This window comes from Pholcus phalangioides, unplaced genomic scaffold, assembly GCF_987345545.1.
Source record: "Pholcus phalangioides strain wild (caught in Gottingen) unplaced genomic scaffold, Ppha-v1.0 ptg000010l_1, whole genome shotgun sequence".
In the NCBI taxonomy this organism is placed as follows: domain Eukaryota; kingdom Metazoa; phylum Arthropoda; class Arachnida; order Araneae; family Pholcidae; genus Pholcus; species Pholcus phalangioides.
In genome coordinates, this window is record NW_028301603.1 from 42,027,206 (window position 1) to 42,164,900 (window position 137,695).

Consider the following 137,695-nt stretch of genomic DNA (forward strand, 5'->3'; position numbering starts at 1 on the left):
TGGTATGAAAGGATGGACTTTGAAATTATGTATTTCAAAGCCATACCAGCCAGGTGTTATCCAGGTGTTAGGAGTTAGAGTCCCAAAGAATATGGATCATGAAAGAAACCTATAAATTTGGCGCGTAGCACGTAAGGAATACAGAATCGAAGAAGTAGTATAAAAAGTAGCGATAAACAGATCTATAAATATGGGGACTGAAATGAATCGTATAAAGGGTGCAGGACATTATGAAAGAAATCGGTATAAGTTGTATAAGAAGAATATGGTAATAAAATTCAGCGGCCGCGCTCATATTTCAATGATATTTGCAGCTGGTCAGAATTTTGTATACAGGTAAAAGCGTGAGAAAGTCCAGGGTTAGAGCAGATGGTTTTAGGTGAAAGGAGTTTTGCGGATTCCGGGAATAGTTCCCACAGGAACGTCAACCGAACCAAAGGGATAGCAGTAGCCAATGAAACGCATGTCCATAGGAAAATGTTATCCAATAATGTAAAGTGAAGAGAAGTTCGGTAAAGAAAATTTAGGAAAGAAAATCGGAATTAGCGAATGAGATGAAGTTTATGGAATATAGGTAGGAGTAGGCGGATAGCCAAAGAAAAATATATATATGAAGTTTGAGGGACACAGGGAGAGACTCAAGGAGAGATAGACAGAGACTGAGTGAGTGAGATAGAGAGAGGTTGTGGAAGTCCACAAGATAAGCGTGAAATGGGCACCATTGAAAGAGTGAAGTTGATCTTCACCGGATTTGGGGTAAGTCACACTTCCGACTTTACGAACCATTTATCACTCTCCATGTAAATTGAAATTATGTAATGCACTATTCTAGCTTCTATTTGTAAATCGTATATTTAATGCCCTTATTTATAGTAGCCTAATAATTAAAGATTAATTAACTGTTTTATCTTTGTTTCCTTGGACTTGTCATTTACACGGGCCTGTGGTTATTGACTTAGAATCACAGCGCAATGAATATCTATGGAGCACAAAAATTCGTAAGATTATGAATAAAATTCGATCACGGCATTTTGGGTTGTTTACATTAGTGGGATGATTAGAATCAATGTTGCAGTAGGGTCACACTCGATATACAATAAAAACATGAGCTCGCTAACAATGGTGCCTCAGACCAGTACCGTGTCAATGTGAGTCCAAGGTTGCATTAATATATTACGTAATTTCATATTAATATTCAATAACTTTTCGTAAGCGGTATATTACAATGCCTAATCACGGTGGTAGTAGTGTGGTGCATTCATCGGGTGAAGCACCCCAAGTAAAGGTTAACACAATCACTGGCTATTTAGGGCTAATCGCAAATTTTTCCGGTTCAGAACCGTCGTTTTCGGCCGAATATTTCATTGAATCCCTAGAGGATACCGCAAAATTAGCAGACTGGCAGGATAATGAAAAATTAATTGTCCTGAAATCAAAATTGAAAGGACGCGCTGCCGAATTTGTTGCCACCAGTCCGGAACTGAGATCGGAAACAAATTATGAACGTTTCAAAACTGAATTTTTGAAGTTTTTCCACAACGAATTTCCCTTAACATATCATTTGCAAAATTTCACGGGTTGTAAACAGAAGGCAAATGAGAACGTCAAAGAATTCGCTTCACGAATCAAGAATGCGGCTTTCGGTTTCCTTGAAGGGGCAAATTTTTCTAGCCCGGAAGTGGAGCGTCTCGCCGACCGCACAAAATTATCCCAATTTCTAGCGGGACTTAATCCCCGAATTCAAAAATGTGTGTTAAACCAGGATCCCCAAGATCTAGCAACGGCGATTAAAATCGCCACGTTAATAGAAAATAATGAAGGTCTTTGCCGTTCATTCGGGACCGTTAATGTAGCCTCGAGTCAACAGCCGCAGTCAAATTTCGATTTCGCATCTTTGCAATCAATGATGGCCGAAATTATGAATGAGTCGGTACAACAGCGTACTAAACTTGAGGAACTCTCCAAGGAGATGAGAGAGGTAAAAGGGTCTCACAATAGGAGCAGTTTCGCTCCCATTCATAATCAACAATCCCACACTCGTAACTTTCCCCAACGATACAATAACCCACCACGGCTTTTAGCTAGAGCGCCCCAACAAGGCAACCGCGCCTGTTTTCAATGTGGATCAAGCGCACACTTCATTCGACATTGTCCGAATGTCAGCGTTTTTCCGAGGAGGTCGACTCCAATGAATAGAGCAAACTTTTCCTCCCGAAGAGGGAATTATAGAAGTCAGAGCAGGAACGGTCAGCAAACGGAGAGGCAGTGACAATTTTTGGGTAGGGGAGGCCAACTACACAAAAACTGCGTATCCTTCCTTAACCAACCGGGAATTTTAGGCCATAACCTACCTATTATAATAGTACGAGTGGGTTCACTCGAATTCCCCGCTCTCGTGGATTCCGGGGCTTGTATAAGTGTCATTGACCCCATTCTCATGCAAAGAATTGTAAATAATGCGCAATGTCAAGAGATACTAAATGATAAGATTGAAATTCGTGGTGTCACGGGACAAACACTGCCCCATAATTCATGTTTTAGTGTACCTATAGAAGTTGGATCTTTTACAATTAATCAGAAAGTATATGTTTCCGACTATGAGCTCAGTAAAGAGTATAAGGTCATTTTAGGTCTTGACTTTATAAAATCGGGAAAGTTTATTTTGGATGTAGGAAGTGGATGTTTGCGTAATCAGTCTACGAATATCCCCTTATTAGTAGGTACACCAGGTGCGACTCCTAATGGCAGTAGTAGTGTAAATATCACATTGAGCGAAAAACTGTGGTTACCGGCGCGATCGTCTAAAATTATATCAGTGAAGGTTCCACAACTTCAATGTGGAAATGAGGTAGAAGTTTCACCAAGAAATAGGAATATGACAAATTCAGTATGGGTGGCCCATTCAGTGGGAAAGGTCGATGAGCATGGGAAAATTAATGTGTTAATTGCCAATGTATCACAACATCATAAACATGTAAGTAAAGGTACGAAGCTGGGAAGAGTTTCAGTAATCGATTGTGACGAAATAGGTGAACCTCCAATACCATTGGAGAATAAGAAATTAAATAAATTATCAGAACAGGACTTTGACTTAGGTGACTTGCCACCAGGGATCAAAAGGAAACTAACCCCTTTGCTTTTGAGTTATGCCCATGTTTTCGCCCGCGATATCAGTGAAATTGGGCGCACGTCTCTTGGAAAATATAAAATCTCGTGGTCGGATCAGGAAATAAAAAAGTCGCCGATATATCGGACACCTTATCACTTACGAGGAGAGATGAGGAAACAAATTAACGACATGTTGCAGAGTAAAATAATTGAGCCTTGTGTCAGTTCTCACCCCGCACCGACAATCATGGTGAGAAAACGAGAACAAAATACGTATCGCATGGTTGTCGATCTTAGACGGACAAATGAGGCAATCAAATCGGATGAGTATGCATTACCTTTAATCCAGGACATTTTGGCACAATTAAAGGGAGCCAAATATTTTAGCAGCCTGGATCTTTGTAGTGCATATTATCAGCTTGAACTCGCCGAAGAGGATAGACCCCTAGTTTCCTTCCGTAATGAGGAGGGTTGTTTCCAATTCAATTGTTTACCCATGGGGATGAAGAATAGTGCTGTGGCTTTCCAAAAATTGGCTAATAGTCTTCTATCAGAATTAAATGATGATTATATACATTGTTTCATTGACGATATATTAATTGCTAGTCCGGATCTTGAGTCACATTTACAGAAATTGGTCAGAGTATTTAAATTACTCGAGAAGTACAATTTAAAGCTTGCACCGAAGAAATGTAAATTCTTTCAAACCGAGATTAAATATTTAGGTCATATAATTTCGCAAAATGGAATTCGTCCCCACACGGATAATGTTAAAGCTATCGACGAATTTCCGCAACCACGGACGGTAAAGGAAGTTCGACGTTTCCTGGGCATGTGTAATTTTTTTAAGAAGTTCATACCATTTTACTCTGACATTGCCAAACCCCTTACTGAATTAACTAAGAAAAATGTAAATTTTATATGGGGCCAAAGGCAGCAAGAAGCTTTTAAATATCTTCAGCAAGCGCTACGAAACCCACCTGTACTGGCATTTCCCGACTTTACCAAGGAATTTATTATGTCCGCGGATGCCAGCAAAATAGGAATTGGGTGTTGTTTGTATCAAGAGTATGATGGAGGTAATCACCCCATAGCGTACATGTCCCGTAAATTTAAACCTGCGGAACAAAATTATCCAGCAGTGGAGCAAGAATTACTTGCTATCATGGAGGGGATAAACTATTTTAGGCCCTATTTAATTGGGAGACGATTTCGGGTGAAGAGCGATCATCGACCACTCCAATACCTAATTTCGCTTAAGACAAAAAACCCTCGTTTAACCAGGTGGTGTTTGAATTTAGCCGAATATGATTTTCAAGTCGAGCACGTTGCTGGACAGTCGAATCAAGCACCAGATTGTTTGAGCCGTGCTATAAATACTGTAACGACCGGCCACTCATCATTAGAACAACGAATCCGTGAACAGCAAAGACGCGATGCTCAATTAAAACCTATTATTGACATGTTAACTGGGCAAAACGCGGAACCAGTTAAAAAGATGGGTGACGCTTATTTCATGAAAAATGGTCTTTTATGTCATTATGCATCTAAAGATATTCGTCCCATCAGGGATGATTATATCGAACAGGTTGTAATACCCCTAGTTTTGCGTAATGAAATATTAACCGAAATACACGACAATTTAAGCAGTCACATGGGATTTGACAAAACTTTTCAGCGCCTGAGGAGTCAGTATTTTTGGCCCGGCTATTACAGAGACTGTCAAATTCATGTCAATACTTGTCGTATTTGTTTAGAAAGGCGTAGTCATGATCCACGTAAAAAGGCTTCATTACAACGTAATTTTATCCCTACGGAGCCATTTCAATTAGTGTCGGTTGATATAATGGGTCCTTTTCACATAACTTCGCATGGTAATAGATACATATTGGTGATGATGGATAATTTTAGTAAATTTATTGAAGCAGTAGCGTTACCTGACACCAAGTCAGAGACTTTAGCACGGACATTTTATTCGGAAATAATTGCGCGTTATGGCCGACCGCAATTTTGTCTCACTGATAGGGGATCCAACTTACATAAGTCAGTTTTCCGAGCAATGCTGGAAAAGCTTAAAATAAAACCACTTTCAACATCCGCGTTACATCCGCAAACAAATAGTTCTAATGAGAGGTGTCACGCTACCTTAACGCATACCTTATCATGCCTTTTAGACGAATCAAATGAATGGGATGATCTTTTACCCCATGTTCTCATGTCCTACCGGAGCGCTGTACATGCGGTACTGAAAGAAAGTCCATATTTTGTCCTTTTTGGGAAAGACATGAATACAGCGGAGGAGTTATTGAAAGAACCCCAAACGTTTAATTACTATACGCATGAAGATTATGTTCTTCAATTGCTACCGAAGTTGCAAAAAGCGCACGAATTTGTGCGGACAAGTATGCTTGCAGCGGCTGAGCAGCAAGAGCAATATCGGGAGAAAACCGCATTCGATAAAAAGTTGAAATTAGGTGATATGGTTTATTTATATAATCCGGGTTTACTTAAGAAAGGAGTTAATCGTAAATTATGCAGATTATCTTCAGGTCCTTACCGTATTGTTGAACAAAAATCACCAGTACTATTTTGTATAAAACATATTTATAAACCAGAGAAACCTAGTCAATGCGTACATAGCGACAGATTAACGAAAATTCAATTAGAAAGACCCTATGAACCTTACCCGGAAATAATAGATGATGAGAATTCCGCAGACGAAGGACAAGAAACGACTGAGGACGACAATACGGAAATACCGCAAGCTACAGAAAGCAACAATGACGACAATGCCTTTTTGGATCTCCCCGAGTTTCTCTATTCATACCAATACCCAAAAAATAACACAATACCAGTTACAGATGACCAGGGGGACAACACAGGCGCCGAACCGAATGTCTCCCCACAGAATTTTTCTATTGCTTGGGATGACCTTCCTTTTATAGACGAAAATGAAATGGGGGGTGAGCAAGAATCCATTGAAAGGGAAAGTTCCGGAACTATAAGAGAAGAGTCCCATTATAATCTTCGACCGCGGGATGAATATGGTCGAGTACAGAAGTTAAATATTATTGATCAAAAGACGGACAGTAATTCCGTAGAAAATTCTAATGCGTCCAATAGCGGTAACAGTCATGTAGAAAATGATACAACCATGGCTGAAAAATTCATGTCTTGGATATCACAACCAAGTGATTACCAAGAATCCGAAAAGACTGTTCTGGACCGAATCGCAGATTCGCTAGCTCAGAAACTATTGAATGTCATTACTATTAATTAATAAGAAAATAGTAAATGGTAACATTTTGCTGCCATTTTAACTTTAATATATTCATGGAGAGAGATATCTAATATAATCTGGTTTGTATACAGGAAGGTGACTTTCCTTAATCACTAAGAATCAGTACAAAAAAAAAAAAAAACACCGCAACTTTTCTCTTTCTAGATTATATTCCTAGTTTTCACCAGCAGCAGAGCAATGGCGAGACACAATGTTGAGATATGCGAAATGAAGGATGCCATCCAAAGATGCTCACACGTGTTATCCAAGGCACAGCATGCGCACTTGCCCGCGACTAGTTGTGCAGTGACCAAACGATGTCAAAATTGTGTACGTGTGTGGAAAAGCTATATATGGTCTCCGCGCACAGCACAAAAACTAATACAACCCCGTCAATTCGTAATGAAGCAGAATCTTACGGTTCCGGGAACTACTAAAATTTTCGAGTGTACAAGAGACATGCGGATGCTCCACTAGCACACCATGCAATGGGGCGGCCGAATATTGCCAAGAAATGACGTGTAAAAGCCCAGCGACGTGTTTTTGTAAAATCAAACACGGCAAATCCACTATTTTTCACATAGATGGATTCAATGTTATTGAAGATCCGCGTATAATTTCCTTAACCTTTTGTGATCAACGTGTAGATCATGATAGTGTGCACAAGCGCCATCGCCGCGCTTTGTTAGATCAAGAAGAAGCCATTTTTAATCATAACGGACAATTTATCGAATTTCATGACCCTGTAGTTAGAGTTTCTACATCGGGTGTTTTAATAGTAAGGAAAGAAGGACTAGAAGAAATTGTTCATTTCAATAATTCCGTTAAGCAAGCAGTGGTGCCCGAGAATTTCCTCAGATTTCCGGGACTCCTTCAATTTATATTCGTGGCTGAACAGGGCGGATTAACGATGAGAGAAGAATTACGTATCAATGGTAGAACCATTTGCCGGAAATTGCCATGTCTTTTCTGTGTAGCGGCCTTTGAACATTTACGATGTTTGCCACCGACCATACAATATACTGTGTATGCATTGTGTATACTAATGACTTCTATTATGGTCATATATCTCAAAACAGCTTTGACGACTGTTCTCACAATTATCAAATCCGTTTTCAGCGTGGTGTACCACACCTATCGCATAATTAGAGGTACAGCGAGATTAACAATGATTGGATGGGTCCATGTCGGTCGCCGGTTACGTCACTCCGTTGATCAAACGCAACAATTTTTAAACGGGATTGGAATGCCTAACCAAACCGTGACCCTGTTGGTGCTGTTTGCTTTATTATCGGTAGTATGCTCGCTAGACACCACATGCAATAACCATTTAATAGTGACTTCAACGATTATCGAATGTGAAAATGTGCATGACAAAGACACTTGTAAACTTACCACACACGCCACGATTACCCTCGAGAATTTGAAATTCACTCAGTGTTTGTGGTTCCAAGATGAAAACAAAAATAATATATTTTCTCTAAGTATAAAATTGAACAAGGTCAAGTGTAATTGGAATACCCAGAGACAATACTTCACGTTTCCTACCGAACTGAAAACCGTCGCCCAAGTAGCGTGTCCTCAAAACACTATGTGTGGATGGGGCGAGCATTGTGTTCCAGCTAAAAGTTTTGTTGCGGAAACGACTGAGTCTAAACAATACCCAGGAATAAATAGATGTATAGCGATGGACTCGGGTTCCTCGACATGCACAATCATTGACTCCCAAGGTTGTTTGTTTTATAGAGCCTTCCTAGTCCCTGATCATTTAAGGACTTATGAAGTACGGGCCGTCACGGGATACTCGTGTTTTTATGATTTGGAAATTACAGAGAGCATGAACGCGTCATCTCAAGCGACGGTCACAAATCATGTCATGTCCACGACAAAAGGTGTTAAAATTCATATTCTTGGCGCGTACGACCAACCAACCCAGTTAATGCAACATTCACTCATAATGCGAGTAGGAAAACAAAGGGAGGCGTATATCGAACATGCAGCTCCAGCAGGAGTACCTCAAGGCAACGCTATTGGACAAATCCAAGCTAACAGTTCGCTAACGAACTCTTTCATCTTCGATGAGAACAGTATACAGTGTAGCGCTTATGAAGAAGTGCTACATTGTCACATGGTGACGTCGGCTCTCCACAGAATGATCGAGAATAAAGTCTCAGCATTACCACGCACTATCGGTTACCACTATTTTTATATTGACGAAAATGAACAGCTAATGTCTGAATTGTTGTTCAGCAAACCTGTCAATGTGCATCTGTCATTCGAAGATTACCACATCGTGATGGAACGGCGTACAGTGTGCCCGAAATTCCATACGGAAGAAATTACAGCAGAAGGTTGTTACTCGTGCAACCCTTTAGCACGATTGACCTTTGTCGCCTATAGTTCGTGTGCCGAAGGGACAGTGTCAGTGAGTTTTCAACGCATCGCGGTGGCGACAAGTACTCTACATTTGGGAACTACGCCAGAAAAACAAGTGGTGCAGTTCAAAGCAGAAACCAGGTGCATATCGGATAAACTGTGTTTATATGGAAGGACAATTCATACATGTCAACCCCTAACTTTCTGTTTGGAAAATCCCAACCTCGAAATTCTCCACCCGAACTTATCAACTTTGGCCTTTTATGCGAACCATGTATCGCCGAGTCATTGGTTTGCACCATGGACAAATATTACTGCATCTTTTATATCGCAAGGGATGCGATTCCTATTACTCATTATGTTAACTATCTTCCTATTTGTATTCACTTGTTCCACTATGTTATCATTTTGTAAACGATGATATGGTTATACTCATGGAAACAAACACGTGCTATATTTTATATTTATATATTTCAGGAGAATGCAGATATGTTCACCAAATGACTTTCAGAGGATGAAAAAAAAAAAAAATGTCAATATGTCCCTATAATCCTATTTTATGCAGGTGATGGAGAAATATTTTTGATAATTTTATTTATGTGAGATTGTCTATTTTCTACAAAGTCCAAAAGTTCTCTTTGCAGCTGAATAAGTATAGTGTTTGCGGTTGGACTGTCATAGAGTGGCTCTAATGCATAGGAGATTTTATGCCATGTACCATACCTCATCTTTTATTAAGTTGATGGTGAAATTGATATCATTGCTTGAGTTCATGTTTATTATATATAGGAAATTTTATACAATGTTTATGTTCAATAACTATTCATATTTTTTTTCGTGTTTCAATATATTGTAAAAGAAGTGGTGACTTACCCCAACAGTTTTTGGCAGAGCCCAAGTAATAGGGTAGTACAGTCAGTAACTATAGTCCTCTTTACAACCCCATATACTCATAAGTTGATTGAAGCTTTAAAATTTGCTGTAAGCAAATTTTAGCGTCAGGGGGAGGAATGTTATACTGTAAAGAAATTAGCAAAGTTAAATAATCGTATCGTTCGAGGAATAATGGTATGAAAGGATGGACTTTGAAATTATGTATTTCAAAGCCATACCAGCCAGGTGTTATCCAGGTGTTAGGAGTTAGAGTCCCAAAGAATATGGATCATGAAAGAAACCTATAAATTTGGCGCGTAGCACGTAAGGAATACAGAATCGAAGAAGTAGTATAAAAAGTAGCGATAAACAGATCTATAAATATGGGGACTGAAATGAATCGTATAAAGGGTGCAGGACATTATGAAAGAAATCGGTATAAGTTGTATAAGAAGAATATGGTAATAAAATTCAGCGGCCGCGCTCATATTTCAATGATATTTGCAGCTGGTCAGAATTTTGTATACAGGTAAAAGCGTGAGAAAGTCCAGGGTTAGAGCAGATGGTTTTAGGTGAAAGGAGTTTTGCGGATTCCGGGAATAGTTCCCACAGGAACGTCAACCGAACCAAAGGGATAGCAGTAGCCAATGAAACGCATGTCCATAGGAAAATGTTATCCAATAATGTAAAGTGAAGAGAAGTTCGGTAAAGAAAATTTAGGAAAGAAAATCGGAATTAGCGAATGAGATGAAGTTTATGGAATATAGGTAGGAGTAGGCGGATAGCCAAAGAAAAATATATATATGAAGTTTGAGGGACACAGGGAGAGACTCAAGGAGAGATAGACAGAGACTGAGTGAGTGAGATAGAGAGAGGTTGTGGAAGTCCACAAGATAAGCGTGAAATGGGCACCATTGAAAGAGTGAAGTTGATCTTCACCGGATTTGGGGTAAGTCACACTTCCGACTTTACGAACCATTTATCACTCTCCATGTAAATTGAAATTATGTAATGCACTATTCTAGCTTCTATTTGTAAATCGTATATTTAATGCCCTTATTTATAGTAGCCTAATAATTAAAGATTAATTAACTGTTTTATCTTTGTTTCCTTGGACTTGTCATTTACACGGGCCTGTGGTTATTGACTTAGAATCACAGCGCAATGAATATCTATGGAGCACAAAAATTCGTAAGATTATGAATAAAATTCGATCACGGCATTTTGGGTTGTTTACATTAGTGGGATGATTAGAATCAATGTTGCAGTAGGGTCACACTCGATATACAATAAAAACATGAGCTCGCTAACACGTGTATGCAAATTTTTTCCCCAAACTTCGTTATAAGCAGGTCCGACCATATATATTGTTCAAGGTTCATCCTCTTTTCTCATCGCCAATGTGGTAGAGATCCAAACGCATGAATACATTATAAAGTACACTCTATAATTATAAATTATTGATTAAATAAATATTAATCTTCTTAAAATTATAAAAACAGTTACACTACATATTACTCACCATCAATACATAAAGGCTAATAGTATTTAGTAAGTTTTTTACAATTTCTACCATGGTATTTACCAGCAAATATTTTTTTACCATGTCCTGGATAAAAATTTCCATGACCCACTTGAGTTCCAAAAATAAAGTATCATTATATTCACGTTATAATGCTATTTCAAATGTTACACTAAGGAAGACGACGATGTTTGAATAGCCAACACCATCTGTAATGGATGATTCTAAAAGCAATTTGATGATTCGATTTACAACTCTGCCGCAACTGGGGGGGGGGGGGGGAACAGGCGGGTCTCATGCCCCAGGTGCTGGACCCAAGGGCACTTTCATTCTGAAACCGTTTTTTCAACATTACAAGAGGGCGTCAAACAAAATGTGCGCTTGTCCCAGGTGATCAAGTTGCGGCCCTGCCTATCAGCAGTACAAATTTTCCCACCATCTATTCATTCTAGTCCCGTTTTCTTGACCATTGATTAATCCCCTATCCCGTGACTTTTTTTCGGCGCCAAACACATCAGACAGCCCGGACGAAAGTAGCCAAACTTGACAGACACTAGTCGCTAAACAAAAAATATCACCGCATAGAAAACATAACAAAAGCGGAAAAAGAAACAATAGTAATATAAATACACCTGGTAAAAAATATTATCCCAGACTATTTGAAATATGAAACCGACCAGGGCATAAGTCTCCCTGTGTATCGGAACAGGGTGTTGGAGATTTTTTTTTTCAGCGACGGTATTGTCCACTAGGTCTTGGTGACTTTCGTCCGGGCCGTCTGATGTGTTTGGCACCGAAAAAAATTCACCAAATATCTGGACTCTGCAGCATCTGTTCCAGAGCTGCGAAACCATAAATTCAACCATGGTTATATAACACTGTCACGGCTCAGTAAGAACACACAAACCCAAATTGACTGTGACATGCTCCGATATACATCTACTTCGACATTTTATTGCCTCCGCATAACATATCGAAGAGGCAGAAACACACATAATTAAGCACGGACAATAAATTACACTGTCCAAGAACGAACGAACAAATTACCAAGGGGGCAATAACACACCGCGATCACGGATATCATAAGTTAGTTCAGCAGTCCAGGAAATTGGCAGCCATGAGGAGCTCGAGGGCGATCTCGGCGTCGATGGGGAACTCCGGTATCTCGGTGGAGCTGTTGGTGTAGCGCACCTTGTAGGTGAAGTACTGGCAGACCTTCTGGAGGACGTGCGACGGGATCTCCCTGAAGTTGACCTCGTTGGTCTCGTTCTCGGAGAACTGTCCCGGACCGCTGAGCATGGCCTTGATGGTGCCGGAGGTGAGAGCGTGCTCGCGCTTTATTATGAACTCGTGCCCGTCCGACGAGATCAGCTTGACGTACATGGCGTCGGGGCCCTCGCACCCGCCGTACACCTTGTCATCACTGGCAGCCGAGATCTTGTCTTCACCGTTGGTCATTTCGCTGGAATTTTTCTCTTCCACTCTCGTTCAGACGACGAATTAATTTACAACACGGACACGAAACCGCACGTCTCGTCAGGAACACAAGAGTGAGAATGGGAAAGGGGAAAGTGTTGCCGACGGGAATCTAATAAATAAGAACTCATCTGGTCTACTGCATGGTGAATCGTTAAGCTATTGACCATATGTCCGGAATATTTATCTTATTTTCTTATGATTATAGACCTGACCATATTTTTCGTTACAAAATTCCTGTCAGCATTGTTTTTGAGATTGTGACCATACATCTCGCATTTTCAGTACATTTATTGCAACGATTTCCGTTTTTCCACGTATTTTCAATGAAGCTCCAATTTGAATTTTTATTTATTGAAATCAAGAATTGAAATTATTTTTCCAACTTATAAAATAATTGTGACTAGGGTGACCATACGTCCCGTATTTCCCGGGACAGTCCCGGTATTTTCTGTATTTTTGGTCGTCCCGACTTTTTCGCGAAAGTGTCCCGGTTTTTCCCGTATTTTACACGACGCTTACTTGAATTTTTATTCTTTATTGAAGTCAAAGATTGAAATTATTTTTCAACTAATAAACTATATTATGATAATTACAACTATAAATGAGAATATTTATCTCCCACATTTGTCTTGGTGAACGTTTTTTTCGTGAAATTCATTTTAATCCACTGCAATTTGCAGTAACGTTTCATTTCCCGCCATTGTGATTTTACCGTAATTTTAACAATATTTGGCAACTTTGCTCGGTTTTGGCGTCATTTTTGGCGATAATTGGCGATGTCCCGTATTTTCCCGTATTTAGAATCTCAATGTCCTGTATTTCTCTCGATGAAATATGGTTAGCCTAATTGTGACTATAAATACGATTATTCATCTCACAAATTTGTTGTGATCAATGATTATAATGAAATTCATTCTTCCTCTGATGGTTGAAATGAATTAATTCTATCTTTTGATGATTGTAATGAGAATTCATTCTTTCTCTGATTATAATGAATTCAATCTCTCTTCGATGATTCTCAGTATGAGGAAAGCGTTGGGAACGAGCGAGGTGGGCTATCAAGGGTAAAGTTTCGTTTCTTGTTTTCATTTGCAGTAAAAAACGAAACTCCCCATTCCTGGAGGAAATACTGTGTACTTTTATGTATGAGAGCGACCAAACTAGGGACCTAGTGGCATGGCCCCACATTAAGAAGCAGGGCCCCAGACTCAGATCATTGGTGGAACCCAGCCTAGATTTTTCATGGGCCCCTGGATAATGAATTTACAAGATGAAAAAACAAAAGAATTTTCCTAGCCCCCGGCTAAAGCCCTGTTAGCCCCACCCTAAGGGAGGGGTCCATAGGCGGAGATAGATGAAGCAGTCTGGGGAGCACGGTCATTATTGCTGGGGGCATGATGATGATGTCAATTCATGTATATACATTAGGTCAGTCGACTCCACCCTTGACGCTAGGGAGGGGAGCAATGCCTCCCCCCCGTACTCCGCCCATGAAGGGGTCATGTACAGACAGCAAAGGAACGAGTCAGTGAGAGATTAAAAGAGCGACCAAAAGAGAAAGAGACCAGATCGGTAAGTAATCAAAAGTGTGACAGCGTGTGAAAGCATATGAATGACCAAAAGATTGACGTAGAGAGCGTGTAAGCATGGATTATCATTGAGAGCACTTGGGAGTTATCAAGGATGGAGATTTTACCGCTTTCTTGCAGTAGGAAAGAACCTCCTTCGCTTGAGAAAATGTTTCGTACGCCTATGCACGAGAATGAGTGAAAGGGTGACTTAGAGAGCGATGGATGAGGTCAGTGACAAACGAAAAGAGTGACCAAGAAATTGTGGAGGCATGCGAGTGATCTATAATTTTTAGTGCTATAGGTATGGCAGTAGCTTATTTCAAAAGGAAAAAGTGTGCAGGTGGTCGCAATCTTTACACCTGAAAAAAAAGTCTGGCCTTTCTTTCTGCCATTAAAGAGTAACAGGACTATATCAAAAAAAAACATACTTGGGGCATCAAACGGAAAGGGGAACACAAAATAAATCTAGTAAATTTTTTCCATATGAAAACCTCTCCTCTCGTTGGAGTTACTATCTGGTCTGTAGCATGGACATCTCTAGATGATGATTGCCCCGGAGCAAGGCCTTTGACTGTCCTCCTGAGTGTTAATTACATGTCTTCCAGGGAACCTCTGAACTGTTGTGTTTCCCTAGAGAGGCTTGTGTACTTTTCATTCAAAAATACCACCATCTGATACTTTCTTTCATCTATTCCGGAAGACAGATATACAATGTGTAAATTCTAAATTTTGAAAATTTTTACTACTGAACTCCCGAAAAAAAGGTAAGATGTTTATTCTCTGATTTTTTTTCCTCAATCTAATTATTACCATAAGTACCAGCATAAAAGATATCGTGTTTCATGAATAGACAGTTCATGCATAGAAACGTTTAAGAGCACAAAGATCCGAAAATTTAGGATGTAGGCTACGTTGCTTGTAGCGCCGATTGTTTATTTTCTGATACGACAATGTGTGTGTTTGCCTACTGTTAAATAAAATATATCTGAGGTTTACGCATAGGCGGCGACAGACATGAACGGCTGGGGAGGGGGGAGTGATGATGCCAATTCATATAAATATATGTATATACGTTAGATCAGTCGGCTCCATCATTGGCACCGGGGAGGAGCGTTACCCTACCATGCTTTCCCCCCCCCCATCTCCACTCATGAGTTTTAGGCTGATTGCAACTAGTGTTGTAAATATTCGACAACCTATAGCAGGGCGTCTTTTTGAATTTCGAATTTGAGTATTCAAATATTGTGATTGCAATCGTGGATTTCATTTGTGGAAAGAAACTCTTGGTTTTAAACAAGTAAAATAACATTGAAGAACCCGTGTACAGTGAATCCCACTTATAGGGTTTTCCAGGCAGGCCCGTCATTCAAGGGGGGGGGGGGGGGCTTTTGAAAATACACTACAAATGGTATATATATATATATATATATATGCGTACCTTTAGTACATGCTCTTTGCCCCCCCCCCCCCGGCAAAAGTTTGCCCCCTGGAAAAAGTTAAAATGACTGCCCTATTTCCAGGCCTTTTTTTAACATGTTAACTGGGGGGGGGGGGTTTACCCTATTAGCCTTTCTATTTGCCCCACCAGTGAAGATAAAAAATGACCACTGGTGGGGCAAAGCCCTTTCCTTGTTCTTGAAATAGGTCTTTTGCTCTCATAAAAATACAAAGAACAGATGGGTGATGGCGGAGGTCAAGGATATGACCATTTATTGATTTTTTTTATGCTCATTAAAGTGAAAATATTTAGTTATATAACCCTGGGAGTAGAAAGGATCTAAATTACTGGGTTGTCAGCAGATGCCGGGGTTAAAACATTCTATTTTAGAGCAATATAGATAAGCATCAGTGTAGTAGCACAAGACCATTCAAATATTGTGTTCGGATACCATTCGGATATTGTGTGGTCTTCAGTTTTTATTGTGGTCTTTATTTTTATTTAACTTTCAGATTATACTTAAAAGTAATCTGAATATGAAGAAAACAAAGAAAGGTCATGAGATTGCGATTTTTTGATAAATTTAATCCAATGATGATTTGCCTGTTTCATCTTTCTTTCTCTCTCTCTCTTCAGGATTCTTACGATTATTTTACAAATGACAAAAAAAGAAGCAAATTAAAAACAAATTTGTAAGATTATCTGCGAACAATACTGTTTATATTTACAGATTTATTTTTATTATATATTTTTTTGCAACCGTCTCTAAAAGTAATTCGGTATATTTTATTTCTTCACAAGTTTCATTCTTTTGCTGCTTACAAAAAACATTGAAATCCTATCGACAGCACAGAAATGAAGTTTTTATGGAGTTTCGGGGTTCAAGGCGAAATGAAAACGCCGTGTAATCGATGTTGTTCGCGCAATCAAAATTAAGTATTTTAGCATTAAAATGTATAGGAATGAACTGCGACCAAAGCTAAACATGTATAATGAATGAGTAAAAGTCGAATGTATACTCTGAAGTATACATTCTTTCATTCATACTATAAAGTATGAACGAGAGTCGTTTAAACGAGTGTTCCACTTTACTGTTGTTTTATGAGTGTTTCTGTGTATACCGAACCCCACTATGTGAGTATACAATAATACAATACTTGAAGAGTGATTCCGTCACTATTGAATCTCAAATGTTTGTAAAAATTAGAGAGGTGGGAAAGGGGAGAATGGCATGGGTCTGTCTTTGGAGGATGTGTTGGTGACATTATCTCAAAGTGATGAAGCTAGCCAATGGCCACTCTCACGCGGGCCACACAGTAATAACAAACCATGGAAAAAATACCAATCAAGACCTGGGGTATCATATGCCAACGCCTTTTTAGGAGGACCTGTGTTACGTAAGATGAAATTTGTGAAATGATTATAACCGGGAATTTCGTGTTGAGAATTTATTATTCGCAAATGCGCGGACTCGTGAAAAAATTACTTTTTGTTCAGATGTTTTTTTTAAACTGAGTATTTGTTTTATATCTCTTGTTGTGTTATTTTTTGATTGTTTTCTTGTTATTGAAAAAGGGTAGAAATCAACATCTACATTTTAACATCGGAAAAAAGGTAAGAGACGTATGCAGAGGCGGATTTAACGGCGGACGCACCGAGCGCGCACCCGGGGCCCCGACTTCTAAAGTACCTCGAAAAACCCAAACTTCACACTTTTTTCTAATTTCAGGGGGGGACCCAATATTTTATTTTGCACCTGGAGCCTCAGCCGACCTTAATTCGTCACTGGACGTATGGTCATCCAAATAATGATTAAAATTAACTCTGGTTGCTTAAGTCCGGTTTCTAGCTGTTTTCGATGAAGATCATTTGATTATCATTTAATAATTTGCACTATTTCAGCAGCAACCCAGTGATTATTCTTGAATTTCAGAAATGAACATTTTTTACTGAAAATCGCATAACTCCGAAACTGTGCAACTAGTGGTAGTGTAAGTCTGTGTATTACTGTACGGTAAAACCTCATTGTAACGATGCCCGATATAACAATAAATCCCTCTACAACAATATTTTTTTCTTGATCCACAGAACACCATGGAACAGAGAGCATCATGGATTTATAGAGCGTCCACAAATTATAACAAAATTTCACTGTATCAGGGTTGGCAAGTTTTTGCCATAGATGGAAAAAACATCGGTAAAAACTGTCAGGAAAAATAGATTCCAAGCATCCAAGGCATTAGAGAGATAAAGATGGCTTTTTTCTCAGCCAGAGATATCAAGGAAACAGTTATTTTCCGGACATTACGCTGAGGCGAGCTCGGAAAGAAAAGTCATCACGTCTCCGTCGGGACTCGAACCCAGGCCCTCTTGCATACCGGGCAAGCATGCTTGCATACCTTGCTTTTCTTTCTCACAAAAATGAGAACCGGTTCAAATTTTCGAGATTTCGCCAGGTAGGGCCACAGAAAAATCACTTGGCTTGGGGCCTCATGATGCCCTTAAGACGGCCCTGCTCACTAGGTATTAAATTTCCCATGCATGACGATAGACCTGAGCTGAGCCAACACCATCTATTTCAGAAAGCCTCCGTGCGTAGCTCGTGACGTCACTGAAGAAGGTCATCTCACCTAGAACTCCTTAATACGTATATGAAGTCGTCTTAATCTCACCTATAGAGGCATTGAATATATATCAAGCCGACGCACGCGCCATCTTTACAATTTTTTGTAGTATAGGTGAGATGACCTTTTGTAGTCGGGGGTCACGGGCTTCTGCTATAGATGATGTTCGTTGTGCTAGGCCGACGCCCCTGTGTATATTGGTAATATTTGTCATCCATATTTATATGGGAATCTTTTGTTCAGCCGCCTCGTTTTTCCCGAAGCTGAATAAAGATCTTGAACCGCTTTGGTTTTGCCTGTTGTGGTTGGTCTTTGTGTTTGTATTTGAAATTTTCAAACGCAGCTATTAATTTAAATTAAAAACCTTCCATAATTGAAAAACAGGTATAATTATACTTGAAAAAAAAAATTGTGTCGTTTTTAGAGAACAAATGCAAAAATGTTTGATTTGAAGTTTTTTGGGTTTTTTTTGCGAAATTATGAATATTAAAAAAAAGCCAACTCGAATTTTTATTCTTCATTGAAAGGAACAATTAAAATGATCTTCCCCATTTGTAAATTATATTGTGATAATTACGGCTACGAATATTTATTGCACATTATTTGTCATGTTAAAACGTTTCATTAAAATTCATTTTAATCCTCTTTGTGCATTTCCCGCCATTGGCTATTTTACAGTGGTTTTAGCAATAGTTCGCAACTTTGCTTACTTTTGGTAATTATTAGCACAATGTCTCTCGTACTTTCCCGTATTTCGGAATCCTTGTATACTGTGTTTTTTTAGAAGAAATATTCTATTCTATTAATTACGCAATTTTTGTGAAATGTGTCAGTAGCGTTCGTTGAAATTGAATTAATTTTTATCGCCATCTATTTGTGAATATTAGAATTATCACTACGAATGATAAAAAAAGTAGTTAATTCTATTCTTACGTACACAGCCTATTTTTCCCTCAAACAATTTTTGATATTGTTGAAATATTTTAATATAAAGAAGAAATTTATGTTTTTTTAGAGCTATTTTTTTTTTTGTTTGTTTGTCATATTTTCAAACAGGGAAAAATGTTCAAATTTTCAGTGTTCATATTTTTCTTTGTCCTTTTCCCTTTTGATTAGATTTGTTCGTGACAGTGGTGTAGCTATATGCTTTGCCTGATCACTATTAGGGGGGTCATCGTTGGGGTGTGAGGTTCGACTGATGCTTACGTCATCAACCACCCTTTGTAAAAATATGAAATATTCTTAATGGCATCTCTACTAATAGGAATACAAAAGCGAGAAAGACCTTCCTTAATTTGTGGACACCTGAACTGACATGTTCCTTATAAGTTCTCAAAAGACCTCTTTTTCTAGTAGACACCAACAAAGGTCCCCCCCGCCCCTGACCTGTCTTACATAAGGGGGGGGGGGGATTGGCTAAACGGTTTTATGCCCACTCAGTGTGTCACGTGTTATCCTTGGGTGATATGTTGGAGTCCCGTACACATAACCAGATAGGATACATGCTTTTCAAACGGGGGGGGGGGGGCAACTGTCTGCTTTCCTATGTATATGCTCGAAGGGCAATCAGAGGAGAACGCAGGATCGAGGATGGCTCAAAAAGCATGTGAGCGCAAAGAATTTCTTAGAAAGACATTTTGAGTTCTTAGCCTTCAAATGGCATTGAAATTGTCAAAAACTGGTCACAATAACATATAAAGCCATTTTCTTCCAAAATGTTTTTATAAATATTTTTTTTTTTGCTTCAAACATACATTTTTGATCGTCGGACGAGCGAGGGGGGCGTGATCCCTATGCCTCACCCCCTCCCCTCGTGCGTGCGTGTCCGATCCCAATATGCATTAAGAGAGGGGCAAAGCTGCGAAATTTTGCTGCCGAGAGAGAGGTTGAAAAAAAGTTAAAAATCTGCTGAAATACTTGAATGGCCCTCTTAAGCCGGGATTTCCTAGGAGCAGGCTTTCTGCTGCGCGTCCAGTGTGAAAACTGTGATTGGTCAAAAAACCTGAACTTCAGGTTTTTAACCAATCAGCGTTTTCACGCTGCACACGACGCAGAAATTCTACTCCTAGGAAAACCCAGCTTTACTTCTTTTCAAACACCTTCTATAGCAGAAAGTCTCCGCATGAAGCTTTGGCGTCACTTCCATTTCACTTATAACCATTAGATAAAGCAGGCCCACGTATGCGAAATCTTTACCCGCTTTTTTTGCAGTATATTAAATGACTATAGGTGAAATGGGCGACTTCACTGACGTCACGATCTTCGAGCGAAGACTTTCTGCTGTAGAAAATGTTGGCTGTACCGATACGCGGCCGAATGCGTAATGTGGAAAGTCTTTCAATGCATGAATGAGTATAATATGGCCCCGAGGCATGCACAAGGGACCCATGCTCCTCTTAAGCTGACTAGAAAGAAGAAAATGTTTGTGGCCCCTACGAAGGTTGATCCTACGTCACCCCTGATGCGGTCATCATATTTTTCAGCAGAAAATCATTTAGTTTAAAAAAAAGAAGCTAGAAGATAACATGAAACATCCGACCAAAAAGAAAAGGCAAAATGCATGGAATATTTTTTGCTTTCTCGTTTTTATGGGCGTATTCCAAGACAGTAGACAGGACAATCATACTGGGCCCTATTTCCCAGAACGTTTGGTGTCAATAGGCGATTTCCCCCTCTATTTCGCAATACTTAGGACCCAATTTACCGTATTTTTCTCGAAGAATCATGACCAGAGTAGCCTAAATTACGGAATGTCTCATAAAACAGGGGTCATATCGTCCTTCCGTGAAATGAATTTTGGAGATGGAATTCATTAATAGGCTGACCATGTTTCCTCGAGAAAAATATGGGAAATTCCCAAATGCGGGAAATCGTTAGTAGTCGTTAAAAATTATGATAAAAGTGAACAAAGTTGCCAATTGTTGCTGAAATGACCGAAAAATTGTCAATTGTGGGAAATGAAGCACTATTGCATTTTCAAACTGCAGTGAATTAACCCCCCTTCGCGTACAAGCCGTTGGCAATAAATTTGAATGATATTATTATTGACGTACAGGCGATAAATCTAGGGTGTTTCGTCAGAACATGATAACTCCAAAATCACATTTTTGGGTTATGGGTTATATATGGGTCATGTAATTACCTCTCCATCTCTGTTCATGAGTGAAACTTACCGGTTACCACCATTTTCTGTTCCGTTAAGCTTATTTGAAAATCAGGAAAAAAAAAGGTACAGTAAAATGGTGGAACATTTTTTCGGGTTATATATAAGTAGGTTGATCATACTTCCAAGAGAAAAACACGGGAAATCGAGAAGGGAAACACATGAAATAGCCAATTATTGCCAAAAATTATGCCAATGGTCAGCATAGTTGCTAATTATTGCTAAATTCAACGAAAAATCGCCAATAGCGGCAAATGAAGCAGTTCTGCCAATTAAAGTAAAATCAATTAAAATAGATTCCACTGGGAAAAAAAACAACGTTCACACAAACAGGGAAAATATTCTAAGATAAATATTGATATTAATATTTATAATTAGGGTGGACATATGACTCGTATTTGCCGGGACACTTCCGTACTTTCCCGTAATTTTGGTCATCCTGATTGATTTGGATGATTTTGTGAAAACGTCCCGTTTTTTTCCTGTACTTTGAACGAACCAACGTAAATTTTGATGCTTTACCAAAATCAAGGATAGGAAATTACTTTCCCAACACGGTAATATCATTTTACTGTGATCAAAAATATAAATGTTCATTTTACGTATTTTGTCATGTTGAATTTTTTCATTATTTATATTTCAGCAGCTCTCTGGAATTATCAGTAGCATTTAATTCCTGCCATTTCACAATTAAGAATAACAAAGGATGTATTCTTTCCTCCATGCCCTTTGCCTGTAAAGACAACCTCGTGGGGGCAGGGCCGTCTTAAGAGCATCATGGGCTCCCGGGCCAAGTAGTTTTTCTGAGGCCCTACCAGGTGAATTCTAGAAAATTTCAACCGAATCTCATTTTTGTGAGGCCCTGCCTCTCTTGAGGCTCCCCCGGGCCGTACCCGGGTGGGTCCATGCGTTAAGACAGCACTGCGGGGTAGGGAGGCAAACGAGGAGCAAAATACGGTTACTTTCTATGTAGAGAAATATTTGGACACAGTTATCAGGAAATACTTTCATATGGTCAGGGAAATGAAAACTCGAGTTCGGTGAATCTAGGGTGACCATACGTCCCGTATTTCCCGGGACAGTCCCGGTATTTTCTGTTTTTTTGGTCGTCCCGACTTTTTGGCAAAAGTGTCCCGGTTTTTCCCGTATTTTACACGAAGCCTACTTACAAAATTTACTCTTTATTGAAGTCAAAGATTGACATTATTTTTCAACTCATAAATTATTTTATGATAATTACAACTATAAAAGAGAATATTAATCTCCCATATTCATCTTGGTGAACGTTTTTCTTCGTGGAATTCATTTTAATCCACTTCAATTTGCAGTAATGGTTCATTTCCCGCCATTTTGATTTTTCCGTAGTTTCAACAATATCTGGCAACTTTGTTTGGTTTTGGCGTCATTTTTGGCGATAATTGGCAATGTCCCGTATTTTCCCGTACTTGGGATCTTAATGTCCCGTATTTCTCTCGAGAGAATATGGTCAGCCTAGGTGAATCCAGCTATAGATGTCGGTAGCTCATTCCGCAAAAACATACGTCATATGGTCACAGTATACTTGACACTCTGAAAACTCATCCCCACAGCATCCGTCTCCACCGAAATAAATATAATTTTGCAGTGCGTTTCCCAACACTGTATATTACTTAAATATCATCTCTAAAATTAAACTCCATAATAAGCTTTTTTTTTGAGAAATTGTACGGTTAAAAAAAAAAATAGGCCACGGGCTTTCTTTGTGGGCGCTTTTTCTTTGTTCTTGTTGGCGTGGGTAATTCGGGAACCGCAACCGCGTGCGTTTGGTGATGAGTTAAAAGTCGCGTCAAAATAAAAGAAAAAACAACAATAAAAAAGAGAAGAAAAAGTTGATGTTGTTAATAATCAATGTGGATTGTTTCAGTTGACGCGTTGATGGTCACGCAGCGGGTAACGTGTCCGGGTCGCTCCTGAGACGGGATTCGGACCAAGACTCGATCCAATTCGATTCCGATGTCTTACAAAATATGGGGTAACCCTTACCATCTGCAGCAAGGACTGTGGAGGAGGACCAACAACTACAGCGTTTGATGGAGTTTTGACATTACATTTCATTCTGAAGCCGCTCCTTTTTCTTTTCTTTTTAGTTCATTTTGTTTTTACGATTGTTTTAACTGTAGAAGAAAAAAAACAACAACATTGTTTTAAAAGAGAATATAGGTTTCCCCGTTGAACGAGATATTTGTAAACATGGCCAACAGTGACGAGCATCTGCACTTGTACGAGGTGTTTCAGAACTGTTTCAATAAGATCGCATACCGACGCGGTGAGTATTTGTTCCGGTTATCCGAGTTTCAAAAGTGACCATTGTTGCAAACGATTCCTGTGATCATTGTTATTGAATAACCTATCGAAATGTCTCCTAGAATTATCCCCAACAGCATGGTGATGGGTCTAACAATGGACCGGTCAATAATGTGTTTTCCCGCCACTGTTGGTGGCTATTATACCTATTATAAGCATGAGTATATTTCCAACTTTTCCTGACAACAATGTGATGGTCCAACAATGAACTGGTGAAGAATGTGTTTTCACACCTTAGTATCATAAGAATGGGCCTGAAACCTTGTTAGCAACAGATTGGTTATGAACGCTTTCACACACACCATTATTAGTGGTTATTATAGGCCTAGCTATCGTAAGAACGGGGCATGGAAAATATTCTTAGAGCTAAGAATTCAGAACCAATCTCTAGCTCTACAGATTAGTTGTGAATGTATCAGTTTATATTATTAGAAATAAGGAGTGACAAACCATTGGGAAGGGATTAATATGTCAAAGTGTCGTAGTGTAGCCCTAGTAAACATACCAAAAGCGATTGTTAAACAATTATTTTCCATTTCATGATTGTTGAAAACTACTCCTGCGATCATTGTTAATAACCTATCCAATGTCTGGTAGAACTATATACAGTCGAATCCCATTATAACGAACTCCAAGAGACCGGAGAAATCATTTCGTTATAAAGGAATTCTAGTTTTTTTAATTGTTCCAATGTAAACTTATCTGGGGGAACGTGTTCGTTAAAACAAGATTTTCGCTATATCCGTATTTGTTAAAATGGGGTTCGACTGTATTCTAAAAACAATGTGATGATCCAACAATAGACCACTCAAGGTTTTGTCACACACACCATTGTTAGTTAGTTGTTATTTATTGCCATATTATTCATAAGAATGGGGAATAAGTAGTGAATAGGGAAATACAAATGAATAAGTATTGTTAGCAACAGATTGGTTGTAAATGCACGATATGATAACAATGGGATGACCTAACAATAGACAGAGTGGTTATTATAGCTATATCAGAGGAATTGTGCATGAGAACTATTGTTTATAAGTTTCCACAAATTGGTCATGAATGCATGCACTTATATTATTACTAGAAATAATACCTGTTGCAGTAGCACGAAGCATGCATATCTCAGTTAGGCCTAGGGTTGAAAACGTCTGATGGAAAGGCATTAATTGGGAAGTAGGATAATCCATTTTAAACTTATTGTAAAGACAAATGAACCACCATTGTCCATTACAAGACCATTGTTGCAATTCCTGTGATTATTGTTATGGAATCACCATTCTAATTTCTTCTACTTGTATCATGCACAAAACCTATTCCTAACAACAATGTACTGATCCAACAATAGACTACTCAAGAATGCATGAAAAAATACATTGTTGCGAATGATTATTGTTATAGCTGTGAAGAATGGATTTTTGTCTTGTGCATGAAGACCGTTGGGCCAACAGATTGATCAATAATGCATAAGCGTATACTATTATGAGTGATTGTCTGTCATCAAAAATTGGTTGTCATCTTCCTTTTTGATCACGGAGACTGTTAATAAGTGTAGTAAAAATGTCAGGTGCCAAGCGGAGTTGTCCAGAGATCGGTGGTAGGCCCTATCTTATTTACTTTATACACTTGCGATATTACTCAGGCTGTGTCCCATCTCTCTATTGCAATTTGCTATTGACGTGAATTTATTCTCTCTAGTGGAAAACACTAGGGGCCTAAGAATTGCATGCCAACAACTTTTCCAGTGGAGTTTTCAGTATAACCTACCTATTTCATCATCAAAAAGTGGATCAATGCATTGAGGTAGACGCACTGATCCTGAATATTATCAACTAGGTAATGAAACGTTACAGCAATTGGATACATGCGTGGATTTAGTTATTGCAATGAACCGCATTCTAGATTTCACTGATCATTATCATGGCATAGTCTGCAAAGCTGATAGAATTTCATATATGTTATGTACGGCATACCGTAAGTTTGATGCACATACATTGTCATATGCTTTCTGTGTGCACGTTCGCCCAACTCTGGAGTTCTGTTTGCAAGTATGGAGCCCTTACAAAATCAAGGACATAAAGCTCCTCGAAAAGCCACAGAGGTCATTTACTAAACGAATACCTGGAATGAGCTGTCTATCTCATTGCCAGACACTTCAATTTCTGGGTTTACGCTCCCTGGAATGGTGTAGAATCGCTGCAGATCTGAAGATGTGCTACAAACTAATCCACCAAATTGTTTATCTTCCATTGAGAGAACCTTTCTTCGAGATCATAGACAGGCGAGTTAACCTACGTAGGCATCGCTTCCAAATAAGAATACCAACGGCCAGAAGAGATTGCTTTTTCCACGGTTATAGATGTCGTGTGGTGAGAATATGAACAGCCTTCCATCAGAACTTGTATGTGCCTCCTATGTAAGATTTGCTTCCGCTATTGAGAATTTCGACCTGACTCTGTATGCGAAGTGCTTCCCATTCTGGCTATTATTTTTATTTTTATATTTTTTTAATTATTATTTTTTCTTCCAGTATAAGTGCATTTCATGCTTTCTGGGGTTATTGTAAATAAATAAAAGAAGTAATAGAGTCAATAACAGGCCAGTCAAGAATGTGTGAGAATGCATTATTAGGAGTGATCATATTATGGCTATCAAGAATGGAGTGTTATCTTGTCTCCTAAACAAAAACTGTTGTTAGTAATAGTCAACAGTAGATTGGATAAGAATTCATGAAAATATATTGCTAGGGCTGATTGCTGGGTATCAAGAATAGATTGTCATCTTCCCTCTCATAGGCAAAAACCTATTTTTAACAACAGTGCAATGCTCAACAATATTTGAATTGTTAAGTATTGTTGAATGCAGATTGTTATTAGTGGTTGCTGTGGTGTTTAGAACTAAAACCAAGTCTTTAGCCTATATTACGTAATTGCAACATAATTAGTTTCTCCACAGCAATAATCACTGTCAACTCATCCAAATGATCAATTCTGCCTTAATTACTATTATGAATAAATTTATAACGCCTAACAGATTAGCAGTGTCACTCACACCATCAACAACCATGTACCGAAATGTATGTTTGCAATGTTAGTGAGCACTGCAATGTTTTATGGCACTGGCCAAATTGCAGCTTGTGACGAGAATGGTGCTGTTGTTCTGCTAAGAGTTGCAAAAATGTTTTTATGTATTTTTGGAGGGTTGTAATTGTTGCCTAAAGATGATTTAAGGATTATTTCTAATGCGTGGTTTGTGTGAAAATATATTGAAATAATTTCATTTGCATAATCATCTTTACATTTACAGATAGTCGAACTGATGTCCCATACGATGTATTATACGAAAATGAATGTGATAAATCTTTGGCGCAAGTAAGTTTTTCCTTCTCTTTTAAATATTTTTTTTTGTCAGGGTTGCCATCCCCAAAGCAGAATGTGTCAAAATCAGTGTCGTACGTTGCAGAACAGTTACTGCTACTGCAGAACAATTTGGAAGAATTTTGAGAAAAAGCACAAAAAACACTATTACATGAATGGGGATTTTTACTGCAGAACATTTCCAGTTAGCTGAGGGCTCGTTGCAGAACAGTGCTAAATATTCTGCTTTGGGGATTGCCATGTGGGTAAAAAATTGGTGTTAATGACTGAAATTGTCCATTTGTGTTTACTAAATTAGAGTTTAAGGGCAGTGTGAAAATTTCCTGTCATTATGGTAAGAAGTTTTAGTTGCTGGATTGCTAAAAGATAACTTATTTTGGACTGTTTGGCTTCCAAGAATGATGGAGATAAATGCCATCCATAATAGATAAATCATACAAAAATATACTTGGAAATAATTCTGATAATTTGATCATATGATAAAATTGGAATTATTGAAGACACCTGATAACAGGTGTCATAAAAAAAAAAAAAAACAACTTGACTTCACTCGAAGTCAAGTTTAATTTTCACAGTCAATCATAATTGGATAAATTTCTCGTTATTTGCACATTTCCATCATGCAACGCTACCATCTAGTCTGATGCTGAAGGAGCGCCAGATCCACCTGGCTTCTTTTTTTCCTTAAAGATCGTTTTTCATTCTTTTACTACTAATAATACTGTAATCTTGGATCGAGGAGTGTATCCCGAGGAGTGGGGGGGGGGGGGACATTTCGATGCATTTCTCCTTTCAATGTTTGACAAATATTTAGATGATTCATTCGTTTATCCCCTCATTTTTTCAAAATCAATTTCTCTGAAACAGGAAAATAATGTTGTTGGACTGAGGGGTCTCGATGATCAAGCCGGTACAGCAGTCAACATCCATCCAGCTGTCGAAAATTCTGATCCTTGGCCTATCGGATGCAATCCCTATGAAGGTAATAATCTGATATTTGATTTACTTTTGGTTACAATTGTTTTTAATCGTATTTAATTCAAGATAATGCATTCTTAATGTTAGTTTTATCTATTTTACATATTTTTTTCTCCGGCTGTCCCTCATTTAGTTATGAACGTAATAAGAAGCATAAGATAGCATAACTATGTGAAGTCTTTATTAGTGCTTCGTATGTCTGGAAATAATTTTTACAAAGAGGTTTATTAGAAAATATCTTTTTTTGTACATTTCAAAGATACAGGTAGGCATGTGCTTAAAATGCCATCTTCACTGGTGTTTATTTTTATGCAAATCACCAGCTTAAACCACTATTTTGGCAGAATGGCTAACAGGGTACCAATGCTTCCAATTTACCCAACAGTTGTCAGATTTTTTAGCTTTATTAAAACCTTTTGGTAAGAAACCAGAGTCTTCCAATTTTTCATCTCTTCATAGAGAAATCGTCAAACATAGTTTTCGCTTGAATGAAAAATCCCTAAAGAAATACTTTTCCAGTCTTTGTAATGCCAGGCTGACCATGTTTTCTCAGGAAATTAAGATTTCAAGCATGGCTGTAACATTCTTTCCCGTGGCCGCAGGAAAGACTTTTTCTTGGGACCCCCCTGGAAGGGTTATTATTATGCAAAATTGGTGTACATTTTTTGGCTCCAAGCCCAGTGACAGTGCCCCAGTTGTCTCTGCCTAGTTAGGGACCTCATTTCAAGCACAGGAAATTGGCAATTGTTGCCAAATATGATGCCAAAAGTAAGCAAAGTTGCTAATTACTGCTAAAATTACAGAAGAATTCTAAAAAGGAGGTGTTACCTCAAATCACAGTGAATTATTGAAAGAAATTCTGTGAAAAAACCTTTTAATATCATAAATATCTGTATTTATAGTCACTGTCATGTAGTCACAAATCTATATTTGGCATTTTGCCTGAATTTGTATAAATTTATTTTATAAGTTGATAAAATAATTTTTTAATCCTTGATTTTGGTGAAGGACAAAAATTTCAAGTTATCTTCATTGAAAATACAGAGACGTACGGGACATTTATAAAATAAATTGGGATCGCAAGAAATATGGCAGCGTCTCTTGAAAACGAGTAATATGACCACCTCTATGCAGTCCCTAAAAATTCTCAGTTTTTTCCTTTTTATGTGTAGATTTCCCTCGGTGAAAAATATTTCATCATTTCATAGACTAATAATTTTTCAAGTCTGGGGAATTGGCACCTATATGTGAAATAATCAAGTGTCCTTTTCAGACAGTTTTAGACTTTTTGACACTCATTTTTCTTATAATGTGAAATGGTCTGAAAACTTGAAGCTTTGAGTTGAAGTGTTTTATGACAGCAGCCTGAAGTGTTGTATGGCAAACTGGTGCCAGTGGTCCGTCCAGCAAAAATTTGGGTCTGTTTTCCAGACACTTCGCAAAGTTCTGGATCTGAAAAACAAAAACCCTTCACAACATACAAAGTAATGAAATCATAAATTTGGCATTTCATTTCATTTGTGATAAATTTATAGATTAATTTTTGCCGCCTGGCAGTCGAGTGGTTAGGGAACTAGCTTCTCACTGTGCAGGTCTGGGTTCGAATCCCGGTTCGGGCATGGATGTTTACTAACACTAACAAATTCCCTGGACGGATCATGCTGATCCCTTGGGAATACGTGGGGATCACGTTATATTTATATATTATTCCCACTTCTCTCGAAATTATTCTTTCATGAAACTGATCACGCTTTTCACAAAAATAGGACCTATAAAAACATTTTGGACAGACACACTTGAGTAGGGGGAAGCTGGGTGCAGGGCCATCTTAAGAGCATCATGGGCCCCCAGGCCGAGTGATTTTTCTGAGGCCCTATCGGACAAATTCTCGAAAGTTTCAACCATATCTCATTTTTGTGAGGCCCCTTTCCTCTTGAGGCCGCCCGGGTTGTGCCCGGGTGGGCCCATGCCTTAAGACGGCACTGGCTGGGGGCATAGTGGATCACCCCTTAAAAATTTATTTTCTTTGCTTTTTCTTCAGAAATTTTTATTTCTGTTAGGCAATTAAGTAATGAAGGTTTACAACCAAAAAAAGTATGTGGTCAAAACATCTTAGCCATTTTGCAGAAGTTTGGTGTTTTTAGCTGCATAAAGTAAAACATTGCTCCATTGATATTTGAGATTTCTTGACAACACAAAGACAGGAAAAATGCAAGAAAAAATACTTAATGCTGAAGCGTGATAATACTCATTTACTGTAAACCTATATATCAAATACATCTAATAATAGTGAATAAAAAATCTTAAAAAATTTTTCTTACTGATAGTCTACATGGGGTACAGTGGACTGTATGTAATGCTACTGCCCTTAAGCAGTATATCAATTTATTTGTAAAAATTCTTCATGATTTGAATTATTAAAACCTGTCAAACAGATACAAAATGCAAATTGTTAAAAAGATTGTTGTGAAATGACTGCTATTTCAAGAATAGGTTCACGATACAGTAATAAAATTTAAAATTTTGAAATACTTTGTTAGTTTGAAATTTTGAAACCACTCTTAAACCTTGAACTAGTACTTGATAGAATATAGGTTGATTGTCAAATGAGACTACTAAATTACTAGTTTAAACATTATCTCTCAATTTGCTAATTTAAAATAAAGACCCATAAAATATGTTTTTTCCCCGTCTTTAAAAAATAGTTCAATCCTAGTGTTTTCATGTGATGGGTTGAAAATAAGTATGGGTCCACTGTGCAGGGCACCGTGTGGCACATTTTTTTGGTTTACAAAATATTTTTTCATACAAATACTCTTGAGTTGATGCTTTGAGAAAGTTCATAGGTAAATATAAGTAATAGAGCGATATTCATGATTTTTTTTTCAGATAGTTTGGTGCATAAATTTCAGAGGGAAAAAAAATTAAAACTTCAAAAGCGGTCCACTGTGCCCCACCTTCCTCTACTGAAGAGACATTGTGCCAAAATTAAAACACACTCATTTCCATTTGTTTTGAATGATTGTTTTAGGTTTTTATTTGAAAAATCAAACTGCATCAAAAGTGTTAACCCCGAAAGCAGAATATGCTGAAATTTGCGACATACATCGCAGAACAGTCAGTGCTATACTGCAGAACAATCTGGAAGAAAAGTATAGAAAGCATGATTGTGGAGATTTTTATTGCAGAAACATTTTCACTCAACCGAGGGCTCGTTGCAGAATGATGCAAAGCATTCTGAGATTTGAAGGTGTTATCTTGGATTAAAAATTTGTCAATTTATAGCAGAAATTAAACCACCCTGTACTAGATTTTAGAGATGGGACGAATATTCGGCTGTTATTCTGTATTCTGCCCTTTTGCTGAATATTCGATTTGACAGATAATACTTAGGTATTCAGCCAAATATCTGTGCAAATCCAAGTACATCAAACTAATTTTTTTAAAAATGACATTAATTAGAATTTTCCCCACAAATTAAGAAATTACTGATTATGTTTCACTGTGTGGGGCCATCTCTACAGCCCTTTGTGTGAAAGAGGTTATGTCAGGGTGAATTTCTAAGGAAAAGATGAAACTGAAAATAGAATCCTACTGCAATAAGGTAGAAGTGTGTGAACATGATCATTGATCATTTTTTTCGCACCACTGCCATTTTCTGCACACAGGGGCTAATTAGACTGGGGCCTACAATTTATTGCCGATTCCGAACGGCGGGCTTTTTTTTTATACTCGTCGAGAGGTTGGTGCGCTAACCCCTCGATGAGGGACTCTCTTCGGTAGAAATTTTCTCTGCGGTCATGTCGCTTTTTCTGTTGTACCCCTGTGTCAGGAAAGTTTTCTGATGAGGACGAACTGGGTATCGAACTTGCGACACCTCTAAACATCCTTTGGTACTTTAGGCGAGTATCTTATCAACCAGGGCTACCACGCCCTGTGTGAGCATGTTCACTAACTGAAGGATGTCCCCAGACAAGACGCAACAAGCTACTGAAAGAGGAAAAATAAAAAATAATAAGTCTGTGTGTAAATTTCATGATTCATCACTAGTTGAGAGTAAATAATGATTGACACTTTGTTAATTAGATGCAAAATTGTAACAAGTGTTGAATAAAAAATTTCTTCTCGAAGCAATATTAAAATATAATACTGTATCGTCTTAAAAATTTGATTGTCAGTGTCATGGCAATAATAATAATCTTTCAATTGCTGGTTTTTTATATTTGTTTAATTAATAAATTGCATAATTAAAGTTAGCTATCAATCATTTCAAATTACCAATAATTTAATTTCCAATTAAAAACACCAATTTTACTTAAAATTATGATGAATTTTAAGAAAATTGATATTCTGCCGCTGAATATTTGGTATTTGGCCTAAACATTAGCCAAATATTTGGTATTTGGCTATTTGGCACAATCTATTCATCCCATCCCTACTAGATTTCCTCTGAGTAAACAGTATGCCTCCCCCTCCCCCACACTAATGGTGGGTCTTGTGTAAGCCCATGCTGTTCATATTGGTGACTTTTATATTCATTCACTCCCCATGGTTGTTAATATAAAGATATAGTTTTTATAATATTTGTTCCTGTTGTTTATTTTTTTTCTTTTCACTTTTCTAATAATATAGGAAGTGTAACCAAGCTACAAAATGTAAGTGATTTATTTTCTTTTTTGTATTCATTTGTGTTGTATTTTAGTTTTTTTCCTGTTATTTTATAATTTTCTTACAGGGGTTTGTAGCTGTACTAATCTGAAATATTTTCCTCTGAACTCGTACAAAAAAAAATCAATTTTTTACCTGAGAAGCGTTTTGAATTTTAGAATTGGTGTGTATATATACACATACATAGCTGCCAAGTCTCCCGAATTTTTCGGGAATCTCCCGAATTTTACCTTCATCGCTCGACATCCCGAAAAGTTCTTAAATCTCCCGAATTTTTACAAAAATCAAAAAAATCCCTAATTGTCCCTTAAAATTCCCTACTTCATTAAAAAAAATCCCCGCTTATGAAAACAATCCCTAAGGAATTTCTTGTGGGGCATCTTTTTTTCCTTTTCGAAATGACGTCACACGTCGTAAATGGGGAAATTCCCTTTTTAAGGAAGTTTTACAAACCCTCTGATGGTAACAAGAAAGTTGTTTGTCTTATCGTGCAGGGAAATGACTTAGCAGCCAATAGTCCTGGATAATAATTGAAGATTATAGTCACGCGCATGTGGTCAAAATTTCTTTTGTTATAACGTGCGATATAACAAAACACGAATACTGATAAGCAAAAACATATTTAATCAATTTTAAAGATACTTATTCCGATGAATTTCCTTTCATCAAACGTTCCAGAAGAGGGCCGACTTTTCCTTTTTGTACAAGTTGTGTTACGGACATAAACATCGGTCATGGAAAGACTGCCATCATCACTCGTGAAATTAAAAAAAAAACATCAAGCAAGTGTCACAAAAAGTCAGTGTTCTTCAAAAATTGACGGTGTTTTCCTTCATCTTCCAATGATTTTGGGGTCATTCGCTCAGAATGTTTGTTCACAGCGTTTCTGATTGAACAGAATATTTATTTTTACATCATTGAAGTTTTGGCCTCCAATTTCACTTGTTTTTTGCGTAGGAATTTTATTCCCAAGGGTTTAACTTTTATGTGTGTAAAATCCCTATTTTAATTTGACTTCAGTTTTTGAGTAGGGATTTTATTCCCTACGCTCTAACTTTTATATTTGGAAAATCCCTATTTTATTTGGAAAAATCCCTATTGTATTTATTAGGGAGTGGTTTTAGCATAAAATACGGGTGTGCGCGAAAATCTCCCGAATTTTCATTTTCAAAAGTTGGCAGCTATGCACATATATAAGCTTTGATTATTTTTTTGTAAATCATTTTTGTTGTACCACCGCCATTTTCTGCACACGAGGGCTAATTAGACAGGGACCTACAATTTATTGCAGATTCCGAATGGTGGCATTCAAAATTTTGCTATTTTTTTATTCTCGCAGAGAGGTTGGTGCTTGATGTGGGACTCCCTGCTGTGTCCTTAAATGTACAGAGTAGTTATAAATAAACTGCCGCTACTTAGACGTAGGTAGCTCTCATTTCGATGAAACTTATATAGGATATATGAACCATAAAGAAAATGAAGATTAAATAAAAAAATAGTTCAGTTTTCAACCACCTTGTGAAAAAGTGGTGTTTTTTATCACAGTTATCTCCCCCCAGTCCAAATAACGTATATACCAAGTTTCAATGAACTACACCTACCACAACAGGCACTACACAGGGAAAAACGATATAACTGTGATAAAAAAACACCACTTTTTCATCTAGTGATCAAAAATTGAACTGCTTTTTATATTGAATATTTATTTCCCCCCCCCCCCCCCCCATGGTCCATATATCCTATATACCAAGGTTCATCAAAGTACCTCCATCAGAATGGGAGCTTCCAATGGTATATTATGCCCTGTATATTATGTATATAAGCTTATTGACTCAAAAAACAAAAAATTATTCGCCATTAATATTTTCTATAAAGTAGACTCTCATTAATCCAGCACATATATCAGACCTAGATTACCAAAATCACCAGATTACGGGGAGTCAATTGAAAAGCCTATTGAAATAATATAAGCTTCTGCATAAAGACATGCAGTGAGATCTTTTCTTCTTCTATGCTCAAAGAAAATCCTTCCTGTGAAACACTGAATTACTGGAGGGCCGGATTATTAAGAGAGTATATTTCTACACTCTTTTGCAAAAAAAAAAAAAAAAAAAAAAAAAAAAAATGAAGCACCATGAAGAAAGGGACTTTTTTTCAATAAAAACAGTCCCTTTGTATTAATATACATATTTACCATACACAGATAAAAAAATTCAAAGCCATAGGGCCCATCAAGATCAATAGCTAGCAATTGCACATTGAATGTTCAAATTAGTAATTGGTGAAACGTCCCCTGGCAGCGACACATTCTTATATACATCGAGTGATAAAGTTTCCTAATCTCATCTTGCGATACATTCTGCCAGGCGTTCATCAGTTGTTGCTCCAGATTTGCACATTTTGAGATGCCTGAATCTGGTGGCCTACTATGTCCCATACATGTTTGATTGGCGAAAGATCCGGTGACCTTGCTTGCTAGGCAAAGGAAGAGTATCAACAGCACTGAGACACTCCAGAGATATGTGAGCCATATGGAGCCTGGAATTATTTTGTTTGAAAATGGCCACAGGATGTCATCAGCATATTGTTGAGCTGTTAAATTTATACACAGGACGACTAGAGGCGACTTGCTGTAGTAAGAGATATCACCCCGCACCATCATACCAGGAGTAATGGCTGTATGCCTCTCTAAAACAAAGGCTGATTGGGACTGCTGGCCCCAGCCTCTCCATGCATGAGTCTGATGGTCATCTGCTCCAAGGCTGAAGCAGGATTCATCGCTGAACACTATGTGATGCCAGTCTACTGGCAGCCATGATGATTGGCTGCAACATCACTCTAGATGACTCTGCTGATGTTTTGGGCGGACGTCTTAAAGGCAGCTATGAGCATAACCCTGCCTTAGCCAAGCTCCGTGAGATGGTGAAATGTACCTCAGGTGGTATATCGAAGAGTCTGTAGCACGTTGGGGCAGTTCGGACATGTCGCACAATCATATGGTCTTGCCTCGCATTTGTGCACCTTGGTCTTCCAGAGCCTTCATTATGCTGATGAGTTCTTTGCAGCAACAATTGCTGCCAGCACCTTTGCTCAGCCATGTCTGTATGGTGCAGGTGGCGGTCTATTGCTCAGTATGACGTCAGCTTCACCCATACCGACTATGTGACCATGTTCGAAGTCATCCAATTTGCTATAAGGTCTTCGACAGCATCGTAGCAACATTATTGGTTGTGTCTCCAGGGAACTGCAATGCCAAAAAACGAGAAAAGATAAACTGTCTGCGATTGTTCCCTGTTTTATACGACACTACTATGACCGAACATGCACTATGACCGAAGTTAACATTCATTGGCCTTGAAAATTTAATCATTTGCATATGTGACATAAAGAAATTTGCATGCAAAATTTCAAAGATGATCAGATTATTTTTTAGAGGTGCTTTGTCTTTTTGCAAGAGTGTATTTTGAACCACTTCTATTTGCCTCCAAAGAAATCCGACTTTCACCTAATTTTTTTCAACTTTTCTTTGGACTTCCACCAATCTCTTTCCACATTTGTAGACACTGGTATTAATTCTGAAAATTATTTTGCTATTTTTTGGACTTCAGTTTTAAAGTAATTACTCTTAACCCCCTAGGCCGCGAGAATGACCAGAAGAAGCTACTCTCAGTGCGGCCGAATAATAATTAATTCCTTTTTTTAGTTGACTTTTGTGAAAGATAGATGGACTCAGACTTACAAATGTAATATAATCGAAAAAAAAATGTGTAGTTCAGAGAATCTGGATTCAAACCCACGATCGTGACAAAACAGCGATTGGGTAGGCAAGGACCACTGCTCAACAACATATGCTCAATACACTACAAACAAACTTGAGAATATAGAAATAATATGATGAACTATAATATATACTGTATAGATGTGCTTGTACCATCTATATGTCATTTAAAGAATTTCATCTTAAAAGGAAAAAAAACTTCGTAATCACATCCCTAGATGATTGATCATGCTACTATGCTGATCATCCCTGGTAGCATGTCTAGGTTAATAGAACATTTTAGGTGCCAATACTGACTACTTTAGTCGCTAATGGGGAGGGGGTGTGTAAAACCGAGGTGTTTCTGTTACTAATTCTGTCATGTGTCCTATGTAATGACTATGAACCACATTGAAAGTTTTTTAGGTAGTGCATCAAATGTAGCCGGCCTTCTCTAGTAAAAAAAAATCCTTTCGGATGGTTTTGTCCAAACTTTTCGAATTTTTTAAAATTAAAATTTTATCATCCCCCTTATTTTTCAACAATAATTTTTAGTAATTCCCTTCCTCCCCTTCAACAAGAATTTTCTCGATGACTCAGGGCTGTCTAAACAGCATCATAGACCCCTCCAGAGCAAAGTAATTTTTCTGGAGTGGAGTGCTCTACCTGTCTAGAGGTGTACCTACTTACCAAGTACTTATTGTCGAAAATTGTAACTAGGCATCATTACCATGAAGCCCAAGCATACCCATTTATTAAGATATGTATTCATTTAGATGTAAAATACAGTTTCATATCTCTGTAAGGAATAAATAAGGGGGGCGCGGTAGCCTGGTCGATAAGATGCTCCCCTAAAGTACCAGAGGATGTTTAGAGGTGTCGCAAGTTCGATACCCAGTTCGTCCTTGTCAGAAAACTTTCCAGACACAGGAGTACAACAAAAAACAGCGACTTGACCGCAGCAAAAAATTGCTACCGCAGGGAGTCCCCCATCGAGGGGTTAGCGCACCAACCTCTCGAAGAGTATAAAAAACAAGCCTGCCGATCGGAATCGCAATAAATTGTAGGTCCTGGTCTAATTAGCACCTCGTGTGCAGAAAATTACAGTGGTGCGACAAGAATGATCAAATCAACAAATAAATAAGGATTAAAGAGCACCATATAACAAATGAGAAATTTTACAGGAGAGCTGTTTAAAGATAATTTTTAGTATGTCCTTGTGTTGAGCTCACTTGTTTTATAAAGCGAATATCACTATTTATTGAAATTGGACTCTTGTCCTCTATCTCTGTGTAGTACAGGGCTGGACAAATTCCAGGTACCAGGTTGCCATGATGACTAAAAAAAATTGGTATTAGCACCTAAACTTTACTTCTTGTAATATTAAACTGTAGGCTGAGACTGGTACAGTTTTTTGAATGCATGATAGCATATTTAGCCAACATGAAAGAGGGTCACAGAAATTCCACTTCTCAATGTGGCTTATTAATATAGGAAGGTGGTCACCAATTGCAAGAAAAGTCTAATTAAAATACATAAGGGGGGGGGGGCTATCTAAGTATTACATAAACACCTACAGAGGGATACTGGGGGGGAGGAGGTTTCACATTTGCTAACTGATGACAAGGCAGGGGAATTCAAACGATCATTATGTGAGCAATAGAGTATGAAAATATGAAGTTGGGAAACGATCTATAATAATTTCCGAAAGTATGCATGCAAATAGGAAGGCCTTATCCTTCTAGTACGTGCAATCGGATAGAGGGGTTGCCGCAGAACATCACTTGGCCTGGAGGTCCCATGTGATGATTCTAAGTTTTGCAGACATTGGTAAGAATGGAGGCAATAAAGGTTACATGTCATGGGGATTGTGCAAGGTAAATCTTCCAGACAAGTTTGAAGGCTTTAAAAAAGCATTGTAAATTAACAAATTGATTAAAACAAAAATAAAGGTATTTTTTCTTCGATACATATTTATTTTTTTACAAAAGCATTTTTATGTCTGATGTTAAGAGAGTGGGAGGACAAGGGGAATTATGCTCCTGCTTACTCCTCTGGGAGGGGGGGGGGGTGCCAGCGAAGTCTCCTTGATAAAAGAACTTATATGTTGTACCAGTCTTTGGCCCTGCTTACTTAATTTTGCTGATGTGGGGGAAGGGAGTCAGAAATGGCCAAAATTCTGCTTGCGTAATACTTGTATGGCGTACTTGAAAAGCCAATAATTTTTCCTAAGCAATCCTCAGAAATTTTGCCGGTATTAATTTTCCCCCACGATTTTTGAAGCCTTTTTTTTTTCTTTTTACAAGTAGGGATGAGTGTGTGCGCACACACGCACGCACACACTCACGCCAAGTTCTTCGTTTATTTAGTGACTAAATCATAAGATTTTTCCTCTTATCTGAGCCGAGAAATGAAAAGTAAATAAACAAAGTACCGATGGATCATTTTCAGTGTATGAGGCAATCGAGAACTTACTATCGTAAGCGTGTGTGTTTGATCCGAGATTTCTCTAATCCGATTGGAATCTGGCCCTTCAGTCATCGAAGCTCTCATCAAATGGAAAGTTTCCATCATCGGCATTTGGATAACATTTCATCAATAGATTTGGTGCGCTTTTTTTTGCTGCTTTTACAGTGAAATGTATCTTCCATCTGTGGGAAAAGAAGGTGAATATCAAGTGCCCGTTAACGTTTATTCATTCGGGGGCGTTAATTACTGCCTATAAGTTTTTGATGCCCGCTCGATTGTGCAACACTAGGATACGATTCCGTTGATTCGTGTGGATGACGTAGAGGAAAAATGATTCTTGATATTTATGGGATTTTGACCTGCCGGACCGCACTTGCAGGGTTTCAAAATGTTAGGTCTTTCGTGAAACGGGAGGAAAATACTTCGACTAAGGTGATTTTCCTTAGTAATAAAACTCTTCCAAATGTTTACCTTGTATAGTTACACTCAGGGGCGTAGCCAGAAATTTCGTTTGGGGGGGGGGGGCAAAGTAACAGAACAATGGATTTGGCCATCTTTTTCCATTTTTTCGGTCATTTTCTCACATTTCGGGGGGGGGGGGGGGGACCAGACCCCCAAGTCCCCCCCCCCCCCGCTACGCCCCTTCATTCTGATTATTTGAAATATAGATGGCAGGACTGAAAAATTAGATAGCAGGACTGAAAAATTAGATAGGCAACGCGGGCGCGGTAGCCCAGGTCGATAAGATACTCTCCTAAAGTACCAAAGAATGTTTGGAGGTGTCGCGAGTAGGATACCCAGCTCGTCCTTGTCAGGAAACTTTCCTGACGCAGGGGTACAACAAAAACGGCGACGTGATCGCAGAAAATATTGCTACCGCTCGTCTCCATCGAGGGGTTGGTGCGCTAACCCCTCGATGAGTATAAAAAACAACCCTGCCTTTCGAAATCGGCAATAAATTGTAGGTCCCGGTCTAATTAGCCCTCGTGTGCAGAAAATGACCGTGGTGGGACAAAAAAATGATCACATGAGATACGCAACGCATTCATACTGTTAGGCGCACACACATTCACATTTCCGCCAAAAATCACTCGGTAACAAAGACGGATTAAAATCGGTCGAGGAAGAAGAAAATATTGGGCCTCTCAAATTAGAAGAAAAAAAAAATTAAAGTTGGGTTTTTTTTTTTTTTGTGGGGCCCTTCAGAAGTCGAGGGTCCGGTGCGCCCGTCGTTATATTCCTTTCTGCGCTGTAGTAAATCACTCATGGCGATAGGCCGGAGTTGTGTAGAGTTAGAAAAAAAACCCCCATGTAAACAGATGTACAAAACTGATGAAAGAAATAATTTCAGAACTTTTGAAAATCCTAAATTAGTGAAAGATTTAATCTGGGAAATATTGGAAATTTCTAATCAGTGAAGAAAATAATTAAATAATTTCACATTTATGTTGAAAGTTCCAAATCTATGAAGCAATTTCAGAGTTTAGTTGAAAATTCTAATTAATGAATGAAATAATTTCACAATTGCATGTTTTAGAAGCAGTGAAAACTCAGAAAAAAATTGAATTTCAGAAGCGGAGAATAATATTTCCATAATAACTGAATGTCCCAAATTAATGAAAGACATTAATTTCAAACTGATGATATATTAATGAAATTTTCATTAATGGGAAATAATGACTTCAAACTCCATGGCAATCCAAAATTACGGAAAAATCTTAATTAACGACAGCCATCAATCAGTGGAGACTTCTTTTTTTTTTCTACCTGTTAAGACGCCACTGCTTCTGTTTTCATGACCCAAAGAAATGAATAAATAAATTGTTTAAGGAAGGCATCGGCATAAACAATTTCAAATCGGTTGATTTGTTATAAAATCTGAATATATATATATATATTTCAAATACTGATATCAACACAGTATTCTTGATTGGACGTATTTCAGTTTGTCGCCACGCTTTGGCGATGAATGTATTCAAGTAAAGTAACCCGGATCGGAGGACAGTTACGTGGAGGGGAAAAAAAAAACAACTACTCCTGGGTAGTTATTGGCCACTTTTTGATCGCGAGGAGCTAAGTTTGGATTTGATTTTTTTTCCCCCCGTGATAAACGAAATTTTCTCTATTATTATTTGAATTTTTCGCGAATCGATAATTTGAATGTTTCCTGGCCTTTCCGATGAATTGTGCGACGACGTCATGTTCTCGACTTTGGGCGGCCTTTTCAATCTGTCCCGCGCTGGTCCGGCCGACGCCGGTGTTGGTGGTGGTGCCGTCGACGGCAGCGGCCGGAATACCGTCGTAACTAACGGTGTCGGTGGTAGTGTCGTCGGTCGTAACAGTGGTGTCGGTGGTTCTGCTATCAGTACGGTGATGGTTCCGAGCAATGGTGCTGCCTGCGGAAATAATGGCAGAGGGGTTCTTTGCAACATCCCTACGGCGCTTCGGCAGGTGAGAAATTTGACAGTTCTCTCGATTGTTTATTTACACTCGGCTTGTTGTCATGTGTATGCCGCGCACTAATCCCATTATACAGTGGGTCCCGCTTACTACGCTCCCACTTAGAACGCTTGCGGACTTGATATGACTTATTTTCGTCGTCCCAGTTTTACCAATAATCATTGAAATTTCCCGTTTTTAAAACGTTTTCTCGCTTGCAATTTTTTTTTTCTTTTGAAAAATGTTAAAAGTAGGATCGGTTGTAAATATTATTCCACATAAAAATGTGTATTTTTACGAAATAACCGAAGTTTTAGAAATAATTTCGTGGTAAAATGTTATGCGTTGAATTGGGGTTTAAGTATTATGCCATTGCCTAAAATTGCCTAAAATGCCTTTTTTGAAATTTTCGTGCTATAAGTTGTGCGTCTGTGTGTGTGCATGCGCCTTATTTTGACATACTTTTAATTTTATTAGTGAATTTCACAGACGCCATAATCTGCAAAACTTTGGGTATTTTGGGCATTGGAAACTTCAAAAGAATTGCTCTTTTTGAAATTTTCCCTCACTCAGTATTAATTATCTTCAGAAAGTCCGACCCCCCCCCCCCCCTCCTTCCAGCCCAATTTAGACGCAACCAAGAGATCTGAGAGATTGGTGTTGACATGCATTAACTTTGCTTTTACCGGATGGTGTTGGACGTGAATGATTTTGTTTCAGAGAAACGCAGCCCGTGTTACAAAAGCTGTGGAAAATAAGAAATTTTTGGTTTCTCCACAGGCTTCACATAATGTGTCTCGGGCAGGCATTAGACTGCGTTGTACGTGGAAAGAAGACCGATGATTATTGTCCCAAGAGGTCATCAGTTGATGTTATGGCTCACACAAGGCGGGGTAGAAGTAGACAGGGCTCTGGGGGCCCATATCGTTTTTATTTTTTTTTTGCACCATAAGTGCACTGCAAACAATAATGGCTATTTATTAGCACACATATTTAGTGTTCAATTAAATTGACAAGAGTCGCCCTCGGGGGTGTGTGATAGGTGCGGCCACACAGGGCCCCGCGATGGAAGGAATATTTTTTCTTTTTGTAAAAAAAGAACAAAATAGTCATGTTTCAACTACAGAAATGATAATGATTATTCCAAATAATATAATAAATAAACGAGAATTAGTCGCAACTCGAGGGAGCCCCGCAGATAATTTTCTCTACCGACTCCGCGCCTGGTAATGGTGTCCCTGGAATTGGCCTAATCCTGGGGAGTCTAGTAACATTTTATTACCAACTATAATTAAAACAATAGATGGATTAAGTGCAACCGATTTTTCAGCTAGTTTTTGGGGACCCCTCTTAATACCTTTGTTTTTAATTATTTTTTCTTCCTTTCAAAGATTATGAATGCCTTTTTTTTTAGTGCCTATTGTAGGCGTTTTAAGTACCTTTTTGCCTGCCTATTTCGACCATTTTAGTGCCTAAACTTCCGGGCTCTAATTATTACTTTTTAAATGATAAGAAGATAATGTTTTTGAGCATTGCATTATCATACTGTATATTGTTTATCAACGTGTCTAGTGTTTGCACAACATGTGAGGATCTACTTGTGAGAAAAAAAAAAATTAGGCGCCAGCCAAATTTCTAAGTAGCCAAGAATGATTTTAATCGCCAGTAAAACGGTCTTAATGTTTTTTTTAGATTTTTCCGGGACTTAATATCATTTTCCTATGACAAATACTGTCATGAAATCAAAAAATTTTCTTTTATTCATAGACTTCAATTTACCAATCACATACAGAAAACTTTAGGCACCAGTACCGATTTTTTGGTCGCCGTGGTGACCTGGCGCTTCAAGCCCTGCTTCAGACTTCTGACTAGAATCTGTCTTTTGCTTGAACCATAAGCGTGGAGCTATTAGAAATATTGGAAGGGTTCAAACCCAATACAGTAAAACCTGTCTAAGTCGGACACATATGGTTCCATTAAAATTTGTCCATTTTAAGAGAAGTGCCCAAAATATGGTGGTATGGTATTGTGAACATTCTGTGTTATAGGATTATGGTTAAATCCATCGCAAATCGTCCAATGTAGGGGAGGTGTCAAAAAATAATATTTTATTGTATATCTGTAGGTATTATGGAGAGAGTGGGAAGTGTTTACGTTGGAGATCTTGAACTCTCGGGGTTCCCAACGACTTGGCAAAAAAAAATCAGTGAAAAATGGTCGGGAAAAATATCAAATATGCTATAAAAGTAAGGGGGAAAATTCTGTGAATTGGAAAAAACCGTGACTCGTAAAACATTTGGAAGGTTTTTAAAATCATGAGTTGTATTTATTTTTACTGGATTTTCTCCGACTTTTTAACCACGACTGTACATTCATTACATATTTAGCAGGGCTTGAGAAATCGGGAAAATGTTTAAGCTCCAACAAAATTTCATAGGTGCCAAGCACCCCCCAGACAAAATTGATCCAGAATTGTGTATTCTTTTGCTTCTGTGGGGCTTCAAAGTCGCTTGTAAGTTTCTCTTAATGCAGCTTTGGTGGGGCTTAGGGACCCCAATAAGACTTTGTTTTTCGAAATCTGTGTGTGAAACTAGTGACGCAATAAGTGCATTTATAAAACGTCTGTAAGTGAATTTGTACGACTCGTCGAGGAAGTCTATGCAAACCAAGTTTGGTCGTGACCATGGCCCCCACATCCTAGAGCAGGGCCCCTAGGCTGGAATCTTTTGCGGGCCCCCCCTCCGACCACATTTTTACGGGCCCCTTTATGATGAATTTATATCGTGAAAAAGCAAAAAAAATGGTGAAAATCGTCCCGGACCCCAGGGCTGGAGCCTTGTCAGCCCACCCTTTGTGGGGGGCCATGGTCGTGACCCACAGCTCCTCCCTCACTGTAAATAGATTTTTCTGACCCATCTCCGAAGCCCCCCGCGAATGTTTAGGTCATGACCGATATCTTAAGAATCCCCAGCTATAAGTGGATCTGAACGACCCATTTCGGAAGCCTCTGCGACACAAGTTTGGGTCGCAACCCATAGGTTAGGCAGGGCCGGAACTACAGGGAGCGGTGGGGACAACTGCCCCTGACGGCAAAATTTAGAGGGTGGCAATTTTAGGTGAACACAAAGAACACCGTTCTAAAATTATCGAATTTTAAAGTTGTGGGGCAGCGAAAGTCCTAGTTACGGCTCTTGGTTAAGAACCCTTGGCCTATGGTATTCCTGCTTCCTGGCATTCTCGTTGGCGGACTCATGATCTCGTCACTTGGGAACAGTCCAAATAAAAAAAAAAGTAGAATGTCGGGTTGGGGGGGGGGGTTGCAGGATGACAGGCAATGCCAGAAAGGAATTGCCGGTATTCACTTGTCCTTACGCCCTCGCAAATACGTTAACCTATTTGAACTTTTCTATATGCGAGATCCTTTTTTCCATCTCTGTCATCCCCCACCACCTCTTCTGCAGGGGGCCCCCTCTCGTTTCCCCTCCCCACCGTCACTTGGAGAAATAAAATAAAAAAACGTTGGAGGGGGACATTTTTCGGTACAATATGAGTAAAAAAAGGGAGTGGGAGGTCCGTCCAACACCTAGAAGCTCAGGTCCTTTTCTCCCCCTTGAAGGGCCACCTGATAGGTGTCTGTCAGCACAAAACTTTGCAGGTGCCATTGTATTGTATTCGAAGAATAGGTTTTTACACCGTATTCCCGTTCACCTTGATCCATTAGTGAAAGGTCCCGTTTTTATTACGGCCAAATAATTTTTTTCCCCCTACGATTTCTCTCTCTCTCTCAACGTAAATTCCCTCAATTATCAAGTCCCTAGTTTGGTAAATACAGTAAAACTCTAGGAACACCTTCTCGAAATCCCCTGCGACCTAAACCGGAACCCAACCTCTATGGGAATCAGTCGGGACCGCCAATTATTGAATTTATACCAGGGTGTTATTATAACCGAGTTTGACCGTAGTCGCTCATAAAACACTTCAACCAAATTCTCAATAATTACGTTTCTAGTTTTTGCAACTAGTAAAAAGACTCTATCGAAGCGTATGTCTTTAAAGGGTTTGCGGACAAACGTCGTATTTCTAGACTCCTTTTTTGTTACTATTATTTGCCAAAAAAAGAAAAAAAAAGGACATATAATACTGGCTTGGGGACGTCATTGATAGCGAAGAAGACATTTGTGTTTTTAGTATTACTTTTTAGAAACTGCTATGGAAAAAAGATGGCTGTTTGCACAGCGGGTTCGCTCTGAGATACGATGTGATGAAGAAGAAAAGAGCACCTCTCAAACTTGTGCTTTTTTTTTATTGGTTTGTCATTTTCATTCCCTTATAAAAGTCATCTTTTATGTCTTATTGGAAGATCGTGAAGACATTTAAATGCTATCTTTTCGTGTTTTTTCTGCCTAATGAGGAGATGGTTTTGTGGGTCAGAGCTCTCTGTTGTTTTTTGGAAGGTGTTCGCAATATGGTCGCCCCCAAAGAGTTCTAATTGGTCTTTCCTTGTTGGAGCATCGTTTTGCTATGAAAAGAACTGCACAATTTTGTTTCGAACGATTTTTCTAGTGCCATGATGTATGGGCTGGTGTGTCTGCAAAGGACAGTTCTTAGGATGTGCATTTATGGTTTTGCCGCCTGGGGGTTACACGAATTTTGCTGCCCTTCTCCCATTCTATCCAGTTTTCTTGACTACTCTTTCCTTGAATTCGCCACCCTGTATTTTACCCCGCTTGGCTTCAGCCCCCCCCCCCACCCTCACTCCTGCAAGTACATTTGTGTTTTCGAGTCGCCCTTTCGTTCACTCACATGCTTGCACGCACTCTAGGTTAATCTTTTGGTCATTCACATTCTTGTCACTCACTCACTGACCTGGTCCCTCGCTCTATAGGACATTCTTTTCGGTCATTCACATGCTTGCTCACGTTCTAAGTCACGTGTTTTTTTTTTTTTTTTTGTTCACTCGCGTGCTTGCAAACGCTCTTGGTCACTTTCTTAGTCACTCACTGACCTAGCCCCTAGCAGTTTGGGCAGAGGTGAATTTATTGTGTTATACAAAATTTTGAAGCCCTTCTCCCGTTCTACTAATTTTCTTGGCCAATCATTCTACAAATTTGCTGCCCCCCTCTTAACTTGCCGTCCTAGGCTATAGCTTGCTAAGGACCCCCCCCCCCCGTGAATACGTCACTAGGTGCTTTTCAACGTATTTTTTGATAAAAAGCCGTGAAATTACTCCTAATTTATATCCATTTAGGTAAGAGAACCTTTTCTAGCAGCGACCCAAAATCAACAACACGATCAACTTTGCGACCCACCGTGTCTATTTCGACTTGAAAATTCATTAAATATTCCTGAAACCAGTCAGAGCGGGTGGGCCAAGGACGCCTGAGCCCCCGAATCCCATCAGGGTCTCAAAATCACCGAAACCTTGTTTTTTAATCCTGAAATTCTATTTCTATCATAATTTCTAAATATTTTTCAATTCTGCAATTATTTCTTTCGTAGTTTCTGAATTTTTATTAATCTTGGAATTATTATTATTATTTTTCATTTATCTCATATACATCTGGGAATTTTTTCATTAATTCCAGGATTTTTTTTCATTTCTTATGGAAGTATGTGTATCTTTCATTAATTTCAAAGTTTCGTTAATCATGAACCTTGAATAATTTTTGTTCAGGGGTGACTCGAGAAAAAAATCCCAACCCTTGCGGAACCTACTTTTGGTGCCTCCTACCACGTTCTCTTTTCTTTTTTGGTCGACAAAGCTTCTTTTGCCCTTCCAACTTGGATTTGGTACCTTTCCTAGAGCGGTTATACATATGTCGTTCCCTAGCGGCCACATGTCGCACAGCCCAAGAGCCACCCTGCTGCTCTTTACATTTTATTTTCAACGTCTCTGTGCATTCTGGAATAATGGTATGATTTTATGAATGCCAACAGAAAATGCATAAAATCTGATAGTCTCCCCCGCCCTCTTAAAATATGTGGGTCGCTGCTCAGGCTGCCGAAATCGCTTAGACGCCACTGAAACTGTGACACAACAAATGAGGATTGTACTGTATATATTTGTACGACCCATCTCAGACACCTCTGCGACCTCTACTTTGGGTCGCTATCTATAGGTTAAGAACCGCTGATTTCGATGACTGTTTTACAACGTTGGCGATATCACACTCTTGGAGGTTCTCAAATGTACAAAGCCTTACACTTCGTGGGAATTCCCAAACGTTTTTTGCATTCTCAACGCTCTAGGAACTGCTGTGGTCAGTGACAGGCTCACATCGTGAAGACTTGCATTCGAGCCCCACCGGCGACTCAGTGATGGTCGTTTAAGTTGGATTTTCTGCGGTTCCTAACTTCAAGGTGTGATTGCAAGCCGATCTCCCCATTAAAATTCCTCGCCACAGACAGCAATAGACCTAAAAACGGTACAAATACTCGATCGTCGTTACATTTCACTCATAATTTGAAAAATAGATGGCAGCAATAAGAATTCGCGCATTAGGGTGTGGACATATTGCGTCCGTATTTCAGGTTCTGGAAACCCGCGGCGTCTCAGATTGATTAAAAATCTCAATTTCAAGTTATATAAAGAAAAAGTTTAAATTCAGGATTTTAACCAATCGGAGACGACACGGGTTTCCAGAATCTGATAGAGCGGAGGCCATGGTTAGTCTGAAGGTTTCCAGAATCTGATAGAGCGGAGGCCGTGGTTAGTCTGAAGGTTTCCAGAATCTGAAATACGGACGCTCTATGTTCACACCCTAACACTAGATACGTGCTCGAGCCTGTAAGGTACACGTGCACATTCCGGGCGCAATTCATTACTGTGGCCTTTTTATGGCACTCTTTCATGATGGCCAAATAACAATCGATTTTTGCACTCAAATATAAGAACCCCTCTTTTTTTTCTACAGTCACTTAAAACCTTATACAAGAATGACGTCACTCTCCGCTACCATACGAAGGTTTTAACAACTGGCTGTTGCGAAGATATATTTCGGAAAGAGAGAAAATTCAACTGCCTCTGCGGGGAATCGAAATTCGTATGGTAGCGGACAGTGACGTCATCCTTGTATAAGTCGCCATCTGGTGGCAGCGTCAGCAGTTGTGAGCTTGGCCTGAGTCTGGTCCGGCCGTCCATGTACGGTCCCTTTCAGTGTACACGAGCTCCAAGGAAAGATTGAGAGATTCTGTGCCTCTGTAGTCTAGTGGTCTAGGGCGTTCACCCGGAAAGTGAAAGGACGTGGGTTCGATTCCCCACAGAGGCAGTTGAATTTTCTCTCTTTCCGAAATATATCTTCGCAACAGCCAGTTGTTAAAACCTTCGTACGATATCCGTCATGGCCCTCACAACCTGGAGCAGGGCCCTAGGATGGGACCTTTGGCAGGCCCCCCCAGACCAGACTTGTCACGGGCCCCTTTATAGTGAATTTATGGCTTGAAAAAACAAAAAATGATGAGAATCGTCCCGAGCCCTGTCAGCCCCCCCCCCTCTTGTGTGGGGGGGGGGGGGCATGATATCCGCATAACCCTTTAGGAGCGGGAAATTTCTGAAAACATGAATGTTAAGTGTTTCACCTGCGCTACATTCCAGCTCAGGCTTAAAGGCATAAGGGGGGTTTTACTGTATCTCCTGACAGCTCTGCCCTATCTCCAGGCTTTTCAGCGGCACCTTTAGATACATTAGCACTGATCGGAAATCACATTCTTATTTGCTACTTTCTGTATATAGTGGATCCCGCTGAAAACGTTTATAAACAAAAAAAGAAAAACACCTTGGGGGGAAAAAAAAATCAAGCGGGAAAACGCTTAAAAAACGGGAAATCTGTTTGAACATTATTAAAAGGTAGGATCACTAAAATAAGTCGTACTAAGCGGGAAAAACGTTATGAACGGGAATATACTGTAATTTTATCTTCCTATAAATGATAATAAGAATAACTTCTTTGTATTGCGTATTTTGAATATTTTTCAGTGTGTGTCGTCATCTGTTGTTCGGATTTCGCAACAAAAAGTCTATGTAGTTTTTTTTTTTTTGCACTTGTTTAATTTTTTCCACTGAAGTTCATTGTTTCTGTTATAAAATCTTAAATTTAGAAAATTCAATTCTAGACTTTAATTATTGAAATTATCAAACGGAAATTTTTTTTATAGTTCATAAAACCACTTGGAAGGAATTCATGTGGGTCAGGGGCGTAACCAGAAATTTCGTTCGGGGGGGGGGGACGACGACGAAAGTGATAGAACAATAGATTCAGCCATCTTTTTCCCTTTTTCTGCCATTTTCCCACATTTTGAAGGGGGACCAGACCCCCAAGTCCCCCCCCCCCTCGCTACGCCCTTGATGTGGGTAATTATGGACGATCACACACGAACAGTGATTTTTATCCGTCCTGTTGGCAGTTTTCCCCTGCATGCATAAATTTAGTTACCTTCATTTGTGTAGAAGAGTGGCGAAAATTATTTCTGCAACAAGGGCAGCATTTCTTTGGGTCTTGCCCTAGGTTAATTCCAGCACTGCCCATGTCTTCTTTGACCACCTGCTTATACCTATTTTTTGAGACACAGCGGCGGGCCGTGAGATCTTGTTAGGAAGATCAGGCTCCTCCTACGTTAAGGATGTAGAAAAGTTTCTATCCTTGTTGTATAGTGAAAGGACAATTTTCCAAGCTTCTCTAAAAGAAAAAATAATGAAATAAGGTTAATATTTTCATTAATGTTGTTGATGATGCTTTTTCTCTCGTTATCGTGAGAAAACTTGAATTGGTCATTGCCCTCGTGGAAGACGATTTGATCGCTTTCTGCTGCGATATCCGCCGCCGAAACCGATGTTGTATAAGTGATACTTGATGCGACGTTATGCGTGTTGTTACATGCGAGTAAAAGAAAAGACATTCATAATTCTATTTTTAGTAATCTTTTCCCTTTAATTTTAAAGACTTTTTATTTCAGTATCATGAAGGCAGGGGATCGTTTCCATGATTCGACATGTTTGTCATAACGAAGAGGGAGAAAGAAAACATCTAGTAGTTGTGGTCAGGACCGTCTGGTTCTCAAAGTTAGCGTCGCGGCGTGCTGGTGATACTGACGTGTTCCTGTTCGCGGTGCTTTGAAGTGGTTTTATTTTATAGATGCAGACTATCAACTGACTATTCTGGGAAGCCGCTTAAGAACTATGACCAGGGCAAGGGAGCCGTTGGTCACAAAAGTTGGAGAAACACATCCCTAGAGTAAGATTAACTGTGATATGTCAGGGAGGTCATCTCAATCTTGATTTCCCCCCACTTCGATACCTCTAAATTTTCTGCCATGTTGATTTTCTCCCCGTTTATTCCCCATCTGATTCCGGCTGCCCCCAGAGTCCCGATGTCGTATTTAGGAAGGTAGTCGGCATTTACAAATTCATACATACACCGGGAACGATGAAAAATACCTACATGATAGACAGCCCACTATGACATAACATTGATGAAAACACTATATGGGCAGGGCTGTCTTCAGAGCATCGTGGGCCAAGTCATTTTTCTGAGGCCTTACCTAGGAAATCGAGAAATTCAACTACTTCTCATTTTACTGAGACTCCCGGGGCCACGCCCTAGTGGAGCCCATGCGTTAAGACGGCGCTGTATATAGGGCTCTACAATTTTAATGTAATTTTTGTGGGTGGGAGTGGTTTGTTGTGAGATGCAACAAACTGGGGAGCCTGGGGTATGGAATACCCCACATGCCCCTCCATCGCCCTTTGATCTGCCAGTGGGCCCTCTTGTTTCACCAAGGACCCCCCACCCCCGAAGACAGGACACCAGGCCAGAATTTTTACGGGCACCTCCACGCGAAATTAGTTGTGTAGAAAAAGAAGGGATTCATTCTGGAGACTCCCGGAATAAATCTCAGAGCACTGTCAGCCAACTGTCGGGATTTTGACCCGAACCGGGGATCCACGATTGTCCTTCATGACAATCCAATGGTCTGCTGTGCACCGTACGTCGCCAAATGCGCAGGATAAATGATCACCTTTTTTTTCACGATGAGCTAAAAATGGTAAATTTTCTTGATTTGTGACAAATTCTAGTCATGAAATTTTTCTCATAAATCTACGCATTTAGCTTATTATGGCCAGGAATCCTTTGCGAAATCACGCAGTCCACGCTATGGTTCCGAGAAAAACCCCTTCCCCATGTTGGTTTGTGCAAGGTTGGGTGTGTGTGTATATGGGTTAAGAAAGTGGGGGGAGGGGGGGGGTTCGTCGATGTACACAAAGCCACCCTTGTTGTGATGCATCAGTGGGAGGAGCCGAGCCCTACAATTCTTTTTCCCTTCTCTGTGGAAGTGCCCGTTTTTTTTCCAAAGTCCACGTGAACCCATTAGTTCTCTTTTCCTAACTCGAATCTGATTGAACTAGACTGCTTGACGCCAGTGTTGAGGAATTCCACAGTCTGTGAGCCGGGCTCTTTTTTTGTTGGCCGTTTATCTATGCTTGGCGGGAATTTACAACAAGAAGTCTCTTTCCAAATTCCAGATCATTATATTTCGGTGTGATTGCGCTGCAGTTTCAGATCGTTTGCAAGAATATTCTGCCTCTGTTGTTTCGATTGTTGTTGTAGCTTGTTTAAGAAAAAATGTATGGATCCATTCTGTGCATCTTCAATCTGATTCTCGAGATGTGGGCCCCACAAGGAATACTCCTGCTGCAGGGCCGCAACTAGATATTTTGTGACTAGGACAAGTCGGCATCCCTTGTAATGTAGAAGAAGCAGTTGTAGGGGGAATTCGGCTCCCCCCTTCTGGTTTAGCGCCCGGGGCACCAGACCCGCCTGCTCCCCCCTAGTTCCGGCAGGGCCCTGGAGACAGCTGTCTTAACGCATGGGCCTACATGGGCACAGCCAGGGAACATATAGAATTCTAGATCGGGGAAGGGGAATGCGATCACCGAGGATATGTGTAGTGAAATGAGAGGGTGATGCCTACCTCCACCCTCCCGCCTATGGTAATAACACATTTTTTTTTTTAAGAACGGGGTTGTCGCCCACTTACCCCCTGCTCCCTTTCTTAATATAATTATCGTGTCTGTAATTCTATCTTTTGTTCAACATTTTGTTTTAGAGCGACACGCGGTGGCAGAATGATGAAGCAACATTTTGCGATGTGCTGAATGATTCGCCGTTTTATGCGAATCCTTTCAAAACTGATGATTTCGTCATCCTTGTCCTGACTGCCATGCCTTACGTCGAAGACGATTCGCGTCATGAAAAGTTCCAATTTAAATGCTTTATACAGAGCGTTCTGTTAACGGACCGACAGACTCAGAGGGTTGTTAGTAGACATCAAGAGGAACAAAAATTGCAATGGGGCATGGCGTCGCAAACGAAGTTGAGACGGTGAAAATAGCGAAAAACGCATGCAGGTTTTGACGTCACGCTGGAACACAAAAAATGCGATAATAACTACAATTTGATTAGTTATTACAAGAGTTGTTGGATGTGGCGGCCGCTGACGTCATTGCGCAGTCTACAACGACGTAAAAACGATTCCCGGATGCGCTCGAAGATACCAGGTATGCTTTTGATGTCTGTCGCAGCGACGACAATCCGCGCTATGAGATCCTCCGGTGTGTCCACAACAAGGGCGTAGCGAGGCGGGGAGACTTGTTGGGGGTCTGGTCCCCCCGCCCCCCCCGAAATGTGAGAAAGTGACCGAAAAAGGGAAAAAGATGGCCAAATCCATTGTTCTGTCACTTTGGTCCCCCCCCCCCCCGAACGAAATTTCTGGCTACGCCCCTGGTCCACAAGCGTCGCATTAAATGGTGGTAACGTCAGATATGGTTAGCGAACCCACGAATGCATTCAGCGATCAACTGACATCCACCTTTCTTCTCCTATTTACTCAGTGTCTGCATGCGTTTTCCGCGATTTTCACCCTCTCCGCGTGGTTTGCGACACCATTTTCCATTGCCATTTTTGTTCCTCTTGATGCTTACTAACAACCCTCTCTGAGTTTGCCGGTCCCTGTATACATGACTCTAATTACCTTGGCCAGAAATTGCTGGCAAACCGTTGATCATAGATGCATACTTCCAATTAAGAAAAAGTATCCAAATAACGTGTGGACCTCGAATATGCTATTCATGTTGCAAAGCTTTGTATAGTTGACGGGTTTCTAACTGGTGTTCCGTGACAGCTTTTTTTGGGTTCCGCATGATGAGTTTTTTGAGTTCCGTCACGGAACTCTTAAAAATAACGGATTCTGGAGAGAGCTTGCGAAGAAGGAAACTTTCTTGTTACTGATATTCACAGAGCTGTTCTTTGTTATGAATATTAACGAGGTCATTGGCGTACACAAAGGGGTGGCGGGCTTTGGGGTTTAACCCCCCCCCCCCCTCGAGCCAAGTGCATAGTGTTTATTTTGCAGGAAAAAAAAGTAAACCCCCCCCCCCCCCCCAGAAGAAAAAGGAAAACTTCAACCCCCCTCGAGAAAATTCTGCGTATGCCTATAAACGAGGTAGTGCCGTTTGATATAAAATCTCAGACTACTTAGAAGACTAAGCTAGAGAGTGTGTGTGCAAGCATCTTAGTGACCAGCCGCAAAGCAGAATGTGCGAAAATCTGCGACGTACGTCGCAGAACAATTACCGGTACTGCAGAACAGTTTGGTCGAATTTTAAGAAAAAGTGCAAAAAAACACAGTTACATGTATGGGGATTTTTACCGCACAACATTTTCAGTCAGCCGAGGACTCATCGCAGAACAGTGCTAAACATTCTGCTTTGGGGGTGACCAGAACAGCGTGCAAGTACTTGAGTGACGAAAACCGTGACCTATAGGGTGTGAAAGCATGTGAACGACCACAAAAGAGTGACTTAGACGGGGGCATATTTAGGCCCTTGGTTCTTTTCTTCATATTCTCCGATTTTCGAATTCAATATCTCGGTGAATGTTGCACTTGGGAGATGTGCAATTTTCTTTGGCCTCAACTTTTCAATTGGGTTTTTTTAGGGCAGTGTGTCCGTATTAAAATTTAATTTTTTTTTATTGCAATGACTATATGCAACCCCTTGCAATATGAATTAAATGTATGATGTGCACACGTTATTTGGATACCTTTTTCTAATTGGAAGTATGCCTCTAAGGCCGGGATTACACTATAAAAGTTTGATAAAAGTCCTTTTATAAAACGTGAAAAATGCTAACAACAAGATCAGTGGTTGCATTTTCTAGAGTGTAACCAATAATCTTATTGGTGGCATTTTTCAAATTTTATAAAAGTACTGTTATCAAACTTTCGTAGTGTGATCCCGGGCTTAGATCAGCGGTTCGTCAGTAATTTGCGGCGAGAGGACCTAGCTATGCTGCATTATATTTGCATGTATATTTATATTTTGCAAGAACTCAAAAGAATTATCGATATTTTTTTTTTCCGCGTTCCCGCAATTTCAGAATTTTTTCCCCCCATGTTGGTTGTTCTTTCTTTCCGAGAATTTTTAATTTTTTTTTTTTTTTCACTTCCGTAGCTGCCGCCATTGCGTCAAAGATGACGTACATGGTGCTGTATGAAATTGTTATTATTATTATCATCATCTTTTTTTTTTAAGTCTTCGTGTCAACATTCTTTGATTATAAACGTGAATAAATTGCTTTTTTTCCCCCCTTCGAGATAAATTCAGCGTGACATGATTTTTGGATAATGAATTATGCGTTGTTATACATGTGTTTGGTAGGGGAAAAAAATTTTCCCCTTCCCCCATGATTTATGGCTTGAACGTGAGGTATCTAGATGAGAGAAAAAATATTAAATTAATCAAGATTTTTTTTTTACTGAATATTTTGCACACCGTGTAGGGGAAAAAATTTTTGTCTTGCCGTTAATATTGGATGACTGATGGAACCTAGATCTTTACTACGGGAGACTACGTGATAACACGTATTAAAATTCATTATTCACTGTAAAAAAATTGTTTTTCATGTGCGGGATGCAAATTTCATTCACCAATAATGGAATCTTGAGAAATCAAAGAGGTTTTTGGAAAAATATGTATATATTTTTTTTTACCCGAATCTATTGTATATGCCATATTATTCCGTAAATTATACGCAAGAAAATAAGGTAGTTGATCCTGTCAATAGAACTTCGCTGATCCGTACCCTGTTCAACCGAACACCCACTATATACGAGCAGCTCAAAACAGGAAATCTGGAGGAAAACACTCTCACTATGATTTGCGATAGTGTTTCCGTAAGTGGATAGTACCGTCCCCTGGGGGCTATGAAATAATCCGGGAGCGGTAGAGAAGTAATGAGTTTAGTACAGGATCCTATGGATCAGTTTGAGTCGGGGGCGATGAAGAAAAAAATTGCGAAGAGTGCGACAGAAAGTTTGGGAACTGTGATTTCGGCTAACTTGACAACTTAATTGCCGACACACTGTGCAAATCATTTTCCACTGGGCTACCTGTACAAGCCTATTACATTTTATGGTACTTACAAAGAAAATCTCGCTGGGTCCACCATGAAAAAAGGCCCTACCTGTGCTCGTTTCCGCTCACTCGAAAGTTGTACACTGGAATGAACCCACGTACAGTATTCAATTATATGATGGTCATATTAGACTGAATTATCGTGTCTGCAACTCTAGCTGTTGTCCAACACCTTATTAATTGCGAAATGTAAAAATTAGTTTACCGAGTATGTTAAAAAGCTCCAAATTCATAGCGTTACGTTATAAATGAAAACCTCTTACATAGTTTTTTTTCTTCTCGAAAATCGCCTTTTGACAGTTTTAGATTGAGAACATCATATCTCACCTATTACAGCTTTTCGGGGGAGGGGGAGGAAATCGGCAACGATCTTCTCTATGGAGGGGAAAAATGAACTTTTTTCTGTGTGTGCAATGGTACGTCCCGTCCGTTTTCCGCTCTTCCTGTATAGTTTGTAAGTTTTGATGTACGAGGTTTTCGTTATAAGGCAGTGGTTTCCAAACTTTTCTAGGCCGTGCTCCTCTAAAGCATCTCTTAAATCCTGAAGGCCCCTTTTGTCATGAGATCCCTCCCCTCCCCATGGTGAAACTTCATAGGTAACATAACAATTTTTTTTTTTAAATTAAGAAACGTTATATTTTTGCTTTGGCCTTTTTAAATTTTAAAACCAGGGATCTTTGCCCCCCCCCCCCATCCCTTATTTCTGTCTACTTTTAGTTATGCCGGGATTACACTATAAAATTTTGATAGAAGATCTTTATCCAAGTTGAACTCCCGCTTTGAAGAACTTTTCCAAAACATTTCATAGTGTAATCCTGGCCTAAGTCAAAAGCAGTGAATCTTAATCAGGGGTCCTTCGGGGGGGGGGGGGGCTCCTTGAGCATTTAACTCATTGTTTTTACATTGCCGTATACAGAATATTATGAATATTATTCTTTTAAATGTGTTCTCGAGGCGTTCATTTTTCTTTATTTTATTGGCACAGGGATTCATATGGTAGACTTAATCTTTAATCTGACACAAATTTCCCATAGAACACAAAACAGTAAGAACCCTTGCTCAAACCCCTTACACTTAAAGAGAAAAATAAAAGAAGTAATCAAGAAGCTATAAAAATTAAAAATTTGAACTGATATAAAAAATGGAGTTCGGAAGTTTCTAGGCTTCATAAAAGAGACCTCAAATTGCCCCCGTGTAAAAACTCTAATTAACCCCTAGTCAAGTTGGGAATCACCGTTATAAGGTGACATAGGCGATGCTTAACATTGCCAATATCAGATTTAGGGGGTTTAAAGAAATTTCCGATTCCATTGACGGATGTCCGAATTTGGACGTTACACGGTGGCAGAATGATGAAGCAATTTTGCGATATTTCTGAATGATTTGCCGTTTTATGCGAATCCTTCAAAAACTGATGAATTCGTCATCCTTGTACTGACTGCCATTGTAAAAGGAACCCGGATTTTTTGAATACCTGGGACCCAGGTAAATTTAGAGTACAGCGGCATCTCTGGTATTCATAGAAAATATTCGTTTCACCATTGTTGCCAGTAGCTGGTATCAAGTGTAACGGTGTCCGTACACACCATTAGTGTGGAAGCCTTCCTGTATCCAACTGATTGAATTCTCCATCGTGAACCGTGTGGTCACAGGGCCGGCCTGGGGAGGGCACTGAATCTGAGGTGAAAAAAAAATTGCAAAATTATTTGTCTGCTCCTCTAAAGGGCTGCTGTTTTTTTTAAACTTTAGGAGGCCAGTAATGGCTCCCGCACGGCTTGATATTCCATCTCAAGCCGGCCCTGCAGGTTCAAGTGAAAGAAATGCTGGATTAAGCTGCCTGAACATGAGTGGTTGCGGCCACCACAAAATTCCGATAGGATATTATGAACCAGGGATCTCGTCAACCTTTTTTCGTGTCGCGAGCACTGTTTATGATCGGATATGAAGCACTCACCGACATAGACCAGCATAACGCGAATGCAAATTGAATCGTATGGTTTTGATTGGTTGTGATCGAGAACTCGTGGGCACGAAATCGGGCACCAAGCATCCAGCACTTCATCACCACCATGCTCACGAACACTAGGCTACGATGTCTGGAAATAAACCGTCCACAAACCCAGCTCGTAATTCTACCGTCAACTATAATCGAACTACTTACTATTAATACATGGTCCCACGTGTGGAGGCTGGTGGTCCCCCTCACACACAACACTAAAATTACCACAAAGCACGAACCTGCCTCCAGTTTAGAAAATAGATGACAGAACTTCAAATTGCATAACACGCACGCCTCAGACTTTTTTTATACTTTGAAGCCACGTGGAAATACTTCCTGGCATGCACCTATGCCAGGAATTGCTTCCGATTCGTAACTTTTGGCTGTACTCGGCTGTAAATATGCTACTGTTGATCATGTTGGAAGACGCATCATTATGAAATCGAAAAATTTTGTGTTATTCTCAGACCCCGATTTAGCAATCACATGCAGAAAATTTTAGGTGTCAATATGGATTTTACGGTCGCCGCGCATGGGATTTGTCAAGTCCTAGTGTAGGCTACTCCGATTCATATATGCATAAAGCGTTGGATGATTTTTGTTGCGATTTAATTAATACAGACCACGCCGCTTAATGTGATCACAATGCGACTCTGGTTTTCTAATGACAATAACCGAACGATAAGTATATCCGAAAAAAGTCCCGTTGGGAAGTACGGTAACCATATATCCCATTTGTTCGAACGAGACGTATGATAGGTAAATGGGTATTGGTCAAACGGGACAACTGTTTTTTTTTTCGTCATAATTTCTTCGAAAATGTTCAATCCTTCAACTTTTCTGTTCTAAAACGGCACTTTCGAGTTAAAAATAGAACTGTAATGTATATCACGAATTAGGATATTTTTTTTCAATAAGCGACGTAGACTATTTTATAAAGACCTTAGTCTTGCTCTAAGCAACTGTAGGCTCACTCATGATATCTTGGGCTCGGAAACCCGGTTTCTAGAGTGTCTTTAGCTGGAGATGAAGAGGTTCGTACACCGACACAAAGCAACCTCGATTTCGACAAGCAATTAGAAAAAAGCCGAAATGTTGTTTATTCGAAATAATTGACGTGACGTCATGTTTATCCTCGATGTGGGGAAGAGATTAATGCATAATTCACGACACGTAACAAGGAGACAACGGCTATTACATGATCAGTGACAATCGAGGAGCGTTGGCGTTGTCCCTGTCACTAGAACTGGAATTAAAAAAACGGTTTTTTTGTTTTTCCTACGCTTTAGTAGCGAATCTCGAACACGCCATGAAGTACGTAATAATAATAATAATCCGTAGAAGGTCGATCTATGAAATATTTTTGCTGTTGCCACCACTCGGTGAGAAGTCGTTCGTCAGGTTATGTGCGTGTTGTGTTTGTATATAACTCGAATATTGTGTGCGTGCGGTGGTAAATGCCTTAAGTGTGACCTTGTTTTATTAATTCCACATCTCTGCTTATTTTTCTGTCGTTTTTACGGCTGAAGGTAATGACCATTGGGATACGTTCGAGTACTGTGATGAGAATATTTTACTGGACATGTTTAAATGTGCTGCCCATTCGGGATAGGCCAGGTGTGGATCCATGATGATGATGATGATGATGTGGGAGGGACGAGTTGTGCAAGTTTTTTTTTATCGTCCCGTTTTTTACGGGACAGAAAATTTTCCCATACTTTTGGGAGGGGCGGTCGTTCCCATCGCACCCCCCTTCCGAGATCTAAGCTACGGCAGACATCACCTGCGAATTGATGGAGGCAGGTGATGTCCCCCCCCCCCCCCAACTGAGCCTATTCAAGCATGATTGGTGTTCCATTTAATAAATTCGATCATTATGCTGATTTCAATTTGAGATGATTGGGTGCTCATATATAGGACGTATCATAGACGATAACTTGAAGATCCTGTAATTATAATCGGAAAAAGTTTCCACTCTAATAACAGATTCTTTTGCGCAATTCCGCCCTTCACTGTCCTCAGAGGGGTGGTTGACAGGGCTTCTAAAGCTTAAGAATCAACATCATCATGTGCTTTTTGATTTCTGCAATTTTAGTTTTCTTAAAAATCAATACAAGGAATGAATGCCTTCCCGAACTTGTCGGTTTTCGGAGGTTCACCATTGACTTTATTTTACATCGCTTTTTTAAAAATTCTCGAAACTGTTCGGCAGTAGCATTAATAGTTTCTGGCTCTGTGTGTGTGTATTCTGCTTTGGGATCTAATACCTATGATGACCTTTTTTACAAAGCATTACGGCTTTTAATTGCTTTTTAATTCTGCGAAAATGTCAGATGTACCTTTCCTTTGGGGAGTACAAAAATGGGGTGGGGGCAGGCCCGTAGCCAGAAATTTCGTTCGGTGGGAGACAAAGTGGTCGAACAATAGATTTGGTCATCTTTTTCCCTTTTTCAATCATTTTCTCACATTTCGGGGGGGGGGGGGCAGACCCTGAAGTCAGCACTCCCCCCCCCCCTCTCGCTACGGCCGTGGGTACGGAACCTTATAATCTCCATCCTAAGTTTCCACCGGCTCAATTAACAAGCGTGTCGATATGTGTATATTTTTCCAAACCAGAAAAATGTTATTGAACCGATTTTTTTTTTAACGTTATTAAGAGAACCAATATTATGCCCTAATATTATTTGATACGCGATACGTCGAATGTGTCTAGAATTAGCTTTCTTTCTGTTTACATATCAAACGCAACTATTTTTGTGATGGAAAAACCCCAGAACCCCCCCTTCCCCCACTCTTCTCTCTCTCTCTTGATCCATTGCCCTTGAGCAGGGTGAATGATTGATAAGAAGCCAAATTCATGGGAAGAAAGAAAAACGTAACGTAGCGCATTGAGAGACCATCTAATATCCTTGATATGCATATCGCCAGGAAGAGAGCGATTTATGGCCAGGCTTAATAGAGAGTATGCATTGAGAATAACATTTGCGCCTTTTATTTTAATTCTTTTTCGGACTAGACTGCTGAATGTATAATTAGCTCGTCTTAATTGAATGTTCTCAGTGTGTGATGCATGCATAGATTTAATAGCGCCCTTTTTTGCTTGCATACGGTTTCTTTTGATGAGAAGTCGAGAAAAAAAAAGACAGTTGCGTAGGAAGTCGGTGTTTGTGTATGCGTGGAACTCGGTGTGTTGCGTCACTGCGATGCCTACTCATGTTTCTGATTAATTACGCTCTGGGATGGCGTACTTTGTGGAAAAGATACGACTTTTCTAACTTTCCTCGACATTCTTTTCGGGATGGATGAGACGAACAAGTGTGTTTTTATTAGCGGGTCGTTATTAATGAGATCTTGAAAAGCTTCTATGGAAGGTCATATGTCTCTAGCTCTAGTCCGCTATGTTCAACTTAGGCCTCGCAGTGAATGCTGGTTAAACTCTCAATTCCTTCCAAGATGTTGCAGTACGCAAGATTGACACCAAACCAACATCGTGATTTTTTTTTTAGGTCCTAGCTAAGGACCAAAAAAGAGATTTTACTTAAAAAATCCGCATTGCCTTACGTTTACATGAGCGACTGTGTGGAGATGGTACTCCCGAGGGATACTTTGAAGACAAAATTTATTGCCACATTGCGTTATGGTTTTTTTTAAAGATACATCCGGTCTCAAACTTATAGAAACGATAATTTCTGAAGTTCGAATGATTATCTCTCTCATGTTCTTTTTAGTTAGTATATCACTTGCGTAATCATTATAAATAATGGAAGTTTGAGTTGATTGGTGCATTATTGCAGCTATGTATGCTTTTTTTAGTAACACACTTATTTGTTTAAAAAAAACCCCTATACCGTGTTAATCGGTATAATAATGTGGAAAAAAAATTTATGTAAATTTCTTTATAAGTCAGAATATGGAGGAAATTTTTCTTTTTTCAAATTTTATTCTTTTCGATTAAATCAACAGTAAAGGTTTGTTCAATGCTTTTTCTAAATTTCTACGTTTGCTATTGTCTATTTCACAGTAGAAATTAATTTCATCAATATTGAAGGATTTGGTAACAAAAAATATATGAGTGATAACACAGCAAATGGTGTTGTTTACCAAAATTGAGTAGATGGCGCTACCATCCTGCGAAATTTTTTACCAACGATAATTATCTATTCCGATAGATAGTCCGATAACAATCGTTATGACAGGAAAAACCTCAAACATTGTGCACGAGATGTTTTCGGGACAAAATTTTATGAAATGTGGTACTGTGCAATCTCCAACCTCCTTTGATGGGCACCTTTTTTGAAACACTTGAAATTTGATTTTATCGCCTTTCACTAATTATTAACAGATCCGTCTCGTTAGCGGACAACATTTCGCTCCGTTATCGATGGATTCCGCTGTAAAAGTAATGTTTTTTTTACCCACAGCACTTGAAGATGCCGGTGAAAAGTCCACAGATCAGGCACGGGTGCCGATCAATATTAAAATTGCCGAAGTACAGAACAGAACAGACCGATTTCGACCAGACTCTGTCGCTTACGCGATTTTAGCTCATTGCTCGGAGGGCGCGGTCGCGCCGGGAAAAACTCTGAAAGATGAGGGAAAATTGGAGGCCTCCTTTTTCGTAGGGTACAATACACATTCGTTAATCGATTTCAATCGTTGTGATAACATACATAGAATCGTTGTTACAATATACATTCGAGATCCAAAAATACAATTCGTAATGTGTAAATGCAAAATTGCAAAAAAAAAAAAAAAAAGAATCGGGAACCCTATTATTGTCCGGAAAGTGCTAGGTTGGCGTAACCTACAGATATAATGTTCACATATATGAATTGATATCATCATCATTTCCTGTTCCCTCAGCCAACACCACCTATAGCAAAAAGCCTCCGGGCGTAGATCGTGGCGCCACTGTAGGTGGTCATCCTCACCTATAGTCATTGGATAACGCAGGACGACGCATGCGCCATCTTTACCCTTTGTTTAGTATATCCAATATGTCTATAGGTGAGATGACCACCTTTAGTGACGTCACGAGCTTTGCGTGGAGGCCTTCTGTAGATGATGTTGCCCCAGCCCTTCAAGTTCATTGCCGCCTATGTGTTCTTACCCTGATGATCCTGGGAGGTCCCCTTTGCTATCCTGGGAGTACAGTGGTTCTCGATATGTTTTGATTCGCTAGTAAATAATTTTTTTAATGAGCCTCGTTTTCATTTTACTGATTTTAACAAATTTACTGTTTTACTTCATTCCCCCATAGCAGTCGCGTAGCCCCTAGGAATACACACGGAGTCCAAGATGAGGACCCCTGTTCTGAGGGGGGGGGGGTCTGCGAATGAAAATCATATGCAAGAGGGCCACAGAGAGCTGTGAAAGAAATAAAGTTTTCAAGTTAATACAGTGGAAAGAAATGTCTACTTTGAGAATCTAGCGAAGTTGTCCACATAAAGCCAGGGCCATCTTAGTCCATGTGGAGATGTCCAACCTTCTACAACAGAAAGCCTCCGCGCGAAGGTTTGATGTCACTGAAGTCGTCCATTTCACGTGTAGCCATTGGATACAGCAGGATGACGTATGCGAAATCCTTACCGTTTTTTGCAGTGCATCCAATGACTATAGGGGAAATGAACGACTTCAGTGACGTTACGAGCTTCGCGCGGAGGCTTTCAGCTATAGGTGTTTGGATGGCCCGAGACCTACACGATGAGGTCTTGTGGGATGATTCTCGAGTGCAAGTATGCAACAGCTGTTACTTCCAGCCAAGTATGGGGGAAGGGAGGGTGGTCCAGAACATCACTTTGCCCTCATGTTGAAACGGCTATGCATAAAAGAAGAAAGCTCACTGAACTCTGGTCCAGGGTAGGCGAGGACCCAGGGTTATTTGTCGGGAGGGTTTGATTTAATGTGTAAGTTCGTCCCGTATTTTACACAGACCTATTTCCCCCGTATAATTCGGCTCTTGGGAAAGATAATCCCCCCCCCCTTCTGGATCTGTGCGTGGCCCAGGGTTCAAGAGATCGATCTTATACAACCATCTTCAACGTGTTGCTCGCGAGCACCATTGTTCTCCCTGAAGCACCAAGTGTACTTAATGCTCGCGCGTCCGATATCGTGCTCACGAGCACCTCATCAACGCTTCAATTAAATACCTTTGTAAAAAAATGCATTCAAAAATTAAAACTATGCAGATTCCAGGCATACGTATGTCAACGTTGCCGTGGGGAGGCGCTCGTCGTTTGACCCCGATCTTATTAATAAATTTTTTGTTCGTTATCAATTTAGTCTTAATTGAATTATATCCAATTAGTATAAAGCGTCTCTCTCTTGGGGGAGGGTGCGGAAAAGACGGGATCATGAGCTGAAAAAGGTTGAGAATGAGAAGGTTGAATGAGTGTATCCCAAAGTGGGTAATATCGCCCCCGGATGCACTCATTGGAATCAAAGCCGCCCTTAGGGGGTGTGCGGCCCCGCGGTTTAGGGAGCCCGCACTTAGCAAGAGAAAATAAATAGAAGCGAAAAAATATACGTATATTATATCAAATTTTTTTCGTAGTGAAGAAAGTGAGCTTCAACTGATTCGATTCTGAAATTTCATCAATTCTATAATTTTGTGTCTCATTAATTCTGAATTTCTATTTATTCTGTGATTTTTTTTTCTCTCATACTGAATTTTCACTAATTCTGGGATTTTTTCTTTCAATACCTAATTCTTAAATTTCATTGGCGAGTAGATATTTTTCAGCATTTCTGTATATTCTGCGATAATTCATGAATCTTTGGGTGCCTGATTCCTCCCTCCCACAACATATATAAAAATCGGAGCTGAGGAGCCCCGAAATTATTTTCGCGCCGCACCTGAAAAGGGCGGCTTCGGATGGAATGGTTCGTGGGGCCGGGGGTGATAGAAGCTTCGGGTATAACAAAATCCTGTGGGTCGGCTAGATTTTGGGGGGCGATGAGAGAAAAATTTCTGACGAAGGGGTTCGATGGAAACAAAAAGTTTGGGAAACTCTTGGGTTATATGTTGATGTCTGTGTGTGGTTCATCGGAAAAGTTGCCAGTAAGACGATAATCGCGCCAAACTAGTAACTAGTCTACACCAGTGGCCTTTTTTTTTTTTATCTCACTTCTTGCCGGGTCTGGCAGACTGCGTGGCGCTGGTTTGAGATGCTTGACCTTGTAGAGATGTTTCCTTTAGGGCCGATGCAGAAAAAAGAAAAAAAGTCTCTTCTTTTTCTTGAAAAACCCCCTTCTCCAGTCTCATCCTCTCCAATGTATGTGTATTGCCCCGTTTGTTGGGGTCGCCCCGCCCAACTTCTTGTCATTTTCTTGGGCTTCCAAACCATTTTTATTATTATTACAACAGACACGGTACGAACATTTCTTCCAGTTTGAAATCCAATGACTTAAAAAAGTTTTTTCTTTTTTTGGTGTTTCCCTGAGGCTATCTTTCTTGCTGTTGTTGTATTGCCCAGGGTTTTTTTTTTTTTTGGGCGGCCACGTTCAAAACGAGCGGGAAAAAGAACTGGGGGAAGGCATTGTGTAAATTTTTAGAATTCCCGAAGGTTCGACTAGTGTTGACTCTGAATAAAGGGGGCAATGGCTCTTCTCTCTGGGATGGCCCAACATTTTATTTTATTATTTGTGCATTCATTGGGGGGAGGGAGGTATTTGTTGTTTCTTGTGATGTCAATTGCTATTAAAATACATATATTATTGCCCGATGATGGGTTGGTGTGCGGTGTATTTGCCCCTTGGTGTCGGCTCTTCACATCACATTGTATCTTTTCAGTTTGATGCTTTGCTCTTTGAGTGTAAGCGGAAAGAATATATTGAAACCAAATGCCCAACAGATGTTACATATACAATACACAATTGCGTAGATTCCGTAAATAACGTTTACTGAGACCAATAACCACGCTAGTATAACGTTTTTATTTAGTTCGCGATGATTCTCGAGAATACTTCGAGCTGCGTATTGATTATGGCCCAGAGCTCTCGTATTTCAGTCCGTGCACAAAAATTGTAGAGGTTGGTTTTTTTTATTAGGGGCCATTCAAGTATTACGTGAGCAGATTTTCAGCCATTTTGACCCCACCCTTGTCAGCAAAATACAGCAAAACACTGACCCCCCTTCCCCTCCCCCCCCTTGTCAGCAAAATTTCGTCAGCAGCTTAGAATATTTCACATCTTCAAAAGGGGGTGGTTGATGACGTTAGCAACCTTCAAACCAAACCCCCCCCTCCCCTCTTGTCATCAAAAGTCAGCAAATCCGGAACCCCCCCCCCCCGATGCTGACGTAATACTTGAATGACCCCCTTAGACCTGCTTTAGTCAAATTTGATCCGGGGTTCCCTCGGTACGGGCCTACTACTTAACCGTACAAGCACCTCATACAAATTCCTCTGAGGAATTTCCAACGAATCGGTACGTGCAGGAACGTGTTGTGTATTAACAGTAGATCCCGCTTATAACGTTTCTCGTTCCGTTTATGTTGTGCTTATTTCGTGTTCTTGCTGGTGCTGCTATTTGACTTCCAGTTTAAATTTCCTTGCTGTGTAAGTATCATCTTAAAAGTCTCCCTGCTGTCTGCGAAGAAACTGGAAAGAGTATCATGTTGAAAGTCTGCCTGCTGCTCTCTGGGACTTTTAGGGACTAGTTTTTCTTCTCTGTGACTAGAGTTTTGAATACGTCGTTGCACTCCTTCCCGATCTCACGGCACTTCAGTGAGTGCCGTAAAAGTCCGTGACACACTGCCTGAGAAACGCAAAATTCTCATTGTAACTTTATTACCCCTACAAAATCTCGCGGTCTCAGCACGGCTAAATGCATTTGCTCAGCAGTGTACGCAGTATTTCCCCAGTAGGAACGGGGTGGGTGTCCCGTTTATTTATTTATTTATTATTATTTTTTTTTTGCAAAAAAAAAAACCAACACTTTTATCTCGGCTTGGAAGCGGACCCAAGAGCATCATGGGTCCCCGGGGCAAGTCATTTTTCCGAAGCCCTACCTGGAAAATTCTTTGAAATTTCAACCATTTCTCATTTTTTTTGATGTCCTGTTGACTCGCCCGGGCGTTAAGACGGCACCGCCGGTGCTCCGCAACTAGATGCTTATTCATCCGGGGCAGGTACGTAGTTCGCTGCCCCCGAGTGATCTCGAATTAGCGTTTTTTTAAAGAATGAATTTTGCCGTTTTTCTGATCGTGAGCCGGGGCAGCAGACCCGACTGCCCCCGCCCTAATTGAGGCCCTGCTCAGGGACTCCGCGGCTGCTCAAGGAATATAAAATAAATTTGATAAATGAAAGAAAGAGACCTACGGAGCTCCGCCATCGAAATTATATGCTAAAAAGGGCTCAGTTGGTCAAAAAAAAAAAATTTGTGACTTAGTGGTTAGAGAAATGTAATTATTCAGTGATTTCTAGAGAGCATTAGTCATCCCGCCTTAGGGGCCGTTCAACTATTACGTCATCATCGATTGGGGGGGAGGGTCCCGATTTGCTGACTTTTGATGATGGGGGGGGGGGTGTGGATAATGCTTACGTCATCAACTACCCTTTATGAAAATATGAGTTAGATTCAGAGGGGCAGAGCTGATGTCGAAATTTTGCTGACGAGGGGGGGGGGGTCAAAAATGGCTAAAAATTTACTTACGTAATACTTGAACGGCCCCTTAATATTTCCTCACTAACTTTGTGAGTAACGAACTCGTATCGAGTTCTTAAAATACATCATTGCACCCGCGGGCCACTTGACTGATCTGGAACTGTGCCGCAGGTTAATCAAGTGATATTGAAATGTGCCGCGGGTCAGCTACCTGATCTGTGAACGGTTCGTGAGGCACTAAAATAATTAGTGTCTCATTTAGTGTTTTAATCTGAAAATATGCCGCCGACCGCTTGAGTGATCTGTAAATGTGCCAATCAAGTGCTCTCGAAATATATCATGGGCAACTTAAGTGATGTGGAAATGTGCCACTTAGTTAATTTTGCAAAATTGGGTTTGAATTCGTCGGCCACATCAAATGACTCTGAGAGCCACATGTGACTGGCAGGCCTTGGGTTAAGCATTTATGTATTAAAGCAATGATAAAAATAACAAATACACATACGGTATACCAACACTTCCCGACATGCACCAGTTCGTTGGAAATTTCCCCGAGAAGTGTTTACTAGATGAGCACGTGCCTTAATATTTCTGATTGATCCCATAGGTCAGACAAGGGTGGTTTTTTTTTTCAAACTTTTCAGCCCTCCGTGCCTCCCCAGAGTAGTTTAACACGGAATCTCTTCGAAAAACACTTGTTCGTTCCGCCTCTCTGCGGTGCCCCTGACAAAATTTGAGAACCCCTGCCGTAGGTAGTAGTTTGTCTTTCTTCTCTCAGACAAGGTTTGCCCACTCAACTAAGATGGCGTATGAGCAATGGTGGTTCAACGGGTGAGCCAGTACGGCACAGAGCCTCACGTCAATCCCCCCCCCCCTTCCCTTTTGAAATTATTGGAAACTCGCATTAATTACTGTTTCGTGTGTATGCGCATTCTTATGTTGGTGTATTCTGAATTTCTTAGGTATGTGCGGCTTTTTTTTTTTTTTGCCGATGCCGACAATATATCGAATAGGGGGTTCAAAGGGACCCGAAATAATGTTTGAGCCCGGGGCCCACGGATCTTGTGAGATGTCTCTGAATAAGTGGCATCGTGTTAGGCTGGTCATGTGTGAGTATTAAGCCTCCTTCAAAAAAGAAGAAATTTCCTTGTGAGGTCAGGAATGACATCTGTGTGGCTCTTTTGGGTGGTGAATTACAAGGGATATTCTATGTGAATGAGAGGAAGAGGTCATGGGGTGCATGATCCCCTCTTCCTCGTTCCGCCATGATGGTTTGTTTCATGAAGGGGGCTCCCCCCCCCCGCCCAAGTGAAATCTCTGTTTTCCACCATTTTGTTCCCCTCTTTCAAGTCTCGGGGCGGTCTTTCTTTTCCTTGAACTCCTGAGGAGTGAATTATTATATTAAAGACTCCCGGAGGAAGACTTTGTGATGACTCCTTCCAGCTGGCGGTAGGTTTCTGCCATTTTGGTGGGCTCAATAAAAGAGATTTTCAATCGTCATGGATAGGCCATATATAAAGGATCTCAAAAGTCATTCCATTATCACAGGTGCCTACTTTGTTTGGTTTATGTCTATTTTGTGTCTGCATCTTAAGTCTTTATTTCAAGTTCGGGTCATCAGCGTGGGCCTTGTGAAGTGAGTTATTTCCATGCACGGACTCGGGACCCCACCCCCAACTCCTTGCGAATCCAGACCCATTCTCGAATCACTACGGCCCGCGTGGCAATTTGATAAAATACACTTTTAACATTGTTTTCATCAGAGCCCCTTCCCTTTTACTGGAGCACTGGAAGAAGTAATTGGACTTGCGTATGGCCATGGAAGAAATAATCCAGCTTCTTTTTCGTCCGACTCCTGAAAAAATAATTCAGCTTACGTATAGCCATGGAAAAAATAATCCAGCTTTTTCGTGCGATTTCTGAAAAAATAATTCAACTCACTTACAGAGAGCCACGGAAGAAATAATTCAGCTTTCATGCGACCCTCCAACCCCCGAAGAAATAATTCAGCTTCTTACGGCCCTTAACCGTTTGAGTCCCAGGGGGTATTGAAAAACCACTGTCGAAGAATCCCAAACAGCGCAACCGCGCTTTCTCTAAATGAGTACGAAAAGACCATAGACTTAAGATATAAATTATTATATTATTATTACTCTGTGGAAAAGACCCAAGCAGCGCGATAGCGCTTGTTTTATTTTATGTCGAGAAATACCAAGCGGCGCGGTACCGCTTCGTTTATTTTACATCGATGAAACCCAATCTTTTTCTCATCGCTCCGTCACATTTATTGCAGTTAGCAAAGCGATCGGCCGTATTCTTGCGTAAGTGTTTTGTCATTGTTAATAATTGTGTGTTTCAAAATGATTAGACGAAGCAACGCAAAAAGTAAGTAAAAAAATTAATCTAGATTTACTGTTTAACTTTTTTAAATTTGGTGTATCCCCAAAAAGATAGAATGAATCGAAAAGGATAATCTATGAGCATAATCACAAATCCATGTGATCATATTATTGACGACTACATTGTTCCTGTGAAGTGCAAAAGACAACGCATTTTGAGTACTTCAGAGGATAGTGATTTATCGCATCAATGTCCACTGAACAGTCTACGAGTTGCTGAAGACGTTTCTAATGAACTTGATCCTCTCGAGCATAGCGAAGAATCTGGTTCGCGATGTAACTTCTCTAGCCAGAGTAAACCCATTGAATACTTTGAACTATTCTTTGATTCAACACTGGTCACTAATAGTTGAAGAAACTAATAAATATGCGGATTATTCAAGGCAATTCCGGTTGAGAACCGCTGCTCCGCGGAGCCCTTGGGGCTCCTTGTGCACTCTCCAGGGGCTCCGCGGCCGCTTGAAGAAAATAAAAAAAAGAGTAAAATTAAAAAAAAAAAGGTTATAAATATTTTTAAATAGTAAAAATAAATCAGTAACTTTGACGAATAATTAAGAAATGGGCCTTACGGGGCTCCGCCAAAGAATTTTTTTTACTAAAAAGGGCCGAGTCAATAAAGGTTGAGAACCACTGACCTAGAGAATTGGAATCATTTGATACAGATATTTGGACGCCAGTTACCGTTTTAGAGATGAAGGCATTTATAGCAGTGCTGTTGGAAATGGGAATTACAAGAAAACCCAATATACGTTCATATTGGTCCGAAAATTCACGTAACATACCGTGGTTTCGAAGAATGATCTCTCGAAATAGATTTCAGCAAATTTTGAAATATTTTCACTTAATTGATAACTCTTTATGTTTTCCACCTGGTCACGATAAATATGATCCCTGTGCAAAATTTAAGCCACTTGTTAAACACGCTAATAAAGTATTCAAATTACATTATAAACCACACAAAGAATTATCAATTGATGAGTCGCTAGTTGGGACGCTGTGTCATTCTAGCATAACGCAATACTTGCCTAATAAAAAGCATCATCGTTGGGGAATATAATTCTGGATGCTGTGTGATTCCGTTTCAAAATATTGTTTGGCGTTCTCTTGCTATATATAAAGGTGCAAAAGAAACAACTACTACTGATAGGAAAAAAAGTTTGAACTTGGATGTGATGTGTTGGTAAATTTATTAAAAGATAGTAATTGTTTGAATAAGGGGGCATCACATTTTTGTCGACAACTTCTTTACTAGCGTAAAATTAGCTAGATATTTATATTTTATGGATACTTATTTAACTGGAACTATTAGAAGGAACAAGAAATGTATTCCCGATAACTTGAAACAAACTAATGTAAACGAGGTAAAATATTTTCGAAATAATGAAGTATTATTCTGTGCGTATCGCGAAAAAGAAAGTGTAAAAAAATCCTGTATTATTAATTTCAACGAAAGCAGAAGAGCAAAATGTGACTATAACAAAAGATCGACATGGCAGAGAAATACGTTCCACAAAACCCGCTATTATTCAATCTTACAATGCCTTCATGGGTGGTGTCGATGAATCGGATAAAATGCTGTATACCTATCTCGATGAACGAAGATCAGTTAAATATTGGAAAAGGGTAGCCTTTAACATAATCAACCTCGTGGTTTTAAATGCATATATAATCTACAAGGAAAGAGTTGAGAGTAAAGCAATATCTCGGTTAGATGTTATGTCCAGTATTATTTTTGAAATTGAGTGTCAGTGGATGAACGAAAAGCAAGCACATAGTTATGTAAAGGAAAAAGCATTTGGTTTAGTAAAGTTGCCTCAACTTAACTTGCGACAATGCGTAGTTTGCAACACCAAAAAAGATTTAATCTGCGTGCTATGTAAAAAAAAAGGAATTCACCCAACATGTTTTGATAAACACCGGTGTTACAAATTATAATTGTTACTCTCCATTTAAATTGTTTGTTCGTAACACAAAAATATTGTTAATTTGTAATTCGTTTTTTTATAAAATACATCTGTATTATTACATGTGCGTACTGTGAATTTATAAATATTTCAAGTTTTGTTTGATAAAAATCATTGAGAAGATAACAATGAAATAAAAAAATTTATTTTTTAGTAATGTATTATTGCATTATTATAGTATTATTCTACCTATTGTAAAATGTACTATTTACATTAAAAGGAGCTGTGTGATGTACTTGCTTCAGTAAATCTGAGCGTGCGACTTCAACAATCGGTAACGCACCGTCAGTTGTCCTCGATGTTCGAAATGTACTGGGTTTTCTCGACATAAAATCTCAACAGCGCGATCGCGCTGCTTGGGACTCAAACGGTTAGAAAACAATCCTGGGCAAGATAAGGACCAGATGCCGAAAACTTTGTGTGCCCATATAATTAATTATGCCCAATTTAGGTTAGTCTGAATCAGAGTTTCCCCAAGCTTTTTGTTTCATCGCCCCTTCTTCGGGAATTCTTTCTCATTTGCCCCCACTCCCAACTACTCAAGCCAACCCATAGGATCCCATGTTACACCTGTAGCTCCAACCGCCCCCTTAGATCATTCCATCGCCCCCTTGAATGGGTGATATTGCCCACTTTAGGAAACACTGATTTGAATTCAAGTTCCCCACCAAACTTTTAGCTCTATCGCCCACTTCAAAAATGTTTTGTTCTCGTCATTCCCCTCCCCCCTCCCCCCAACTAAAGCCAATCCATGGGAACATATTCACAACCCATAGCTTCTACCACACTCCTGGCCTATTTCATTGCCCTTAGGGGGCGATATTGCCCACTTTGTAAAACACTGTCTAGATCCTAGTGATATTGGCAGTACCAACAACCACCATGGCCGTAATTCGAAAGTGCATCGCTGATTGGAGGGTTAAACGGTTATATCATTCTCGGAGATGTATTTTATTTACAAGACGGAATTTATATGGAGCGGCGTCGAAATACGTCAATGAGAGTATCTGAAATGAGGATATTCACGGTATTTGATTGGTCGTCACTTGACAGCAAAACGGCGTTATAAACTGATTTCCTTATTAAGACGTTGTTTTGTGACAGCCTCACAACGAGACCGAATAGCCGTGTCTTCCGGCCCTTCAAATAAAATGGTCAGGAATGACCAATGTCCTGGAAAACAAAAAATGGCTGACTTTTTTTTTTTTATTCGTATTGGTTTCTGGGATGGATTTCATTGGCTTCTTTTCGCTCGTCATCATTGGCCAGGAAATGAAATTCTTTGAACTTTATAATGTAGTGTTTCCCCCCCTCCATCCTTGCCTGTTCTCTTGCCGCCATTTATTTATTTTTAATAGCCATCTAGCCCTTGCAGGCAAGCAAGTTCGATGACGGATGTGAACTCGTTCCCACGATGGTCGTCTTTTTTTTTTCTTAATTGTGGTCCTTTCTTGTTACCGCTCGGCGATGGCCTCTAGGCCCCTTATTTATAACCGCAATCCCGTCACGCTATAAATGTATTTTTATTTGTTATATCGCCAAGCAAGTTATGGTCATTTTTCTTTTAACGTGGGTATCATAGCGTATTGGAAGAGTATGGTCCTCTAATGTTGGGGGAACGTGCGGGCGAATCTTTTCCCTCCCGCTAAATTTCACGGCCCTCCTCGTCGGAAGTGATATTTGGCCGATTCCGAGTTTGACTTTTAGGGCAAAAGAAACTGCCTTGGTGGTCATTTATCTGTGGTTCATTTATTCTAGAAATAACTTATCTCTTTGTCCCTTACCTTTGCAAATGATTCTCAAAATTTTTGTGACCCACGGCTCCTTTGGCCTCGTCATAGTACATCCGCGGCTCCCCAGTAGGCCCATAGTCCAGCAGATATTCTACATCCATAAAAGAACGGAACAGGACGTTTTGACGCGGCCATTTGGACGCCGTCTCGTCACCGCTTCCAATTATATTGATTCTTTAAAAATGCCTAGTTTTTTTTTGACTTAATCAAAATGTGAGTGATAAAAGAACCACTTAAAAACATTGAGAACAGAAACACACTAATACCGCCAGCATGCCGCGACGCACACTTTGAGATCCACTGCCTTAGCCCTTTTCTACCCGCAGTTCCCATCACTGGCTCATCTCAACAGCATGATGAAAACTTCCGAAGAACAACTATTTTCTGAACTCCTGTTTTGCCAGAAAATATATCAGCTACCACTTTACATATTACTTCTCGAAAATCATGGTTTCAGATCTCATCATGTAAGTTTTAGCCCCCTATGGATCTAACACATCTCCCCCCCCCCCCCCCCACGCGGGTCGTCCCATGTGTTGGATGGGCTCTACTTTCGTGCTCTGATTGTCACATACTTGTGTAGATATTTCTTGGATAATTATCAAAGAAATATGTGTAATAATCATAATAAAAAATGCTGTGTTAAATGAACCTGGAACTTTGAGTAGCGTTGACGGAATACCAAATGAGATTAAATGTGGTGCGATATCCCCAAATCATAACTCGGGGTCATTCGTTACATTTTTAGGATACAGAAGAATTCTACAAAGTAACCCTTTTTGGTCTAGTTAATGCTTCTCAACAAGTATCATTTCTCATTGAATGGATTATATTATATTACAGTCGAATCCCGTTTTAACGAATACCGTTATAGTGAATATCTCGTTTTAAAACGAACACTTTTCTAATACCCCAAGATAAGTTTACATAGAAACAAAGGAGGAACCTGGAATTCCTTTATAACGAAATTTCGTTATAACGAAGTGATTTCTCCGGTCTCTTGGATTTCGTTATAACGGAATTCGACTATATATACACACACACACACTGAAGAGCCAAAAAAACTGGTACACCTGCCTAATATCGTGTAGGGCCCCCGCGAGCACGCAGAAGTGCCGCAACACGACGTGGCATGGGCTCGACTAATGTCTGAAGTAGTGCTGGAGGTAATTGACACCATGAATCCTGCAGGGCTGTCCATAAATCCGTAGGAGTAAGAGGGGGGTGGAGATCTCCTCTGAACAGCACGTTGCAAGGCATCCCAGATATGTTCAATAATGTTCATGTCTGGGGATTTTGGTGGCCAGTGGAAGTGTCTAAAGTCAGAAGAGTGTTCCTGGAGCCACTTTGTAGCAATTCTGGATGTGTGGGGTGTTGCATTGTCCTGCTGAAATTGTCCAAGTCCGTCGGAATGCACAATGGACATGAATGGGTGCAGGTGATCCGACAAAATGCTTACGTACCTGTCACCTGTCAAGAGCCTCCACCAGCTTGAACAGTCCCCTGTTGACATGTAGGGTCCATGGATTCATGAGGTTGTCTCGATACCCGTACACATCCATCAGATCGAAGCAATTGGAACCGAGACTCGTCAGACCAGGCAACGTGTTTCCAGTCCTCAACAGTCCAATGTCGGTGTTGTCGGGCCCAGGCGAGGCGTAAAGCTTTGTGTCGTGCCTATCGATGATGTTTCGTTGAATGGTTCGCACGCTGACACTTGTTGATGGCCCAGCATTGAAATCTGCAGCAATTTGCGGAAGGGTTGCACGTCTGTCACGTTTAATGATTCTCGACAGTCGTCCCTTTCTCGCATGATCGTTTTTCGGCCGCAGCGATGTCGTAGATTCAATTTTTTACCGGATTCCCGATATTCACGGTACACTCGTGAAATGGTCGTACGTGAAAATCCAAATTTCACCGCTACCTCGGAGACTATGTCCCATCTTTCGTGCGCCGACTATAACACCACGTTCAAACTCACTTAAATCTCGATAACCTGCCATTGTAGCAGCAGTAACCGATCTAACAACTACGCCAGACACTTGTTGTGTTATATAGGAGTTGCCGACCGCAGCGCCGTACTCTGATTGGTTCCATATCTTTTTATTCATATACGCATGCCTGTGCCAGTTGTTTTGGCTCTTCAGTTTATATATATATACATACTGTCTTAATATAGTGTAGTTTTAGAGATAAATATGAACCAAGTGTGACAAGTGCTTAAATTATGACTTTGAATTCATCATCTATTTAATACGATTTTTTGTTTACTGTAGTGCATTCTCAATAACAAACTGTGAACGTAGATGATTCTACCACTCATCTATAGATGGCGCGATTTATCCAAGTCGGAGGTTCTCAAACTTTGCACCCGCGGCTCCCAAAGCAGTTTGACAAAGAATCGTTTCGACAAAAAACTTCGTCACTGGCACCGCTCCACGGCGCACAGCCATACATCATAGGCGGAGATTGACTTGGAAGTCTGGGAGGGGCAAGGTCATTATTGCTGGGTGGGGGGGGGGCACGATGATGATGTCAATTCATCTATACATATATACATTAGATCTGTCGACTCCACGTTTGACTCTGGGCCCCCCCCCACGCTCCCCCGTATCTCCGCCCATGCATACATGCTAAACCGCGAGCCAAATGCGACCCTCGGAGTCACCTGATGTTGTACGTGACATCAAACATAATTTTGTTAAAGTGAACTAAGTGGCACATTTCTAGTTAAACCCATAGGTGGCCCACCGTGCAGTTCTATATCATTTGAGTGGCTCGTGAGATATTCCCAGATGACTTAAATGACTCGTTGCACATTTGTAGATCGCTTAAATGATTTGCGGCACTATTCCAGATGACTTATCGCGTGGCACATTTCCAGATCCCTAAAGTTACCCGCGACGCAGTTGCATATCACTTCAGTGGCCCGTGGTATATTCCCAGATGACTCAAGTGACCTGTGGCGTATTAACAGATCACTCGAGTGACCGGCGGTGCAGTTCCCAGATCAATCAAGCGGCCCCCGTCACATTCACAGATTACTTAAGTGACATGATTAAGTGGCCCGCGGCACGTTTCCAAATCAGTGAAATGGCCCGCACTGTCCTAAATCGTTGAACACCCTTGATCTCAGCGAAAAAGTTAAAAAAAAATTAGCATTGCTCTTTGAAACCGAACCGGGAATCGAAAAACTTCATGAAATTGAATTGCATTTTGTGGCAAAATGCTTCGCTCATGTACGCGCTTTGACTTCGAAGCCATTTCTCGCATGATTATCAAAGGACCGACCGTCTCTCGAAAATTACGGGATGTTTCATATTTCACACATAGTTTTTTTCCTTCTCCGAATGGCGATTGGAGGAATTTATTCAAGCTTTTCGGAGCGGTTTTCCCTCTCTTTGCTGCTTCGCGTTAATACATGTCATTCTAATAACGTCGAACCCAAATGAGCGACTAATTCGCTTTCGGCGGCGGCGCTTCGCACTTCATTTAGCAATTATCGCCATCCGAGCGTTTGTGTGTGTGCGCGTTTTTAGAGTCGTTGATCCAAGTGTGTTTATTGTATTAGAGTTTTTGGTTTTTTTTCTTTCCTTTTTATCCTCGGTATTATAAGCCTTTAGTTGTTGTTTGTCGTGAACTTTAATACAAATCTTTCATCATTCTGTCCGTATACTAGTTCCTATAAACCAATGGTTTTCTGACTTCCCTCTTGTTCCAGTCAAGTCTAATGGCTGATGAAGCTCTTACCAACAGCTTCATTATCTAGCAGTTCCATGAGCTATCACTTAACAGTGGCTCCGTTGCCTTACTCTACCATCAATTTTCCGGCACATCCGTTATCGTACTTGCCATCATTTACCAGCAGCTTCATTGATTGCTCTCACCGGCACCACAGTGATGGTCCGCTGAGGTTAGTTTTCACCTTCAAGTCGATGAGGTGATGATCAAGTGAGTGCGAGCTCATCTTCCCTTTAAAAAGTCTCGCCACGGAGAGTAACAGATCTACGACGGTACGAATATTCAATCATTAAACTTCATATGGAAGGGGGGGGGGGAGCATTAAACTTCATAGAACTGCGGGCCATTTCACTTCTGAAATATAGATGACAGTACTGAAAAATCGGACACAGCACTAGATACGCACTCAGACTGTTTGTTAGGTGCACGCGCACACACACACTTCCGGCACAGCTCACTCGGTAGTAAATTGCCCATGGCGATAGTCCGGATTTGTACTCGGTTTGAAAGAAAGCAAGCTTCATTTCTCGCCCTTGGAATATGGGTCCGGAGGGGGGGGGGGACTTAGTAAAAAGATCACTCTTCCCTGTTAATACGATAGATACGGAAAACCAGCTGAATCTTAACCGAAGAAGGTTCGTTTAAAAATAAATGGGGGACTTGATGCAGGGCCCACTCACGTAGTAGCCGGGAATCTGGTGTTGCCAAAGTTTTCCCTTCGACCCACCCCTTCTGGGGTAACAGGCGGTAAAGCGTCCAAGCGATTGGCCTGGGTTATTCCCGGCACTAGTATTCGTAGTAGCTCCATTTGCTCTACGTTATTTCGCCCATCATTTACTACTGGCTTCGTTGTGTTGCTGATAAATGATATCATTTACCAGCTTTATTTATAGTCAACATTACCAGCTTAACTATTATTCGTACTCGGCCATCATGTACCAGCAGCTCCATCGCTCTACTTTATTTCTCCTATAATTTTCCCAATGACTTCGGTGCCTTATTATAACATCATTTACCAGTGAAGGAAAGACAATAGAAGAAAAGGCAACTTGTCTCCGCCGGGAATCGAACCCACTCCTCTTGCAAACTAGACAAGCGCGCTATCCATGTACACCACTGGAGACGCCTCTATTGATGCGCTTGCCCGGTTTACAAGAGGAATGGGTTCGATTCCCAGGGGAAACAAGTTGGCTTTTCTTTCCGACTTCAACTCGGCATAACATCCAGAAAAAAAAATTGTCTATCCTTCATCTACAAGGGCTAACCCCACTCTCGCTGTTTACTAGTGACTTCGTTGTCTTGCTACACCACCATTTACCAGCTTATCGAATAACGTACGCCTCTCGCTTTAATGGAAATTTACCAGCGGCTCCACGTTGCCCCTCATGGCCGTATACACATGATGATCTCGTGGCTGTTGTACAAATAGTCACAATTGGTCTGATTCTTGCTATCACATCAGCTCATGAATCAATATTCACAGCTCGGTGTGACCGCCCCCCCCCCCTCAAAAGCAGGATATGCTGAAAACTACTACGTACGTCGCAGAACAGTATGGAAGAATTTCAATGAAAGTGTTGAAAACACTGTTATGAGAATTTTTACTTCAGAATATTTCCGGTCAGATGAACGCTCATTGCAGAGCAATGCAAAACATTCTGCTTTCATGGGTGCGACATCCTAACACATTTGGACTGTGTTGACCAGTGAAAATAGGGTTGAAGTCAGATTCGAAAAAAAATCCAAATACGGAGCACGTTGTTCGGAGAACTCTTGACTTAGGAATATTCATGGAAGCACTAACTACGTAATACGCATATTCCAGCGCATTTGTCATAAAATCAGGCAATATTTGCCCTGCTGATGGGCAAGGCGTCGTTTGTCGGTCCTCGATTCCGAAACCGATACTCAATTACCGAACAAAAAGGCAGTGTTATCGACTGATTTGATAGTGCAAAACTTACCGTACAGATAATTGATGAGAAGGTGAGGGTTTTATTTTGGTCATGATCCAACGATATATCCTTTATCTTGCAAGGTCTGAATGTCTCCACGGAATCGATAAATCCATGATCATCAAATTATAAAAGTGCTCATTCAATCGATCCTCGGTTGTAACCGAAACGGCGGGAAAAAGACGAATTATAGGGATTTTTCGTAACGTTATTAGAATCTCTTCGCTCCCGTGTCACCTGAATTAGACGGCTCACCCATAAATAAGCCTGGATATGCGGAAACAAGTGTCAACAAATTTATATTTATATATTATTTCAACTAAAGCACAAAACGTGGCAATTCAGTTGGTCGCACTTACATTTTACTCCTTTCCGCAATTTTTTTTTTCATCTCTCCTCGTCCTCCTTTCTTGGGAGGGAAAATATGAACTCTTAATTGGAAAATGTCAAAAAGCTCATTCCCCTACACCCCCCCCCCCCGTTCCCTAGAGAATTCGGGATTTTTCTATTTTACCGTCGTAATTGAACGCGACACATCCCATTGCCAGCAACCCTCCGCTCCTCCCTTATAATAATATCTTTGGTGACGTCGTTGCCAGAGACATTTTTGCGATAATTAATGCTCTCCGTCACCCAAGTCTCCCCACGCATTTTTATTGTTATCATTATCATTCATCTCGGTCCGCCGGGATATTTCCAGGAGAAGAGCAAAGACGGGGGGTAAAAGTTTTGTTTTCGTTCCTTGGGCTGGGAAATACCGTGCGTGTGTGAGGATTAAAATCCCTTGGGAATTATTTTCCGTCCGCTCCATCGAATTTTCTTGTTTGAAGGGAATAATTCTTTGGCCCGGAAAATAATTACGTTTTTGAGACGTTACTCTCTTCTGATGCCGTTGGTTGTTTTTTTTTACTCAGATAAGTGCGTCTGTCAGTGGCGTACATTTTAAGGCCAGGGCCAAGGGGCTCCATAGGCGGATACAGAGGGGACCGCGATTTCCCCAAACCCTACCGTGGTGCCCCTCACTAGGACTAGCCTTAAACCAGCCTTTTTGAGGGCCCCCCCCCCCTATAGTGAATTTTTTGCGTTTAAAAAACAAAAACTATGAGAATTGCCCCGGGTTGGAGCTCTGTCAGCCCCATCTTTGAGGAGACCATGGGGGGGGGGGCACCTTGTTCCCAATATATTTATTAGGCGGAAGGATGGAGAGAAGTGGATAGCCCTCCATTATACACATTCTCGGTTGTCTCCCCCTTCCCCGTCCGAAGATCCTTTATCCGCATATGATAAAGTATGTATATAAATACATACAGTCATTGGCGTACGCAAAGAGGGATTTGGGGTTCTAACCCCAAAGAGCCAAAGAGCCAAGATTGTAGTATTTTTTTGTAGGGTAAATAGGGTAAAACGTAACACCCCCCCCCCCCCGAGAAAATTCAGCTTACGCCTATGCATACAGTTGATCCCGCTTATAATGTTTTCCCTTAGCACGACTTTTAGTTTCGCGGTCTCCCTAATCTTACTAATACTCATGGAGATTTCCAGTTTATAACGTTTTTCATTACGATTTTTTTTTTAAACGTTATACATGTCATATTATAGGGATCTCCAGTCGCTTTCAGCCTGGAATTTCGGACATGGGTGAACTTTTCGGGCTTTGGGCGTAACATATATAGCAATAGAAATCCGTCACAAAATCTGTTGTAAAAGTTGTTTCAAATAGAAAAAAATTATCCTACGGAAAGAGAAAGTCTTTAGATCGCAAGAAGTTGATAAATTCCAAGTTTCCTCTTCTCTGATTTTATGCAATCCTTAGGAGAAATACGGAATAGGGAGGGGGGGGGGGGGAGTTTATACACAGAAGCTCAAACAAGAGTTTTATTTTTCTATTCTTTCCAAAGAATTTTTTTTTTCTCACCATGACATAAGGAAAGAAAAAAGATTCAGATGTTTATCTTCCACTAGAAACTGTTCAGACATTGAAAGAAGTAAAAAATAAAGAAGAAGAAAAAATCAATGAAAATTCTAAATACTCCTTTCATTGGCTTCCTTTTTCTTTCTCTGCATGTCTGGAATGAATTCCTGAGAGAAGGAGAGAGAGAGAATTTTGTGTTGAAATTGGAAGGGATGGTTGGGAGAAAAAACTGATGAAGTGGAAGAACAACTTTCAGAAGAGATTCTTTTTCCCTCTTGTTGTTGTTATTATTATTATTACGCTACTGGAAAGGAAAATATATTCAATTGGCATTAAAAAGAAAAAGTAAATACTCTTATGGGTTCTGATTCTTTTAGGGTTTTCCTTGAATCGAAATGGCTGGTGTAAAAATTGTGCTATTGATTCAGTTTCTTGAATTTTTTTATTTATGGCAGTGTTGCAGACTTTTTTTTCTTTTCCATGCTACACCATTTTTTTTTTTTACCCGGGAAGAATCGGAGAAACTGGGATCTCAAGTACGGGAAATCGGCAAATGACGCTAAAATTGTTGCCAATTATTGCTAATTTTTCGCAAATAATCGTCAATGGCGGAAAATGAAGCAATACTGCAAATCGCAGTGGATTAACGAAAATGACTACAAGGAAAAGAGTTCAACCTGACATTTGTGTGGTCTGACGGTATTTTTTCGAGCAAAATACAATTCGCGATCCTAATTACAGGGAAAAACGGGACATTTTTTATTCGAAAAATAATAGTTCGGGATGGCCAAAATAATGGAAAAACCAAATAACCAAAATTGCGGGTTATATGGTCACTCTATATATATATACACACGAGATTAAAAGTCGGGACATCCAAAATTTCGGATTAATACGAGAATGTCTTGAGAAATATGGGTTATATGGTCGTCTTATGCTTTTCCCCCGAGCACAACGCAGGTCTATCACCATATATGTGGGCGATTTTTACTACCTAGTGAGTTGCGCCGGAAGTGTAACTGTGTGTGTACATAACAGTCTGAGTGCGTATGTAGTGTTGTGTTTGATTTTTCAGTGCTGCCATCTATATTTCAGAAGGGAAGTTGAGTGATGTGTTATGATTGAATTACATTTGTGCTGTTTGTAGATCTGTTGCTCGCTGTGGCGAGACTTTTTAACGGGGAGATCGGCTCGCATACGCGCCTTGAAGTTGGGAACCACAGGAAACCAACTTCAGCCGACCACCACTATGGCGACGATGGGGTTCGAACCCGGGTCCTCGGAATCCATCACTATGACCACTCGACCACCATAGCGGCTTATGCTATAGGGGGTGTCTGAAACGTTCTAGACCAGTTGGGTGTTTGGCTTGAAAGAGATTTTGATATCTGTACCAAGGTTTGGGCTAGATAAAAAACTTTCTTTAGCAAGAAATCGAAAATGTGGAAAAAAGCTTTAACAAAATGCTACAATGCTAATGATTGATGGATGGATGTCTACTCATTTCATTCCTCCTGTACGCATGAAGTATGCAAAAAGTTTCTACTACTACTTTCACATTTTTAAGATTTTCTTTCGCATTTTGTGAAAAATGGAACCGTAGCTTCAACCCTGCTCTGTACTACAACTACTATTGGTGTGGAAGCGACTCCGATGGCACTGCCATGCTGTCATGCATGGGTAAAGACAAACTTGTGGCACAGAGATGCTGTCATACCTATGGAAAATGACATGTGGGGTAATATATAACGCTGTGTGTGAAAATGCTTCAGGTACATAATTCATAATCGCTGACGCAAATATTATTCTTAAATCGTACTAGGAGTTCAAAGTTGAGTGAACATCATCCTCTGCAATATATTTAGACAAAATATTAACACGTTTTTTAAATATACAATTTCAATTCTTTTTGTTATATAAAGGGTAATCAAAATTAAACTTTAGAAATTCAGAGGATTGTCAAAAGGTATCTACTGGTATAAATGACACCAAATTTGGACAATAGACACTTCTGGATCTTCTCACTGTTTTGTATCTGTCTCCCAGATTTTCCAGGAAGCTCCCAAAATATCTATTCATCAGAGTCCAGAAAAATTCCTATACCTTCTGAATTTTAACTGTGATTAAAAAAAATCTCTACCTTCAGGGAAAAAATATTCACAGAGAATTTACCCGGAAAAAATGTTTGTTGGCTTTTTCCCTGAAAAATTACATCGCATGTGCAAAAATTTTTTGTTGCTATTGTACTAAATCACAAAAAAAAATTGTTGTTTTGAAGAGTAAAAGACAAAATTTTCCAAACTGTCAATGTCAGTTTTGCCTCTTATTTCTGCGGTGGAATTAGCCAAATGACTTGTGTCCCAGGTGACCATACTTACTGTTCAGTCTTTCCCATTTTTCAGAGCGACAGCGATTTTCTGTTGATGTGATTTGAATTTGGGTGTTGCAATAAAAATGTACGAAACCCAAGTGTTCCTCAATGTCAACAATGTCAGGTTTTTCTAAAGGGGAAAAAAATCCCTACGATTTTACTTTCTTTAATTAGAAAAAGCCCACATTGTTTTTAAAAATGTCTTTTATATTTGTGTACAGTTTCTGTATGGAATTTGGATTCATGCAGAAATATTAATTTTCACTGTCCAAAGTTGGCAGCTATGCCATTTATTGCATGAAAGAAAGCACAAAATTTTCACTGATATGTGGTGTCGCCTCTCAACAGGTCATTAAATGACCAAAAGAGTTAGCATAGCCATGTTTTTTAGAGGAGGAGTAGGACTAGATCAGTGAGTGACTAAGAAAACGTCAAAGGACCTGTGATCTGACTAAAAGAGTGACTTAGAGACAGTCATATTTACAGGAGCTGGAGTTTTAAAGAACCCAGAATGTGAAATTCAAGGAATGAATGGTCAAGAAAATTAAGCTAGAATTTTGAAGAGCAGTAAAATTTGTGTAGTCCACAGGTGTCAAAACCATGAATCCACGTCTAATGTTGGTAGAACATGTAGGAGTTGTACTCGGTTTAGGGTACATAGGACATCTCTTTCTAATTACGTCAGTATACAGTTGTAATCGCAAATACAAATTTTTTTAGATGCTGTCTGTACTTGGCATCTGGAATTGGTCAATCCCTGGTGCATATACAGTCAATGTTTCAAAGGCTATTCTGTATTATCTGTAGCTGGATGTTGACAGAATTCCACATTTTCTGCTCCAAATGAAATGCTCAGAATTTTCACCATTACGGTATGGGGGCTAGTTTGTTGAAAGGATCCCAAGTTTTTTCCCCTTCTTTTCCTATTTTCAGTTTCTAGCTTTCCTGATCATTTTCAAGTACGGAATGAGAAGGAATTCAAAAGACACGTTTCCTATACATGTTTATCTCATTAACCTGCATTTGCTGCGAACGCTCTCTCGGTAAAGCTGTCTTTATGATGTATTTGTCTATTAAGTTTATATGGATGTGCCTGATAAGTCATTTTTCTTTCAGGGTTATGGGTCAGAAATCATTGATAGGGACTCCCCGTCGTATCCTACGAAGTCATTATCTTATGGTGACGGATATTATATAGGTATGTAGTTTCCTATTTTTTTATAAAGCATTGCTTGTGTTGTTATTTTGTTTCATGCTTTTGAAAATTCGTGGATGTATATTTTGGTGGGAACCCTGTCTTCAACACATGCCACGCTCACATCAGATATCATAAACACATGAGGAATGCACACATTTTTTAACCCTTTCTAATAAGGTATCCCCCTTAGTGTGAGACCACCTATATTTTTTTATGGATTTTGGAAAAATGTCTGCCCTTCAAAGGGTGAACGTGCATTAATTTGTTAGAACTTCCTCAGGGGAATGCTCATGAGGTGTGGTTTATGGCTTGGCAGCAGTTCAGAAGAGAATCTTTAAATCCAGGAAAGATCATAAAAAATTATTTTTGACTATTTCCTTTCAAATGGGAAGGGGGAATGGCTGTCTGGAGTTGATAGACTCCTCGTAATTTGGCTATGTGCTAGTCCAGCCTGTCCAGTAATCCAGCATTTTAGACCAGCAAACATAGAAGAGGGGAAAACATGTTACATCATGTCTATGTGCAGAGGTTTAGCCTATATTATTTAAATTGGCTTTTTCAATCAATATCCAGTAATCCGGCACACCCTGGTCTAATGCGTGCCAGATTAGCAAGAGTCTACTGTACAGATGAGCCCTGCCTTTAACATCATCATTTATTTTCTAGAGTTCTATGGCTATAACGAATTTGATGTTAAATTTAATCGTAGCAATTATGAAGCCCTTTCACAGAAAATGAAAATTATTGCATAGCCCAATAGGGAAACTTTAATTATGTACACTCTGTGTATAGATTATATCTGTGGTATAAAACATAGATGTAAAGTTTTTTAATGCAGCATCAAACAATGAAGTAACTGTTGTCCCGACTCTTCAGATCCAAACTGTCACTCATTTCATTCTGAAGAGATCGTGTTTCTGATTTAAGTTCTTACTCATGCATTACTATCATTGCATGCCATAAATATATGGCTGTCCGAGCGCTTAAATTTTGTGTATTTTTACCTTTGGTAGCTGAAAATGTGCCAGAAACATGGTCTTCCAATACAGCTGTTCATTCGCCAAACTATGTTTATCCTAACCAAAACATGATGCCAAACCCGCCTGCTCTCAACCACACGCCATCAAATTTTCCTCCGATGTACTTACCGCCAGATTTATTAGTAAGTATCAATGTATTCAGTGGCTTATACATGAACCAGTTGGTCTTACATTTGCATGAAATTGTTACTTACAATCTTATATATTTCCAGAACTGTTCTACAGAGCACACGAACAGCAGTTTTTCTTCTGCGCCCTCGCCTCCTGTCAGCTCACCGCCTCCATTATCAGGTCATTTTTTTTTGTTTTGTAATTAATCTATGCATCTAAAACAGGTTTTCTTAACTCGTTGTGTCAATAAGATAATGGCTGCAGTGTCACTCATTTTTACAAACTTGTACAGACTTCATTATTAGTTTATAAAATCAGAAGTTAGCAAATAGAAGAGACGATGAATGTGGGAAATTAAGAAAATTGGTTAGTCATTCACCTTTATTGATAGTTTCCGAAAAAAAAAACCCACTTATTTTTGTTTGCTTCACAGCAACATTTTGGTAAAAATAAGATTTGATAGAAAATTGATGTAGGATAACATTTTGCGTGAGTCTCGCTTCTTTGAAATATTTTCAAGATGGTGGAATGCCGCTGGAACCATTTGCTCTAGAAATTATCTTTTGCTGATCTTTGATTGTAGAACTCTCAGTAGAGTACTTTGAAACCCGTACTTTTTTTGACGATTTCTTTATAAGAGTTCCCACATTAATTTCTTTCAAAAATTCATTTTTTCATCCATTTTCAAGCACAATCTTTTCCGTTTTGTTAACATTACAAAGAGGAAAGAAGACAAACAGCAGTAGGATGAAATACAGTTTTATTAACTCTTGACTTAGAAACGGCCTCATCAATAAGCTAATGTGTCATAACAATTCTCAGAAACCACCAGTTTATCCAATCATAATTACAAAGAGTGAATTATGTTGTCAATGCGCATCTTCAATTCATGATCAAAATTGAACCCTCTTTCCTGGTATGTGTTTGCAAAACATCTGTATGTTGGGTATGACAAATTGGTGAACTCTCCACCCCTTCTCTCTTAAGACATGTAGAACATCCAAATTGAAGTTCGCTTTTTATTACAACAAACTCAAGTTTGGCTGAAAGAATAAAATTGCCAAAAAATAAAAACGGAAGAAAGGCAAAGTTCGTAAAATAGAAAGTTGATAAAAATGAGTTTTTAAAATGAAGCAGATTTTAACATTAGCTCTAATGATATGCTGTTCGGAACAAAGGACCAGTTTGTAAAATAGAGCATGTTCGTAAATTAGAGGCTCATAAAATCAACCCTTGACCATATAATCCTGAAATAAAGTAATTTTCTTACTCAAGCTCACAGACACCGGTGACATATTCAAGGAGGTCTGTTGACCACCCTTGAAGAAAAGTATTGTAGTCTATATCAGAAGCGCCAACGTGAACAAAAATTTGGGAGGGCTGGAAGTTGCTGGTCATCTCTTGTATATGGTACTCAAGCAGGTACGCAGGAGAGGGAAGGTACATTGCATTGTTTTTCCAGAAATCATTGGAGGGTTGCTCAATGCCCTTATAAAATTTATTGGGTGGAGGGCTCAAATGGCTTCAGCCCATAGGTTCCCTCACCTATGGTCTGTATATTGTTACGATGTATAGACATTTGAAAAGGCTTGGGGAATGCATGCAAGGTTTGTGTGGCATATGATTGTTAGAATATGAGAACAAGATTCTAAGGACTCTGAAAGTGGAATTTGAGATGAAAAGACATACATTTGTAAGGCTGCTGCAGTTAAAGCAGTACTTCTAGTTTACTTAAATAAAGGCATTTATTTGTCCTAAAATCCTCGTTCCTGTGAGATTTTGCCCACCTTCAAGTTCTCAGCAAAGAACCCGGGAGAGATCAGCACGATGGGATGAATCTGGTGACAGAGGATCGACAAGACCCGGCGGCAATACAACAATATATATAAATTTGATTTTATGCCTGCCTATCTATATTATCTATACAAATCTACAATTTTGAACCGGCCATCAAATTTTGCACATATACACAACAGAGCCCAACTTGAACGATAGGCAGAGTTATAAAAGTTTTTCAGAGCAGGGCAAATGCCAGAAATCGGCAACAATGGTTCATGGGCCTTAACAATGACTTTTGGAATGTTTACTGTGGTTCCCTAGCAATATGTCTCAAACATGTTCATTCCTTTACAATAGTTTGTCTCGCTTCTTCAGTGCTCCCAGTATATTGAGGAAACCCAAGCAGCAGCTGTATTTTAGCTAGTAATAAACATTATCCAATAACTGTGAAATTCAATGTCATATTTTGTTGTTATAGTTGATTTTATAAATTTTTTTATGTTTCTTCATAGCTGTCCCTAACTGGTCCCGCAGTACCACGCAGCTAAGTCCTGCGCCAGCTGGCTATGCAGAGGGGCTCACGAGCACCATAGTGAGTGATTCAGTTATAATTTCAGTAAATTTTTTAAAAGCATGTCGACACTTTCAAAGTGATTGTTATTGGTTACACATGCAGTAGCGCCCAGATAATCCAAATCTTAAACCGAGTTATACCCTGTAGGGGGCTCAGTATGTTCATATTTTGATCTCCTCTCTGTTTCACTGGCAATTCTCATAATTTTTTGTTGCAAGTTTCTCATCAGCCTAGCCGAACACTCCCTATAGATAAGATCAATCTGATTTACCTGCAGTGAGCTAGTGTGTTTTGTGGAAATCGTAGCTCATTTTATTTTGTGGAATCATAGCTCATTTCATTTTGTCAGCCACCTTCTGTATAGCCATTCTACTTTGTGCCAGAAGGGAGGGGTGTATGTGGGTCCATATGTTTATGTCAAAAATATACAGCAATAGTAATATAGATTTCTTGGGAACGAGGCTTTGTTTATGTGCAGAAAAACTGAGTGGGAAAATAAAATGTGTCTTTTCTCTGCAATGGAGTCAACGAGTAGAGCCTATAGGCTCCACACAGTCATTTCAGACCTAGGGCCATGAATCAAAAGTGTCCTAAATTATCAACAATTCTCATTTACACACTGCTATTGCACAATATTTTTCGATTTGTGCTAGGGGTGGTCAATTTATTATGATCACTACTACTACTTAACCGTATGTGCACATTCCTCTACGGAATTTCTAATGAATTCGTACATGTGTATGGGGGGAGCGCTAAAAGTATTTATGTTGTGAGAATTGTGCTTGAAGTTTTAAAAATTATTACCATCACCAAACAGTCCTTTGGCCTCCATATCTACTAAAGACTACTAAGATATGCTGTAATTTGCTGCACTGTTACTCTTCTGTTGTCTCATGTAAGTCTGGACACACTCCATCACGCCCTACTATTTGCAAGTCACTCATGACTATGTGTTGTATGTTAAGACCAAGTTTTTTGGCCAATAGCCCCTTTGAACACTTTAATGGCAGTTCCTCTGGAATGATTTGTGAATGCAGCAGTTTTGTTTGTACTCATTTCACACAAATTATCAGCTATATTGCATTACTATGGGAAACTTGAATGTTTACACTGTTTCTTTCAACTGCTATCAAGAGTGGGGTAGTGACTTGTTGCTTATTTTCACCTTCAGCATGCTCAGTTGTAACTCTTTAAATATTACTCTCCTTAAACTCTCAACACTCTTTAACATTACTGTAAGAATGAGAATAAATCTGAGGAAATTTGACGAACATCAAAATATGTGGATATACTAATAATAGTGATAAGCTCATTTGCATTTCTGTCATCGCAGCCTCCAAATACAGGAGGAATAATCGTTGAAGAAGGTCTTGATGATGCTTTGAATGTCTTGAGGAACCATGCAGAAGGATCTATTATGTCTCCAAATCAGTCTTCGGTGGCCTCATCTTCTCCAGCCGAAATGAACTCTTTACACCCAGAAGGACATGTTAATGCTGCTCTTCTTGCAGCTACAACGGCAGCACCGTTTCCTGGTGTTCAGCCATTAAATCCCCATGTTGTAAGTGCTCCATACTTTTAATCGGCTAATCATACTCAAGGAAAATATTAAAGATGTAAATTTTTATTAAGGTATGGATTGTTTGTGTAATGTTCAATTTAAGGAAAAGTGTCTAAGATCAAGTGATTTGATATATGACAAATAATATCGAGACTTTTTTTATTTTACACCATAATTAATGATACGACATTTGCATATTACAGAACCAGAACAGCCTTCCTGAAAACAGGCGACTCACAACGTTACCTAACGTACAAGTTCCACCAATACCTCAGCCTTTTCGTAGGTTTTCTCCTGTTATTCTATTAGTTTTTTAAATTCATGGATTGTATTGTTTTTCTTGTTTTTAATGAAGCAATTCTTCAGTCGCTGTTGTGTATCATTTTCTACTAATTAGCTGCATCAATATCATTGCTTTTCTCTGTTTTCAGCGGGTGTCATTCCTCCAGTTAAAGTTGAAACTCTGCAAGCAGAGAAGGAGTTGTCACCGCTACAGCCTTCTGCAAAGAACCCAAATTCTTTGATTCCACCTTCTGTAGTTTCCTCTGTGATGGCAGCCTCCACAACTCCAGTGGGAATTCCTCACTCTAATAATGGCAGCAAGAAACCAGCTCCAATGAAAGGGATGAAGCGAGCTCGCTCAAGGTGATTTCCATAGTTTTTCTGATACTATTATTGAAATGTCATTTTTTTTATGTGAATGTTCTAATGTAGTTGAGAGATATAAACAGCATCATGATCTTTTATAGGTCTGTGGATGAGGATGACAATGATTTGCCTGAGATTAAAGCCGAGAAGGAGAAAGAGAGGAGACAAGCGAATAATGCGAGGGAGAGGTAGATAAATTGTGATTTTATCAATATTTCTTCAAATCCTAGTCATCTTGACTATCACCTCAATACCTAATGTGTAGTTCTCGCTGCCAATCACCATCGCACGAAATAATAATGAAATATTTCATTTTGTGAGTAAACAGAAGATAAGAGAATTCTATGTCATTGAAAATGCATTGATCAGAATAACCTGTCCTACTATTGGGCTATAATAATAATTTTCTTGTCTGTTTAGCCCCATGCATGTTCAACTCGTGGTCCAAGGGCTGAATGTGGCCACCTGTCATCTGATTCGACCCTGCGACCTCAAACCTAATTTTGTAAAAATTAACTAAGCAGCACAGTACTAGATTACTGAAGTGACCTGCAGTGCATTTCCATATCACTTAAGTGATCCAACCGCGATACATTCTCAGAGCATTTCATGACCCACATTGCATTTCCAGATCACTTTGTACCGTATTTCATGGTTTGTTTTTTAACCAAACATTGATTCATCAAATGGATGACAACAATTAAAGACAACAATGTTTTCCACTCACAACATTTATTCAATTGTTTTAAGCTTAGGTTTTTTACACAAGCAACATTGTTAACTAGATTAACAAAAAATTAATACTGTGATAAAGTTTTTAGTAACAAAAGTTCAACATAATGGTTCAATCTCACCAGTTCCATATGTCGAGGCACCTCTCACAACACCATCACAAATTTGAACGTCTCCCAGTGATGTAGCAGGTAGCCAGGATTGGTGAGTCCTGAGACTTTGTTGACAGGTCTCTGTCATCTGCAGCAAGCTCGCATCATACCAGAAGAAGATACATGAAGAAATTCTTGTCAGGCTGCAAGACAGCAACCTAAAGGAGCAGCAGAGAGACCAGAACGATGTGAGGCACACTACTGAATCTTCAGTACATTGTTACGTTAGAGATGCGATCGGGCATAACAGCTCTTTGAGATAGAACATCTCACAAACCAGTATTAGTTAGAACAGGTATGTTGAAGCGAAAGGAATGTGAATGCCTCATCCCCAGCACAGTGCTGGTATTTGAGGAGAATCAGCAGTGGCGAATCACATTTGTCAACACTGTAATACAACTCATTTACATCTTTATTTGGAATGAAACACAACTATGACGTGAAATTTGGGTGCATTCAGAAATTTTATCTGTCCCAAAACACAATTTTAGACAAAATGCATTCAAATCGGTGTAATCAGTATTTCCATTTATATTAGCGTTTTACATCAAAGAAGTAATTGAATTGTGCTTTGGGGCCATTCAATTTCAATTTTTACATCAGCATCGAGGGGTGCGGGGGGGGGGGGGGGGTGTTAAATGATTACGTCATCAACACCCTTTATGAAAATATTAAATATTCTTAATGACATCTCTTTAATTTGTGTATTTATTTACTATTCCCCCTGAAAAGCTTGATCATGTGTGGTGTGAGCCCACATTGCATTATAGTCAAGACCAAACACACACACACACAACCGCAATGATACCATCAAATTGCATCGATAGCTATGTAGGAAGGAATTATCCCCAAATTAGTTAAATGAATGATTTTAAGCAACCATCTTGACATTGACAGACTTCAGAAAAACCATGATGAAGATGACAAGAGCTCAGCGCTCTGGATCAACTAGCAAAAAAGAAATTATACTATACAAGTTATCAACCCGATAACATGTAGTATATAGTATAATCCCTTGACTTTTACTTGATATAGTATAATCCAGGCCTGTCATTTCAACTTTTTCCGGGGGGATGCATAGAAAAATACAATAGAAAAGGTATTTATATCAAGCTCGTAACCAGAATACTTTGCCAGAAGATTTCGCCATCTTTTTCCCTTTTTTTGGTCATTTTCTCACATTTCGAGTGGAGGGACCCGGCCCCCAAGTCCCCCACTACGACCTTGATTTATATATATACACACAAATACATATATACATACATTGAGTGTGTATATATAAATACCATTTCTTGTGTATTTCTAAAAGCCAGGGTGCCTCCCAAATGTCAGGCCTGATATAATCCCCTTTTTTAATTCGGCTTTTATATGTTTCATATCTGTGTTACAGGATTCGAGTTAGGGACATAAATGAAGCGTTCAAGGAGTTGGGACGAATGTGCAGCATGCACTTGAAACAAGACAGAGCCATGACTAAACTAAATATTCTTTACCAAGCGGTTGAAGTGATTTCGCAGCTGGAAAATCAAGTCAGAGGTGAGATGTGTTCAAATTTTATAATTCTTTTTTCCCCCTTCATTCATAGAAAGCTCTGCAGAGTCAGTCATCTTAATACAGTGCGTGAGTGTCTCCTCTTGCGAATTATTCGGGTTACAAAAGAAAAGCAATTTTGAAAAGTGCATCAGTGCTAAAGTGAATGTTTAACAAAGACTAACCCACCCAATCAGTGCAAACCAAACTAGTGCAGATGCAGTAGCCCAGGTTGATAACATACTCAATTACAGTACCAAAGGATGTTCGTGGGTGTCACAAGTTTTCTACCGGATTTGTTCTTATCAAAATCTGTCCTGACGCAGAGGTACAACAGAAACGAAGATAATATGGCCTCATAATGCATTGCTAATGCTGGAAGGCCCCCAACAATGGACTAAAGCACCAACCTCTCTTCAAGATACCCATGGACAATATAATGACAAATGCTGCTGTGTTCAGATTTGGAAATAAATTGTAGGTCCCGATTGAATTAGTCTTATGTACAGAAAATTGCTGTGGTGTGACAAAAAAAAGACCAAATTACCAAACCAGCCCAACTTGCAGTACACTGAAAGAGCGCTGTGGTGGTCAAGTGTTCATAGTAATGGACTTGCAACCCCACCATCTCCACAATGGTGGTTGACTGAAGTTTGTTTTCTGCGGTTCCTAACTTTGAGATACAAGTGTAAGCCGATCTCCCTGCTAAAATGTCTACCCTCAGAGAGCAACAGTCCTCAACGACACAATTATTCATTCATTAACCTCTCTCATAGTTAGAAAAATTGATGGCAGATGGAATCGCTACACATACCAAGCATTACACAGAAACAAGCTTCACGTCAGGTTCATCACACGTACACAGGCATTCCAGCATTTACCAATTCATTAGAAGTTCCGCAGAGTAATATGGACGAGGTGCATATGTGGTTTAGTAGTGGTACACTTGGAGATGCTTGGCACTACAGTGATGGAATGGTTACATGAAAATTGCAATTCATGTCAGCCTTAAAACCCAAAAAAGCTCCAATAGTCTTATGAATGGTATTGTAAAAGCCTTACAAGTTGCATTTGATACTTGCTTGGTGAGCAAGTCAAAACAAACTTTGTTGTTGTACTGTACCATGCTAATTATTAATTGTTGTGTGATTAACATTGTTGATATATTGGGTTGTTCCGAAAGTAATTTCGTTTTTTCCAACAGAGGCCTAATTGTATTTTTTCACAGTCAACTTCACACTTAAGCCACATAATCATTATGTATTTTGACAGCTGATATAGCAAGGCTTACTTGTGAAAAAGTTTGATTGATTCTACGCAGTAGTTTTTGGTTGGTACCCTTTGAAATAGGGAAAGTGCAAAGCAGCATTTTCAGCATATTTTACTTTTTTACTATAGGAAAGGTAAAAATGCTATTCAAGCAAGGAAAAAATTATCCGATGTGTATGGAGAAGATGTATTGACAGAATGCCAGTGCCAAAACTGGTTTGCAAAATTTCGATCCAGCAATTTTGATGTTGAAGCTGTCACCAAGTTCTGTTGAAGCTGATGAAGACACAATAAAGACATTAATTGATTCAAACTTGCGAGTGACAACTCATGAGATTGCTGAGAGATTAAATTTATCGAATTCGACCGTTCATGATCATTTGAAACCCCTAGGTTTAATCTCAAAGCTCGACATATGGGTTCCTCATGTTTTTACGGAAAGAAATTTGTGTCGTCGTGTTGACGTTTGTGATTCGCTTCTCAAACGTCAAGTAAATGATACATTTTTGAAGCGCATCATCGCTGGGGATGAGAAATGTGTTGTCTACAACTATATTAAATGCAAGAGATCATGGAATAAAAAAGAAAAGGTAAAAAGTTTTTTTTTATCTTCTACCGGACAACACAACAATCAATTCTGAAGTGTACTGTCATCAGCTGGACAAATTGAATGATTCACTTAAACAGAAAAGGCCAGAATTGATCAATAGAAAAAGTGTAATGTTCCACCAAGATAATGCCAGACCTCATACAAGTTTGGTAACCCGCCAAAAGCTTTTACAGCTTCGATGGGATATGCTGCCACACCCACCATATTCTCCAGATCTGGCACCTTCTGATTATTATTTGTTCTGGTCTCTACAAAATTTTTTAGACGGTAAAACTTTTACTTCAAATGAGGAGGTCAAAAATCACCTGGGTCAGTTTTTTGTCAGCAAACAACAAAAATTTTATGAGCGTGGAATCATTTGCCAGAAAGATGGCAAAAGGTATTGGACCAGAATGGACAATATATAATTCAATAAAATATTTATTCACTACAAGAAAATCGTCTTTTATTGTCATAAAAAATACGAAATTACTTTCCAAACAACCCAATAGATTGTTACAAATGAATCGGATGTCAATTATTTTATAATGGAAAATTTTATTTAGGATGTGAATAACTTTTGTAAAAATAGTAGTCTCGTGCGCCGAAAGACTAATGTACATATTTAATGAAAGAATTCTAATAGAGCAAAGGTTTCAAGAGAGTCAAGTGTTTTTTCTGTAATTTTTTTCACATGAATGGGAGGTATGCATGTTTGCATGCCACATCAAAATATTCTGCTCTCTGCCATACTGTGTGTGTGTGCGTACATGCGTGCAATGCTGTTTTAATAGAAGATATAGAATTTCTATATATATGTATCTTTATATAGGCTAACACATAATTTTTCATTTGGTTTCCATTAGAGCGGAATCTCAACCCCAAAGCAGCTTGCCTTAAACGTCGAGAAGATGAAAAAAACGAAGAGATTCCTAAACAGTTAATATCACAAGCCGTTGCGCACTCAGTAGAAGCGTTCACACATCAACCGTTTTTAGGCCATCCACCTCCACAACCCGTAAGTTTATAGATTTCTTTGCTTTAATGTCCATGGTTTCCATACCGACTTGAACTTATCCTGCCACTGCATTATTTCTAAGTGTGATTTTTTTGAGTTTGTGTTCAGGAATCGTATGAAGTTATACAAGAATCAAATATAGCCCTTTATTTTATTTTATTTTTTCAAATATATTATGTGCTATGGCAATAACTGTTGCTTGATTTTGACATGGTATGATCCTTTGACTTACCTATTCCCGTGCCTTATTCAGTTCGACTTCGTTAAATTGAAGAGGACTGTAACACACATTTAATGAGTGGAAACTAATGGACACAAGGACACACACAATGCTCCTTTCCCTCGTTTATGCTGTACTTTTCCTGTTCTTCAAATTCAAATATCTCAGTGAATATCGCACTAAAAATTTAATATTTTTTTTTGCCTCAGGTGAGACAGTGGAACAACTTTCTAATTGGAAGGACAGGGGCACTGAATAAAAATTTAGTTTTTATTTTGTTACACACTGTATTATTTATCTCTCAAAACTGGTATTAATTTTTGAACATTTTTCGAACTTTTTAAAAAAAATTGGAATCATTCCCCCTGTGGCAGATGGTTGATGAGGTAAAGGCTGCATTAGCACAGAATACCCTGTACAGTTTTCTATAGAACAGAGAAGCACAACTCTCACACATTTATTTATTTATTTATTTAAAATACAAAGCTATATGTTTAAACTCAATTACAGCTTGCAGTAAAAACACATGCGTCAAATGTATCCCTCGTTATTATTATTATTATTAACTCATTTTTCTTTTGTACTAGAGATCACTAGTAGTTTGGAGAATCACAAGTAGTTTTATCAGTGAAAAGGGAAGCCAGGCTTTTCCGGTTGGAATTTATAATAGAATCCCATACTTTTTTCAGGCTGTTATGCTATGTTAGAAGGTTTTTACAACAATGATTGTAAGCAAGCATGAAACACTGCATAACTGCCCAGAAAGTATGGATTCTATTACAATTTTATCAGTGTCTCAGTATCACAGTCGAACCTCATTAACATGAAAACCAAAGATGGCTTAAACGATAGCTAGCAATAGTCTCACTCCATAGCTTTTTTGGATGTTTGAAGTTAATAAAACAATGTTTTTGATTGAAATTTTGTATAAATACATTAAAACTGAGTATCATGTTCTTTGCTGTTCTTTAAAATCATCAACAAAATAATAATAATTAATGTAATTATACTAATCAATCAGTGTTTTCTGGATAGAAAAATTGAATTCTTAATTATATACAATGACAGCATGGGTTGTTCAAGTTCAACATGAATGCAGGGAAAATATTTCTTTAAATATTCAGCCCTCGTCTACTGATGAAATGATGGAATGGAAGTATGCCTGTGCAGGTGGCAGCAGCTGTATAACAAATTATTCCATCATATCTCATCATATCTATGCATGGGTGGATCTAGAGCTCGCTGTTTGGGGGAGGAGGTGATTTTGCAAATTGCAACAATATATATATATGCACGAGTAGGTTGGCCATATGCACTGAGTTTTCTAGGGCAGTTCCAGTTTTTTCTGTTTTTGTAAACCGTCCAGAGTTTTCATAAAAACCAATGTCAGAGTTGCTTCTCCTGTTTCAGGGAAGATAAATCCTCTTTTTGAGTTTTTCTTTTTTATCACAGCATAGAACGTGATGCATTTCTAAATGGAATGATTGAATAAAATATAACATAGAAGTTCCGAAAATTTCATGAACGTTCGCATTCTATTCCCCCCCCCCCACCCCCACCTCCATTGACCTGGGCCTGTATCTATGTGAAATAGACTGAAAATATACCTGACTTGCTATTACATCATTGTCAGGTTGACTTCTGAGAAAAAAATCTCTTGAATTTTTACTGTAGGTGCAAGATATATCGCTACCTTTGGTCCAATAAAATAATTTCTAAAGAATTTGCCCAGAAAATTGTCCATTGCTTTTGTTTTTCCCTCTCCAAGATAGTGTGCTATGTGCATCTAGTTGGATAATTTTCAGGTTTTTGGTCATGGGAGACAACCAACATTATTTGCTATCAATCTCCATTGTAGCTAGTAACAAGACGTTTCATTTAATAAGAGGAATATCCCACTTTATACCTGTCTGGGTGATTTTTTTTCCAGGAATGCTTAATCAATGCCCCTCAATTTTTGCTCAGTTGCCCCTCAAACATTGACAGATGCACATCAATTTTTTTTTTTTTTTTTTGTCATTTATTTTACGAAACCAATTACATTAAGCAGTTTTTTCATTGATGAGGTTCGACTGTGAATTGTGAATACCATTTCAATATGTTATGACTTTGAGAATGTTTATTTTATAGGGCTCTCAACTTTGAGGACCTGAACCTTATAATCTTTTGAATCTGTGCCATCTTATTTGAAATTCAGGAAGAAGATGACGACGACGACTATGAAGATATCCACCAATTTGCCTGGTCATAGCTATAAACAAATAGAGAAAATAACATATATATATATATATAAAGAAGGTCATCGTACACTATGCATACCAAAGAAAGGACACACAACGATGCATTATTGAAAAAAAGTTCTTGACTGTTCTTGAAGCACTGATTTGTGTTATGGGAAACAAAACAGAGACACGCGACTGTGCTTGATATTTTTCCCTTTTTAATACATATTAGGCCATCGGGAAACAGTTACCGACTTTTTTTTCATTAAAAAAATAATATTCAAAAGGAGTTACAGATGTATATAATTATTAGATTTCGAAACAAAATATACTAAAACAGAAACTGAAACAAATCTGCATTTGTTGTCAAGTTCAATAGAAGTTGCAAAGAAAAATGCCTTGAAAAAATCGATGCGGTTTTTATGAATTTTAATAATTAAAAGCATGAAATTTTTTTTAATTTGTGACGTTGATGCATGTTCATTTAACAAAATGCAGCATTTATGTGTCCGTTTTTTTGCTCCATCAGATTCAATCATTCGTCTTGTATTTGCTTTTATGTGGTTTGGCCAGTATTTCAGTTGAGCTGATCGCAATCACAGTTATCTTGAAGCTCAGTTACTTCACAGATGCACTTTCTACACATATCTGTTTTTGCTTTATCATTAGCTTTCACAATTGCAAAATCACCTGGTTATAGACAACTGCTTTTTGACGGGGAGAAAAGCCTGGTTCTTCAAAAGTTGTGGTGGGATTGACTCTGTGTTGCCATCTTAAAACATCTGATGATTCTAGGCAGATCTTTTCCCTGTCATTTATTCCCCCCCCCCCCACAAAGCTCGAGGAAAAAAGAGATGTTCATCCATAAAGTGGAGATATGGACAGAGCCGCCCTTAGGGGGTGTGCGGCAGGTGTTGTTGTACCGGAGCCCTGCGTTCACAGTAAAATTATTGGAGGATTCCACAAATCTTAGATTGCTTCAATCAATTGCTGCAAATCAATTCTGGAGTCATCACTTTCATTAATTCTGAATTTCATCATTGCTATTTCTTTCATTAATTCTGACTTTTCACCTGTTCCAGAATTGTTCATTTCATCAATTTTAAAATTTTCATTGGCCATTGTTTCCCTCAAATTAGTTTGTGCTGAATTTTCATTAATTTTTTTTGTTAATTTACATTTAATAATGTGTTTAAATTTCTCTTGAATGAGTATTACCCAGCATTTGAAATAATGGATGCTGATTCTCTCTCTCTCTCCCCCCCCCCCCCAACATAACATAAAATCTGGGCAAAGGGATACTATACATTTTTGCTGTCCCGAAATTGTTGAGATGCACCTGGCCCCCATGGCTGGTAAGGGCGGCTCTGGATATGGAAGTTGTCCTCGAACATAATTTATTGATATGGTGCCATGCCTTCTTTCCAACAGTGGAAATGTGTTTTGGTGTTTAAGGCTCTCAGATACTGTTTCGTGGGGATTTTCCTCAGAATTAACTTAGTCCCTGTTCCATTTGTGTGTGTTAACTGGCAGCAGAGAGTTTGAGGTAATTAAGTATGGTACTCTTTGACCGGAACCTTCTTGTTTGTTATGTGTGTGAAAGTAGGATTTCTCTTTCTAATGATTGCTGAAATGCCTGAATTTCATGATATAGGAACAGGTACAAAGTCTCTTTTCTTGTGACCTACGTTCAAACATACTGCATCCGGTGCTCTATCCTGTGCCATCTTAACACGTGGGCTCCAACTGGGCCTCAAAAGAAGAGGGGCCTCACAAAAATGGGAGAAGTGGTGGAAATTTTCGAGAACTTCCCATGTAGGGCCTCCAAGATATCACTTGGCCCAGGGACTCATGATGCTCTTAAGACGGCCTTGGCTCTGTTGTTTTCTGTTTGTTGTTTTTTTTAAAATCCTAATTGATCAGTCATCTTATTGTGATTGAGTGGTGATGGGTGCATGAAATTTTGGGCTTTTGGACCATTTCCTGCCCAGGAAATTACTTTGTAGGGATAGCTCATCAACTTCCGGGGTGGAGTTTGTGCACTCGTGTAAGAAATTTGATTTTTTTTTCGCTATTGCATATATTTTTTTTTCCCCTGTTACATCTTTCGTAATCAATTGATTGTATTGACACCCTATTTGCCATTTCTTTGATTGTATTGCATTCATTCATGTTTAAGCATTTTTTGTACTTTCATGTTAGCATTTTTGATGCAGCTCTTTTATGTTTTTCTTTGTGTTTTATGGTTAATATTGTCATTTTCATTTGTAGCATTTATTGGAATTTTGTTTTTAACGAGCACTTGAAAAGTATATTTCGGATGTTTCTGTTAATTTCTCCCCCCCCCTATTCTCTGCACATTTTATTGATTTAATTCCAATTATGAAATATATATATGTTTGCACTTTGTTCACTATGAGGGGCCTCGACTTGGAGAGTGCAGTCAGTGCAAGGGTGGGTGATGCTGAATTCAGCTTTTGACGGGTCTTTTAACATCAGAGTGGCGCAAGAATGCAGGCTTGCCTTGGCTGATGGTGTGTCTAGTTATTGTCCTATCCTGCATGAAAGTAATTAAATCTTCAAGTTTGTGTAAAGAAAAACCGCCCTTCGTAACCTCCCACTGAGTAATTGACGCACAATCAGCAACTGTATACAGTAAAATCTCTATAATGGACACCTACCGGGACCGAGAAAGAAAACTTTCTCTAATGGGGAGTGTCCGTTAGTAGTTAGTGAAATACATTTGAAGTCCTATTCCACAGTATTTGAAGCTTTACTTTTACTGTGAAGTGCCCATTATGGGAGGTTCTGGTGTGTTAACTGGTTGAATTTTAAAACGTGCGATAGTCTTCTTTGCCCATTATATTAGAATTTTTCCCTATAAGATGAATGCAGTGTAATTTCTGCAATTGTATATTGCAAGGCAATAATCGGGAGGGAAAACATATGCCAATCAATGCTGGATCATTTTTGTTGAGTTGTTCTAGACAAGCATATTACAATCAGTTGTTGAATTGTATTGTTTTTTTTCCTTCCGATTGCCTTATTTTCATTATTTGTTTTTTTATCATTGATGTCATATTTATGAGCATTTATCAATGCACTGATCGCACTTTGAAGACTCTCGTTACATTTATTATATTTATGGATTTTTTTTTTCCAATTGTGTTCACTATACCATCACTTCACAAATTAATTACTTTAGTGTGTATGTTAAATTGGCCTTGGCTGGTTACAAATGGAAACTGTCGCCAAACATGAGCAAAAAAAAAAAAAAAAAATTGTATATACCTAGGCCAGTACATGGTACTATCGAACTTTGGTGAGGAGGCGAAGAAGAAGAAAATTGCATTGTTAGTGTTTTCATTGTCATTTAATATCTCAACTATAGATATATTTTTCAGAACTGTTTTTTGCAAGCTTCGATAAATATATATTATATATAATATATAAGAATACATAGTAGAATTTCTAAGCATTCGCATTTGTATTGAGCCTGCTACCCACGGTACTTCAGTTTTAAGAAATGCTATGTAAATCGTATGCTAATGACACAGATATTAAGCATATGTTATCCAAACTAAATATACAAGTTTGTTTCAGAAAAAATAGAATATACGAATCTACGAGTGCAAATGTTTGAATTAAATTGCCTAATTTTACCATGTGTTCTAACAAAACTTGTGTTTTAGTTTCCTACTGGGTTCTTCTCGAGCTTGGAGGAGATCAAGTATTATGTAAGCAGAATTTTGGCCATTTTTGATCCTCCCTTTGCCATCAAAAGTCAGCTGTAACTAGCCATTCCTGTGCAAGAATTTGCATTTAGGCCCCATTCATGAGCCCAGAATGGCGCATTTAGATCCATTCTGGGCTCCTCCTTTAAAGTAGGGCCCTGTGCTGGTGCCCTAGGCCTGCTCTAACCCACCAATAAATTCTTCAAGGCATCAGTTGTTTGTTTCAGTTTTAGTAGTGATGAGAATATTCAGTTGTTCAATAACCTGATCAATTCACTTTTCTTGGCTGAAACAATGATTCATATTTCACAATTAGTAACAAATACTGACTTCCTTGCACGTGCTCCGAGTAACATTTAATGTGCTGCTCCTGAGATCAGGCTCAAAAGGCTTAATACATTCAACCCCCCGCATTGTCATCAAATAAGCAAAGATGAAACTCCCCATTCTCTTGTTAGTGGTAAAAAATTTGCTTGAAGTGGATTGTGTGTTTCTCCCGCAAAGGTTCTAAATAGATTTCTTCCTCTTTTCATCATAAAATGCATCATCTGCAAAATGCAAATTTGTTCAACTTTGATTAAATATTTTTATGCAAATATTCTGATGTGCTAATGATGTGTTTGCAATAAAATGATTTGATTGCACGAAACAAATTGGTGACACTATTCAACATTTTGGAGACATTCAATCCACCCATATTTTTGACATGAGTTATGAAAACCAATGCAGAAGTCCAAATTATTAGTTTCGAGCTCACTTGGGCATTGTAAATGGTACTTGAAAATTTAAGCTTTACTATTCTAATTTTTTGCGAAACAAACTTGTATGTACTAAAGAGTACCGTGTGTAGGTGCGAGCGAGCAATATATGCGATGCTGGATGCTTATTTTATCATATTTTTGTATTGTCTTTATACAACGGTGTTTTAATCGTAGAGTTTAGGTGTGTATAGTCATTGACACTTGTATTGCATGCGCAGAAAATTATACGAATATGAAACTAAAATTACAGTGAGCGATACGCAAAAGAAACGCTTTGTATAGCTGGCCATTGGCATAGTAATAATTATGAGGCTTCCTATTTCTTATTTTTTTTTGTATCGCCCCGTAAGGATCATGACAATAGAAATGACTATGTTCGTTTATCTCTCGTAGATGCTATTGTTCCTCCCCAAATGCAGATTTGATTACTATTATCATTATTTTTCATTATAATAGCATTTGCCTTTGAGACTAATGTTTTGTGGTTTTTATTTCTCGTTCTTCTGCCTGATGTAAGAAGTTATTCTCTATGAAAATAAAAATTAAGTGCCATTTTTTTATATATAACTCTTTGTCATCGTTTTTCAATTCGTGGAGTATTAAATTACAGCAATTGTCATTCCATTAGCAGTTAGACCTGATTATGATCACATTAAATTTTAAAGGAAAAAGAGGGGGGAAAATCAGTCTTTTATTATTTCAGAAACGCGTTGATAGTTGGGATCATAATCAAAAGACCCCAAATGTTTAGGCAACAACGTTTTTCATGACAAGTTTTTTAAAACGCTATATGGAATTCACTGTATATGAGTTCTTCAATGTTATTTTACTTGTTTAAAACCAAGAGTTTCTTGCCACAAATGAAATCCATGATTTCAATCTTAATATTTCAATTCTCGAATTCGAAATTCAAAAAGACGCCCTGTTATAGGTTGTCAAATATTTACAACACTAGTTGCAATCATCCTAAAACTCATAGGTGGAGGGCATGGCAGGTTAACGCTCCTCCCCAGTGCCGATGATCTAACGTATATGTATATATATGAATTGGCATCATTACGCCCCCCTCCTCATCCGTTCATGTGTCTCCGCCTATGCGTAAACCTCAGATATATTTTATTTAACAGTAGGCAAACCCATTGTCGTATCAGAAAATGGACAATTGGGGCTGCAAGCAACGTAGCCTCTAGCCTACGTCCTAAATTTTCGGATCTTTGTGCTCTTATAAATGTTTCTATGCATGAATAAAATGTCTATTCATGAAACAAAATATCTTTTATGCTGGTACTTATGCTCATAATTAGATTGAGGGAAAAAATCAGAATATATAAACGTTGTACCTTTTTTTTGGAAGTTCAGTAGTAAAAATTGTCAAAATTTAGAATTTACACATTGTATATCTGTCTTCCGGAATAGATGAAAGAAAGTTTCTGATGGTGGTATTTTTGCCTGAAAAGTACACAAGCCTCTCTAGGGAAACACAACAGTTCTGAGGTTCTCTGGAAGACATGCAATTAACACTCAGGAGGACAGTCAAAGGCCTTGCTCCGGGGCAATCATCATCTAGAGATGTCCATGCTACAGACCAGATAGTAACTCTAAAGAGAGGAGAGGTTTTCAAAGGGAAAAAATTTACTAGATTTCTTTTGTGATTCCCCTTGCCGTTTGATGCCACGAGCATGTTTTTTTTTTTAATATAGCCTTGTTACTCTTTAATGGCAGAAAGAAAGGCCAGACTTTTTTTCCAGGGGTAAAGAATGCGACCACCTGCACACTATTTTTCCTTTTGAAGTAAGCTACTGCCATACCTATAGCATTAAAAATTATATTACTGCACATACTGTACAAATGCTTTAAACTGAAAGCCTCCTTTTACAATCAATAATAGTTTTATAGGAAAAAATAAATAAATTTTAATCGAAAATTTACAAAACATTTGCTGAGAAGGAAAGAGTTTCGTTTGGAAAAATTACGACCGCACCTTTCGCACCCACTTAAGTCCGGCCTTGGACAAGTATATGCCTGTGAGCCATTAGTCATTTTGCCAAGTTTCACTCTCTTAATTCTTGACCACCACTTCCTCAAATTTGCCGCCCTCAGCTATTAACCCGGTAAATCTCTCCTCTAAACACGCTTCTGGTGCGATATAGTGAGCTGTAATTTAAGTTGCAGCAAGCAGTAGTTTGGATTTGTGTATTCAGAGGCGGAGATTTATGGTTTTTGCCACCCTTCTCACGTTCTAGTCTAGTTTTCTTGATTAATTCTTCAACCCTGAGCTATGAGCCGCTCTGATCTGGCCTCATGGGCGGAGATAGGGGGGGGGGGGCGTTGAATGATTGATCACCCAAGTGACACCTCAACTGATCTAATGCATATATGAATTGACATCATCATCATCGTGCCTCCCCCAAACTTCAAGTTTGTCCGGCCTGTGTCGAAGTCACTCATTTGATCACTTGCATGCATCCACAATTTCTTGGTCACTCTTGGTTTGTCACTGACCTCGTCCATCGCTCTATAAGTCACCCTTTTACTACTCCTCGTGCATAGGCGTACAAAAGATTTTCTCAAGCGATGGAGGTTCGTTTCCTACTGCAAGAAAGCAGTAAAATCTCCATCCTTGATAACTCCCAAGTGCTCTCAATGATAATCCATGCTTACACGCTCTCTTCATCAATATTTTGGCCATTCATATGCTTTCGCACGCTCTATGTCACACTTTCACACTTTTGGCCACTCACCGATCTGTGGTCGCTCTTTTAATCTCTCACTGACTCGTTCCTCTGCTGTCTGGACATGACCCCTTCATGGGCGGGGAAACGGGAGGGGGCGTGAAGGGTGGAGTAGACTGACCTAATGTACACTCATGTCCATAAATTAAGGATAATTCAGAATCACATCGAAATCTAAAGTAAAAATTTCACCTGTAGAATTTGCAAGAATGATATGCAAATTTCAGGAAGCCACCAGATGATGCCGATAGCACATCACAATGACGAGAGAGTAAGAGGGGGTATATAAGGAATGGTGGCAAAGAAGTAAAATTGTTCACAAGAGTTCTGTAAGGCGCTCAGTGCCATAAGCGAATAGTTATGACACAGAGGACGCATGTGGATGATTTTTTACGTGGTAGAATTATCGGCCCCCTGGAATGTGGGCGTACTCAGATGGAAGTATCCGAGGAACTTGGAATTGCCCAAAGTGTCATCTCTAGGCTTTGGCAACGATTCCAAGATAACGGAAATGTCAGTAGACGTTACAGTACAGGTTGCCCCCGAGTTACAACGCCGAATGAAGACCGGTATTTGGCAGTAACTGTCAAAAGAAGCAGACGGAGCACAGCATCCGACCTGTCTCGTCAGCTATCTGCAGCCACGGGTACCACAGTTTCAAGGCAAACCGTGTACAGACGTTTGGGAGATATTGGTCTATATGCTCGCAGGCCTGTCAGATGTGTTCCGCTCACGGCAACTCACTGTCGGCAGCGATTAGCCTGGAGTAGAGAACATGCAATGTGGACATCGTCACAGTGGGCTTGTGTGATGTTTTCCGACGAGTCCAGGTTTAGCTTGCAGTCTGATTCACGTCGGACTTTCATATGTAGAACGCCAGGTACCCGTTACCACCAAGACAACATCATTGAACGACACCGTTACGGTGGTGCAGCATTGCTCGTTTGGGGTGGAATTATACTGGGTTCCAGAACAGATCTGCATGTTCAAACCGGAACCATGAAAGCCCAAATTTATCGGGACATCATTCTGGAACAACGTGTACGTTTGTTTAGGGGTGCCGTGGGCGCAGAATTTGTGTTTATGGATGATAACGCCCGTCCTCACCAAGCAAATATCGTCAACGAATGCCTTGAATCTGAGGATATAACCCTTATGGAATGGCCAGCATTCTCACCTGACTTGAATCCGATAGAGCATGTGTGGGACATGCTTGGCAGACGAGTTGCAGCCCGTCAACCACCTCCTACATGTGTACCGGAACTTCGGAGAGCATTGCTTGCTGAGTGGATTATCAAATTATCGATCTTCCCCAAGATCAGATCGATAATTTGATACTCAGCATGCCTAGGCGTTGTACGGACTGTATTTCATTGGATGGGAGACATGCAATGTATTAATCATCAGACCAATCATGTAATAGTAAGTTTTTGTAAAGGAGATATTTTTTACAATTGCTCCAGGGAGCAAAAATTGTAGTTTTTATGAATGGTATCATACATACACCATCGTTTTTGTTCTTTATCTTTTGTTTAATAAATGGGCTTTATGAATAAGTAACGTTTGTTTTGTTTCTGAACCTTTATTTGCCGGAGCTGGCATTATCCTCAATTTATGGACATGAGTGTATATCAGTAAAAACATTACTTTGCCACCCCCATAACTTTAAATAGTATAACGTTTGTTCCCACCTGAAACTGCCACCCTCCCAAGTTTCGTCACCCGAGGCAGTTGCCCGCCCCCTCTAGTTCCGGTCCTGATTGCATCTGAGCGGTGTCCGTTAAGAGGGGTTTTACTGTATTTTCCAAGACAGCGCGTACATTCTCTTTCATTTGATCTGCGTGGGCCTGTTGTTTCTCTGTGCACTGAATTTCGATATTTGTTGTGTGGAGTAGAAAAAATATCTGCTACCTTATGAAAATATGGAGAATTTTTTCTGCGCAGCAAAAACTCTGTGTACTAGGAAACACCTTGATACGTGATTCACGTATCGAAATTCAATTTTACTTCTCCAAATTTTGTTGAGCAGTGAAAATACTCCTTTAAATATTAGGTAATTTTTTTTTAATATTTATTTCTTTGTATTTGAGAAGAAAAAAAACCCCTTTTCACAAAATTATTCCTTAAAATTTTGAAGAGGAGTGAAATTAGTTACTCTTTAAAATGACTTTTTCGGACAACATTGAGTCAGACTCTAAATGTCCATATTTTGTAGCTTTATTCACCGTGGAAACAAATGATGCCTTTCATAATCACTTCTGTCTGTAACCAACAAACGGGGTAAAAATAGCATGCCTTCTGGAAAATAATTACAGTACAGTACGTGTTGCCGCTGTTGTGGTGGCTAGGTCCTAACCCCACCGTCGCCACAGTGGTGGTCGGTTGAAGTTGGATTTCTGTGGTTCCCAACTTCAAGACGCGAATGCGAGCCAATCTCACCCTTCAAAAAGTCTCGCCACAGAGAGCAACAGACCTACAAATAGTACAAATGTTATTCAATCGTAAAACATCACTCACTTCATTTCTGAAATATAGATGGCAGCACTGAAAGAGAATCAAACACAACACTACACACGCACTCAGAAGACTGTTAGGTACACACACAGTTACACTTCCGGCACAACTCACTAGGTAGTAAATCACCCATAGATGGTGATGGACCCGAGTTGTGATCGGTTTGAAAGAAAGAAAGTACAGTATGTATTATATTGAGAAACATCATGAAACTATAATCCTTTCTGTGTGTGTGCCTCCCATCTAATGAAAATCACAACTGTTATGATTCGGAATGGTGACAAGTTTTCGATTTATGTGCCGCATAAAAAAAATACAGTATGATATTTGTAAATGCAAAAAAAAAAATAATATTAATCAAAATCAAGGAAACAGTTATTTTCCGGATATTATGCTGGGGTGAGCCTCTTAAGCTACTGCCTCTACTTCAGCGCCTCACGCCACAGTGCGTGAAATAAGAAAGGCAGGGTCATGTCTCCAGTGGTGTAGGTGGTAGCATGCTTGCCCGGTATGCTAGAGGGCCTGGGTTCGAGTCCCTGCGGAGACGTGATGACTTTTCTTTTCGAGTTCACCTCAACATAATACCCGGAAAATAACTGTTTCCTTGATATCTCGAGCTGAGAAAAAGCCATCAATAATCAAAATGTTGAATTTGCCTTGAAATTTTAACAGTTGATGATTGTGTGTAGTGTAAAATACATCAGTGCAACTCAAAAAATAATTTTGGTGTGGCCTGTAGGCGAATAGCGTCATTTGAAATCGTTAGTCAACGGTCTTGTTACTTTAACGGACAGCGGTTGTCTTCAAGTTTCTGAAAGCTTTTGCCGGAGTAAAAACCTGGCCCTGACCATTGATGTGGCTCGTCAGGGGTAAGTTCTAAGAATTTTTCAACTGTGTCATGCCACTCTGGTGTATCTATTCCAATCCCATTGACGAGGCCCAAATTTCGGGGCTTCGAAGGCTCACGATGATAAAGGAAGGGATCTCGAAACCTTTGCGGAAAATTTCTTTCCCTGGATTCGAGCTCAATACGATGCAGGCAATGATGGTTTTGTTGTTGACTGTGAAGTTATGTGTGTAATGCTCATATCTCAGAAGGTATAATTAGTGATGGTGACACCTTGAATGCCACAACTTTTTTGATGAAAATAGTGTTTCTATTAGTGATAATCCTGACATATATTGAGGCACAAATGATTATAATTTAATGTGTGTGTGATGCTCGAAATTTACAAGATGCTCCTAGTAGCAGTGTTGCTCTGAATGACAAAAAATTTTTGGATGTAAATTGTGTCTCTGCTACTAATGGTACTGATATATATGGTTGCTCTACTGATTGTCTCTCAGAGTGTAATGCTCAAACCACTGAAATTATTCTTAATGGTGGTATTACTTCGCACGATAAAACTGATGTTGTGAATGATTTGTGGTGTCTCACGCAGACGACCCCCCAAGAGTCGGGTCAACGACCTCGAGTGTGTCACGTGATCCCGGGTACTGGAGACGACCGTCTGGAAAACAGCAGAGCAGAGAGTCACTGCACACGAAAGCGTGAGGTTCGAAAATTTCTATGTCTGCCTTCCTTTTTCATTAACCCTGATTATCATGTTTGTGTCGTCGTAATAAATGTTTATTCCAAAGCTGTGGCTCTGTGTAGTGACTCCGCAGTGGTGACCAGCGACGTTTAGGAACATTAACCATCAAGAAAAGTCCATCTTCATTGAAGATTTCATCTGATGCATTTTCGGAAATTTTCTTCTTTCCGAGCCTCCATTATGTCTGTGGTTACGACGACTCGATTCTTCCCTCAAACAGGCCCCTGAAGAACAGACCCCTCTCGCCCACGCATCATCATCTGCTCTTCTTCTCTTCTGGTGTACATGACATCCTCCTCTCTCGTCTTCTCTTCTTCTCTTCTCTCTCCCGTTGGAGCTGAGCGATGGCGGAAGAAAATGCTCAAGTTTCGAGGATTGGACTTCGATTACCTCCGTTTTGGAAATCGAATGTCCAACTATGGATTCAACAGTGCAACAGTGCTTTTCAACTCAGTGGAATCACTAACGATGACACGAAGTATGCAGCCTTGGTCTCTTCCTTGGACGGAGAATGCTTGTCTTTCGTCTCGGATCTGATATTAAATCCTCCGGCAATCAACCGCTATCAAGCCTTGTCGGATCGCCTCATAAAGGAGTTCGCTGCTACGGAACATCAAAAAGTCAAGGAACTTTTGAACGAGCTACAGCTGGGTGATCAAAAACCAAATCAACTGCTGCGAAAGATGAAAGAACTCTCCGGCAACAAAGTCACTGACGAGTTCTTACGCACCTTGTGGATGCAACGCTTACCCCAAGATATTCAAGCAGTGTTATCGATTTCCAGTGAGCCATTAGATCAACTTGCTATCCTAGCCGACAAAGTGGCTGAAGTCACTACCCAAAATTATGTGTGTCAAATCCAGCCATCATCATCATCATCATCGCAAATGCAGCCAACTCAAGATCGAAACGATTCGTCATCAGTCATCGAAACGCTCACCAAACAAGTGGCAGAGCTAACGGCTACGGTGAATCGACTCTCTAGAGGGAGATATCGCAATAGCTCCCAACAGCGACGAGCTAGGCGTTCAACATCTCGTTCAAGTCGAGCACGGGATATCTGCTTCTATCACAACAAGTTCGGTGAGAAAGCCCGCTACTGCCGTGAGCCATGCAAATTCCAAAAAAAAAAACGACGACCTTCCATCATCGCTGGTATGATGGAATCGGGCAGCAAATCCAGCAGGCTCTTCGTGATTGACAGAGTTACGGGTGATCGTTTCCTTGTTGACTCTGGCAGTGAAGTTTCTGTTATCCCGCCTAAAAAAAATTCGTCAGCACTACATCCAAGTTTCCATTTGTTCGCCGCTAACAACAGCAAGATTCCTGCCTATGGTTCCACGGTCAAGAAACTGGATTTAGGTCTCCGGAAACCTTTTCCCTGGACATTTCTCGTAGCTGACGTCACTTCACCAATACTTGGAGCTGATTTTCTCGGCAACTTCAACCTAATCGTTGATGTGCGAAACCGACGACTCATCGATTCGCAAACATCATTACGGGTACTCGGATCGATCAAGCCCACAACACAACCTTCCGTCACTACCATTGGAGATTCTGAATACAGTGCTATATTTCAAGAATTCCCAGATGTCTTCAACCCTTCACAGATCGGTAAAACAGTGAAACATGTGACGCGACACCATATCATCACTCGAGGACCACCGGTGGCTTCGAAGCCTCGACGTCTCAATCCAAAAATTCAACAACAGGTGAAAACCGAGTTTGAATTCCTTTTGGAACAAGGGATTATCCGGCCCTCCAAAAGCCCTTGGAGCTCTCCGTTACATATCGTGCCCAAGGCAGATGGTACTGTACGTCCTGTCGGTGATTATCGTCGTCTAAATAGTGTTACGGAATTTGATTCTTACCCGATACCCCATATTCAAGACTTTTCTCAAGAATTGCACGGTAAGTCTATTTTTTCTAGACTAGACATCTTCAAGGCATACCATCAGATTAGCATTCCCGAAGAAGATATACCAAAAACCGCAATCACAACCCCTTGGGGTTTATTCGAGTATACAAGATTGAGCTTCGGTCTCGTAAATGCCGCTCAAACTTTTATGCGGTTCATGCATGAAGTATTACGAGGTTTACCATTCTGCTATGTATATCTTGATGACATTCTATGCTTTTCTGAAAATGCCGAAGAACACAAAATTCATTTAAAACAAATATTCCAACGTCTTCAACAGTATGGCTTAGTTTTAAATGTGTCAAAATGCATATTTGGTGTTTCTGAGCTTGAATTTCTGGGACATGTGATCAAACCATCGGGTATCACACCTCGTCCAGACAAAGTGCGAGCTGTACTCGATTTCAAGCAACCGGAAACAATTGAGCAATTGCGTAAATTTTTAGGTCTCATAAATTTTTATCGCCGTTTCCTACCGCATGCAGCTGAGACACAAGTGCAACTGCATGATCTATTGAAAGGTTCTACGAAAAAAAGAAAAGACAAAACAAAAGTTGTGTGGTCTACATCAACTTTGAAAGCATTTGAAGATTGCAAAAAGCTACTAGCTAATGCCGCATTGTTGGCACATCCATCCCCGTCTGCCCAATTAGCTCTACACGTAGATGCTTCCGACTATGCTATAGGCGGTGCACTGCACCAGGTGACGGACAATGGTCTTCAACCGCTAGGTTTTTTCTCACGTAAACTTTCACCCACCGAAACACGGCATAGCGCATACGATCGAGAACTTCTTGCCGCATATTCTTCCATAAAATTTTTCAGATATATGCTTGAAGCTCGTGAGTTTATACTTTTCAGTGACCATAAACCACTGTGCTATGCGTTTCGACAAAAAAGTGAAAAATGCTCACCTAGACAGCTAAGGCATTTAGATTATATATCGCAGTTCACAACGAACATTTGCCATATTCCTGGATCGCAAAATATTTCCGCTGATATCTTATCACGCGTAACAGCAATTTCAGTTCCTGGACCTCTTGATTTTACTGCCATCGCTGAGCAACAAGAGGGGGATAAAGAACTAGACGAACTTCTAAAGAGCAAATCAGCTTTGCAACTGAAGAAAGTATTTCTTCCAGACGCAGCTAAAGCGCTCTACTGCGATTTATCAACAGGTGCTGTTCGACCTTATATTCCAGAAAAATTTCGATATGATGTGTTTTGGAATATGCACAAACTCTCACACCCAGGAATTAGACGTACTATTGATTTGGTCAGAAAGCGATTCATTTGGCCATGTCTAGCTAAAGACTGTGCTAAATGGACAAAAGTGTGCATACCATGCCAAAGATCCAAAGTGCACAAGCACACGAGATCCACACTACAATCGTTTGTGGAACCTTCCCAACGATTTCAACATATTCATTTAGATATCATTGGCCCACTGCCCATTTCCGATGGATATTCTTATTGCCTAACAATGATAGACCGGTTTTCACGATGGCCAGAAGCGGTACCTATCCGCGACATCACAGCAACCACGGTAGCTACAGCTTTTCTTTCCACCTGGATTTCTCGATACGGCACACCTTTAACAGTAACAACTGATCAAGGTCGCCAATTCGAATCGCAGCTATTCCGAGAGCTTTCCAAATTCATCGGAGCAAAACGGGTCAGGACAACTGGATACCATCCACAAGCAAACGGTATGTTGGAAGAGTGGCATCGCCCTCTCAAAGCTGCGTTGAAATGCAACCAAACCCATAAATGGACTGAAGCATTACCTACAGTTCTACTCGGTCTTCGGTGCTCTCTGAAACAAGATTTGGGGTGCACACCTGCAGAACTACTGTACGGAGAAACTTTACGATTACCTGGTGAATTTTTCCAAGCACGAGCTAATTCTAACTCAACTGACGCTTCCGAGTTTCTACAAATGCTGAGAACTCACGTCCAAACTTTCCAGCCACGACCAATCAAACGGCATGGAGGACATCCTTCATTTGTTCACCATGATTTGAAAACTACTTCTCACGTTTTCCTGAGAACTGATAGGGTGAAACGTCCTCTGGAACAGCCATTTGAAGGACCATACAGAGTGATCAGCCGGACCGGCAAAGTGTTCAACGTGGACATAAGAGGAAAAACTGTGTCAGTGTCAGTCGATCGGCTTAAACCGGCATTTCTTGTGAATCCGACGGTGGAGCCGGTACCTGTATCTCCAAACGTACCAACTGCAGTTACGTCTGACGGACTCGCAGCTGATTCTGCTGTGAAACCACTCAGAACCACTCGTTCTGCACGTACTGTCCACTTTCCAGATCGTCTACAGTGCTCGTGATCACTGATGCTACTCCATAGTACGCGATCACCTCTTATTACTCGTGATCACTGGGGAGGGAGTGTGTGGTGTCTCACGCAGACGACCCCCCAAGAGTCGGGTCAACGACCTCGAGTGTGTCACGTGATCCCGGGTACTGGAGACGACCGTCTGGAAAACAGCAGAGCAGAGAGTCACTGCACACGAAAGCGTGAGGTTCGAAAATTTCTATGTCTGCCTTCCTTTTTCATTAACCCTGATTATCATGTTTGTGTCGTCGTAATAAATGTTTATTCCAAAGCTGTGGCTCTGTGTAGTGACTCCGCAGATTCTTTGCATTCTAATAAATATTTGTTGAAATGTAATGCTTGTGCACATGTTGATAAACGTGCTTCTGTGCACACTAATGCTCCATAACATTGCGTTGCTAGCGTTGGAGGTACTGATTATGCTGAAATTCCTGAAAATTGTTCTCACATTGTTTGTAACTCCCAGAGTGAAATTATCAATGAATGTAATGTTCTTTTTGGAAGGGAAAACTCATGTTGACAGTATACAATTGTCAGCTGATTCGGGAATTAGTGGAATGAGTAACCTCTTCCCATTATGTACTAAATTTTAACCACTCATTCCTAAAATTTGCCACCCTGGGCACCTCTGAGCCCTCCTGTAAATACGCCACTGCGCCCCCTCAAGTTGGGGGCCCTCACCTATCTTCAAATTAAGTTTGTACAGTTACGCCGCACAGTGGCGTATCATGATAAAGATTCTAAACAATGAGACAGAGGAATTTGCATTTCACAGTTCATCTCTGATATCCAACCGCTTCCCATCAAAACGAATGCTCTTCTGGAGCGCGTTAAGTGTCGAAGCGATCTCTTGAAACACCAGATGGCCACTTCTTCTTTCCGAAGGCATCTCCCTGTATCTATAAATAATGCTTGAGCGTTAGCTTAAAGATCAACGAGGGACAACATTCTAGTCTATCGAGGGACAATGATGTGCTGATTTTGTGTCTGGATCAAATGTTTGTCAATTATAATAGCTTTTATTAGGATTTTGATGACTCGATTAGTTTCTTCAATGTGGAAACTTGAGCTGGATAATTGATATCTGGTGGTAACGGGGATGAAAAACGGTAATTATACATCGTATTTCTCTATTCAGAAGTTTCATTGCTTCATAGATTTTCATGACCATTGCGATAAACATAAAGATATGAATTAACGGATTTGTGTGGTTGCCAGACGTCCCGTATTTTGATTTTTAGATATGGAATTTATAAACGAAATGAAATTTTGAATCATAAAAACAGCATATGGAAGTTCATGACTTTATATTATGACTGTAGTATTGAAATCCTATTTGGAGACACAAAAAATTCTTGTAAAAGAGTAGATATTTAGCGATTATACATTCTTGATCGATGGATTGAGTAGATCAAGGGTGCACAACTCTTAAAGTTCGTGGGCCAGATATGCGTTATTTCTGCCATTGGCGGGATAGAAACTTATATATAGCCATATGTAACCCATATTTTACGGGTCATTTCAATTTTGGCTGTCCGTCCCAACTGTTGCTTTCATAAAATATCAAGTTTTTCCCCTTAATTTTAAAATGGCTTGCTAAGAATTAAGATTATTTTCATGACTTACAAATTATATTATGATATAATTATGTGACTGACATAATAATTAATTGTAGTTATATATTAGTATATTCATCTACATACTGTGTATGTTGTTTTTCAGGTGAATTGAATCTTTAATCATTCTGACTTGCTGCCCTCTCTATTTCTCGCCATAATTCTCTATTTTTCAGCAAATTTTATCCTTTCTTCAATTTACTTGCTCTTGAAAATTTTCTTTTTCTCTAATTTACAACTTTAATTGCCTTTGATAATTTTCTTGACTGTAATCAGTGGCGTCGGAGCCGGGGATGCTGTGGCATGGGCTGAGATACGGGGGGCGGAGGCGGAGGGGAGCATTGCCTCCCCCCCCCCTTCAGCGTCAAAGGTGGAGTCGACTGATCTAATGTACACATGTATATATGAATTGACATCATCATCATCGTACCCCCCAGACTCAAGTCTATCTCCGCCTATGTGCTGTGGGTGCTTGAGCACCAACGGAAATTTATGACACGGGTCCGAGCACCAACAGAATTGATTCAGAAATCGAAATTTCCTACATATTACATAAGACGAGCACGCACAGGTTCGAAACACTTCCGACACCACTGGCTGTAATTAACAACTTTGGAATTTTCCGGTTGTAATTGGCAACTATACTTGCTTTTGACATTTTTTTTTTTGACTCCAATTGACAACTTTCCCGAGACTATTTTTTTGAGGATTATCACGCGTCTATCCCGAAATTTCCTTCTTTTTTGGGAAGAAAGCATGATCAATCTGAGCATTTATCTTGTTGGGTGAATGAGGCCTTTTGGATCACGTGATATTTCCTCCTTTGAGGAGGAGTTGCAACAATTTTTTACCCTTACAACGGCGATCCAGAGATCGTCTTCTTATAATCCTCTCACAATTGGCTTTGAGGGCCATACCAACACCTTCTATAACAGAAAGCCTCCACGCCAAGCTCATGCCGTCACTGAAGTTGCCCATTTCACCTATAGTCATTGGATATACTGGAAAAAAAGGTTAAGGTTTCGCATACGTCGGACAGCTATTTCCAATGGGTACAGGTGAAATGGACGACTTCAGTGATGTCACGAGCTTGGCGCGGGGGCTTTCTGCAATAGAAGGTGTTGGAAATGCAAAATGTATCCAAGGTAACCAACATGGCGACTTCCTGTGATACTCGTAAAAGAAACAAATCTAGATCAAAAGAAATACAGAAATGAATCTATTTTTTTCTTTTCGATGGGTGCTAGATATTTCGAATTTATCGATCGGTGTTTTTGCTTGAAAAAATGCGCAAATTAAAGTTAGGAAATTTATTCAATGCAATTCATGGGCCCATAATTAATTTTAAAAAGTCTTAAACTATATGGATTGATGCAATATTGGATATTAAAAGACAATACGGAGACATTAATTTTCATTTTCCATCATTAGGAAGTAGATATCAATCTTATTCCAAGGATATCCAACGCAAATATAGTCGCAGCCATTGGTGTACGCAAGGAAGGGGGGGGGATTCTAACTCTCCCCCCCCCCAGGCCGAGGTTACCAGATTCTAAAACTGAGAAGCGTGCGCCCATACCAGCTATAGCAGATGCGTACGCAGAATTTTCTCGGGGGGCACGGAAAGGGGGATGTTTCAAAAACATTTTTCTTCTGAATGGGGGGGGGGGGTGGGAGGTAAGTTCTTTCCTGCGAAATAACACTATAAACTTGCTTTTGGGGGGGGGGGGTTTATAACCACCAACCCCCCCCCCCCCTCCCTGTTTGCGTACGCCAATGGCAGATAGACCTTTACACATCTGCTACAGCTGGTGTTGTCTGCGCTATATAGCCACTGGAAAATAGCCTTATTCCAGTCACCTTATTAGCCTGCGCGCACACCCTTGGTAACGCCACTTTTTTCCAGTACGATGATTTTTTGACAGCTGGCTGATGCGAATATATATTTAGGAAAGAGTGAAAATTCAACTGTGCCCTTGCGGAGAATCGAACCCACGTCCTTTCACTTTCCGGGTGAACGCCTTGGACCACGGGTGCGCAAACCGCCTGTCGCGGCCCCCTCGCGTCAATGAACTAGCGGGGTCACGAGAGATTCCCCAAAATAAAAAATTTCAAATAAGAAATTAATTTTTATTTAAAAATATGTCAAAACTAAAGAATGTCTTTATGGTCGTCAGGAACATTTTTTTTGTTAATGGTCGATTTCAAGTGTAGAATCATCTTGAAATCGGATGATTCTTTCTTAATCACCCTGTATACGAAGGTCAAGCGGGACCCTACACCTCGTCACACGTTCATCTTGTTGCATAAGTAGGCTGACCATATTTCCTCGAGAGAAATACGGGAAATTTGAATTCCAAATACGGGACATCATCAATTATTGCCAAGAACAAAGCCAAAAGTATACAAAGTTGCCAAATATTGCTGAAATTACGGAAAAATCGCAATGGCGGGAAACGAAGCGTTGCCGCAAATTGCAGTGGATTCAAATGAATTCCACGAAATAAAACGTTCAACAAGACAAATGTGGGAGATTAATGTTCTTATTTATAGTTGTAGTTATCATTATATAATTTATGAGATGAAAAATAATTTCTATCTTTGACTTTAATAAAGAATAAAAATCCAAGTAGGTGTCTGTGAGATCATAGGCGGAGATAGACTTGGAGGTCTGGTGGGAGGGGGGGCCACGATGATGATGATGTCAATTCATATATACACATATACATTTTTTGACCCTGGGGGTGGGCAATGCCCCCGCACTCCCCCTCGTATCTCCGCCCATGTGTGAGATGTGCTTCCTAAAGACACGAATGACAGGAGTTGAGGCGAAGAGAACCCTCCTTGTTCCTTAAAATGGAATCGCCGAAACATCGGGACACCTGCTTTTGAGGGACAAAGGGGGACAGACGAGAGACCTTGGACGAATCAGTGGGTCTCGGGAGCTACCTATGTGCAGACGTGAGCGTGAGGCGTGAAGTTTGTAAAATCATGGAGACCCTTTGCGTTATTGAGTGATCAAATAAAGATGATGAAAAGTGGCAGATACGTGTGATTTTATGAATATTTTTATTATTGTGAAAGAAAAAGGAATTGAAGTTCACCCACCAATAAAGGTGAATCCAATGGTGGTCGCAGCGGTGCCTTTCTAGGGAAACGAGCCCGATACACCTGTAGCGAGTGAGAGAAACATATTATACATCGAGGCGACGCCGGCAAGAAGAGAACCCAACAGCGTCGTGTAAATACCGGGACACTTTTCAAAAAAAGTCGGGATAGCCAGAAAAAAAAAAGAAAACCAGGACTGTTCCGGGAAATACGGGACGTATGGTAATCCTATGCATAAGGGACATTAAAAATCAAAGTAAATATTTGATGATATGATGTTAAAAAAAAAATTGAATGTCTTTGGAAGTCAATATCTCAAAATCGAAATAAGCGTTCCGAAAAGGGTTTTCGGGACAGCACGTATACTAGCAAAAAATCGGGAAATGTCCCAGGAAACAAAGGAGACATATGGCTAGCCCATGAAGGGCAGTCGCGGGACATATGGTCAGCATATGTAGGGGTCGCCGATAAATTTTTTTTTGTCAAAAGTGGGTCGCGCTTTAAGAAGTTTGCACACCATTTCCCAGGGCCGTCTTAAGAGCATCATGGGCACCCCGGGCCAGGTGATTTTTCAGAGGCCCTACCTGGTAAATTCTATAAAATTTCAACTGGATCTCACTTTAGTGAGGTCCCTCTTCTCTTGAGGCCCCCGGGCCGGGCCCATGCGTTAAGACGGCACTACATTGCCACAGACCACTAGACTACAAAGGCAACGAATATCTCAGTTTTTCGTTGGAGCTCGCGTGCACCTAAGGATTGCTGTGAGCGGGGCCGTCTTAAGAGCAACATGGGCCGCCGGGCCGAGTGATCTTACTTACCAGGCAAATTCTCGTAAATTTCAACCGGATCTCATTTTTTTGAGGCCCTTTTTCTGCCCGGGGGTCCCAAATAATTCCGGAGACCAAGAAAAGCAGAACGAAAAGGCGGGGGGGGGGGAAATTTTCAGAAACGTAGGAGGACGTGTGAAATGACATCAAAAAGGAGGACGATTGGTAACGCTGAATCAATCAAGCTAAGAACAGATCAACTCAGATGTTCATAAAGTGCTGCCATCTAGCATTCGTAAGAAGTGTTAGAAAATATAGTTTGTTATATTGAAAATTCTTTGAAAAAAAATTGTAAAACTATACTAGAATATGCAAAATAATAAATATTAATTTTTTTAAAGACAACAATCTACTGGTGGATGAATCATTAAAAATTTCATTAATTAAATGTTTACATATAAATATGTTTTTTAATGAATAAAATGAAATACGAGTACCAGATTCGAAAACTGCGAAAGGAGGACGTCTGTGCGGAAGTTGACCATAGCCGGACTTGGAAGTCTGGGGGGAGGGTAATGCCCCCTCCCCCCCCTGCCGTATCTCCTCCCATGAAGTTGACTCTCTGTTGCTTGCGAATTTATCCTTTTCGTTCGGCATTGGAAAAGAACCTATCCAATGACACGTGCTTTCGACCAGTGGCGTCTTAAGGCATGGTCCCACCCGGGCACGGTCCGGGAGACTCACAAAAATGGGATCTGGTTGAGATTTTCGAAAATTTGCCTGGTAGGGCCTCAGAAAAATCATTTGGCCCGGGGGGGCCCCATGATGCTTTTAAGACGGCCCTGCTTTTGATTCATTTTTTTTTAGGATTTCTTGGAAATGGGAAATTGCATTGTGTTGTGTTGGACAGATTCATTGCTCTCGCTACAGCTATATAAGGGGGATTTCAACTATTTAATTGGGTATCGATTGGGAGAACCTTTTTAGCTAGAGATCAATGGGAAAGAGACTTTCTTAACTCGGTGCTCGTAAATTTTTGGTATCAGCAGGTATCTGAAGTCACTAAGGGTACTGCCATTTTGGATTTAGTTCTCGCTGCTTCCGAGGATCTTGTTGAACCATGTTTCGGTGAGGGGGGACGAGTTTTCTTCTAGTTGTCCTATAAATTGTACTTAGATACATCCGTTTCTTAGACTTCTAATAAGACTGATTTTGTTTAGTCTTTCTTCTTTATTAATTCGTAAACATTTCTTTTCCAAAAGAAAACTGCCAGCGTAAACTAAGAATAAATAAAGTGTATTTTCGTATTGATATGTTTGAGCACTTTTTCTTCAAAACCAGTTGGTTCCATTGCTTCAAGCATGTCTTAGGCCGGTTTCACACTATAAAAGTTTGATAAAAGTCCTTTTATAAAACTTGAAAAATGCAGCCAATAAGTTGCATTTTCTAGAATGTAGCCAATAACCTTATTAGTTAGATTTTTGAAGTTGTATAAAAGGGATTTTATCAAACTTTTATAGCTTAATACCGGCCTTACAGCGCTTTTAAAGAATAGGAATATTTGATGCGGGACAAAGTTGCTCCAACTTACGAGCTAGTTTGGCCGAAAAATTAAAATAATAATAAATTTCATAAAAAAATATTAGAGCTAGTGGATTTGCTATACCTCAGTCTTTTAGAGAAAAGTTTGAGCAATTTGAAAATTACCTCAAATCTCAGTATTTATTGTTTGTTATTTTCTAGAATAAGATTAAACAAAAAGTTTTATAAAAGATGGCTAAAATGTAACTCGTGCTTATTTACTGTCAGGCATAAGTTCTTTTACAAGATATACGGAAGACTGGATGTTGTGAAGATATTTATTATTTCAGATGTTTATTTTTTAAGGAAGGAAAAAACTCATCTCTGCCTCCACCGGGAGTCGAACCCGGGTCCCTCGATTGCCGGACGAGTGCTCTGACCACTAAGCTACAGAGGAGATAGAGATTTTCCTTCGCTAGAGCGTATATATGCATATATATTGCATATATACGCTCTAGCGAAGGAAAAAAAATCTCTATCTCCTCTGTAGCTTAGTGGTCAGAGCACTCGTCCGGCAATCGAGGGACCCGGGTTCGACTCCCGGTGGAGGCAGAGATGAGTTTTTTCCTTCCTTAAAAAATAAACATCTGAAATAATAAATATCTTCACAACATCCAGTCTTCCGTATATCTTGTATTAACAAGTGGAGAGCGACATTCATGTCATAAGTTCTTTTATTTATTTCTTAGGAATTCGGGCAATTTTGAAGGGAAAAAAAATCCAGAATGTTTGAGTATTATTTGGCCAATAGGAACGTTCCTGGACGCCGTGACGTCATAAGTCACTGGGTTCGGGACCATTTCAATTTACCGATGTGTTGCTAGATTTTTCAGTCTGATACAAACTTCTGTATCGTATGTCATTGCACCTGTTCGGCAAACTGTTACAAAGGCTTCGTAGGTTTCGCGAGGCAATCGTTTGGAAAGGCCGAAGTCCGGTTCGAAATCATCTCATTTCAATTTCTATTTATAATGCCGTTGTTTGTTTTCCTTTGAAGATGTCCGATCAAGGTGAAGAGGTATCTGATTTGCCGTCACCACATGAACCCGTTGAGAAGATGGCGTCCAAAGAAGGTACCCCGAAAAGTGAACGTCAAGACGATCGCCCAACCACGTCAGGTAATTTTCTTACGCAAATGGGGGGGGGGGGGGGGATTCGGGACTTTGAAATCATGGCCACCACATCTGAACTGGGTCACTAGGCCAGTATCGGGGGTCTACTTACATTGATTTCTCTAGTTAATTCATTGGTTTTTGATTAGCTAGAAGATGTTTCTTAATAGAGACACCTATGCAAACCATTCATTACAAAACAGCCTCCTGTGGGAAAATGGGACCCCAAATTAAAGCTATGGCCACACTCGTGTCCAGCATCGCCCAATACGATCCAAGGTTGACCATGGGCAGGAAGTGCGCCCGCCCCATCATTGACAATGATCATCAAATATACTGGAAAGTATATTAAAGGCTCGTCGAAGAGAACGCGACCAGGACCATCTAGCTCTCTTACCAAAGGAGCCATCTTCCTTGCCTATCTTCCAATTCGTCTGGCCACGCATTGGCCGAAGAAAAGCCAACAGTCACAACATAGAGAGCGTACTCGAAACAAATATTCATCAAGAAAGACTTGGCTAGGCTGGGCCATCCTATGCCTCTGGTGCTTCATTGCAGTAAGGAAAGACAGACATTGGAGGAAAATATTTGCGGAATGGAAATAATTTCCAGGCTGGACACCAGTGTGGGCCTTGCTTACCAGTTATATAAAAATTCTAGGTCGAAAAATTGCTTTACAGGAAATTAGGCCTATTCACAGTGGCAGAGGAACCTCATAACAATTGCATCGGGTGCATTAATTTTTCAATTCCGTTTTATGTTTAGCGTCGGCTGTATATCAGTGTTTCTCAATCTGGGCACACCCTCCAGTGGTTATGGGGGATATTATAGAACTGTGGGGGGGGGGGAAAGCCCGGATTAATACAAATGAACGGGGAGCCGTGACACCTGGCTAAGGGGGCCACAGAGGGCTATAAAAATGCGCTCTGAAGAAACAAATATTTTAAGTAAAATATGGTTGACAATTCTGACTGCTCTTAGAACCAAGGCCATCCTCACGAATGTGCTCCAACCAGACATGCCCGGGGAGGAGTCATGCCCAATAGGGAGCTTACACGACCTCAGTTGTTATGTTTTCCAAGGGTTAATTCTTGAGCCGCTACTTTAAGCTTAGTACGAGGCCCCGGAGCATTACTTCGTCTGGGGGGGGGGGGGAGTGCCATTATGTCAGCGACCTTGCGCAGAACTTTCACGAGAAAAAGCTCACTGTCAATTCTAGTCCAGTGATCTAATCCCACCGTCGCCACCGATGTGGTCGGCTTAAGTTTGCTTTATGTGGTTCTCAACGTTGAGGCGCGGATGCGAGCCGGTCTCCCCGTTGAAAAGTCTCGTCGCAGAGAGCAAACAGGCCTACACAACGGTACAGTTATTCAATCATGACACTTCACTCATAGTTAGGAAAAAAAATTGATGGTAGATGGCAGGACAACACAAGCCTCAGGTTCAAACCCCACCGTCGGCACAGTGGTGGTAAGCTGAAGTTGGTTTTCTGTGGTTTCCAACTTCGAAGCGCGAATGCGAGTCGATCTCCCCGTTAACAAGATGGCAGCACTGGAACATCATACACAACACCAGATACGCACTCTGACTGTTCGGTGCACACACTTACAATTAGTAAATTGTCCATCGCGATAGACCTTAGTAGCAATCGGTTTGAATGAATGATTGAATGAAGTGGAACACAAGCAAGTGGTCTACCACGGATATTGTCCTCAGTAATATATATATATATATATATATATATATATATATATATATATATATATATCTTGCTGTCCCGCACGTCCCCTATCCCCTATACTTTAGAAGTTCCTCAGGAATATTAACGTGGGGGCGCGTTTGGTTTAATAATATTAAAGCACTACACAAGCATTGCACAGAAACAAACTTCACGTTAGGACCACATCACGTACACGTATATTCCAACATGCACCAATTGGTTAGAAGTTCATAATAGAAAGTTCAGTTAGAAGTTCAGAATAAAGACAAGTTGCGTGTGTGGTTTAGTAGTAGTAGTTCAGGGGTGTATAGACCGAATGCACTTAGGAAAAAAAGGGGGAAAAATTCAAATTTACTCGACAAATCAATTCAATAAGTAGCAAATTTCTCGCTCCTGGGTGGGAGGGGCCCTGGATGAGATAGAGGGAGCCACGAGAAGAAAATGTGATAAAGAAGCAAAACCACAACCACGACATCCGCCTTCAAGATGGAAGGCTGTTGACTCATTTTGATCTCGATAATAATTTCTGAAATTCATCAAGTAAAAATTAATTCATATGTTTCCAACTGTACGTTCTGATTTCTGATTACAGAGAAGAAACCCGGATTCGCGAACTGCCTGATGGTGTTCTTCTCGTACGTCCTCGCGATCATCACTTTCCCGATATCCATCTTCCTCAGCTTCAAGGTATGCATGTGTTGCTTATATATCATGTTTTTTTTGCAGTTGGTGGGGGTCCTTCGACCCTTTTATTCTTTCTAGGCTCGAGCATCTTCTATGCTATACATGATCACCCCCCGGGCTGGCGGGTCAAACGTGGCCCTCCGAACTATCTGATATGAGCCGCGACGTCAAACCTAATTTTTTTGAAAAATGAACTGGGCTGCAAATTTCCGTGGTGCAGTTTTAGCTTATTTAAGTGTGACCCCCTAAAATTCCATATCACGCGTCAGATTCCCAGAAGATTTTGGTGTGACCCGTCACACATTTACATATCCCTTGAGTGACCCACGACACATTTACAGATTACTTGAGTGACCTGCAGCACACTTGCAGATCCCGTAAGTGACCTAAGATATATAGTGACCTAAGATATATAGTGACCCCCATATTTACAGACCATCGCTTCACAGTTCCAGAGCAGTTAAATGACAAGCAACCATTTGCAGATCACTCGAGTGACCTGCGTTGCTGCTTCAGATCACTGAATTAAGTGGCCTACGACACGTTCCCAAATCAGTGAAGAGTCCCGCACTCCATTGGAGGTGGAACAAACTTGATCTATGCCCACCCTCAGAAGAAGAGTACCCGTAAGCCCCTTTTATATGTGAAATATTGCGGTAGCCTTGGGAGTTCTGGCTCCTCCTTGGTGACCTTTTTCCCTTCTTAAGCCCCGTTCACATGTGCAATAAAACATCCCGGGAAGTTCCCGGTAACGGGGATTTTCGCTACAAACCATTCACATGACGTTTAAGCCCCGTTCACATGTGCAAGATTGTGGGGTCGCTTTGGTGATAGTTACCGGCATGACAACTTTTTTCCCCTCGTACGGAAGAAAAAGGTTGGAGAGAAGCTCATCAAAAAAAGCCCATCTTTCTTTGGGGGAGGGGGGGATTGGGGGTCGACACGACCTTCACTCCCATAATCCTTTGCTCCGCGAAAACTACTATAAACTCCTTCGTCAACCATCTTGAATCAATCACTTCCGTTCAACCCACGTAACCAGTGACGACTTCCGGAAAGAAGAGGGGGGATTACCGGCATAAACTTAACGTCATGTGAACGGTTTGTAGCGAAAATCTGCGTTACCGGGAACTTCCCGGGATGTTTTGTTGTACATGTGAACGGGGCTTTAGTTTATGCCGGTAATCCCCCCCCCCCTCTTCTTTCCGGAAGTCGTCACTGGTTACGTAGGTTGAACGGAAGTGATTGATTCAAGATGGCTGACGAAGGAGCTTATACTAGTTTTCGCGGCGCAAAGGATTATGGGAGAGAAGGTCGGTGTCGACCACCAATCCACCCCAAGAAAGATGGTCTTTTTTTGATGAGCTTCTCTCCCCCTTTTTTCTTCCCTACGAGGGGAAAAAAGTTGTCATGCCGGTAATTATCACCAAAACGACCCCCAATCTTGCACATGTGAACGGGGCTTTAGGGAAATAGGATTAAAGAAAGAGATACCCCCTTTTCCCCATAATCCTTTGCGATTTTTCGCTTCTGCGGAGTGAAGGAAACCGGGATTCGACTTTATACCGTCGAATCCCGTTTTAACGAATACTGTTGTAGCGAAAATTTTGTTTTAACGAATACTTTTCTCCAAAGAATCCAAAATTCCCAAGGTAAGTTTACGTAGGAACAATGCAAAAACCTGGAATTCCCTTATAACGAAGTGAGATTTCTCCGGTCTCTTGGAGTTCGTTATAAGGGGATTCGACTGTAGTACATTGGACTTTATAGTGTGATAAGAATAATTTGTAGCGGCTTTCTGGGCTCGGGCACTAGCCTTATTAGAAGGAGGGGGTGGGACTTGGAGTATATGTAGCGCGACCAATACGAACATGATTACTTATCTGCATAAAAAAGAATTACCAAGATTCAAAATGGTTGTTTTTTCCCCCCCAGGTGGTCGCGGAATACGAAAGAGCAGTGATATTCCGTCTCGGGAGGCTCATGAAAGGAGGTGCCAGGGGACCCGGTGAGTGATCCATTGCAATCGTACGCATGTTAAACAAATACTGATGACGATGTGTCAAGCATTTCTACCCTGTGTTGACCATGATAATCTGTTCGTTATAAGGGTGCATAGCTAACAGGGTCAGTTGATGAGCTTCTCTCTATTCTATACAGGGTGCATAGCTAACAGGGTCAGTTGATGAGCTTCTCTCTATTCTATACAGGGTGCATAGCTAACAGGGTCAGTTGATGAGCTTCTCTCTATTCTATACAGGGTGCATAGCTAACAGGGAGAATGACATTTTGCTGGTGAACCATTAATTCTAGAGGCATAATTGCAATTGGGAAAAATGTTTCCAAATAACTTGCAGTACTCAGATACGCCGTTCTTGTTGCAAAGGGTTGTATAGTCATCAAAATGTAAAAATTAGCCTTTAATTTTTATGTCCATTATGTGAGGCTCCACTTTACAAGCACAGTGATCAGTGCCTTTCCGTTTCGATTTAAACCTGGCTTATAGGCTACAATACGCGTTGTAAATCTGTTTATATGTGTCACCAGATTTCCTATAACAGCAGCTTTTATTGCTTTATATTCAGATGTTTTTGGAATTTGTGACCCCCCTCCCCTCAATAAAGAGATTCACAGGCGTGTTTTATTCTCCTGCTATAGGGGTGTTTTTTGTCCTGCCGTGTACGGATGAGTATTTCAAGGTGGATCTGCGCACCATATGTTTGAATATCCCGATGCAGGAGGTGATAATCCGTTTGTTCTTATGCAATTTATAGTGTTTTTGATGATGATTTGTGATCTTAATTATCAGTATAATTATTTGGTCACAAAGCCTCACAGAATGAATTTATATTTTCCAGAGCCATGGGGACTGAGTAGGACTCATTACGCGGTCACTCTAACCTTATAATGATTCTCACACTCCCGATTCGAGTTCTTTAGATCTGTCGTGTTTTTATCCTCTTTTCCAGATCCTCTCGAAGGACTCTGTGACGGTCGCCGTGGACGCGGTCTTATATTACCGGATCAAGGACGCCACCCGTGCGATCGTGAACGTCGCTAACTGCAGCCAGGCGACCTACTTGCTGGCTATCACAACCCTGCGTACGATACTCGGCACCAAGACCTTGACGGAGATACTCACCGAGAGGAGCGAGACCAGCGCTGTATTGCAAGTGAGTACATACACAGACAGACTTCAGGTGAACGCATACACAGACATGCTTTTGGAGTGGGCTTTCTTTCCTTACCGCAACCCCTCAGCAAGTCAAGACATTAATGCACCCTCTGACCAAGCCCGAGGGAAATACGGTGTATTTCTACCAAAGACCAGACACTGACTAAGTGAAAATGATTCAGGAATCAGAGTCGATAGACAGTCGAGGGCCAATTCGATGCGTGCCAATGATCATATTATCCCCAGACGGCTCCCGTCTAGACCTTTCGGCACACACCTATGGACATCATCAAGTGCTTTGGGTACCAGAACAACATCCAAGTGCAAGACACTTACACACCCCAAGTCAAACTTTCCGGGTAAAGTGTGCCATAGCCTACCGTTTGGATATATCCTGGCTGATTTGCCCGTGGGGGGGGGGGGGACAATATATCCGGGAGTGCGAACTAATGGGAATAAAAGGCGCAAAGTAAATTACAAGGGCCATACATAGAATTATTGTGGTTAAAGCACGTATGGGGAGGGGTTGAATATACGTTCCATATGGAACTGGATCATTATTTTCCATAGTATTTCTGGCTCTTTGCCCTTCTCCCTGGATCAGAGCCTGCTTTGAACTGTCTCTCAATAAGGTTAAAAAAATTCTTCTGTGTCCATTTGACAACTTGATGACTAACAAAATAGTAGCCTAAGGGCTGTACCACATGAAAGGGGGAAGCGGGCGGATCCGACCTCAATTTCCTCAGTCCTAGTCGTTTCCTACGAGTCCTCGAAATGAGATAATTGAAGATACACACAGCAAAGCTTTGTATACGAATGCTATTTTTAATTTGTTGTTAAAGAAGTCTTATCTATGCGCAGGAGATTCTGGATGAAGCAACAAAACCATGGGGTGTCCAAGTGGAACGTGTTGAGATGTAAGTCGAAATTTCTGCATTTGGACAATTTTTTCTTTTTTTTTTTAGCAATGCAGTATATCTCGCATTAGTTGCTTGTTGCATTTTTTATACATTGATTCGGGTTGAATACAAATTTGGGGACATTCATTGCAGGAAAGAAGTCCGACTCCCGGTTCAGATGCAGAGAGCAATGGCAGCGGAAGCCGAAGCCTCGAGGGAAGCCCGGGCAAAAGTACGGTATAATTTAAACTGATTTCGAAATGTCTCTGATTCTAAAATGCCATTGGTTCGTAATAGGGGATTGTCGGATGGAAAAAGTGACAGGAGTATCTGACCAAAAAAAATCTGACCATAAATTGAATCAAACAATCCAATCAGAATTAGATTCCTACCAATACTCAAGCCCGAAGTGTAAGGCTTCGGTCCTAATACAAAGGGCACGCAGCGTGTAGGGTTGTCAGACGTCCTATTGTGTCATGGCAATGGTTCTCGTACTATTGTGACCCACGGCTGTACTAGTCATTATTCATCCGTCCCATAACATTCTAGAAAAGAATCGGCACCAAAGTATCGAATACGCATCAATGACGCCAGTTGGCCGCAACTTCCGTAGGAGTACACTTTGATAACCACTGGCATATACCGGATTGTTGAGTATTTTTAAGAAATGGCCAAGTAACCCTAAAATATCTTCCAGATTTGGTCCGCGAGTTTTCGCCTTGTTGATTGCCACCGTCACCAAGATTTACATACTATAATTCCAAATGATACTGTTACGATTGATCATTTTCGGGAGCACAAAGAAGGTAGTCTCTGGTGTGCAAACAATACCAGTAAAATCGGAGAGAATATAAAAAGTTTTGTAGCGGTGCTACCTAAATATGGATGACAGATGACAGCACCAGAGAGAACGCAAAACAAGCACAAATCTTACAACATAAATACTTTAGTGGCCATACATATAGATAATCCTATGATTAGAGAAATGAGAAAAATCATGCTGAACCACTCAAGGATTAGCATCTCCCGGATACGTGTTCATCAAGGCACACATTCTGACATGTCCCGATTCGTTAGAAATTCCGCAGATGAATGTGCATGAGGTACATACATGGTAAAGCAGTAGTAGTAGTGCCATCTAGTGCAGACATAAGCAAAAAACTTCCGCCAAATCCTCCGGTACACATGCGTGATTATGTAGCCTACATTAGTAGATGTATCGATTTGTCTTTTGATTCGATCAATTACCCGATATCAATTTTCAGGATCTGGTAACTAGAACAACATGGCATATTTGAAGTATGTTCAATCTTAAACAAACATAATGTACATTTTTTCAAATATACAGGGTGTTCCCGAACTCATGGGCCAAACGTTGAGAGAAGGTAAAATACACATAGTCCTATATTGAAGCATTTTTTGTATAGCGAAGTGGGGTCTGAAATAAAAAGTATTGGCGGAAAAAACACGGAATGCTGAGGAAATGCAACAAAAGGGTTTTTAGCAGTCCGCCAATCATTGCATCCAGGGCTTTATCACTGTTAATGGTCGGACGTTTGAGAATTTATTTGTACGAAACCATTCTTAGCAAAACTTTCACACAATAATGTTGATAAAAAGTTTTTTTTTTCCAATTTCCTTAGTATTTCGTGTTTTTCCGCCAACACTTTTCATTTCTGACCCGACACTGCTACACACAAAATGCCTTTATTTGGGTATTTTACCCTCCCTAAAAGTTTGGCCCATGAGTTCAGGGACACCCTGTATAACATTTCAGTATTGTAGTTTTTAGGCATTTTTTTGTTTAATCATAGCCTCTCGAGCACAAAATAAGGAACAGCTTGTAGTGCTGCCCGCACGATGGCGCTGGCGTATCTTTCCAGCTTGTGTAATTATTAGTGTATTTTCTGCTAGTGGCATCACAATGAAAATCGGGAGTCAAAGGCGTCTGGCTCGGTTTGTTTATGGTTGATGTTGTCCTACTCACCGACGCGCGTGTCTGTGTCTCGCCATGCACGGGCCACATTTTTCTCTACCAGCATTTACGTTTATATTGTGTAAATATTATCCGTTGTAAATAAAGTGTAAATATATAAACGAAATCATTTCATAGATCAACTCCAAAGCCGGGTCCACACCAAGCAGCGCCAAAAACTGATTTTGAGTTCTGGCTGACACAGCGCGGGCGATTTCAATGGCTGATTTCACGTAGCCACACCCCGAAATCGGTTTTTGTGTGGGATGCAGCTGTGTAGCGCTGCTGGTGTGGAGTTCCACGGTGCTCTCGAGCAACAAATTGCTATGTGATTCCATTTCATCGAAGAGATGAGTTTCTAAGAAAAAAAAACACGTCTATGTATATTTCAGGTAATCGCCGCAGAAGGTGAGAAGCAAGCTTCACAAGCTCTCATGGAAGCTTCACTGGTGCTGCAGGAAGCACCAGCGGCGTTGCAGCTGCGATACCTGCACACGCTGAGTATGATAGCCGAAGAGAAGAACTCGACGATCATCTTCCCGTTGCCGATGGATTTATTGGCCTCGTGTGTCAAGAAGTGACCGCCATCATTGCCAAAGTGCTCTTCACACCCACAAACTTTTTGGGTAGTTTTTAATTCGTTAGTTCACGTTTATATCGATTATAACTTGCGAGATGAATCTGTTCAATATGGCAATTTTGCATTATCTAGAGACATTTATTTTTATGAATAAATTCCAAATATTTAATATAAAATTCACATTTGCTTTTTTTTTTTGCACTAAATACAACTTCAAGGGAAGAGAGAATGTTTTCATGGCTGGCAGCGGTAGCACCAGTAAAAGTTTGGAGGGCGCATAAAGGCGTGTGATCCCGAAGTAGAAATCTTCACTACTACTTAACCACACATTACTCTGCGGAATTTCTAACGAATCTGCACATGCCGGAATGTGTGTTCTGAGTGTATGTGTGACCCCCTAACGTATTTATGTTGCTGAGTTGCGCTTGTTTAGTGTTCATGCCGCCATCTGTCTTCCCTTTTCTGAAGTAAAGATGGAAATGCCTGTATCGTGTTGTAGGTCTGCCTGCTCTCTGAGGAGAGACTTTTTCAAATGGGAAACCGGCTTGCATTCGCACCTTAAAGTTGGAAAACCCAGCTTCAACCGACCACCACTGTGCCGTCAATGGGGTTCGAACCTGGATCCTCAGGACATGAGTCCAGCATGATACCCACACGACCGTACAGCGGCAGAAATCTTGACTGGGGGAACGAAGGGTTCTCCATTGTCCAGATACGTATCGATCAATTTCGACATAACGAAGTTATCATTTACCATTAACCATTTGACGGACAAGCTTTTGGTAACAAATTATTGAATTATTTCCATTCGGCGAATCAGTGATGAATCTGGTAACCTCGTCCTAACCTAACCGCATGCTAGAAAAGGGAGAGGCAAGGAAAAAATATAAAAGGAAAAAGTTGAATAGGTAAATGGTAGTAACAGAGTCTTTCCTTTCACCCTCACCCTACGTCTTCTCTTCCGCGCTCACATGCATATAGTAGAAAAATACATTATATTTGTGGGTAAAAAATCGTTAACAGGAGTGTTGAAAGAAAGGAGGGGAAAGAAAAAGCAATTTCAACTGAAGTGGGGGGGGGCGGGGGGTTGCGTTCTTTCATCTTTCAAACCTATATCATCTTTCAGGTCTATCACCATTTATGGGTGATTCGCTACCTAGTGAGTTGTGCCGGAGATGTAACTGTGTGTGTACCTAACAGTCTGAGTGCATATGTAGTGTTGTGTTTGATTTTTCAGTGCTGCCATCTCTATATTTCAGAAGGAAAGTGAGTGATGTGTTCTGATTGATTACATTTGTGCTGTTTGTAGGTCTGTTGCTCTCTGTGGCGAGACTTTTAAACGGGGAGATCGGTTCGCATTTGCGCCTTAAAGTTGGGAACCACAGAAAACCAACTGCGGCGGGGGGGGGGGGGTTTACTATAAAGCTTCGCGATGGTGAAGAGAGAGAGGAAAGAAAACAGATCCGGTTTGAATTTCACTACTTTCACCATACGGAAAATCTGGCCACATAAAGGCGCCATCTATTGGTGGCCTGCTCAAGCTCGTTAGGTAAAATATAGATTATGTACATTCTTCTCCGTTTCGAACTTGAGAACGGACGGCAACGTTCACGGTGAAAGACGAGCATCTTTACCGACACGGCACTCTGGCGCTTCCCCCTTTTGACTTAAGTAGTGTTTTTCCTTGAAAGAAAAGTATGAAATTTTTCGTCGTCCTTTTACAACTGATTGGATTCAATTAGAATTGAATTCATTACCAAGTGAAATCTCGCTACAACGATACTCGATATAACGATAAATCCCTTTGCAACTATATTTTTTGGAGTCTTGTTTCAACGCACTGGCTTTTGAATGCAATGTTACGTCCGTGTTAGTAAAGGGTAAAATAAATAATGGGTCACGAGACGTGGGAGACCACCTGTAAATTTCCTATTCAATCGTTCACTCGCAACACGTACAGTAACCCCTCAGAAATCTGTTCCCACAAACCAGAAGAATTCCTGTTGGAGACTGCACTCGACGCGTGAAAATCAATTTCTAGAACTGCTTTTAGACTGAAATTTAAATTAATACGAATGACGAAAATAAACAAAAAATACGAGGGGTTTTCTAGTAATTTGAATACCGAAACAAAAAAAGAATTGGAGTTTGGATACTCTTCTAACTATACTCTGACAACTGAAACAAATGGCTTCAAAAGTGAAGAAACAACTACCGCCATAACGTTTAATTAAACGCGAACCAAAATGACTGATCGTTTTCTCCCACCGTGAACATGGGAAATAATATTTCTCTCTCTTTGAAAAGAATGGACTTCTTAAAGCATCTTCAATGAAGAGAACGGTAAACGTTTGGCAACTTTCTAGCGACATTGGCTCAGTTTGAATCAACGCCAAATAGGTGAGGATGCGTTAGGAGAAGTAATATCATCATTTGGAGACTTCCGTATACAACAGGAAGCCGAAAAAAGTTTCCGCGTTCCGTATTTTGCTTTTCTTTTTTCATCTATTTTTCCCGTGATTTCGTGAATTCGTTTGTAGCACGCGCTGAGAACGCGACGAGAAGACAACAATCGTGTTGGCATGTGCCAGTGCGTGAAGCAACACCGCGTGCATGCTATTTTCAACGTCAACAACACGACTAGTGCAACACTAAGCAGAGACGTGCTGTACCGCTCAGGGATTATTAGTACCATTAGGCTTTTGCATGTATGGATTCTCGGCTGGAAAATTATTGGCGGTACTACACGTACTGTCAGCAGGTCAGTCAAGTTATTCCAGAAATTACCCACTAGTATTTTCTCAGCGTGATTAATAGAGTTTCCTCTTATGATTCTATGGTTCACTTTTGATCTGTAATATAGCGGTGGTATTGTTTGCAGCTGGGTTCTTCAATGCTTTTGACCTTTTTGCCGTGGTCCGCCGACAATGTTTAGGAAGTTGCTGAAAATAATGGGAAACGATAAAATTCAAAATAATAATTAGATTGATCTCGCAGGTCACTGTGAGTTACACTGCGGTATAGAATTCACAGCAATACTTAAAAAAAAATCCCGAAATTTTGAAAGGAATAATTTCAGAATTATTATTCATAATAATTTGTATTATTAATTCGTAATTGATGAAAATTTCAAATTAGTAGAAGAATGATTCCAGAATTCCTGTGAGGAAATAATTTCAGTTATTTTGGAAACAAGTAATTCTGGAGTTGGTGAATAACTTAAGAACATATGAAAGAAATTAGTATTACTTTTTTTTCGGAACTAGTGATAGAAATTACTTCCAAATTATTAAATACAGTAAAATCTGTCTTTAACGGAACCTGCATTGAGCGCTTCTTCAACGAAAACAAAAAATTCGGTCCTGGATTTCAATATCAAAATACATGTTTAAAATCTTGGACTAAACGGAAAAACGGAAAAGAGGGCGATATTGCCCACTTTTGGAAACACTGTAATAGAGGATAGCGTTGCATCGGGAGGTGTTTAACTTCAGACTATAAGCAATTCCAAACATGATTTGAAAAACATCGTTGGCGAGAGATTTATCGTTATATCGAGTATCGTTGTATTGAGGTTTCTCTGCATTTTCACAGCATAGTAAAAAAATGAAAGTAATTGAATAAAATCAATAAAAAAGTCTATTTAAACTGTGTAAGAATAGACACTTGTGGATAATATCCACAAAATATGGATGTTGCGTATTCAGTTAAAGCAATATCTTGTTAGAAATATTCTACCTTATATTCCGTTACATTCGTGGTTTCAAAAATCGAATTCCACAGTTTTCACCAAGACTTCAAAACTTCCATAAGTTTTCATGTCAAGCTCATAACCCCTATGACTACAATTGACTGTCAAACATCTGAATAATCTGCATAACCACACAGTTATCAGTCTATAGCCGTTCAAACATTTTTAAATATTTTAGATTCCTTCAGGTTTTTATCTTCCAAAATATATATTTCGAGACTTTTTCCGGGACATTTTCTGTCTCAATATTGCAGTCATAAATTTCACTGAACCGAATGTATGGGGCTTTGAAATGCTCGAGGAACTGCCATCTATAAAGCACCGCGGGTTTAGGATCGAAGTGAAGATTGATCTACGAGCGGAGAAAAAAAAATGGCTGCGGAAATATCTCTTCCAATATTAAAATACTCGAAGGAATTTTCGACACAGCGATGAACGTTTTTCGCTTGAGTTATTGCCGTTTTCTTCACCGAGATAAGTACAGTAGATACGTACGTGTATATCTCGTATCAAATATGCTCTCCCGTATATCCATATGGCGACCAGAGAAGCTGTCAACTGCGTCTGAAGATGAAAACTATCAGTTTTACATGAAAAAACTACGGTTTCCCCATACAAATATTCAAATTCATATTTTCTACGATATCGTACCTTTTTTTTCGATACCTAACTGTTTTATCTTGATTCTTCTAGACTAAAATTTCAAATTAAAATGTTAATAGAACTACTATATAAAACTATATTAGGTAGGAAGTCATGTATAAATGAATTTTTGTGATGAGGGGCCGTTCAAGTATTACGTAAGCACATTTTTTTTTGCCATTTTTGACACCCCCTCGCCCCCCCCCCTTGTGGGCAAGTTTTTCGTCATCAGCTCTGCCCCGCTGAATCCTAACGCATATTGTTTGGATCAGAGACGTACACGGGGAAGGGGCATAGGGGGGGGGGGCTCGTGCTTGTACCACGGGACACCTAAGCGATCTGTAGATGTGCCGCTTAGTTCATTTTTTTAAAAAAGTAGGTTTCAGAAGGGCAGGCTGCATCAAATAACTCCCCAGGGCCATATTTGGTCCGCGGGTCAAGGGCCTTTATGCGATTCATCATTGTATGGCTTTGGTGGTAGGTCGCTATTTATTTTTAAATAAATAATGGCGGTGGCGTCCCCCCACGATCAAAAATTTATTTTTTAATTGAAATTTCGGAAGAAAATACTTTTATATGTTATTATAATAAACTTCTGTTAATTTCAATGTTATTTAAAGGCTATGAACTCAAAATTTATTTCTTATAAATTCATTGATACAATGAATACAATGATAAATCGCATAAAGGCCCTTGACCCGTGGACCAAATATGGCCCTGGGGAGTTATTTGATGCGGCCTACCCTTCTGAAACCTACTTTTGTAAAAAAATGAACTAAGCGGCAGATCTACAGATCGCGTAAGTGTCCCGTGGCACATTTGCTGATCGCTTAAGTGTCCCGTGGCACATTTTCAGATCACTTAAATGACCTGGGACACAGTTCCAGAACACTTAAGCGATCCGTGAAACATTTGGAAATCCCTTGAGTGACATGGGACGTAGTTTTAGAGCACTTAAGTGGCCCCCAGTGCGGTTCTACATCACCCAAGTTACCCGCGGCACATTCTCAGATTATTTAAGTGATCCGTGGCATACAATTACGCATCACTTGCGTGATGTGTGGCACAGTTCCAGAGCACTTAAGCAGCCCGGACACACTTCCAGATCACTTGGATCCGCGAAACATTTAGAGGTCACTAAAGTGGCTCTGTAGGGCACTTATCAACGGGGGGGGGGTGGTGTGACTTCAAGTGCCCACAAACTATCGAAAGGTTTTTCTCGCTTTGGCGGGCGAGTAAGATGCTATTAAAAATACTATTTCATATTTTCATAAAGGGTGGTTAATGACGTAAGCATTATCCAAACCTCCCTCCCCCTTGTCATCAAAAGTCAGCAAATCGGAAACCCCCCTCCCATCGATGATCACGTAATACTTGAACGGCCCCTAAACCGTAACTGTTGCTAGTAATCCCCCGTAACTAGCCCCAAATTAGATGAGAATCCCGGTGGTCTATAGCAGTGGTTCTCAACCGGGAGCCATATGGCCCCCCTAGTGGTATTGAAATGGAAGCTTGTGAAATACAAATATTTTTTTTTTCCCTTAGAAATTGTTTTTTATACCTTGAAACATATACTGTATATTACTTTCATTTTCTCGTTTCAAAACAACAACAACAACAAAAAATAGTTTTTCATTTTGTCGGAAGATTTCTTTGATTTTTAATTTCCATTAAAAATCAAAGTGAATTTCTTCGCATTATATTATCTAGTTCTCTTCGTAGAAGATCAACTTCTCTTTTGTGGATTTTCGAAGTTGTTTCGTTGAAGGTAGAAACTGTTTTTTGTAGGCAATTTAATGTATGTATAGAGAGAGAGAGAGAGAGAGATAGAGATCTTCATTTTCTTGAGAGATATTTTTCCAGAGAAAAACATTTTTAATGTAATTTTACCCATTCTTCATGAAAAAATATTTTATTAACAAAAATTCATGTATTGAAGATTGTACCTTCGGGAAGTTGAGTTTAGCCGCATGTGTGTGTGCGTGCGTTGCGGTTCCGTCATCGCGTTGAGTAAATAAGACTCGAAAGTAAGACGTGAATTTGATTACAGCAGATGAAGTAAACATAGAAAATCCACGAAAACTGTCTTTTCTTCCAAGAGAATCGTTGGGGAGAAAGAACAAATAGACCCGGAAGCAATGTTGCCAGGCACCGGAAGAGAAAATAT

The 137,695-nt window shown here is 39.9% G+C and overlaps 3 protein-coding genes and 1 non-coding gene across 7 annotated transcripts; 3 read left to right on the forward strand and 1 right to left on the reverse strand.

Annotated features, from left to right (window-relative positions):
• Positions 1 to 12,093: 12,093 nt before the first annotated feature.
• Positions 12,094 to 12,730, reverse strand: LOC149081512 (elongin-C). The gene has a single exon (XM_089238447.1). The coding sequence runs from the start codon at positions 12,615 to 12,617 to the stop codon at positions 12,252 to 12,254; it is 366 nt and encodes a 121-aa protein (XP_089094573.1). The 5' UTR covers positions 12,618 to 12,730; the 3' UTR covers positions 12,094 to 12,251.
• A 10,494-nt stretch (positions 12,731 to 23,224) lies between these two features.
• Positions 23,225 to 98,707, forward strand: LOC149081513 (transcription factor 12-like). 3 transcript variants are annotated; one of them, XM_089238449.1, is made up of 15 exons: positions 23,225 to 23,739; positions 27,078 to 27,142; positions 28,016 to 28,130; positions 32,759 to 32,781; positions 84,786 to 84,867; positions 85,881 to 86,029; positions 86,120 to 86,198; positions 88,310 to 88,389; positions 89,705 to 89,932; positions 90,136 to 90,214; positions 90,364 to 90,577; positions 90,682 to 90,768; positions 92,855 to 93,000; positions 95,719 to 95,870; positions 98,288 to 98,707. In XM_089238449.1, the coding sequence occupies exons 1-15, from the start codon at positions 23,664 to 23,666 to the stop codon at positions 98,339 to 98,341; spliced, it is 1,629 nt and encodes a 542-aa protein (XP_089094575.1). In that variant the 5' UTR covers positions 23,225 to 23,663; the 3' UTR covers positions 98,342 to 98,707. The 3 variants fall into 3 exon arrangements, with proteins under 3 accessions (XP_089094575.1, XP_089094574.1, XP_089094576.1); XM_089238448.1 differs by lacking the exons at positions 23,225 to 23,739; positions 27,078 to 27,142; positions 28,016 to 28,130; positions 32,759 to 32,781 and adding an exon at positions 41,094 to 41,471; XM_089238450.1 differs by lacking the exons at positions 23,225 to 23,739; positions 27,078 to 27,142; positions 28,016 to 28,130; positions 32,759 to 32,781 and adding an exon at positions 41,094 to 41,471 and having other exon boundaries at positions 98,221 to 98,363.
• Positions 48,654 to 48,727, forward strand: TRNAS-GGA (transfer RNA serine (anticodon GGA)). The gene has a single exon. It is a non-coding gene; the product is annotated as a tRNA-Ser (tRNA).
• Positions 98,708 to 114,857: 16,150 nt separating the features above from the next.
• On the forward strand, positions 114,858 to 131,314 carry LOC149081515 (stomatin-like). 2 transcript variants are annotated; one of them, XM_089237356.1, is made up of 9 exons: positions 114,858 to 115,027; positions 121,988 to 122,108; positions 124,415 to 124,509; positions 126,442 to 126,514; positions 127,165 to 127,247; positions 127,476 to 127,679; positions 128,543 to 128,598; positions 128,734 to 128,812; positions 130,948 to 131,307. In XM_089237356.1, exons 2-9 carry the CDS (start codon positions 121,988 to 121,990, stop codon positions 131,134 to 131,136), a joined length of 900 nt encoding a protein of 299 aa, XP_089093482.1. In that variant the 5' UTR covers positions 114,858 to 115,027; the 3' UTR covers positions 131,137 to 131,307. The 2 variants fall into 2 exon arrangements, with proteins under 2 accessions (XP_089093482.1, XP_089093483.1); XM_089237357.1 differs by lacking the exons at positions 126,442 to 126,514; positions 127,165 to 127,247 and having other exon boundaries at positions 130,948 to 131,314.
• The last annotated feature ends 6,381 nt before the right edge of the window (positions 131,315 to 137,695 follow it).

Excerpts from the sequence above, each read along its gene's own strand:
- LOC149081512 (XM_089238447.1), bottom strand. The coding sequence starts at position 12,617 with ATGACCAACGGTGAAGACAAGATCTCGGCTGCCAGTGATGACAAGGTG.
- LOC149081515 (XM_089237356.1), top strand. The coding sequence starts at position 121,988 with ATGTCCGATCAAGGTGAAGAGGTATCTGATTTGCCGTCACCACATGAA. Across the intron at positions 126,515-127,164 it reads AGGAGGTGCCAGGGGACCCG|GGGTGTTTTTTGTCCTGCCG; the intron begins GTGAGTGATCCA and ends CTCCTGCTATAG. Across the intron at positions 127,248-127,475 it reads TGAATATCCCGATGCAGGAG|ATCCTCTCGAAGGACTCTGT; the intron begins GTGATAATCCGT and ends CCTCTTTTCCAG.
- LOC149081513 (XM_089238448.1), top strand. The coding sequence starts at position 41,181 with ATGTTTCCTGGCCTTTCCGATGAATTGTGCGACGACGTCATGTTCTCG. Across the intron at positions 86,030-86,119 it reads ACTTACCGCCAGATTTATTA|AACTGTTCTACAGAGCACAC; the intron begins GTAAGTATCAAT and ends ATATATTTCCAG. Across the intron at positions 90,769-92,854 it reads GCGAATAATGCGAGGGAGAG|GATTCGAGTTAGGGACATAA; the intron begins GTAGATAAATTG and ends TCTGTGTTACAG.